Source organism: Nymphalis io, chromosome 14 (assembly GCF_905147045.1).
Source record: "Nymphalis io chromosome 14, ilAglIoxx1.1, whole genome shotgun sequence".
In the NCBI taxonomy this organism is placed as follows: Eukaryota; Metazoa; Arthropoda; class Insecta; order Lepidoptera; family Nymphalidae; genus Nymphalis; species Nymphalis io.
The window spans coordinates 2,865,018-2,990,562 of record NC_065901.1 but is presented as its reverse complement, the minus strand read 5'-3'; the positions used below and the strand labels follow the sequence as shown (position 1 = coordinate 2,990,562).

Genomic DNA, 125,545 nt, shown 5'->3' with positions numbered 1-125,545 from the left:
AATATAGCTGAACAGATACCTTAATATGAGTGTAGCTACAATGTAATTTAGATTTTGTATAATTTTTCTTGTCTACCTTTTACGTTTCTTTTTAATAAAATTCTTTTTGATTTCTCGGGTGTGCTGGAAGAAATCTCCCCAAGGCAAAAGTTATTATAAAAAACATTAACATGAGTGAAAATAATGATCAGTAATTATTAATGTTGTTTATTAAATTTAGACTAACTAACATTTACCCGGGGGAACGAAGACCAAACGGTACATTTAAAAATAATTAACCCGACTTTATAGACTGTCCTAGTTTTGTCTACACTAAAAGTGATAACATGTTACCTACCCGCGAACGACAGGTGTGAATTTCTTCAAAGTTTGGAATTGTTAACAAATTGTTTTCAACATAAAATAATTAGATAGGCTTTCAGAGAACCCTTTTAAGGAACAATCTTGAGAATGACGTAACTATTACGTTAAGGGTATTAAATTGCTATCTGTTTCTTGTGGCTTCGCCCACCGGGATTTAGCTTTGGGTAGTTGGTTGGTTATAGTCGGTTTTAAGACTTCATAGATTATTAAATATGGCAACTCAATTAAATAAGTTTTCTTTAGTGTATATATTTTTATAAACAAAATCTGATAAGCAGAATTGATAGCAAAGTTGGATTCAGACCTGTAAAAGTAATGTTATGGACTCTCGCTCAGGCTTTAAGCATTCCCGCAGTACGGTACGACCTCCTCGGTAGTTATTTTACGACCAAACAACAATACTTTATTCTGCAATGAACTCGTTAAATGTTGAATGCCAGTGAAGTTACAAGCGCAACGAACATTATATTTTTGATGCAGTGGTCGATGGCGCATTGATGATGGAAGACGTGCTTAACTCACGGTGCCAGTGGTTATGAGAGAACGTGACCACTTACCGTTAACGAGCTCATTTGCTCGTCGCTGTTGATAAAGTCAATTATTTACATATAATATAATAATAATTATTACTTTATGCTAGCCCCTCTTTGTGTGCAATTATAGGCACAAGGAACATACTATCTTATGAAAAAAAATATTAATCATCCTCTGCATCGCCGATGAACCACCAACCTCGGGAACTAAAGTGGCTTTCTTACACTTCAAAGCAGAACACAACAAGACTAAGTATTGTTGCTTGGTGGTAGAATATGTAATGAATGGGTGGTACCTACCCAGATGGACTTGTAAAAAGCCCATACCACCTAAACTATAGTAACCACCTAAACTATAGTAAACCTTAACCTAATTAAAACAATAAAAATATTATTTTAAATATTTGTCTTTAGTTAGGTAGTAAAAAAGTCAATTTAACAAAATCAACTTCACTGAACGAGGTTCAATTACCGCCTTTTTTAAGTAGCCGTATAATATTATGTTTCGCTAAGAATTGTTATTGCATTTACAATTCAATTTATTTTATATATCGCTAAAAAGCCGAGATGGCCTAGTGGCTAGAAATCGTGAATCTTAACCGATAATTGTGAGTTCAAATCCGGGCAAGCATCACTGAATTTTCAAGTACTTAATTTGCGTTTATAATTCATCTCGTGCTTGACGGTGAAGGAAGACATCGTGAGGAAACCTGCATGTGTCTAGTATCATTGAAATTATGCCACATGTGTATTCTACCAACCCGCATTGGAGCAGCGTGTTGGAATAAGCTCCAAACCTTCTCCTCAAAAGGGAGAGGAGGCCTTAGCCCAGCAGTGGGACATTAAAAGGCTGTTACTTTACTTTACTATATATCGCTGCAAAATGTCATTCAATAGCTTTGATTTCACATTGTATTCAAAATAAAGCGCTTCATGATATACATCGAATGAAACATTTGTTCGTTTGTTGTAGGTGTTGAAAAAGGTTGATTTAGAGAATGAGCGATTTTGGTTTAATCCAGTTATATAATCACATGTCAATTTTATCTTCGGTTAGATTGACTGTTAAAATTGCTATTGAGCAATAAGACTGCCATAATGGTGCCAGCTCAATAATGATAACGGACGTTGTAACACCGTTTTTATATTATTAGTTGTACAATAAAGTATATTTGTTATTATTATTTATCGTTTTGTTTTATCCCTTTTATATGAGATCGGCAGTGTTACAGTTTTTTTATATTATATATATATTGCCGGAACGGTAAATAGGCCATTTCCGCCTATAGACATTGGCGTTGTAAGAATTATTATTAATTCCTTACGCCATTAACACACCACCTTGAGAACTAAGATGTTTTGTGCCTGTTGTTGCTCTGGATTACTCCCCTGCAAACCGAAATAAACATTAAATAACGATATATTCAATAATTAGATAATATTCCACGAAACATTTTATTGATAAACCTTAACTAATACTCGTTTTCGGCCTACTTACCGATTAATTTTGAAAAATAACGACATACATAAGTTACTTTGTTATTTAATATATTAAATGTAATTAATCCACATAAAAAACTTCTTAAATACAAAAACTAACAAAGAAATCGTATTGATTGATAATAAAAGATGCATTACCTGTCTATTAAGGCGCTGAATCTTTATCGCTTCACAAAGCGTGTCTAATAATACTTCGAGGCAACTTCTCGGCTCCTTTGCTCACCAGGAAACTTTAATTAGTCATCGACTTGTTACTGAATATCGAAAGATGTTAATTATAATATTTTGCGAATATAAAAAGTAATTTTCCTACTTTTTAATCTTATGAAATTGTTAAAAAACAAAGTTAACATTTTATAATTATATGATAATGATTATTATTATAACTACGTAAAAAATGTATTGAAAAATACATATAACGTTATTAAATATATATTCTAATTATATTTATGTGAAATACCACAAACCGGCCAAATATTATTTCTCTGAAACGATATTATGTATAAACTAATACTTATATATACATCTGTAATAGATTCTAGGACACACCTAATATATGCAAATACATTGAAAAGCGGGTTTTATGGAAATCAATCAATCAATTGCCTACATAGCTCTTATGGTACTTGGACTTGGATGAGATGATACGCATTGGTAAAACAACACTTACCCAGATGATGAAAATGACATTTTTAATTCAGAATATCAGAATAGTTTTGATGAGTAAATAATAAATTACAACATAACATAAAAAAACGCCGACTTGTTTGACCATGCAAAGAGACGGCCGTAACTTGATACTATGACTCATATATAACAACCATATTTATATTTATTATTTTCCAATTTTTTATCAACGTTTAACAACTAAATTATTTCATTATGTAAGTTGTTAAACAATGAAATTGACTGTCCCACCGTTTATATAAAGATCGTTTACATGATACATGTACTTTATGATTCGTAAAAAACATATTGCGAAATAGTTGTTAAGCAACAAACGGTGCCCAAAAACGATTTCTTACAAACGACCTTCGATGAACGAAGTTTTGTAAAATAACCGGTAAGTGTATTTAAATATGAGAAAGGAGATAATAAATATCACATAAAGTACATCAATAAAATACGCATATCCTGATAATACATATATATTAATGTGAGATTATTTAAATTTTTTCAACATAAATGCAACATCAAATTAAAAACTATTAAGTAATCAATGAAATCTGTAACAACTACTTGTTTGATGTCAACTTGTTCGCGTAAATGTACATTGCAAACATTAACAATTGCATACGCGAATGCAGTATCGTTACTCGGAGAACGTCGCTGTTCAACATGCGCGTCATACCATATAACCCGCCATGCCATTAACTAGCGTCGACATACTCGTATATTATAGTATTCCTAGTGAAGGGTTAACAAGCGAGTGAACCATTAATATTGTTTTATTGCTTTCTACAGACATCCGGGGCGTTAAGCCGTCTACGATCTTGTTTATGACCCGTTATTACATACGCTGATGAATACATTTTATTTTGACAAAATATAAGGACAGAGATCACAAAGCGTTACAACGATTTTATTTTTTATAATATAGTTAGACAGATGGGGCATCTGATGTTAAGTGGCTAACACCGCTCATACACATTGACATCGTAGGAAATATTAACCATTCCTTACATCACTAGTGCACCACCAGCCTTCGGAAACTTGCCACCAGTCTTGGAAAGTACGAGTAAGGTGTTATGTCGATTGAGTCTTCCAACCGGAACTAAACAACACTGAGTATTGTAGTTCGGCGGCAAAACATCTCATGAGTGGTTTGTATCTACCAAGACGGGCCTTACCACCAAGTGAATTAAGCCCAATCTTATAGTCTCTAATAAACTCTAATAATAATTAAAGTAATATGTTATTCCAAGCCTTACGTCATAAATTATTTTTAAAATGGTCATTAAACGATAAATATTTCTAAAAAAATACTTATTTGTTAATAAAAATCGAAAACAAATGAAGATGTAAATTTTTCTTTTCGTTTGTTCTTACATTCCCACTTACAAAATTAAAGGTGAAACAATTATTAACTTACAAAATATATAAAGCTGTATGCTATAAGCCTCCTCTGTCTAAAAGCTGTACAATCACTCAGTTTTAAAGCTCCAACGTTTTAATTAATTCACAAACAAAAAATAAATAATCTCTTCTTATTTCTTATTTAGATTTGAATATTATACGAGTAACATACATTGTTTGATAATATAATTGTATAAATAATGTACTTCATTTAAACTATCAAATCTCCTGAGTATTATAGTTAGTTTAACTTCTTGCATGTTTTTTTTCTAGGCACCATCTCATTCGAAGTGACATGACTATAATTTTAATTGCAGTGTTCGTTTTATTTTCTTAGTGGGATTCTGGTTTAATTGTAAATAAACTTGGGAAATTTAAACGCCCATTATCTTCAATAAATAATAGAACATATCAGTTTATATGACTAACAATATGTATATCGTTCAATCAATCGACACACTTGTGTGTGTGCGATTATTTTAATTACGGCGACTACATAACAACCCTATGTCATATTATATACGATCATATATTTCTTATCCATATTTTTTTTGACTGCCTCGTTGGTCTAGTGGCTTGATGTAAGGCCACAGACCCGGAGGCCCTGGGTTCAATTCCTATGTCTGTCCAATGAAAAGCTATTGGGTTTTTCTATTAGAAAATTCTCAGTTGCAGCCCGGAGTCAAGAAGTTGGAAGCGTGTACACTCCCGTGCCTCGGAAAGCACGTAAAGCCGTTGGTCCTGCGCCTGAACTCTTTCCGGTCGTGTCGAATTGCCGTCCCATCGGATTATAAGAGTTAGGGAATAGAGAATGCACCTGTGTTTGCGCACACACTTGTGCATTATAAAATCTCCTGCGTAGTTGCTTAATCTCTCTTGAGATCGGCCGATTCTGTCTGGAGACATCAACATTCAATCGGTCTGGAGACCGATTTCGGCCATATAATTATAATAATGTCCTGGAGGACTATTATAATAATGTCCTCCAGGACATTATTATAATTATATTTAATAATAATAATGTCCTGGAGGACATAGCTGTTTACATAACAGTGACGTCCAAATCAACGTTATAAAACGCTCTCAATTAATGTTTTTAATTTTTGCATACAAATATGTGTTAATATATCACAATAATAATTAAGGTAACACTTTAACTTTGCTTTTTTAATAGGTAATTTGTATGTTTAGTTTAGAATTAGCAACAGAAATGAAAACTTTTAAATTGTAATGAAATTAATATATATTTAATCTGTTATTTTTAACAAAAGTTATGTAAACTCTCTTCAATAAGAAAGAAATAAATAAAAATAATTTATTCCATAGAAAAAATAATAATAACCAATTAACATTAAAAACTACAAAAGTTCAACCATGTGTATAGTATCAGAGAAGCAACAAATTAATGCCAAAAAGGCGGGTTTAAAAAATACTTAATCCTTTTACAATGTAAACAATTTGCCGACCTCAAATAAATGGGATAAGAACTAATGAATGATGACTCAGCATTTTTGTTGGGACCGAAGCCAAGAAGGTTGCTATTCTATCAAAGCGTGCGATGGATGAGCCACGGCGAGGAGATTTCATCTTGAGCAATCACCAATATAGTTTTTGTATGTAGAAGATACGTCAGACCTTTTTTATTAAATTGCTTAGAGTATGATTTCATCAAATTTAACCAACATTTACGGATGCAGTGTGTTTTTTATAAGAAACTTAACTTAAAGTTCTGCCAACAATGATTAGAAGAAATTAAATTAAAATTGCTTTGAAGAAACACACGACATAACTTGTGCCGATTTCCTCTCCTAATCCTCAATAATAATATATTTAACCAGCCAGGCTTAATAATATATTTAAAAATTTTAGATATGTTCAAAAGTAAATCGTTACTTTTTTTACACTAAGAATCTATCTCTAATAAAAATCTCATTCATATTGGTCTTACATAATATATCCGCACTCTATAAGCTTAATCTTAATATAATCAATAGAAACAAATATTAGTGTAAAGGCCAGGCCAGTTTTGCATTTTAAATTATGTTTTATAATTTAATTAATTTTATAATTAATAGATCTCTTCGACGAGCCGGTTGGCGTGGTTGGTAGATACTTGCCTTTCACGCCGAAGGTTGTGGGTTCGATTCCCACCCAGGACAGACATTTGTGTGCATGAACGTTTCCGTTTGTCCTGAGTCTGGGTGTAATTATTATGTATTTACAAAAGAAAAATAGTATATGTAGTATATCAGTTGTCTGGTTTCCATAGTACAAGCTCTGTACAAGCTTAATTTGGGATCAGATGGCCGTGTGTGAAAAATGTCCCAGGATATTATTATTATTATTATCTCTTCCGGTTAGTAATTTTATCTTTGTCGATATAAAATCTTTGGATATAGACTGACACTTTGTAATTGAAAAATATTTAACATTATCTTAGAATATATATAGAAGAATTAATAAACTGTTAGTGAGTTCACATTGTCAATGATAATTGACACTGAATAAAAAATAAATTAAAAAAGAGGTTTTATTGAATTAAATATTTTTTTTCATTTTGAATGTCTGATCAGAATTCAAATCACTTTCGCTTAAGCATCGACAAAATCATTTCGTAGACTCGATACATTGAAGAAATTTTTAAATATTGCAGGCGATTTAATAAATCCAAATTGATACATTAAGCAGATGTGTTTTCATCGTGGAAATCTTTAAAAAAATGTAAAATATTCATCAGCACACGGTTTGCTGTTGTGTATAAATACAATACAACAGTATGTACTTAATATTGGTAATTTTGTTTTTATTATAACGCTCATTTGTTTGATTTTGTAATATTTCATCGTATCATTTTATCGAATCAGTAGCGTTCTCTGATCTTCTACATGAAAATTAACGAATATTAACCTCAGGCTTTTTGTTATCTACGTAATATTATTTTGAATAATACGCTTTCTTTACTAATAGGTTTTTATTGAATAAGATTTAAATTTATAAATTGGGCAAGTTGAAAGCATATGCGGAATTTTACTTTAGACGTAAACACCAACCTCAAAGAAGAATTTACTGACTCATATTGAATGTGGTAAATAGTCGCTCATTAAATCACAATTCCAAGTCACTTTGTCAATAATACGTCCTTTAATAGCTAGTTTAGAGCGAACAAGTAAAGCAACTTTGCCCTCGATACCCGGCCGCCGGCTAGACATCGTGACCCTTCCACTAATGCTACTCTATTGTTCTGCTCTCCTGGTACATTCACACTATTGTCCCGAACCGATCCCTTTGTATTATTGAGACCTTTACAAACTAACTTATTTGTAAATAAAATAATTAATATGAAAGTCATAAATTCATACGAAATCAATTCATAAAAACCTTCTACGCCGCATCTCTCTGAAATTGTTCTTTATACTTAATTATTATATACGACTTTTAAAGTACGTGGGATCATCCAATTATATCGATACTAATTTGATATCTATTTCATCATGTTCGAGTTATATTTTAACAAAATCTTTTATGGAATCCACACAATCACATTCCTTTATATAATAAAAGATAATAATATGTACACGCGGCTTATTCATATAATCTATATGATGTAGATATTGTAACACAATTTTTATTTTTCTCCGGGGTCATAAATAATATTTCTAAGAATGATATTTAAGTATTATTATATACCTACATCCATACAGACTGTACATAGATATAATATATTGAATTCTTTCATTTTGGTCATAATTTGTCACGATGTAATATTTTTTTATTTAAAAATTCTTTCTTTTTATTCTTATATCCTTTTTTATTCAAAGTGTATGTGTAGTGATTTAATTAAAATCAAATATTTTATTATTACTAACTTTTAATTTATCAAAACTCATGTATGGTTATTTTTATTCATATATTCTATAACTAAAATTAAAATAAAAAACAAAATATGCATTCCAAATTTATAGAAAAAACCGCCATCTAAAAGATTGTCCTGTGGCATTGTACCCAAGACGCTAGCACTATTGCCTCTGCACCGCTAGACTCAGTGTTTGGGCTAAATAAGCGCCGTTCTTGGGTCAAAAGACGGAGAAAAATTTGATCGCTGGTACGCAAAAAAAATAATTAGACGTTAAACAAATGTTAAATGACATTACATTTTTTATCATGAACACGGTAATTTGCGATTAATTAACTCGCCAGCTTCGATAAGCATAAATTATAAATTAATACTGTAAAATAAACATTCCAAAAGAAAAAAAACTCTTTAGAGATATAAAATCATAGTAGCAAATATGTTTATAAAAGGCTAGCAATTATAGTAATGTGAATTTCAAGTGTTTATATTTGCATCTTACATCATTTTCCGGAACACAATACCAGATAAGTTATGATTATTTTACTTTACGTGCCAAACATATTATAGAGTCATATGTTTTTATCATCTCTTTCGTTTATTCTTTCAACAAAATTAAAGAAATAACAAATTTTAAGCTAAAAATAACATAATATTCTTCACCTACATTAATGACAAATATTCGCTATAAATCCATCCTACAAGAACTGATTGATGCGCTAAAGAAGGACTAAGCAACAAGCACATTCCCGCATATTTTAAACGCATTCCGCAAATTTTTAAAGGATATCGATTTGATAATTGGAAATTACCCTTATTTGGCATTCATTATGTAAAGAAAAAGAAAAATTGTTGTTATATTTAGTATTTTTACGATGTCATCATCATGACTGTAAAGGCGTTCAGAATATTACAGTCATTTTCAAATAAAGACTAGAATAAATAAAATATGAATATCATAAAACATTTTTAAATGAGTTGAAAGCTATACAATATAAAGTAAAATACAAAGGAAAGGCTTCTAAACTAGAAGCGGAGAATAGGTAAAATGTTTGTTGTATCATATTACAAATCTAAGTCTGTGAAAATTTTCTTCGGCATAGCGTTACTCTTTACTTAATACAGAGCACTCTATTCAATTCACGAATTTAGTCAATATAAGTACTTCTTAAGTTATTGGTTAGAAATGGTACATTTATCTGTTTATTTTTATTTCCTGTCGTTTTTATTTCATGAAATTTCTATCGACGAGAACTAAATAAATTATAGCAATAACATTAAACATGACAAAACTAAGACGTATACCTGTTTTTTTATTGTATTAGATTGGTAGACCAGCAAGTAAGCCACCAAATAGTAAGTGATCACCACCGCCCAAAATATATTGTCATTGTAAGAAATATTAAAAACCCATTATACCACCAATACTCCAACAACCTTCAGAACTAAAATGTGATGTGTGCCTTGTGCCTGTAGTTACATTGGATCACTCACCCTTCAAACCGGAACACAACAATGCTTGGTGTACTGTAAGTACTGCTTGGTGGTAGAATATATGACGTGTGGGTAGTATTTGTACGTTTGTGTAGTAAACTAAGTTTAAACTAGACATAAAAACCAGACAATTTTATACGTTTGTCATTTTTCGGAATAAATAAATTCCTTAAGAAGATCGTGGGTTCAAATCCGGGCAAGCACCACTGAATTTTCATGTGCTTAATTTGTGTTTATAATTCATCTCGTGCTTGATGGTGAAGGAAAAGATCGTGGGTTCAAATCCGGGCAAGCACCACTGAATTTTCATGTGCTTAATTTGTGTTTATAATTCATCTCGTGCTTGATGGTGAAGGAAAACATCGTGAGGAAACCTGCATGTGTCTAATTTCATTGAAATTCTACCACATGTGTATTCTAACAACCCGCATTGGAGCAGCGTTGTGGAATAAGCTCCAAACCTTCTCCTCAAAAGGGAGTAGAGGCCTTAGCCCAGCAGTGGGACATTAAGAGGCTGTTACTGTTACTGTTAAGAAGATTAAATAGTATAATAACAAAAGCCATGTATTTTGTATTCCGATTTTCGATTATTGAAATTGAAAACACTTTATTTGATAACTTGTATTACAAATTTTCTGACGCTAGATTTTACTGATAATATTTCTGCATTTCGGTTTGTTAAGTGAGTGTTAAATCTTTATTGTCAAAGGATTTACGGTGTAAAAAGAGTTTTATTCTTCTTAAGTAACGAAGAGACGTATAATAAGCAATTACCTTCAACAATATTTTTAAAATAAATTAAAAAAAAAAAACAATATGGAAAAAATACCGTAATCGTAATGATATAATTTTTGACTCAAACATAATTACTTTTTAAAAATACTAAATACTAATGTTATGTACAAAATAATGGACGATAAAAACTTAGTAGTTAGCAGAAAGCTTAAGCTGCTTGGTGTACAGTATTCATTTAATCATAAAAAATTTAAGGATTCTCATGTAATAACAAATAAGTCCCAATAGAAATTCTACGCGAACGAATTCGCAGTCAGAATTCGTAAAAAAGTAAACGCAACACAGATTACTTCTATTTCTCGCGAACTAGGGCGAAGTAAGCCTTTGTTAATATTAAATATGATCTAATATTCCGTCCTACGCATACGAAATCACGTTTATTCAAGACAAATTAGCCGCGACCTCTAAAACTTTAAGCGAAATATTAACTATTCACGTTTTATTTTATTTCAATATAATATTCTGTTTTGAGATATGTTTTATTTTTATTTATTTTACAAAATAGTTAGGCGAACAAGCATATGGGCCACCTGATGGTAAGTGGTCACTAACGGTCATGGACATTGACATTGTAAGAAAGGTTAATCATCGCTTACATCGCCAATGCACCACTAACCTTGGGAACTGAAATGTTATGTCCCTTGTGCCTGTACTTACACTGGTTCACTCAGCCTTCAAACCGGAACACAACAATACCAAGTACTGCTGTTTTGCATTAGAAAATTTAATGAGTGAGTAGTACTTACCCAGTAAGTAGTTGTAATTGTTTGCAAGCCGATTCAAACTTGCATTGAGGCCGTTGCCTCTTTTTTAGATATTCATTTATTTAATCATACAGGTATTATTTCAGACTGCGTATTATCTTTGTAAGTTAACCTACATTCAGAGAGCAAGTTAAGCTCTATATATAAAACTGGAAAAAATGAAAGGTATGCAATTATGTTTTACAATATTATGATATATATTTGATATATTTTGAAATGAAAAATATCATAACATTTATTGTATATAAATCTCAGTATGTCTTGGTATAATGTGGTGTGGTAACTTACACTCATTTATAGATAATTTTTAATGAACATACAATACATATGTAAAATTTGGCGAGTAGATTTAGCCGAATAACATATTGGGCGCTTAAAATGAAAATATTCAAAATAATGTAAAAACAGTTGTGTATATTTATAGGCCAGCCAAAGTAGGTTAGACTTAGGTACTTAATTCTCTGCTAAAACTGGTTTTGATCGTTTTATTTGCATGTCAAAAAGAGTTTATTTAAGTTTATACGACTTTTTATGTGCTTATGCGCGTGATGTTGTGTTGTGTTAGTGGGTTGCCAAAAAAGAGCTATTATTAACAATAGGAAAACATCGGACTTTTTTTCAAATTTACATTAACAACTTCTACACTATAATTTTCAAGAGAAATGCACTTTATAAATTGAAGTACATATATAAATTGATGTGACGAACGAGTATAAAAAAATATGAATTCCTTTTAATATAATAACTATAATAATTTTAATAGAAAGATAGATTTAATATAGAATATATATATATAAGTTATTTATGCAATGCAAACACACTTTACCAACTTACGTACGAGAATTTTGTATACTTTAATAAGCTTTTTTAACACGCAATGGTGAGTATCAGACCAATTACATCTTTTATAGAATTTTTAAGCAATAACCCCAAAAAAATACTAATGAGCCTATTTTGCCTATTTTTTATATGCAGTTTATATTTATGACAATTAAAAATCATCAACACCATCCGCAGTCCGACGTCACACACTGCTTGGTTCTTCTAGCATCCACCTAGCTTTAACCAGGTTAGGGTCACGGCTTAAAAGGAATTTATATATTATTTTTAGCACAGGCACAGTCTAATGCATGTATAAAAAGTATTTGATATTTAAGTTACCTTTAGAGATCTGGTAAGATATTGTAATAAAAGACAACACTAAATATTGCCCACTGCTGTGATTCACAAATGTGAAATAATAATTTTTTGAAATGTCTAGTGATTTATTTTGAAGCCTTCACTTTCTTGTAGTAGTACTACAGTCAGCTCAGCCGTCAAAGGGCAACTTAATATAAGCGGAATATTAACACGGAGCACTAAAGAGGTCATAAAAGAGAAATTTCATTTTAAATTGTAATTTGACGTTATAAAAAGGGTTAACTTTTTCATTACAAAACATTTATAAACTAATTTAAGAATGTTAACGAATCATTTAATGAATGAGTTAGTTGTTGAATGAAAATAATAAAAAAAATCGGATGTAGCTTTTAATAAGTGAATATTACTATTACTATACTTTTCGAAATTATTTATTTTTTATATATTTATATTTCAGGGATGAATACAACAAATACATATACTTATAAACAATACATTAAAAGAGCATAAAAAGCACCGATAATAAAAGGCCTTTATAAATATATAATGTTATATATCAAAAGTACAAAGAAAAATATGTCAAGTTATACATATTATAATGAAAATATGTTTGCGTTACTCATAATGAGGCGGTGGCTTAGAACACAGATGATGCAATCGATTTCATTTTATTTTTCTTAAATGAACCTTTAAAATCAGTGATTGAAACGCTTTTACGTCCATAATTGGGTCAGCTACATATGAGTACTAAAATTGACTTTCGTCTCTCTCGGAATAAATAGTCTATAACTGTTTCGGATAGACGGACATAGAAATGATATCTAGGGTTTCGTTTTGTCCATCGGACAACCGGAATATAAGCCGACAAATAAGTTATCATTTAATTATATAGTATTTATTCTTATAAAACTGTTTAAAATCATCACGTAGTCCTGCTTATTCAAGAAGCAAGCGATTACAATATTAATAAATGTTGTTTACTTGTTGATACGGAATACCGTCTCGCCCAGCCTAGGAATCCATAATCTTACGAAGACAAATAACACCAAGAAAGACAACCGGCATAGAACCATGTCGCAAGCAAAAACAAATCCACGGAGGATAAATAAAATTGAAATTCTGAAATTTTGATTGTGATGCTGATTTGTTCAAAATAAACTCAATCCAAATTATTGAGTAAGGCATACAACGCGTATGTGGAGATTTATCTATTAATATCGTCTGACAATATTTTCGTTGATGTCACCAGCTTGCTTAACAAGTTACGACATGGTTAATAAAGTAGTTAAATAGTAGTTACCAATAATGTATTAATTATACCAATAATTCCTGCCATACATCACTTTTGATTCACCAGATAACACAGTCGTGAGCTAAAGGTGTTGCAAATAAAATAAGCTAAAATAATATTCTATTTCGTTACGAAAAAACGTTCTCAAGGGCCCAAAATCCATAATATGAAAGTACTGAAAACACCTCGTATTTAATAAAAATAATATAGAACTAAGTACTTGTGACTTTAATAGCATTAGTAACTTTTATTGAAGTTGTAACATTCTGAAATAAAACATTAGCTACGGTTAGTCACTTATCATCTCATCTGATTTATGGTCTAGACTAAAACTAGATCCGATATAAGATAGATCACATAAAAATGTCATGATTCCTTATTTATACCTCTTTATAAAAATCTTATAAAATCCTTTGAAGCCGTTATCCCGTTAGGATACACTCGTACTCATGAACTTGAGATTTTTTGATTAATAGGTAATGATGTTTTTTTTTTTATGCATGGTAAGAAAATTTATGAAATTCAGAACATACTTATATTATAAACAGGCAAATTTGTTTATGTTCTACCGATTCACGTAAAACCTAATCCGATTGATATGGAATAACCTATAATTTTTTTTAATAGTTTAAGAACATATATAAACTTTAGATACAATAGTATTTGTATGCAAATTTTTTGAGACATAGTTCAATATCTACATCCTCAGAGAGAAAATTGTAGACGCCGCCGGCGCTTTCAATATATACGTAAAAATGTTACTTAAAAGATTTGTAGATCTCTTAAATTTCAACGGAAAAGTCAGCGGCAGATTATATATTCGTAACAGCCTGTGAATTTCCCACTGCTGGGCTAAGGCCTCCTCTTCCTTTTTGAGAAAAAGGTCTGGAGATTATTACGCTGCTTCAATGCGGGTTGGTGGAATACACATGTGACAGAATTTCGGTGAAATTTGACACATGCAGGTTGCCTCACGATGTTTTCCTTCACCGTAAAGCATGAGATAAATTATAATCACAAATTAGTGGCGCTTGCCCGGAACCCACGATCATCGGTTAAGATTCACGCGTTCTAACCACTGGGCCATCTCGGCTGCTAGATTATATATATTTTTATATATAACTTAGAATAATATATCTCAATATGTTGAAAAAAAATAGCGACAACTTTAATTTCATTATCACGGAGTAATAACCTTTAACAAAATTAAGAACATATTCATTATAAAATTATGCTTTTACATGAGATAATTTAAATGATATAACTGCGTAAAAAATACACGAAGCATATTTTACGATGCTTTAGCACAATAAGGCCGAACAGATCGTTTAGCGAAGGTTTATATTATCTCATTGTTTGAAAAATAGCACGAGATAAAATTCTTATTTTACCAACAACAATATAAATAGCAACAAAAACCATTTCAAGCACGACACGGTTTCTTGTTCGTGTTAAGTTTGTTTAACTATATTTTAACTAATATTGATTGTAAGGGAAATTAAAGGACCTATAAACGCTTGAAGTTTGTAAGCCAATAAAACGCTTAATAATTTTACTGTATTATTTTTATTTCAACATAATATCATATGTTATAAATAAATAAACGTTTTTTATAAAACTTGTATCCGTCCCGGCTTAGTAAGTTTAAAAGTGTCTAAATAAAACGCTTATATTGAAAGACATACATACAAAGAAAAATTTTCTTTTTTGTATTAAGAATCCTCGCGGACGTACGTAGAACATTACACGAAATTTTCATCACAATCGAATCAATAGTATAAGAACGCTTACATAACAAACATAAAAACATTATTTTTTTTTAATAATAATAAGATTATACGCCTTATAATAAAATACACTTTTATTTATTTTATTTTATTTAAATATTTTAATGTGTAAAGATTATAGTTTAATTCGAGTATACTGTAGAAGTTCTTCTCGGAAAAAAACTTTCAAAAGGCTTTATTATCTAGAAAACTGAAGATGTACTAAAGAGTGAACAAAATCTTGATAAAAACTGAGATGTATAGAACATACATTATACTATTTGTTTCATTTTACTATTTTATTTTTATAGAATATTATTTTATACAATATACCAACGCCAATGCGCTATCACTTACATCGCCAATGCGCCACCAACCTTGGGAACTAAGATGTTATGTCCCTTGTGCCTGTCGTCAAACCGGAACACAACGATACCAAGTATTGTTGTTTTGCGGTAGAATATCTGATGAGTTGGTAGTACCTACCCAGACGAGCTTACACAAAGCTTTACCACCAGTGACCACTATTATGTAAAATAAATATTTTCAAGTTTCATTACCTTTTTTACTGTCTTTAATATTTTTTTTTTCATTTAGGTAGATACTGTTATTATTATTAAAAATAGAAGAAGTAAGAGAAAAAGCATGACAAAAAAGTTTACAAAGAAAAGGGTCAGGCAAACAAAATAAGAATGTAATACTAGTATGTAACTTCATAAAAAAAACCGAATTCTTAATACAGCACGAATTTTTCACAATTTTTTAAAATATATGATGATCTCATATCTGTAGAAAATGGTGGGTTATATATAAACTGATATCAAATAAGAATAAAAAAAAGTTTTAGGTAAATTAGATTAAAAAGGTTTTACAAATATATTTTTGTTGGCCTGTGTAAATATAAAACGTGTTAAATGTACAATACTTCAAGTTACTTTGTGCTAAGAGATTCAGCAGTATTGTGTGTCGATTTGAGGTCAAATGGCATATCTTAGGGTTATATGGCTTTAAGCAAACCTGAATGTATATGTGAATACTAATAAACTTTAGATCGAGTATAGCTGTACCTTGCAGACACACTCACCTCTCACTCTTGACAGTCATGTCCAGAATCTAAATCTGCGTCTTTTGAGGTCGACTAGATAATTGCCTTAAGTTTGAGAGGAATTGTGTTTGGAAAATAATTTAGTAAGATAGGACAATGTTTGCAGCTTAACTAATTATCTTACAACTTGTTTATATAAAAGTTACTTCGTTTTAGAGTTATTTAAGAAAAAGAAGGAGTATTCAAAGCTGATTTCCAACCTTCGCTAGTCGACGTGGCACTCGAAGAAGAAGAAGAGTTATTTAGTTTAAATAGAAAACTACGCCATGAATATCGCAATTCGCAGTGCTCAAGTCTATTCCTTGACTCTCTCATAATCTGATCGAAGTTTGATCCCAGGTCTTTTGGACCTATTTGCAATGTCATAAGATAGCGAGTAGACCATTAATTGTAACAAACACGTAAAGTTTTATTAAACGAAACATATGTGCATGCAGTTACAGAGTTTTTTAAAATATTTAAATAAATACACTATAAGTTTAATTATTTTTTTTCATATAAAATGATTGGAATGAATTTTTTTTCAAGTAGTCGTATCATCCGTGACTTTGGTGTATTTCTCATATAATTTGGATTTACTATATTTTACTGTGTTGTTTTTATTAACAGAAGGAAGGAAATCTCTGACGCCTCAATTTGACCTTTGCATTATTAATATATGTAACAAGATAAAAGTTCAAGCAAAATTGAAAAGCTCACTTGTAAACAATATATTATTGTTAAGAACCTATTTCAGATACAGATGGATCAAGTCGTCGTTTTGTTACGATCTCCATGTATTGAGACGGGTTTCATCTTCTGAGTCAGCTTTTAAAATAATAACGTTCCTAATAAAATATCTTTATTTGATTCTGTTTTATTGTATTACTTAGAATTTGATTATTCAAAATTTCGACGTCATGTTTAGTTCAAAGCTGCTTATTCACCTTTACTCCTTTTGTAATTAGAAGAAGATATGAAGCCAGGTCTTGCCACGTCTGTTACCTAAAAAAAATACTACTGTCAAAAATATTTTACTCACCAATCTATCAAATGTATTCGTATTTGCATGAATCCGAAACGGAATCGCGTATTAAAATTACCGTATAGAGTACCGTATAAAGATCAATCATGCGTGGCCTCGCTTGCATCGACAGAACACTCGTCAAAACAAATATTGATATTCTCCCCTTTGTGAAAACAAAGTCTGTTTTGTATGAAAAATTGAATATGTTGATTTTTTCATGTCTACATAATGATATTTCATATTCTCTGCAAATTAGGATGAACACACCTTTTGTAATATTTTATGAATAATAGAAACTTACTAATGTAAACAATTATTTAAAAGTACCATTAAAAATATAATGACAGGAATACGTTGATACAAAAAAGTTAGTTTTAGTTAATAGTCTCCAAACAAACTTCAGAAGTAACAGATTATAACTTTTCATACAAAGGTAATCTAAAATCATAGCGAGTGTGTACACTTTCAATACTATTGACGATATTTTATATATCGACAAGAAATTGATTATTTCATATTGTACTGTATTGCAGGAATACTACGAGAATTACGATAATATTATTGATACTAGAGTTTGATTACTTATATAGTACAATTGAATGTACAAATTTATTCTTATCGATTTTTCCTGATTTTACAATACTTCTTTAATTAATTCAAGTATACTATTTCGCACATATGATACCCTAGGACTAGCTAATCAAAGCAAAATGGTTGACTGCGATCGATACTGGACGCCGGCTTTAACGGCTGGCCGGCTAAACCCATAAATCTTAAGTCTTCGACCACCTTATATTTCTCTGGTACTTGTTGTCTTAATGAACATAGAAGCCGATAGATTTATAAATTATTTATATGGCAGCCATTAACGTTAGAAAGCTACACCTTTTTCAGAAAACGTATAAAAAATAGTAACGTTAATGGGCGCAACATTTTGAACAAATATATATTTTAAAACTAAATGCTACAGAATCCTTACGGTAACAAAATTAACTTAGAACTAGTTGTTGATCTTGAAGACTTGTTAATGCGACGGCTTTCATTTACCCATAATAGTTTTCTATTCGTGGATCGTTAGACTAATCAACGACAAGCGCGTCTCTCTGTAACTGTGCATATTATGCACTTATATCACTTATTCATTATTATATATATATATATATATACATATTTATTTATATTATACCCACCAGGTAAATATACCACATAAATATTAACACATTTTTAATAACTTAGAACTAAATATATTACCGATTAAGGTGACTACCTCATGCAATTAATAATGTGTATGACAAATGTGTATGACACTTAATGCAACTTTAGACGCCAAAATATTTTTTTTGGAATATTCCACTATCTATATATTTTATCCCCGACAATATTTTATAAACAACTTATACTTATATCACTAATCCTACGTGAACAAAACTTCGAATTTACGAAACGACAAAGCAAAATATCAAAGGAATTTGTAAGTAGGGCGTCAAACTGGCACCGGAGTTAAAACTTGGTTAAAGATTAGTTTTACCGTGAGAGGCTTCTCACAGGTTTGTGTAAAACGTACTTAAGCTAATTTTAGAATCATTTTAGAAATGTGCAAACCAAGATTTTAATCAAATTCATGATTGATTTAGTATATAGGTGGTAGGGCTTCGAGCAAGCTTGTCCGGGTAGGTACCACCCACTCATCAGATATTCTACCGCAAAACAGCAGTACTTGGTATTGTTGTGTTCCAGTTTGAAGGGTGAGTGAGCCAGTGTAATTACAGGCACATGGGAGATAACATCTTAGTTTCCAAGGTTGATGGCGCTTTGACGATATAAGCGATGGTTAACATTTCTTAGAATGCCAATTTCTATGGGTGTTGGTGACCACTTACCATCAGGTGGTCCATATGCTCGTCCGCCTACCTATAAAATAAAAAAAATCCTACTGGGATAATTTTTCACTTGGAACTCCTTTTGAACCCTGTTATTGAAATATATTTTATTATTTTTATAATAATATATTGTTTTAAATTTATTATATGTTTTTAATATAAATTAGCCAAAGATAAAATATCCAAATGACAATATGTTTAGTGAAAATGGACAGGATTTTTTTTAACTTTTTTAAATTGTTACTGTTTGGTCTGTTTTTATTTATTATAGATGCTTAGAGACGAATGGATTAGCAGTGAATGTTTTTAAGGATTAAACAATGCAATGTATCTCTTCTTAGTTCAAACACAGGTCAGTTTTACTGGTGGTAGAGCTTTGTGCAAGCTCGTCTGGGTAGGTACCACCCACTCATCAGATATTCTACCGCAAAATAGCAGTACTTGGTATTATTGTGTTTCGGTTTGAAGGGTGAGTGAACCAGCGTAATTACAGGCACAAGGGACATAAAATCTTAGATTAGGCAATGTAAGCGATGGTCAACATTTCTTACAGTGCTAATGTCCAAGAGCGTTGGTGACCACTTACCATCATGTGGCCCATATGCTCGGCCGCCTTCCTATTCTATAAAAAAAGAATAAAATAAATATTTGCAAGTAACTGACGAACATCTTAATTTTAGCATAAAAAATACAAAAGAAAAACATCTTTTGTTTATGCAATTCTAATGAACCAAACTATAGCGTGATCTAATTTACTAATAAATCTCTCTATTATCAATTAACAAAACTTTTACTTATATATTTTTTTATTATATTTTGTTTTGCGGATGATTAGTAATTAAGCAATTCTGTCTTCTTTTTGGGAATGTTAAACCAATAATGACAAGAAGAGATCAATCAGTCTAAATAATATTTAAAAACAAGTACGTTCTTGTTTATTTTACAATAGTTGCAAATTTTGTATATAAAATTGTTGTCTACAAATCACTTTCTATTTCAGTTTAAACATTCTTCAATTCCAGGAGAAATAAGACCTCGAAACGTTGCTATGTGAAGTTCCCGACCACTTCTGCCGAACAGCAAACGTAGTTGCATAAATAAGTAGCAACTTAAGTACAAAATATACTATTTTATTCGAGTATGCTCTTACGAGATCTTTTGGATCGTCATTTTACAAGTTTGGTATAAGTAAAACTACCGTTTCTAAATGTAGGTTTTACCGAGTGGAACTTGTTGTGCGCTTTTTTCGTCATTGTCAAATGCAAGAACTATCGAGTATTTTACGTATGTTTGTTAAAATAATTCATTATATTCATATTTCTAAAAATATTGTCTATCATCTAATCGGTCAAAGGTTTGGAATATAATTATATCCCAAAAGAACCGACAAGAAACTCAGTGCATCGTATTCATGCACCATATACGTGTGATAATTATATACAACTAAAATTATTTATATATACTTATATACCTGAATTGCAAAGCACATAACATGTGCTATTTCTATATGACTAATCTGACACTGACTACTAATGATAGGAATGTTGTGCTTCAAATAGATTTAGGCTCCAAATTTAAGATTTATCTGACATATAGACTCCATTAAGCAAAAACGTAAATATATAACATAAGATCATTTAAATTTTTTGTATATATAATATGGCCGAGATGATCCCTGCTCAAAAAAAACTACAATTTTTCTTTGTATGTTTATCCTTTAATATACATGGTCACACTCTTATTTAACGCATGCGAAGCCGGAACAAGTAGCTAAATATATTGTAAAAACTTAATTCACACAGTGTGCGCCCGCTTAGCCCAGCGTAGTCAAACTATTAAAACAACAAACGAAACTCACTATTTTAAAATTCCATTATTTTTTCTTATCCAAGATTTCTGAATTTGAATTCAAAACTCTTGAACTCTTACACAATATGCAATTCACAAGTTTTTACTGCTGGTGAATAAACATCACGCTTGTTTTATTAAATAAAATCTATTATAAAACAACTTGGATTTATTCACGGCGTCTTTAACTTTTGCCATTTTAATTGCCGATGCCGAGATGGCCCAGTGATAGGAACGCGTAAATCTTAACCGATGATATGGAATAAGCTCCAAACCTTCTACTCAAAAAGAGAGAGGAGGCCTTTAACCCAGCAGTGGGATATTCACAGGCTGTTATGGATTACGGATTTTAATTGCAATCCATATTTTTTGGTTATAATCACATATAATTAAAACAATTATGTCATTCTGTTCTTTACTAATATTATAAATGTTTTATATTTGTATTTTACTGGTGGTAGGGCTTTGTGCAAGCTCGTCTGGGTAGGTACCACCCACTCATCAGATATTCTACCGCAAAACAGCAATACTTGATATTGTTGTGTTCCGGTTTGAAGGGTGAGTGAGCCAGTGTAATTACAGGCACAAGGGACATAAAATCTTAGTTCCCAAGGTTGGTGGCGCATTGGCTATAAGCGATGGTTGACATTTCTTACAATGCCAATGTCTAAGGGCGTTTGGTGACCACTTACCAATATAATATTAATATTCTATAAAAAAAAATGTGAAAGTGAGTTTGTTAGTTAGTTCATTTGTTACTCTTTTACGCCTGAACTAATCAACTAATAACCATTTAAATTTGCATACACTTGTCAGGGATATAAAAAAGGACATAGAGTACCTAAAAATACAATAACGTAAATACGGCGAGAACTAGTCAAAAATTATAACAAAAAAAAAACTATTAAAGTTACTTTCATTTTGTGTATAGAGGCATTATGGCTCTACATTATATTATTTACTTTATATAATAACTCGCCATTAAAAAATGTCTTGTCATATCACTTGTCTTACTTATTTATGAACAGTTGTATACCATGCTAGCGGAAACGGAACTGCGAAACTCGTCATATCGCATCCTGATCTAAGTCCGTTGTTAAACTTTGCCGAATATGATTTTTATATACATAAAACCGGTATGCAAATGGGCCATATGATGGTAATTGGTCAAACCACTAATTAAGATGTTATGTCCCTTTAGAAGGTTACACCGGCTCACGCACCCTTCGTAACGAAACACAACAAGTTAAGCGGTAAAATTTATAAAATAATAATAATAATACGTAAATACACAATTTATATTTTTTTGCCATTTTTGTTTCTACTATAGCGTCAACTATTAACTCTTCTATTACAGCATCAACAGAGATTGAAGTTTATTGTTTCACATTCAGCGCTGCAATTATATTTGTTTATTACAGATGATGTCTGAAGGCCGGTCCCGAGTCCAACAGAATGATCTTCTTTTACATGAGGCTGTAATCAAGAATGAACCAGAAGCAGTCAGGGAGGCTCTACAAAGACCGACAGATGTCAATTGCAGGAACAATGTAATACTATTATATGTACCCACATTATATATTTGACATCACAGGAAAACATCACAAAACCTCCTTTTACACAGCGAATTTCAAAATATTATTATAATATCTAATTCTTCTTTATTGTTATACAAAAGTATGAGGGTGATCATGATGATGAACAAAGTATGAAAGCTTCGCTTAAATAAAGATATTCTTATTCATCTTTCGACCGATTTCGGCCATGTCGGGCTTTCTAAAGGGATACTAGCCACTTGCGCAGCACATTATTATAGTGCAAAAGTGTGTGCGCAAATATTAGCAGTATAGTGTATTATTGGTTTCTATTCATATTTTTAATTATTTATTTAACTAAACACTATTAACCTGTTAACTGTCACTGTGACACGTAGCCTTGTGAACTAATCTAGGATATTTGGTTGAGACCATAGACAATTGACACTTGTTAAAGATTAACATATACTTAACGTAGTGTACAACATTTGTGCATTGTCTATTCTCTTACTCTTCTAATCCGATGGAGCGGCAAATCCGATACGATCCGATCTTACAGTGTCGTGAGTTCAGGAGCGCAGGATAAATGGTCTTATATGCTGGATAAAACAACGAGACATCTACTTATTACCACACATTCTATTTATTGTATTCATTGAAAAACCAAAACATTAAAATGGAAAAGTTAAAATATAGACTTAATGCATTTTCATTTTAGAAACATTATAATAAAACAATACTAGAACATGATGTTATTTTATCATTTGTTTTGTACATTATACAAATGTTAATGAAAGTTTGAAAAAAAAATAGTCGTTATTAAGAGTGCAAATCAAGTAATTTTATATAATATATACACCTAAAAATATAACCAATTCCAACAATGTTCAATTTTAGATCTGAAGGCTGTACGCAAATGTTAAATTATGTATAACGTTTCTTTCTACCTTCACTTAACAAACCATTTCGAAATACATATATACAAAATATATACGTGAATCAAATTGAAACATTATTTCCAACTGAGCGGTTTGAAATATCGAGCGTTGTTGATATGATAATGGGCTACATCTATGTATTCTCGACTTCATCGAAAAGATCTTTTTCTTTTGAAACGATAGACATGACTGCATATTTGTTGACCCGTAACATTTTAGAGACGTTGAAAATATAAAAGAATTCATTCAAAAGTTAAAGTTCTTGTAGCTGATGTGTATTTTCTTTAAATTGTTCTTGTTAGAATTTTTATTTTTCATAGCAATTGAATAATGGATATTCTTAAATAAACGAAGCTTGTCCAGAATATTTTAATAATAATATTGTCTACAAATTTTAAATATGGAATAATATTTTTTCATTTATTAGTATATTCTTGGATCCACTTCATTCTCAGAACGCTAATTTAACTAATTATTTATATGATATACATACATATGTCCTCATATAGTATCTTAAATATTTAGCATGCAATAAAATTAATTACACACATCCAACCAAAGCGGCGTGATAGTACTCTATTATTTATATCGGTATAAAATTAAAATCCCGATTCATTAAACTTATTTATGTTGAATACGCGAGGTGCTTTCTTGCAAATGTATAAATACAAACAAAACGAACAAGATAATAGAGAATATATTACAAATATTATGTGCTTATTGAAAACAAAGTAGCAAACACGATCTCATATAATATTTATATACTTGAAAAATATACAGCATTATAAATTGATATATTTCTCTCGTAGTCTTTTAATTAGAAATATGAGAAAATTTTTACTATGATTTATAAATTATAGTTTTAAAATTAAACACGGAATACATCGTTTTTATATATTACTCATTTTGAAGCACTTAATTTTATGAAGTTAAACATTTTCTTTTTTATTTTCACTATTATTATTTCAAAATAACGTTGTTATGTTAATTCACTATTATCTTTATTATCCCTTTATTATAGTATGGCCGAGCGCCAATCCACTGGGCAGCGAGCAGAGGCAACACAGAAATAATCAATTTACTTATAGAAGCAAAATGCGATATTGAAGCCGTAGACAAGGTAAAACTTACCATTAAGGCAATATTTATTGACTTTCAACGTATAGCTTCAAATATAAGACATAAGCACTTGAAATTTGGAAAAAAGATCTCCTTTTGTAATTTGAGAAGAATGAAGTAGGTATGCTCAGTCGACTTACAAAGGATTTTACAATTTTTTCATTTGGAAGCAGGCGTTGCAACCAAATTTCGAATTTATCTAATGAACTCGACCAAATTTTCATTGTTTTTAGCACGTGAACAACTGTTCAAGATCGAAATACATTATGCCAAATATCATTTTAATTTATCTTTTGATTAATAGATGGCCTTAGATGTATTTTACATCGCGCTATAACAATGTTTTTTTAAAGTACTAAATAAGTTTTTGTAAAGTTATAATGAGAGAGACTTGATTTGATTAGCAGTACATACTCAGATGGTTTTATTTTAAAGCCTCACAGTACCAATACTACCGGGTAACCCTAAACAAGGACACATACATATAAATTAATTAATAATTTAGTAGTTTACTTGTTTATTTATGATTATTAACAAAAATTACGCGGTGTAAGTTTAATATAATATATTAAGGGAGTATAAAATTATATTATTACAAAAACAGTTTGGAATGAGACCGCTGTTGATGGCAGCGTGGCACGGACACCTCAACGCTGTACAAACTCTCGTCAAAGCAGGTGCTTGTCTTGCAGTTACTAACAAGGTATGCTTACCTAGTACTTTGAATAAAATAAATTCTAAAGATTATTATTATTTTAATGGTAAAAATAAGCAACTAACAAACTTTGACCGTATTACACGGCGATTATCGTAATATCAATCATCATATTTTTGTGTTTCTTGAATTAATGTGATTAATAAAACCTATTATTAAAAATAAAATTAGTTTGCAATACATTTTGAAGACAACTTTTCGTTTTATTTTATGATGAGTATGATGAATCTTCCGCGCTACATTAATTATTACTGTTCCGTTTTATGTCACTTTTATGTTATTAAACTGACCTCTATGTTAATGTGTGTTTATAATATGAAAACTAATTTGGAGCCCGACATTTTAATAGCTTAGTTAATAGTGTGCTATTACTTATTATAAAAATACTTGCCATACCATATTTTTTAAATATATTATTGTATACATTATTTGGAGAATAATTATTTACTTATATTGATGGCGTGGTTAATGTCGTTTGATTTTATGTTCGGGGCCGGTTAGCATGGTTGGTAGATACTTGCCTTTCACGCTGAAGGTTGTGGGTTTGATTCCCACCTAGGACAGACATTTGTGTGCATGAACATGGCTGTTTGTGCTGAGTCTCGGTGTAATTATCTATATAAGTATGTATTTACAAAAGAAAAGTAGTATATGTAGTAGATAAGTGGTCTGGTTTACATAGTACAAGATCTGCTTAGTTTGGGATCAGATGGCCGTGTGTGAATATTGTTCCAGGATATAAATGTATATATATACAAACGGTACATAATTTTGACAAATAATAATTAACATATTATATAATTTCTATATTATCAACGAAAATATTAATATGTTGTTATATGTTTCTAAATAGAAAAACAATGACATCCTACAATGCGCGTGTGCTCGTGGGTCCAAGGAAGTAGCGGCTTACGGGATATCCCTCGGCGCTAAGATACAAGGGAGCGACACGGCGGGTGACGCACCTCTTGCGCTCGCAGCACGCGCTGGATATACTGCCGTTGTTGAACTATTGTTGGGGAATGGTGCCCACATAGACGCCGCTAATAAGGTAAATATATCCCATGTTATATATTTAAAGCAGTTTGTATAAGCCATTCGTAACTTAGTTTACTACGAATTTCTTAAGTCGGCTTTTACGATACTCATAGACTGCAAATTGCGGTGGCCCTATTTACTCAGCCGCAATCGTAAGCCGTAGTAGTAGGTACATGAAAATATATTCAAATTTTCTTTCTTGATTTAATAGTTATAAATACTTACTTAATATAATTCCTTTTTAACATTTTTTTCAATTGAATAAATCATTCCAAGAACCGTTCGTTTTTCAATTAAGAGTATAAACAATAGTTTTATAAAAGTAGGCGTGCCTCAGGCGAATAGAATTCTGAACGTCTTCATCGCCGCAAGTCAAAATCCAAATTACTTGACTATTACAAAAATGTTCTACTTTTTATCTAAATACTGTCAAGTTAAATGAAGAACAATCCATTATTTCCATATTTCCATTTCCATATAAGTTCCAGTTTTATATCTATTAAGTTATATATGTGTAATGTGATTACTACGATGAAGAAGCATATGTAACAAGGTACTAAGGCTATTGCCAGTATCACTTATCTATTAGTATCACTTGGGGGTATAGTAACAGCAGCAGAGTCGAGATCAAAGCTGCCTCTCCTATCACTAGTTACCACTATATTACGATTATAATAGGTAACTAGTTTTCGCCCGCCGCTTTCCCCCCTTTTTTTCGCTGGAAAAACGCGTTTACGCGTTTCCCCCACTTGAAGTGGGGGGGTATGTGGGACTCGCCGGCGCCGAGCATGCGCCGGAATACCCACTAAAAAACCAGCGGTACCCACACCGCCTTTTCGAGGGGCGTTACGGGATCGCTTGCACATACTACCGTGACGCCCCGACGGTTGGCCCGCCTCTGCAGACTTCCAAATCCTAGGGGGTTCAAAGGTAGGAGGGTACAAAGACCCCCTAACCCCGGCAACACTTACGGCGGGAGGAGAAGATGCGCATAGCGCCGACGCCTTCTCCCCGGTCTTATTCGGCGAAGCGAGTCAGCGGAGGCCCTCTCCTCACGCTCCCGCTCCGCTGCCTCCTTCTGCGACATGACTTTTTCGTAGAAGGAGACCGTCTTCAACCAGCACCTCTCGCTACCAAGCATGGCGTTTATCACACTCGGCAGCGAGAGGTCTTCACCGACTAAGGCCGCCAGAGACAGGCGCTGAGGCCCCCAAGCGGCACACTCCATCAGAGTGTGGCACGCTGTGTCCGAAGGCGCACCACACTCATGGCAGGAGGGTGTCACCTCCCGTCTCGCTATCCAGTGCAGTTACTTACCGAAACAACCGTGTCCGGTAAGTACCTGCATCAGCCTGAATGTGAGTGTGCCGTTCCACCCAGCGACTCAAGTGGCGGCGGACCGCCTCCACTGTCACTAGGCCTGCCGAGGAGGACCTCAGGTCCTCCTCCCACCTGCGAATCAAGGCTCGCTAGGCTAGGGCCCTGACTCGCTCAACCTCCGCCGTCCCTTTTTTTTTTAACGCCATGGAGCGTACCACGCCAGCGTATAAACGCCGATATGGTGTTTCCGGCCCTCCTATATTCGGCAGGAGGCGGCCCAGGGCGGCAGCAGCGCTTATAAGCTTCGGGCCGAGTTGTATAAAATGCTGCCTGAAGCTCCATCTTCCGTCCAGGATCAGGCCCAGATACTTCATCCGGGCTTGCACCTTAATCACCGTCCCTTGGACGGTGACAGACGCCCCTCGAGGGGGACCTCGACGTGGATCGTGGAATAGGAGGGCCTCTGTGTTTGTGACAGAGACCCACAAGCCCAGCCTCCCAATCCGGTCCATTGTGAGCGACACTCCGACCTCGGTCAGGCGGGCCGCATCCTGAAAGGTTCGCCTCGTCGCCGTGATGAGGGTTTCATCCGCGTAGCACAACACCCTCATCCCGGGAAAGATGGGGCCCTCAGGAGCCAATCGAATCCGACGTTCCACAGGATTGGGCCGAGTACCGACCCCTGTGGAACGCCGCAGCCTACCCAACGCCGGACAAGTCGCCCATCGCCCCCCCTCCAGAGGACCACTCGGTCCCGGAGGTATCCCCCAACAGCCTTCTGAGATAGAAAGACACCCCGTGGTATCGGAGTGACCCTTATAGTCTCGAAGGGTAGACTGTTGAAGGCGTTCGCTACGTCCAGCGATACCGCCAGGACTACATCCCCTCGTGCCACCGCCTCCGTGGCCCAGGTCTTTAGGGCGTCCAGGGCGTCAATGGTTGATCGACCCTCCCTGAACCCGTACTGAGCCTCTGAAAGACCCGGCCCCGCCTCGTTGAGGTGCTGAATAAGACGGGCAGCGAGGATCTTCTCGAAGAGCTTGCCCGTCCCATTCAGCAGCACAATTGGCCTATATACCGAAGGAGAATCGAGTGGACGCCCCTCCTTCAGCAACAGAACCAACTTTCCCTCCTTCCACAACTTCGGAAACTGCCCACTGGAAAGACATTCATCAAAACGTTCCCGAAGCCTCCCACCTAGATGTTCCAGGGCGTCACGCAGAACACGCCCTGGAACCCCGTCCGGACCCGGCGCTGTGGTTCTGGCCCTCAATCGATCGAGGGCCATCTCCATCTCTCGCTCCGTAACGTATGGTGGAGCCGCACTGTCATCTGTTACAGAGAGAGGAGATACTTGGTAGGACGTGTTCGCCTGGTTGGGGAAATAATTCACCAACCAGTCGCAGGAGGAGATCCGGCGGCAACGCTTCCGTCGCAGGGGTGCCGTGTGTGCGGAACTTTCCTCGTACACCACGATACGGGCGTCCCCACGGGTCCCTGTTCAGGCCCACCAGAAGCTCCTCCCTTGCTCTCTCCTTAGCTTGACTTATCACCTGCTGCAGTCGCCGCTTCCCCCCTATATTAGGTGGTGCTTGCACAGATATAAGATATAAAAAATTCAAGCTAGCTTTAGCCGAGAAAGCGTAGCAGACAGACTTGTTTCGGATATGTTATACTGCTTAAACTATCCGTTTACAAAGGTAAACTATAACTAACCATTACGTGGATGAGACTTTCTAAAAGAAATTTTGATTTAAATTATTGTTTCAATTATATTCAATTTAGTAAATAAAGATCTAAAGACGTTTAATGATAGCAAATTTATCTAGTTATCTTTGAGCATACTCAAAATGCTTTATTTTATTGAAATATAATAATTATATTTCACTATTTTTAAAACATTATCAAATGATATCAAAGGTATGAGGGGGTATCGGGCGCTACGTTCTAAAAAAGTAGATCGTTATTAGTTTCGCTACAATCTCAAAGGATCATCTAACCTCAACGGATTTTCAATACTTTTTTTAATATACAAATATTAAAAAAGGTATTGACAATACTAAAACTTTTCAGATTAATACCATAGAATTAAACTAGGCATTATAATAAGTTCTAAAGCAATAAAAACATTTTCAAAATCACATCACACTATAACGAATGTTTTTTTTTAGTTACCAGATACCGCTAGTTGTCATTTAAATTGTGCTATAGTTATTTCTGAGTACGATTAATTATTTTTAACATTTACAAACGTTTGTATCTTATAAAAGTTCAATAGTTTGATTATCGTCGAAGAGCTTTTTAAAGTTACTCTACGTAACTAAGCTTTTGTTTTTCAGAGTATATAATAATTTTGATACTTATTGATTTCATAATCAATAAGTAATATTTAAATACTTGACTTTCACATAAAATGACGCTTGTCGAATTAATTTTCTTAAATTCTCTTCATAATAAATAAAAATAACTTTTTTATATGTTTGTTTGTCTATGATAGCTAGCCTATTCATCCGATTGCAATGAAACTGTATTTCAGTTTTGTTACTTGTTGTTTTTTCGAAAATCAAAACGTAATGAGATGCGGAATATCAATCGAGCGCTATGGCTGAAGCAACGGTTAACGATTATCTAAATATTTATGTTTACGATGTTAAGAAGCGAAAGGTAAGAAATAAGTAAATACCTTTGGGCAAATTACTAACAAGATCTCGAATACATACAACAAAATAAACTCTCATTATATTTATATATGGTCCAAATAAAGCATTACCTATTCTTTTTTTACACGTGGAAAATTATTTTAAGACTTGTTTTACTGAAAATGATTGTAATAATAAAATAATATTACAAATATGTGATCTATTTATTTATTTAATTTTATAGAAAACAGGAGAAAGACTAAGTACAGTTACTTGTTTATTATTAATATATTAAAGTAATAATTTTTCGGCCTCTTCATATTCCACTTTTAAAAGCACGTCAGTTAATCTTCTCTACCCTACCCGTCTGGGTAGGGTCGCCCACTTATCAGATATTCTACCACTAATACTACACAGTAATACTTATTATTGTATTACGGTTTGAAGGATGAGTAAGGCACAAGGGTCATATTATCGTAGTTCCCTGGTGGCGCATTGGACTTGTAGGGAATGGTTATTATTTCTTACATCACCAATAACTATTTGTCGATACAAACCATACCATATTTTATCTAACATTCAAAAAATAGAGGTTAAATAAAAAACAGATAAATATTTATTGAATCGATTAAAATTGAACATTGATTAGAATAAATTCTAACTTCAAAACTAACAAACTCCACAACTTTCTGGCCCGTCCACCTAAATTGATAATAAAAAAAAAACATACAAAAATTGTTTAACTAATAACCATTTCCAGCTTTATTTTCTAAGCACATTATACTAAATGTAATTCTTGTGAACAAAATAAATTATTATCAAAATGGAATCAGTTTCAATTGTTAAATTAAAAACGACATCATCAATTTCATTTTAAAAACTGAAAGAGAGGGATAAATAAAATTTACAAAAACAATATGCTATTTATGCTATTTTACCTAGAAAACAAAAACTATTTCTACCAGGTAACCATAAGTCGGGCTACAGTCGGATTTAAACGAACGTAACTTGCTATAACAGTTTTCCAATAAACATGGCGGCTGGCCTTCTTCCATTGCATATTGTATCTGTCGTGTACAGAACAGTTAACGTTAAAATATAATGTGACCTACCTATTCATGGTTTTTTGAATTGACATTCACTCGAAAATTAATTTTAGTTAAAATAATAGTGACTATTAAATAAGCAAAGTTTTAATTAAACCATTTTCAAATATTATTTCTTTAAAGATTTCGTTTAACTTATTACTTAATATTTATATTTAAAAAGGGTTTAAAAAGTAAACATGATAATAACTTAAAAGGGTGTTTATGAACAAAAATATACAGGTGGGACGGACTGCCCTTCATGTCGCTTGCGAAGGTGGTCACTGCAGCACTGCTACTCTCCTAGTAACAAAAGGTGCATCGCGGGAAGCCCGTGACAATTCAGGACGTACTCCACTTCACCAAGCGGCCGTACATCGGCATACGGAACTAGTAAGAGTTCTTCTTGAGACGGGGTGCAACGTAAATGCCACAGATAATGTAAGTTTATAATAGCCTGGTATAAAATATTGCCATCTATCTTTTCTAATTAACTAGTTAAATAAACTGCGTGAGCGTAACGATCATTTGGTCTAACAAAGTCTCTTTAAACACAAACTCTCTTTAAACACAAGCTTAATCGAAGGATAAATAGGAATTAGTAATTCCTTAAAAAACTACCATTGCTACTAATCTTAAAAAAAAAGGATTTGTTTTATTAAAACTCTTTATTCTTAGTTAAGACCCAACATTTCAAATAGGTTAATATGATAGGCAGGTTATGTCATTAAAATATGTGTTCGACATTTATATATAACATCTTTTTTTTTCTTAGAATGGAGTAACCGCATTACAAATGGCATGTGCCCAAGGTTGTCGCGGTATCGTAGAGCATCTGCTCGCCTTTGGGGCCGACGTGCATCTTCAAAATAACGTAAGTTATTAAAAACATATATGATAATTTGCTTATTGCTGTTTGTGATTTCGTTTGTTAATATTTTCACCTTTTCAGGGTTTCATCAACAAAATCATAAACTAAATCTCAGATCCTATTTAATTTTTATAACTAAATATTAAATCGGCTTGCTCATGGTGTCATAACAAATATAACGATTATCCTCCATTATACCCCCTTTTTGAGTTGAGTCCGTCTGTTAGAGTTCGCTCCCATATTTAGATTATTTAAAGACATATTTTATATAAGGGTTGATTGTAAATAATCCTAACTCCCTTGGCAAGATCATGTTAACAGAGAAGTCGTCCTCTGTTAATATAATCTTAAATACATATAGATTGTCTGAAATGTATCTAAATAGAGAATAAATTGCATATATATCTTCATCACTCATTAAAAATATTTTAATGGTTCATTTTAAATCGTAAAATTGTTAATACTTATGCACGCGTCAATTCCGAGATTATCAGTGACTTTTCAACAGCATATACTTTTCATAAGTACAAGTATTATTACGCTGTTTATAGCTACACTAAAAAATAGGTCTTATTATAATTTAACAATAGCTAAAGTAACTCAATGTAACTAACTACAGGCACAATGGACATCATATTTAAAAGAGTATTGACGATGAAAGGAACTTTAAAATTATATATAAAGCCAATAACTATGGGCGATGGCGAACAATTACCAACAACAGTAGATCCATTCTTTTGCCTAGTACAAAAAAAAAATAGACATCAACGTTGCCTTCGAAAGATACCGTAACAAATGAGATAGGATACGAGCATCGAACAATTGCGAAGATATACTGACACTATATAAATTACCTTCATTATCAATTAAATAGATAAGACTCTCGCCTACACAGTACACAGTGTTGTTATTTTGGCTTAAATTAAATGTTCTTATGTATAAAAAAATCTCTTAATAAAAAAAATACATTCTTGAACACCTACTACCACTAGTTAAATTTAAGTAAGGAGGTATTTTAGTCTAAGTTTTTGCAACGTCGCAAAAAAAAGTAATTTAGGTCCGCTTGTTTTTATATATTTATTTCTTTTCTCATTGAAAATAGACAATTATGATGACATTAAAATTCGACCTTTCATGTTTGTGTGGTAGGTGGGCTCGTCAGCACTACACGCGGCGTGCGCGGCGGATGCCACAGATATAGTGGAGCTACTCTTAGCGCACGGAGCGGACCCAGCTCTGACCGATCAAGTGAGATGCATTTAAGATACTCTAACAACTGGTGGTAGGGGCTTTGTGCAAGCTCGTCTGGGTAGGTACCATCCACTCATCAGATATTCTACCGCAAAACAGCAATACTTGATATTGTTGTGTTCCGGTTTGAAGGGTGAGTGAGCCAGTGTAATTACAGGCACAAGGGACATAAAATCTTAGTTCCCAAGGTTGGTGGCGCATTGGCTGTAAGCGATGGTTGACATTTCTTACAATGCCAATGTCTAAGGGCGTTTGGTAACCACTTACCATCAGGTGGCCCATATGCTCGTCCACCTTCCTATTCTATAAAAAAAAAAAAAAATATAACATCTTAGTTTCCAAGGTTGGTGGCGCATTTGCGATGTAAGCGAAAGTTAACACTTCTTACAATGCCTATGTCTATGGGTGTCGGTGACCACTGACCATCAGGTGACCCATATGCTCGTCCGTCTACCTATTCTATATAAAAAAAAACGCTTTTAATGTAATTTATGTCTAAACCATGATGTTTTACTAACAATATTCAAAAATGGAACACAAACATAATACCTTTTTTTGTTTCTTGTTAACGTGTAACTAATTCCTTTTTATTTTATTTTTCGTTCTTAAGATTTGTTAATGATATTGTATGGAAATACATTAAATAGCAGGTAAATATTTATATAAAAAACTATTTCTAAAACAAAATAATGGGAAACAAGGAAAACAAAACAAGGGGACACCCGGGTTTGAACCGGGGACCATTCGATCTGCAGTCGAATGCTCTACCACTGAGCTATATCCCCTTTAACGAAAATGGCTAAATTGACTTTGTGTTACTCAGATGCCGCCGCGTGACTCATGCATGTCAAGATAAGCCTCCATAAAAGCTACCCACGAACACAAAATAAAACAAAAACTACATAATATGTACATTTAGCATACTACTTCGTTTCGACGCATGGAATAAAAGTAAAATTTGTTGGAATAATCATTTTGCCATTTATATATATATTTTTATCTCATTATTCATTAATTCATAAATGTTAGAAATGATTTTATAAATAACTGGCAATATCTAATCACCCGTTATACAATTGTAAAAATAATATAGTACCACAATTTATAATATAATATTACATTATTTTAGTGTACACATTGTTGAAGAACCAAAAAAATAAATAAATTTTAGTTGTAATTCTATAAAGATGGGGAAGTCTCCCTTGGTCTACCTTGGGTGGGATTCCGACCACTAACAACAAAATTTAGTTTTGCAAATGGCGGTCACTATTGTACGTTGTGTTTGAAATGTGATTAATTATAATAGATAAATTATAGGCTAAGCTTACACCTCTTAAATTATTATTAGTCTTTCACAATCACTCAACCCCTAACTTTAAAATTCTAAATGTTATGAAGCTCCCTTTGCTAATTTTCATCACAGAACACTTATTCTCACATATATTACGTTCTGCTACCGCCGCCGCACGTTCAAGTTTCTTCAAGATGGCGCGAAAAACATTGTCGTCGTTAATTGGTCAAACGACATCCCGATACATCCCCAGTAAAAAGGGACAAATATATATATATTTTGTTATAAGTTGGAAAGAGTTAATGTGTTTTCTTTGTAATTAGTGTTGCAAGTATTATAAATTAAACAGTATGTGACGAAAAAAAATTTAAAATTAATTCAAAAATTATCAGAATATTTTAAATGTTTCATTTGTTACATAACGAGGTAACTTCTTTCAAGTTTCTATACCTACTAGCTTAAGTTTAATTAGTAATCTTGCACTGACAATGTGCAGAAAATTTTTCATATCCAAAGCCAGCAAGCCATTGCTTTGTTGAAAAGGTATTAACTTAAAAAAGAATCACAAAATAAGATCCCATATTATTAATTATCTATTTTGAAGTCGTATTATAAATTTCGTAAGTTATTTTATAAAAAAATATTCAGAAAGCTCCGAAACGGCAATTCGAAATTCAATCTAAACTTTTTAATTTTATTGCCTTTTTGTTGGTCATATTCATATATGTATGTTATTAGTGTACGTCATCATCAAATAATAATTCATATTTTATAGTTTAAAACTGAAATTTACGATATGTTTGATTAATTATTGTGACAATTAACGATTTTTTTGTGAGTTTTAACACTAAATATATAAGATAATAACATTAAAAATTTCGATTAAATTATTATTTTGATCAGATATTGTTATTTTAAACATTGAATTGGAATATTATGAACAAACTATTGGATTGGAAATTATACGCCAGTAGATTGTGACATGTACCAAATGCCATTCATAATCCAAAAAAGTAAAGATCAGTAAAGAGACATATATAAGAGAGTACATCTCAGCAAAGAGAACATAAAGTACTTACTCGTACTTGATATATTGAAAAAATTGTTTTGTAATATTTTATTAGTATTTTCTTAATTACTGTTTTATTACCTTCGTTACTTGTTATAACATACTTAACGTATTTTAGCGTGTATGCTGTCTTGAGATACTGAGGCGTATATTATTCAGAGACGGATTCTGGTATGAGGCTTGCCAATACTCAAATTTCGAAAAAATAATATATTTTTATTATAACACGTCACAATTATTTGAGTACCCTGTACCGACTGATTAATCCATTATAATCTAATTAGATATTGTTATGTTTTCGTCATCATGCCAAATATGAAGTACAACTAAAAAGGCGATGTGCTGACGGCACAGTACAATAGATAACTCTATTGCGCCGAGTTTTATCATACTGGTACATATTTCGGTGGCGGAACTATATAAGGATTGGTTAATATTTCTTCCAGCGCCAATGTCTATAGGCGATGGTGACCATTTGCAATCATGTAGCCCATCTTTCCTTCCGTTCCTTATTTTATATTTAAAAAATGGATACAATTACACAATGTACAAATAACCATAAAACATACCTACATATATTTTTTTTAATATTTAAAAAAAAAACTATGTGTGTTATTGTCTTATATATATTTGTCTTTAGTCTTTGTATATACACCCATATACAATTAAGGTATTAATTGTCACTGATTTAACTGACATAGACCTTATTAACACGCAGCCTTGAGGCGGACTGTCAATACTTTTACCGCAACTGTTACTGTTTTTGCAACATTACATCGCGCCGGAACTCAAATTACCATCCTCACCACCTCGATGTCTGGAAAACCACAGCAGCGAGATTTTTTAGGCACTTCCTGCCTCGCACAATCACTCTGTGGTTGCTTTCGCTGGCGACTTTTCCAAACCGATATGACATAGAAACCTTCAAGAAAAGAGCGTACACATTCCTTGAAGGCTGGCAATACACCTGCAAGTTTCGTGTGTTGCAGGTGTTCATGGGCGGCGGTAGTCACTTTCCATCAAGTGAGCCAGCTCGTTTGCCCCATTTTAATTTAAAAAAAATCCTAACACTATGTACGCAAAATTTATTAAATGATTGTTGTTGTGTAACATTAAATTTCGTGTTTCACGCTTCAAATTCAACCTTAATTCCACATACCTCAATTCGACCTTAAAATATTACTATACTCTTAAAAAGGTTTTACTCCAATATATATTTTCAATTTTGCACGCTTAAAAGGTTTTTGTTTTACATTAACGATGATTGCTATAACAATGTCACGGTGGAGATATATAATCTCATTTTTGTTCCGTCTTGCCTTGCAAATTAATTTTTACATTTAAGAAATTCGCGTCCTTAATACAATCACGTTGATAAATTGATGAGTTCATTTTAAACAAAATTCAATTTTCATTGTAGGAAAAAGCCACCACTGTAAAAAAAATATACAACATATTAATTATGTTAATTTTTGCTTTTCAGATCGTCTTGTTGATCTTGTGACCAGTTTATAAGACTACAGATTTCAAAATCCTGGTCCTAAATAAATATAATTGGTTTTTCCGTTATCATTCGCAGTAGCCTGTTAGAAATTACACTCGGAAACTCCCTACCTACTGTCTCTGATGTTTCTCAAATCGCCGTAACCAGTTCAGTCAAGAGTTTATACGTTGCATTATAGTATATTTTAGAGCACTTCAATAAATAATAGATCAACCAAGTGACGACCTTTTTATTTAAGAGGTAACTTAAAGATCAACATCGTTGTTAAAACAATCACAATTTTTTTAGTTGGGCGATTTTATGACCAATAATTGTTAAATTACGATATCATTTTTAGGTATTTAGGTAGGATATTAAATAGTTTAATGTAACGCGACGTTTGGTTTAGTCGATGTGTATTCTAATTTAATCCTTCAACGTGACATTTTAATAAAAGTTATAAGTGAAACAAGTATAATTTGATGTGATTATTTTAACCGTTTACTGACCTCAGCGAGAGAATAAACCAGTATCGTCGGTTTTGCTAGAGGACAATGCCGTGGGATTAATTAGTCTTTTTTATCTTCTAAAACAAAAATGCATTAGCGAAATTAATTCAAAGAATAAACTTAATATTCTTATTTAAAGTACTTCGTCACTATAATATTAAAACTTAAATCCTACACATATTTACATGCTTTCTATCGACTGTATCACGGCGAGTGCTCTGAGGGATTATTCTCTCTAATTCCTGCTTCCCCCTTCCTTCTTAAGTCCACGCGAGCTGGTTCTCGATGTCACCGCCTAACTGTGACATCAATTCCATCGCGAACAAAGAAATTTGGCAACTCCTTTCTTTGTCGCACTTCCAAAAAATGTCCTTACCAGCTCACGTGTTCCCCTCCTCTTACAACCCGGGTTCCTTCAAACGAGGCGTGGAGAGGCATCTTGCGGGCCGGCAAGGCGAAGGCGGCTAGTGCAGAACGTTTTTCCCGTCTGTACTGGCCGTCGTCGCGTTTGGACTCTACTACCACTTACCATCAGGTGGAGTAGTCATTTGCCCTCCCGGCGAATATAAAAATATATATATATATATATATATATATATATATATATATATATATATATATATATATATATATATCTATATATTTATTGCATCTTAAATCTATAAATCTTTCTCATATAAAGTTGTTATGCATTTATGCTCTAAGGTAATCCATTTACCTTTTCAATATTATACAGAACACATAAATAATCCATACTTCAACAAAAGAAGCGAAAGGTTAAAAAAACAGAATATAACATGAAATAATAATCCCGAAATTCCGTGTCTCGTCGCTCACTCGGTGTTGAATTATTGAAGACTCCCGCGCTACTCGCCTGGTAACTCGACATCTGTTGCATAATACAAATGATTAATTAGTAATCTATCTTGTGCGCGTTTTTGACTGCGATAAAATGGTTTTAAATTACTAATTATACCAATAAAAAACGAGTTAGTACGATTATTCGAACTCGTTAGTACGAGTATGTAAACAAATTATTCGTGAGGGTTCGCACCGTAAGGTCTAATGGTGCGTGACATTACCGACGGACGCGGACCAGCCTGCACCAGCACACCGCGCGAATAAAATCGTCTGTGAATTGATATTTTGTAGAACAACTCAAAGAACTCATTTTTTAAGTTGCCTTAATGTAAAAAATAACATGTGTGTGGTTTGTTTTTAAAGTATTTTTATTATAGCAAACATTTTCTCATGTTTATTGAGGATGGAAGAATGTTTTCAAATATGTTATAAAGTCGTGTCAGATACTAAAACGTTAAACTACGAGTTTGTATAAAGTGAAGACGGTTATAAAATTTCGTGTGGACGGACAGTTTCTTTATAAATTTCCATTATTGGCGACGTAAAGGTCACAAACACCCTTGAACCTTTACAATTGCGTCGTGAGATAGCAGCACTGAGCGCTTTCTATCGACTGTATCACGGCGAGTGCTCTGAGGAATTATTCTCTCTAATTCCTGCTTCCCCCTTCCTTCTTAAGTCCACGCGAGCTGGTTCTCGATGTCACCGGATGGAATTCCTTAGCAGCTCACGTGTTCCCCTCCTCTTACAACCCGGGTTCCTTCAAACGAGGCGTGAAGAGGCATCTTGCGGGCCGGCAAGGCGAAGGCGGCTAGTGCAGAACGTTTTTCCCGTCTGTACTGGCCGTCGTCGCGCTTGGACTCTACTACCACTTACCATCAGGTGGAGTAGAGTCATTTGCCCTCCCGGCGAATATAAAAAAAAAATAGCCAAGCATCATTAACCAAACTTGCAATAAGTTTAACCTACTCTTATAGTCAAAAGAGTAGGTTCAACTTACAGTACAGTAAACACTTTATAAACTGACTTATGTGGATAAACAGTTCCCAATAAGATACCTATTTTTTAATATATATATAATAGGTTATAACCGCAAACTGATATAACCATACATTCCCCGTGGGGCTTAAACGTTCGTACTCCACAATTATATATATAACATGGTGTTACATTATAGCCTTTGTTAGTAACTGCACTATCTACTGCAAAAATATTTTTTTCAAATCCGGCTAGTACATCCAGAGATTAGTGCGTTCAAACAAGAGTTTATAGTAATATAATGTAAATTAGTTAGAAGTATGTATTACCTATATATACTTATAACTAATTATATTACTGTAACCTCCTAGGCATCAGTCGAACTTACGGTAATGTTACCTTTTACTTGGTTGTGTAAAGTCTATCTAACGTGCTATATGAATGTAACAACAATTTTTCTGAAACACTACGAATCTCCTGTGAAATAAAGGTGTAAAGTATTATTTTATATTATTCTTATTTGCCAGTGGTCTCAATCACCCTTGAGCGTGGCAGGCGGCGCAGGGGAGTCCCCTCCGGAGGGATTTAGACGAGCGGCCCGAGGCTCCTTCTCGGCCATACTGGATTTGTTGACGGCCACCACCAACCTCGATCATCATCAAGTAAGAATATTTAACATGGAAAAAAGTCAAATGTTTCTTTTAATTAGTCGTTTGTAGGTCTGTTAAAACATTATAAATAATACGTATTAGGATTTATACCTATCCTTAAGATAAAATTTATATTTTACAGTAGTAAGCACATAATATGATCTACAAAGGGTCATAGATATCCATGTTTTGCAACTTTCTCTTTAATATATAGAAAAGTGGACTTTTTCTAACACTTTTTTTTTCAATACAATATGGTATATTCACAGATTAACGCGTTCAGCAAATCAATAGACTCGTCTGCCTGATAATAGATACTAGTATAGATTTACATTAAAAATCAAAGTCGACCCTAATAAACTCCGATCTTACCTTACGTTTGGAATTAACGGTCATTTAACAATGTATTAAATACCGTATCCTAAAGAGCACATTTCATTCGGTGTGACATGCAATTAAATGCGAAAACCCCTTCTGCCATTATTTACATTTTCGGATTGTAAATAAGCTAATTAATTGGTTCAATTACGGGTGTTGAACAAAGTATGGGTATTGACGTAAAATACTATTGTTATTTCGAAATACTTATATCAATTTATTGTAATATTTAAAAATAAGACGTAGTTTACATTTTATAGTTAGAGATTTTATATTGCATATACCTTATCGTTAAAATTGTTGGACATTTGCTGTAGTGAAATAATTCTGTCCGTTTAGTAAGTATAACTACGATTTTAATAAAAACTTAGGTATGCCTTTCGTGTTATTAACATCTCCAACATTTATAATTTATTTATTTATTTTGGGAAACATCATATAATACATAAACATTTGATAACAAAATAAGACTCACGTAAGCCAATAAAGTTTCCACTTTTACATTGAAACATGGAGTGAACCTAACAAGAACAAGTTATTAAAGTATATAAAGTAAAGTATTAACAAGTGATTTAATAAATTCATTTTACTTGGAACTGACTCGCCTACCGTTTCCCAGAGCTTAGACAGAGATGATGTTCAAGGATTGCTTATTTAAAACTGTAAAGATTATTTTTTATTGAAAGTAGTCTTGCTTTGTTTAATTATTAAATAATTAGTGGCGATGGATTTTTCTCGAAAAATCTCTGTTTATTTAATAATACATAAGAAATATAATACTAAATATTAATAAATTTAATATTTATACAATACAGTATCACATATGAATATGTCTCCAGCTTTTTGAAACGTAAGTTAATATAGCACGAATTATAAAACACACGCCGTGGGGCGTATGGTTCCGGTAGAGTAAAGTGTTGGTTTGACTCATCTCGTACCGAGTTTGGAATGAATATATATATATATATATATATATATATATTTTAAATTAACGTAAAATGTTAATATAACTTTCCAAGGGACAAAATAAAACAGTTCAAAAATAGAATGATTGATAAGGGAAACAAATCTAACTTTTGTAGGAGTTGAACGGTTTTAAGATTGTGTTTGATATTAATATGTAAGAATGCGTGAATAGTTTAAAAAAGTGAAATTTGCTTTTAAATGTAGTTAAATGTAGCAATTGATTGTGACAGTATTATGATTATACAAGAAATTAGGGTTCTACCACATGACCTTATAACGAGATATACATAAAAAATATTAGGCTTATTACAATAAATATCGAGTTAAGTGGTTTATCCGTTCGGGTTTATTGAAGCATAGTATATGTTATGATCAGTATGATATATAATGTAACGATATAAATCAGTCCAATTTTCTATTATTTTGTTACATATTTAATAACTTTTTGGAATCTCACCTGAGAGGCGAAAAAATATTTTATACCCTCTAAATTTCACTTAAAAACAGAAACGTAACTTATTGAATCGTTACGCAACCACTTAACTTGAATAATAGGTATAATTAGTTGGTGGGCTGAATCTATGTCTATATCTGGTTCAATTATATTATCCAATTTCCTTCACAAGCTCGAATGAAGGACAAACAGCAAGTAACAAGTTAATTGTATTTGTAAACGAGATTGACCAAATCTGTCTCGTTTACCGAATCGATGCAAATTGGTTTGCGTTGTACATTGTATAGTACTGACAACACTGCTTCGAAAATCCGCACGGAATTCATATTTTAGGAAAAGTTTTCATACTAAATGAATGTTTGTACGCTTTTTTTTTAACTCTTAATAAGCCAGCACGATTGCCTAGAAGATACCTGTTTACTCTGGATTTAAAGACACCAACGTTGTACCTATCAGGAACATACTCAGGCAAAGCATTCCCCAGTTTCGCAGTGCGAATGATGAATGTAGATTCAAGGCGCTTCGTACGTAATGGATGTCTGGATGAATCAGTAATAAGCATCTCGTGTTTATGTATAAACTAAGGATATACTTATAACGCTAAGTTTCCGACTCCGCAAAATCAATATCAATAATAAAATTAAGCAGATATTTTTAACTTTGCTAATTAATTAAAATCTTCTATCAAATAATCATTATTAATAAAACATATTAAGCAATACTGGATTACATAGATGATATAAAGCGTGTACTGTCACTACTTGTTTTTTTTTTTTGTCAAATCAAATTATTTTTATTCATATATACTTTTACAAGAACCTACTTATGAATCGTCAAGCACTACCGCCATTTCGGAAACCGGATTCTACCGAGATGAACCAGCAAGAAACTTAGTAGTTACCATTTTCTTTAAATACGAATACACTTAATACCTACACGAGATCTAGCAATCATTCAATCCATGCATTTTTCTCAGATATAGGTACATTCAGAAACAGAGTAGGTACTTAATAGACTTTACTAATAAGATTATTTTTACCTATACGTTTAATTCACATACATAGATAGCTACATGTCATTTATTGGTAGAAAAAAAATTCTTAAATAAAGTATATATATATATATATTAATTTGATACCTATAAAACAGCAAACTAATTACTAAAATTATAATATAAAGTAAATTTCAGTCATTTACACAAAGTATATAAAGCTCACACAGACTATTCTAAAACGCAACAACAAATATGTTTAGTTGCGTTTTATGAATGAGTCAGGTACGTAGGTATTTAAAAGTCCTGATTATTTATGTATTTAGATATATAACATATATGTTAATGATTTATTGTAGTTATTGTTACTTTGTCTTAGCAAATACATTTTTATATTTATTAAGATTTATCCCTTAACTTTTCATTTTTATCCTTGCCATAGTCACTATGGTATGGCTCACATTTTGCACACCTATCGATGTTCTAGCTTCGTGTTCATGCCACGTCAATTTCCCTTAATCAGTATCAATTTCCCGTTCCTGTGAAAGCTTGGCGTTATTGCATTTGTTACTTCATTAATCGATCGGCGACTCAACCCTTCGGGGAATTAATTCAATGAATAATATCGTAAGCTAGTTAGTGATGCTACTGGATTGCTTTTGACCTGTTTTAACCTTGTAAAGTTACTGGTTAACAAATTCAATAAAATACACATCAATTTATTATCAAATAATAAACGTACCTATAAATAGTTCGTATGTTCGTGCAGAAATGAATATAAATATTTTGGTAAATATTGACTATTTCGAATTTGTAATAAAAAGATTAACACGTATTTTATCTAACACATAAACGAATAATTTAATAATCTCACTTCGCCTACTTTATAGCAATAAAGATTACGCTTAGACGTAGCTACGCTTAATACAACAACGTGGAGATTACAATTACTTAATTAAAATAAAAGCACTAACAGCTGTTATTACGGTTTATGCATATGTTATATCAATGCATAGCAAATGGCAAAAAGCGGATCGCTGCAAGCGCCGCACGTTGTCTTGCAACCGAACAGCGCGTGACAAACAACTTGGTCGAACTTTCTTTCTAAAATAGATTTTCATTCCATGCTAGTAAATACCGCAAGGAAACCTCAATGTGTCGGAATAAATTCTAACGTAATCTATAGACAGAACTTTTGAGTTAGATTTAATATCAGAAATGCAAAACAAATAGCTAATTTCATCTTTAAGAGTCACCGGAGGAATATCTTTTCAGGAGCACTCAGACGGTTCAACGTCCCCTCGTAACGAGGATAAGTCCGGCGGCCATTCTCCTGCTGCTAATGAAGGTAACTTAACTTTATGTAGGTACTTACTAATTACACAATTTTAATTTAGTGTGTAACTGTATGAATAATTTTTAATCAGGAATATTCACTAATATCACAAAGGATAGCTTGTTAAAGGAATTCAGAATCTATTCATTAAAATTATTTCGTCTTTTAAAATCATACGCAGGTAACCTATACAGTAACAGTGTTTACTACTAGGCTTACACATCTTCAAAGGAGCTTCAACCACGCTGCAATGAGAGTTTAGTAGGTTTGGTAACCTATATAGATAATTTTATTACTCATGCTGTTTTCCAATTACTATTTATGGCTATTGGGTATGTATTGTTTGTTTGTATAGCGGTCTCTTAAAATCAGCGTTGGGACTCGAGGGCTTTGTGTAGGTACAAGTTTTTATGTTGCCGATATGCCACAAGCCATAGCACCCTTTTTTACAAACAGCAAAAAAAAGTAGGTGTAGGCTTACTATGTGGTAGGGCTTTGTGCAAGCCCGTCTGGGTAGGTACCATCCATTAGATATTCTACCGCCAAACAGCAATACTTAGTACTGTTGCGTTCCGGTTTGAAGGATGAATGACCCAGTGTACGTAGACTGTACTGACTGTAATGACACAGGCACAAGGGACATAGCATTTTCGTTTCCAAGGTCGGTGGCGCATTGGCGATATAAGGAATGGTTAACACTTCATACATCGCCAATGTCTATTGGCGGTAGTGACTATTTAACATCAGGTGACCTTGCATATCACTGTGTACAAAACACAAATAAAGGAATTATATTCTGTTGTAAAATCTTAAAAATATATATATATTTACGGCATATAGGAGAGGGCAAAAGTGAGAGGTGATGGTCAGCGACCACTCTTCTTGATAGACTTGCGCAGCGAGGCTTCGCAGCAGACACACGCCTTGCTCTACCACCTACAGGTAATAATATCTATTTACACGATGAGTGCATACTCGTCATTATTGTCGTAATAAAATGTTTGCACAATGTCAAAACCGATGTTTTTTGCGTTTGTAGTAGTGCATCGACAGCAGATAAATAAACAAATACCTACTTAATTTTAACTAAAAGGAGAGGACAAATTTTTATATTGTTAATACGTTCTGATATTGTACCTAGGCCTCGTTTCTACGCTTTCCTCTTCAACAGCATATAGAGACAAACATTTCTACATTCCTCTAGTTATGGCATACTTTTTTTTCAGCTGATGTCATTATAGCATATTAATTGTGTCATTTTTCGTCTGTCGACGTCAGTCTTCATCTTTCTACTTTCTCCCATATATTATATTATAAGCTTATTATGAAATAACAATAAAAAGTAATGTAAGGTCTAATGATACCTACTTTATTAGATTTAAGTCACTGTTTTATTACATTACTACAAATGCAAAAACGTCTCCAAGCTTTGTCTATAACTCTAAATATATTAACATCAACCTTAATGACAAAGTTAAAAAAAACGCCGATTTAGAATGTAGCTTCGACTTAAGTTGTAATGACATTGGTTGTGCCCATTTTCCCGTTCTATTTTTCGCACGAAACGAATGCCAACGTACATTGCATCTATATGTAGCTCTCTCTTGGGCTACAGTGATTTGCATAAAATCGTAAAGAAACGTGAGTCATAGATAGATAGAGCTAGTATTTGTCACCATTGGCAAAAACACCCAATTTGTCGTAATAAGTATAACGTCTACTGTGCCGTCTAAAACAACCACTATTAAGTTGGCTTAAAAGTGGCTTTAAAATACTAGTCGTTTCATGAAAATATTGGAAAGATTTTTTGCGACCCAAGGTATTTTACGTATTTCTAAAAAATATATTTTTAGACAAATTGCGGGATGCTATTATGGGTGGGGAACCAAGGGACGCCGAAACACATTTCTTTCTACCTTGATAAAGGGCTGATAACGACCCAAAATTATAGAAAATTTTCACTTGCATGGAGCACCCATTATCTAAAGAGAATTTTGCATTACTTTAAAATGTTATCAACATACCATACCAAAAAACAGGCTGTGCAAGATACCGCGAGCTATGCTACCGCGCATCGCAAGCGCATGCGCCACCAGATCGCGCGCCGCAGCCGTGCGTCTGCATCAACTGCTCGCGACGGCGCTCTATAGATACCTGACCAGCAGACGATGCAAATGCTAAACGACCCATACCCACCGCTGCCATCGTGAGAAGAACTTACAAATTTTAATCACAAGCTTCAAATAATAATAGGTACATGTTCTTAATGTTGCTTTTTTGATTATTTAAAGCATAACGTGTTTAACTAAAATTGACTACACTTTTACAACTAACAATACTATCAATATCTTTTCTTAGGAAGACTATCTATCCAGAGTAAAAAAATTATTATTTTGATATTTATTAATAACACTGAGTCTTTATGTACCAATGTATATATGTCTTTAGTCTTATTTATGTACCAATTCATTATGTATACGTTTTTATTATGATCAGATGTATTGATGTATGTATTTATCAAAGATATTAAAATAAAACCATAGACAACATTGTAATTTCTACTGATTTGACATATTTTTAACACGATTAAATGAAAATTAAGTTATTTATTATTTTAAGAATAGTAGTACGCTTTAAGGAAATACAGAATAATATTAATGTTCAACATATTGTTTCATAAAATCTGTGTTTAGTAATTAACAAAATGAATGTGATCATTTGCTATTTATAATTATTTAAATAATTTCAGATTACTTAATATAACACATATTAAACACTTTTGTTGGTTTCCCATTTTCATCATTCGTTCAACATAACTGATTACGAAATGTAAATTACTAAAATTTCACATGAAACTAATACCGCATTTTCACATTCGCGCGATATAAGAGACCAGTAGCGAGACGAATCGCGAACATGCATGTGTAATGTGGGCGATCGTCATTCGCGGGAGCGGTCTTTTGGACACGAGTCAAAGAAAATTGAGTTGAGAGACGAACTAATGCGAATGAGTAAACGGACACTCGTGTCAGCATAAAGTCCTTGAATATTTCGCCGAACAATTAGTAATTAGTGGGGCGAATCACAAGAACGCGCGTGTAAATGGTGTATAATACTTTCATGCCATCACGTCCTCTACATTTGAACGTATTTTATATGCTGGTCACACTGGTAAAATTACATGAGATTTTGTTTGAATAACTGTTTTTTTTTTTTTGCAAAAGTATTATTAAATAAATTCAAATACTATTCCCTTGACTGTCATGTTTACGAATTATTTAAACAACGCAAGACATTTATTATTTACATCCAAATTTTTGTCGTTGGTCTAGCGTCTAGAAACTTCCCTGCTTTCCAATGTGAGAGGAACGTTGTCTACCTTCTATTGATATAAAACCGTTATTAAAATAAATAACATAATTGTATTGATTAAATTAAAAAATGTCCAGCTAGGAACCGTAAAAGAAAATCTGTTGTCAATTAAACTACTTTAAAAAGTACGGTAGTTGATATTATATTTATCCAAAATCAATCACCATGTCAATGTATTTTATTTTTCAATAAAGAATACTTTGCAATAACTATTTAATTAGCACAAATAATTAGTCTAGAAATCAGATGAACGTGCTAATAGTGTTCTTGTGCCTTACCTGGAATACTTACCTAATCTTCCCTTTTATAGAACTTCTAGATATAAAATTTTAGGATGTCCCAACTGTCATAATTATACTTTAGAGATTAATTAAAAGAATGTATGCAACGTGATGACCAGCATAAACATTTCAGAACTTTTAATTATTTTGTCTCTCACTGTTTATCTGTTCATTTGTATTGATAGTTATTTATTAAATCTAAATGTAACGAAGTCTTAAACATAAAGAAATAAGTTAAAATGTAACTTTACACAATTTATTATATTAAATGTCTACATAATGATTTCCCATAAATTCTAAGATTATCCCAAAAAACATTAAAAGTAAAAAACTTAGGCGTAGGAGGATTACCTATTAGTAATATAGATGGCTCAACGTAATTTCTATTGGTCCAGATATGTAACAATATTTTATCTGTGTTAAATATTAAAGACCTCTTAATTTTAAGACGTAAAGTAACTTTTAATCTAGAATAATTTCTAACTCTTTGTTTATGTCTAGGTGTTTAAAATTTTATCCAATGTTAATATAATATTAAATTGTACATACAACTATTCTATTACACAATACAATGCTATAACTAAAATATAATTTATTACATTGATTATTCTCTGATCTACTTTTTCAATGTACTTACCCCCGCTTGCAGTTTTTTGTACATTATTTTATTCAAAATATTCACAAGATGAATTGTAAAACTTTTAAAAAATTAAATATATTATTATAAAAAATCGTATTTACCGTGTCTATGTTAATAATATCATAGGTTAGAAATTATTCATATAATCAATGTCTTATTCAGGAATTTTTAAAGCCAGTCTTGTACGTGAATTTAAATAAAAACTTAAAATTATAAGTATTTTTATTAATGTGAACAAAAATACAGGGTGTCATACTGAAACAGTTAAAAAGTTTTGTTTCGATATGGAAAGAAGACGAAACAGGAAACAATTTATATAAATTAAATCAAACAAATATAATATATTATGTCGCGTGCATAACAGACAGTTGTTCGGTCGAACAATCGAAACTATTTAATATTTTATTATTGTAACAACCAATTAGTCTTTCAGACGCACTTATACGAATACATTAATGGTAATTGAATGATCGTGATATGTATAACTGTGTCATTAAATGCCTTTTTAATCTTATATTATCGAAAAATATTTTAACTATTCTAATATACATCAATATATTTCCAAAAAGATACTAAACGCATTTGCCCAAACCGTTTAAATATTTAGTAGAATATATGTATAGGCTTTTAGAATTTATTAATTTTACGTTTTCTAGATTAACATTAACTTGGACATGATTCTTAATGCATTCTTAAAATCTACACAAACTTTGAAAATACACGGCTTTATATTTATAAATCTATAACCATCGGAATGGTTTAGAAAAAAAAGCATTTCATACAAAAAAAAAAAACAAATATAGTCAATTTCAAACGAACGAAAATATTCCAATATATTAATTATTATTACTTGCATACACGAGTAACGTATGTCACACGAATCATAGAGACCTAATAAAATAATATCTTATTCAGTCATTTTGTTTAACAATTAATATTGCTTTTAAGATTCAAAAATATTTCATTCATGCAATTTATGCTAATCAAATGTGCAATTCAAAAATTCTTAAATTTTAGCAATATCTACTTCGAACTATTGTATACATAAACAAAACTAAGCTAAAAAAAATGACGACGAATTTGTAAGAAACCTCTTGGCAGTTTTACAATAACTACGGTCTACAATTTTAGTAAATCATTTAATTCAAAAACCTAGACATGAACACTTAATGTAGACAAATTCCGTTTATATCATTTACAAACTATTTGCTGATTGTATTTATAGTAGAGGTATATATATTATATTTTACAAGTATATATTAAAACAAAAACTCCCTTCCAACGGGTTTGACGAGCTCCGGTCCTATTTGTCTGCTTAGATAGCGATGTCAAATAACAGATAATATTTGCTTCATATAGATAAAATATTGCGTTGTTATGATTAGTAACCTCAACTTTACGCGATAAAAATATTTCTAAGACTATTTATATTCATATTTAATTATATGTATAGGATAGGAACGATGGAGTGAAAACTACATATATATAACTCTTTGCATTTCTAAACAGACATTCAGACACACTATTTATTGAGTGCAGATACCAGGCTAGTGTGACCGTTAAAGTCACTCGTTAACGCCGATATGGATGGTAAGAGGACGCCGATGCGCTCCCACTGCTCGAAGTTCCGTGATGGCTGCGTTTTGACGATCTCTGGTAACCGTCTCCTGAACCGCCAGTGTATTCGTAATCATCACCTATGCGTACATCTAAATTAACATTCTGTATATTTTAACCTGATAGTATCAGCAATATTTTAAAGCTCAAAATAATTAATAGGTGTTACTTGAATTTTATTGCAAAAAAAAAAAACAAATATAAAACACTTACCGCACCACGCACCGTTCTCCAAACACCAGAGAATGTAAGACTGATATTGGCATATTATACTTATTGTTAATACTAGTAAATGTAAGCTATTAATTAATATTATTATGATTATTATTTAAAGGGATTTTTATCATGACCAATATTTAATTTTATTAAACTAAATATGTTTTATATAAAGTATATATTATACTATTTAAAATGCCATGAAAAGTACAATTGACTATATTTAAGTTTTAAATATATATTCGTAATTACGTATATAAAGGTTGGTGGTATATAATAATGCTAAGTATAAGTTACCAATATCAAAGATGTGTTATATATACCCAATAATCTAAATGTTACATGTTATAGAAATTCTTATTGAAATTCCATAAGTTACGATATTAACAACTGACTAGCTCTACTGTATTCGATTTCTGTAATGATTCTAAGTATGTTATATGAACGTTATTTCGCGTGTTCGTATGGACCTGATGCTGTTGCGGACATATCCGATACGTTACAAAAGGAGGGCTGTGGCGACACCATACCGGGGCAGAACATCATCGGGACCTGATGAGTTTTTAGTTTTTATAATATCATAACTAATAGTTTTAACTAAGTTTTATTTATTTATTTTACCGTAATCGTAATTCATATTTATTAATGATTTGAATTTTATACAATTTAAAGTTCGATGTACACCCATGAGTGAAATCAGTAGTAGTTTTTTGTTTTTTTTTTTTTTTTTTTTATAGATTGATACTAAGGAAAACATTTCATTCTATTCTTGATTGTACAAATATTTTTAAACCTGTGGCGGTGTTCCGATCGCATCATTCAGCGCGGGCATGTTGACGAACTTGGAACTTCCGGCTGTTACTCCATCGCCCTCTGCCAATCGTTAGTTTAGACTACTTTTTTAAACTAAATTAGAGCCATATTTATAACCACAATGTGTTTACGATTTGGAATAATTTTGAACTTTATTAGAATGGTTTTATTTTAAGTCAATTTGAACACGTTCGCAAATTAAAAAAAAGAAAGAAGATAATTGTAATCTAATCAATGAATATCATATTAAATATAATCTGGTGAAATTCACATCGCAATTATAAAAAAAAAAAAAAATTTTTAAGAATAATTTACTTTTAAGATATAGATATATAGAGGGTAAGAAATGAAAAGAATCAAGAATGTTAGTAATATTGCAAATACTTTACCGCGTGAGTTATATGTTAGTCTTCGTGCATGTACAGTGTAGTTATAAGCGTATAGTGTGTAATATTCAATATAATTAATTGAAACGGACCGATATCATTTCACTGTTCATTGTCTTGTATTAGTAGCGTAAGACTATTATGGAACTCTAGGATCCGGGTGAAATTTAAATCGATATAAAAACAAAAATTATGATAACCTTTTTCTCCTAGCCTAGGGGTGTCTATTCTATAGGGTGGGGGCAAACATTAAAAATGCCAGATATATTTTGAAATTTTTGATTTCTTTTAATTATCTACGTTTTATAATGTCCTTAAAGTAGATATATATTTCATCATAAGATATCTCAAATATTTGCAGTGGTAATATTAATATTTTTTAAATTATTCAACCAGTAGTATTACTTAAACCATTAAGATAGAAGAAGCTTAATAATAGGAAACTACGACAAACTGTTTATTTTTTCATTACATTACAACTACATACTTATGTTACCAGTTAAAACTAACTAATATATACCCAAAATACCTAATATGAATAATGCATAATTTCTACTTCGAAAAACCTTAAGTGTTATTTTCTGTGATAGCACTTCGAATCGTTACATCGAATGTTTTATCGCGTACAAGCTTCTCGTCTTAATATTTTAGTGCTTCGGTTAAAATTAATTATTAAAACCGTAATTAACTAATTATCATTAGGTAATCGTTAAAAAAGAAACAACAAGGACGCACGTGTAAGTCTATCATAATTTTCCTTTTTATATAATAGTCGCGGGCGCGCGCGCGCGGCGGCGCCGGGGCGGCGCGACGGCGCGGCGCGCGCGCGCCCGCGCGGGCCTTAGGGCTAGTGGTACATACGAGTTACAACATTACGAGTTACAACAAATCTAGATAATAGTCTTACAATCGTAACATGCTTAATATGTGGCTCGGTCGCGGTCGCCGCTTCCAATTAATTACATTTTATACGAAATTAATACAGTATAAATACAGCGCCCCGTAGTGGAGCCGCGTAAATTAAAACTTATATATTGCCGTAAGTAACCATTACTTTAAATATTGTACATCAGTCGATAGTTCACCTAATAATTTTGTAATCTAATCGATCGAGAATTATGTACTTTATCCACTATAATGAAAAAAAAATATATTTTAAAAAATAATCAACATCAAAATTTTAATTAAAACAGAAATAAATAACAACTTGCCCTAAGTTTTATAATAATTAATGTTATAATTAACTGTAAAGCCCGTGCAATTTATTTTACGATAGTGTGTTCAATAATTACATTTATAGTATATAAATCTAATATAAATACGAGGATTTTTATATTAATAATACCTGCATTGTTTTAAAAATAACTTTAGAACCGACTATAGTAAGAATCGACTGTTAGCTGCCGATGCCTTTGACTAAATGCAATTCTTTTAGACGAGTAGAAAATAAACTTAAAAAGAGTCCTGCTAATCTAACGTTAACACTAGGGGTCTCATATAATATAATTAGTCAATTACGATCATAAGTTTATTTATGCAAGCGCCCGCGCGGCACTACACAGACAAAACCGCGCGCGCGAGATATCATAATTATTATACCAAAATACACTTTTACACAAACATGTTACTACTTGAATAAACATACACATATAAAAAACCGCGTACACTATATTATATAAAGTAATACAAACAAGAGTCGAAAGGTTAACTACACAACAGTACTACAGTTAAGCCATGATTAAAATATTATTCCATAAACATTATTATTAAGATACAGTGTATATCTTATGTCGATATTACTCATATCATCAGTGTAATATTAAAATGCAACTGATGCAAGTGCCCGAGATGAGCGCGCCGCGACACGCCCGCGGAACACATTTGACAGACGAGCCTCCTAACGAATCTTACCGTATTGTATTTTGCTAACTATTTTTAATTAATAAATTCATCCAATATTTTATGCTTTCTCCTATATAATAATAATTAAAAACCCATATAAATAGTCAATTGATTTCTCACAATAATTTGCACTAAGTTTAATGTTGAGTAAATCTAAAATTTCTAATACATATTATACTTTATTTAAATAAATTATACTCTTTATGTTACTTAGAAGATTGCCACGATGTTTAATTACAAACTAACTTCTTACAAATTGTTCCGAAGGTTCGTGAGTCCGGGAACCGAGCCCGTATCTAAAAAACACCTTAGTGCTAATTTAATATCACTGAAATTAACATAATATAAATCATCTCTATATTCACTTAACTTTTTGTAAGGCATCGTTTCCTAACATTAAACAGACGTGAACAATGTCATCACTTCATCGGTGGTTGTACATTAAATCTACAGTAAGTAAATTAGAACCAAAATGCGGACTCGACACGTCGCACTAGTCGCCGCCCGCGCCGGAGAGGCGAGTGCGTGCGGGACGCTCGCACGCGAGCGCAACAGTGCGACGGCGATGGGCAGCGGGTTACTGGTTAGTCGTTCGACGAATACAAATGCCAAGTAAAAGCGACTCGAACGTGCCGTCTAAGCGAACTTATAAAACAGGACTTACAGCGACAGTATATTAGGACGCGTATCGTTACCGAGGAATGAATCGAGACAAATTAAACCTAACTTACATAGGAACGATCAGGTAAGAGTAAAGGAGCGGTAAGAAACGGGCACAACTACACGTAACCTAGTAGTGGGCAAATAGGCACCGACATCATTTAGTAATTATTAATAATATTTCAATATATCGTTTTAAGGTACAAGTTTCAACTTCCTACATAATGATGTGTTTCAGTCGTGTGTAATATAATAGAGCTATAAGAAATGTACCAATATGCGCTTTAACTATGAACATCACAATGTAAGGCGTTTTCTCTATGATTTAGCATTAAATTTGGGACTCCGCACCTTTCGCCGGACCGCGTCACTTATAAACGCTTACGTCTCACATTACTCCTCATAGTCATAGATAAATTATACTTTACTTACGGTGCGATCTTAAATAACCCTATACTATCAAATTATGCATTCAATGTAATTATCAACAATTTTCCTATTAAAACATTTATAACAAATGTGACCGCGTGACCGGCCGCGTATCTAGCATTAACTTAAAGGACCGGTGGGCCCGCGTCGCACGCTCGCCGCCCCGCTCGCGATTACATTACTTAGCTTATCACTAAAATTTTAATCAGTCGATCGGTCAAATGATTGAGCGATATAGTACAGTAAAGGACTAACATTAAATTTAATCTAAAAATGTTACTTTAAATTATAACTCACTTTGTGAGGGAGCGGGCGAGCGCGTGGGGCCGCCACCGCCGTATAACCCCTATATAGCTTTTAAATATATTTGGCGATCACATAAATTAAAAACTTTAAAACTATGTGACGAGAGAATCGATTAAAATTATGTTTTACACACAAGTAAGTATATATATGTATGTACAAGAGTCCGCGCGAAGGGTGCGGAGGGCGCCGGCGAGGCCGACTGCTCTATATCCTAAATGCTTGAGCTTTATCACTTAACAAATACGTTATCGTTTGCTCGTTATAACAATTTGGCAGGTAAAAATTCATTAAAGTATAAGTTCCATATAAACTTAAAATTGCGATAAAAAACTAAAATCCATATAAGAAAATAATTATAATTACGAATAATATTTATACAGAATTGCTCCCCTTTTTTTAACAACGGGAAATTAAAAATATTAAAATCACGTTCAGTCATACTTTGCTTTGTTAAATATTAACACATAATTATTTCATTACATCCCTACCATTTTCCTAAGTCTAGTGGGTGGTAAATAACCAAAATTCTAATATTAAACATACATATCAATATATATACCAAATATTTATACAAGTCATTAGCTTAAGTTAAGTTGTTTAGGTAATTTTCCCTAAATTGGCCTTGTTTTAACATTTTGTCTGTCAATTGTGCGCGGAGCGTTCGTGGCGCTTACATCTACACTTCGTAACATCACCACTACACGAAATAGCGAGATCCCATCGATACATTACGTGGTGTTATTAAAAGAAATCATTTTATAAACGCGAAAAGATAATCCTTTGACGTTATCAAAGTACGAAGTAAAATAAAAACGTTAAAAGGAGCCCACATCCAAAATACATAGAATAATAAAAAGATAAAGAAACTTTTGTGTACAGAGATGTACACGCACACCTCGGCGCGCTTCGGACACGGAGCCGCGAGACTCGGGGAGGGTATTAAGCAAAAAACATCCCGCTACCTTACGCTTTCTTTGTAAACACATCTGAACGATCTTGTCATTATCTAAATTTAGTTTAATTACAATTAATTTGATTACGACTAAAATTAAAGTACGCGTGTGGGTTTGTGTTAATGCAGTCGTTGGTTTTTTTAAAAAATTACTTCTTAAAAATTGGATACGTTTTTAACACGTTACTAAAGTTACCGATCATCATTATTTTAATATTATATTGCATTGTTATAAAATTTTACTTCTTATATTTCATTTCATTCGAGTTTCGTAACTAACAGGCAACATGATTTTATTTTATTATTTCAAACTACAATAAAGTATATTTATCGTCAAAAAGTGCTAAGCAGTCATCGAAAGTATCTATAAAAATGAACATCCCGTGTCATATAAAATCTACGATCGTGGGTCGACCTCGTCGGTTCATTATATCTGGTACAGTGTCGCTAGTGTCGTCGTGTTTTACCGTCCGGTTCGGCACTCCCGCGTTACCATTCGCACCAGATAGATCGTCCGAACGTTACGTATGAACAACTGTCGTTGTCAGGAGAGGCGGTCGCGCGGAGGTGCGAGACGGGCGGGAGGGCGAGGGGCGTGCGTGTGGGGAGGCGGGCGCGGCGGGCGCGGCGGGCGCGGCGCGCACTAGGCGGCGGGCCACTCCTTGTTAAACTCGTTGGCGGTGAAGTGTTTGGGCGCGTGGTGCGGGTGCGGGTGCACACCTGGCGGCTGCGCGGCGCCCGAGTGGTACTCGCCGCCCGCGCCGTAGCGCGACCCGCCGCCGCCGTACGACGAGCCCTAGCCAGGCCCGCACACGTTAGCCGGACCCCGCCGTCTATACCCCGTCTAGTATCGCTAGGATTGTCGACTAGTCCCCGACGTATCGCATCCGAAGTGAAACATGATTCGACAGTGCACAAGTTCTAATTTAATTGTATGTAGAGTAAAAATAAAAATATTTAATAAAAAAACACTTTTTTATTGGAAGTAGCGATTCGATAAATTATCGAACTGTTGACAATCCTACATATCTCCCCACTCGCGCGACATTACCCCTTCGGATTTCCATAGTAACCCCTCTTGTATTTTACAATAAAATTTGTAATATTTTACTGCCAAGATACTAGACGAAGTATACAAGGCAGGACGTCCGGTAAAAGGTCGTCGGATTAAATATTGGACCGTTAGCGCAAAGGGGCCTATTCAAAATAACCGTAACGCAGTGGCCTCAAAATGATTATGAGTTGTAAAGCTTTATCTACAGATAATTGTATTAAACAGAAACAATAATATACCAGCTTAATATTGATTACATTCTATTGAATTAGGCCACTTGCGTTGACAATCTATTGTATGTATTAAATGATTATTCGTCTAATTATCGCTCGAAAAAGCAGAACAAATTTAAATAGATTGATATATAGATATATTGTATATGTAGAAACATAATATATGTAGAAAATACAAAACAAATCAAAATAGAGTTTTGATATACAGACATTTTGTATATGAAGAAACAATTACGAGCTAATAATAAGACGAAAAATCACGATTACGGTGCGCTTGACGTGTCGATCTATCGCCTTTAAAACTTCACGCCACCATTCTGATTGAGACCTTTGCCTTATTCGGTTAATGTAATGAGTATAAAAATAGAAATATATCAAACACAAACTAAACTATGGCTTTAGCGTCGACACGTCATGTGCCATCGTGGAGGCGCTAAATGTGGATTCGGATTATATTTTTACTACTTGGAAGTGACTAATGAGTTGAGAGCATGTCGAGGGCCACATTCAGCGCCGGCCACGATGATTCAGAACAGGTTTGCATATATGCTCTCTGATTACAATTAACAGAAGTTCGAATTTCATCTCTGAACACTTAAAGTACAGCTCTTAATATTATTTATCGTTAAAATTATCTATTAATGAACCTGTAACAATATGAAAAATCCAAATTTTACTAATTTGTACTTTAAATGCCAATTTTACAAGTATTGAGATGAAACAAAGCGATTTAATCATCTCGCACGTCTACAAAAAAATGCATTATGAACAATAAATGGATCTAAAGGTAAGCTTATAATCTAGTGCGGTGCGATGCCTTTAAGGTGAGCCCGCGTAATCGTCGCATGACCGAACCGTCCATAGTGAGAAATCCCCAGAGTTTCGCGACATACCCTCATCCGAACCCACCCATATCTCTAATTGTCTTTGTGGAGGAGCCACTCTTGTGGGCCCTGATCGACCAACTGGAAAAGAAGAATTACAGACATAAAGTCCCACTCGCCACAATGCTCCAACCTGGATCTTTAGCAGATTATGTAAGTAGCAGAGCGTGAAGATGGACCGGGCGAAAGCGTGTGAATTATCCCCGAGGGCGATGACGTTAGGAGCGGGAGCGGGAATGGGGGGGCGGGTCGTGGTGATGAGAGACCTTCAGCGAAACTGTATTACAACATTAATCTTCTTGATTTTTCACTATGGAAAGCGGTGCGACTCTGAACTGGCGCTTCGATAGCGGCTCGCATCAGAGGACCGCATCATATAGACAATACGAACCGCAGCATAGCCTCGGAAAATCAAAAAGACATCGCACATTTCGTCTGCCACTTAAAGCATGCAGTAGTGGGTGTCGATGTCTCCGATGTATGCGTTGTATGCGTTACGAAAAAAGCGCCGATATATTGGAACACAACACACGGATGCAGGAGAGGCAAACTATAGGGGCTCTATATTATATTCATGCTGCATTTTTGCCTCGGTCTGAGGTTTGTTTGTTTGCATTCAAAGACGAACAATGTTTTCGCTGAATTTCGCTCGTTCACCGTTGTGTGTGACACATCTCCATCGCGCATTCATTCATGAATCGCAAACAAACTGGCAAGTACAACCAAATTGAACTTTGCTAGTGATTCTGTCGTGTAGACGTTCATTCGTTAAACCTTTCGTTCATTCATTAATGTATGTTGTAATCGAACTTATGTCTGAGGTAAATCAAGTAATCCAGTCATGCAATCACCGGTTCATACCGAATAACCACTTCAAACAAGTTTGGAGATGGATGCAGGATAAAATAAAGAAAAAGCGGTGGGTAATTGGATTATGGGAAGGATGCAAGCCCCGAGGGTACGAGCAAATAACACTAAGTAATTATCTATGAAATCAACTTGGCTGTACTTTTTGTTTATAAACTGAAGAGAAACAGTTTAAACAAATCTTTTGCTATATCGAGAATACATTTAGAAATACTAAGCAACTAATCAATTATAAAAAAAATGCACTCGAGATATAGCTTTTTCAAAATAATTGTTTGCCAATAAAATACCGAAAAGAAACATTATTTAAGTCAATATAAAATATAATTTGACAAAAGGAAAACAATTGAAAACAAAAAACATGTTTCAATCCAGTATTTTTGTATTTGCAGAAAATAAACGGACATTAATATCACCTTACAATTTGCAAGCAGTTACGTCGCATATGCATTGAGAGCACCGTGACCCACTTACGAGTATCGTGTTGAAACAATTATTAATAATGTATTATCAATTGATCTTGTTTCAAACACGTTACTTTTTAATGAGAGGCAAAAGAATTTCCAAATGTACATGTAATTTCATATCAAATAGTTTATAAATATAATTCATGACGGTGTAAAAAAAAAAAGAAAATATGAGATGAAATTTTTGTAAGATTGGAAATTCACTAGATAATGAAAAGCATGATAGCAATTATAAAATAGTTAAATACATTTTGTTATTATACCAATTAACAGTTTCATAATAATTTTACAAAATATATTTAACGATTCCATAGTAAAAACACCATTACCCAAATAAATGCTTCGTCGAAGCAAAGACAACCTAGGCAAAAACCATTTTAGCAAGGGTTAAAAAAAATTTAATAAACTAACTAAGACAAAGGATATAATGGTTCATGCCAGGCTAGCTATAACTAAAATACATTGTAATATCATTTTATCTTTTTTAAAAATAGATATAATGATCTTACAATTGTATTATATGTTTCTATATTTCTTATTAATTTTTTAAGGATCAGTTAGTAGTCATTATAAAGAGGTAATTGTAAAAAAAAAAATGTCCAATAATGACAATTTCTCATTTATTATTTAAAAACCGATCCTTAAAGTTATTTCATTTGTAAACTAAAATATTTATAAACTTAAGTGCAATTCATTTGCACATGGCAATTTAATATGTTTTAAAGAAATATCGAAAATTGAATAAGGTTATATGAATAGTTTAGGTGATACCACTTTCATTCGATACAACACATAATTAAAATTCGAACTACAAAAGCATGTCAACAAAAGTGGTATAACCAAAAATGTAATTGCAATTGGTGTCGTAATCAGAAATCATAATTATTATATTTTGTAAATAATGACAGGCCAACAGTCTAAAATACACTAACAAAATTAAATTATATTAATGAGAATGAGAACAATGATCCTGCTTACGTCACCAAAAGAGCCTCTGTACACGTGCGACTACGTAACGACGTACGTGTGCAATAAGTACGTTAGTGGCGGCACGTTTTATCGAATCTGCGATTACGAAAAATACTACAAGACTGAAAAAAGTCACATCATATGCAGGATTGTAAAATTTTCCAATTTAGTTATATTCAGTCAATATTAGTGAAAGTGTTCGTAATGACAGATTCACTCTCGTACATCGGTCGGGGTGGTGTGGTGGTGGTGTGCGTGCGGTACCTGGTCCTGCTGGTAGGCGGGCGGGTACTGCTGGTAGGAGGAGTAGTCCGCGGACGAGGACTTGGACAGCGCGGCGGAGGACAGCGCGCCCGCCAGCGCCGGCGCCGCGCCGCCCGCCGCGCCGCCGCCGCCGCGCCCGTACATCTCGCCGCCCTCCGACAGCGGCACGTACGAGCCTGCGCACGGGAGGGGTGTATACATGCTCGCTGATCGTTTACTTAAAACTATTGCTAAGAACAAGTTTGATAATTTTTGCCCGTATATTCGCAATAAAGCGACAGTTCTGTCCTACGGTTGAAGAGTGTCACGTTTACTCACCAGAGCCAGTGGAGTTCGAGTTTTGGGGCATGCTCCAGTTGGTCCAGCTGCCTCCGGCGGAAGCGCCCGCGGGAGCAGAGCTGTAGTTTGCTGTTAAACAAACAATCATTTATTTTTTCTCTTTTGTACTGGCTTCGTCGGATATAAACGTGTAACATTACATCGATATGTTTTTACACGTACGATCATTTCGTTACCGCGCTGCTAATTCCTAAAACTTACTTGGAAACAAGTCGTATGAACGTCGACGATAAACCGCGTGGAACGCATTCACTTTAAACGTCAGATGTAAACCTCACCGGAGAATTATCAAACTTGTTCTTTTCGAATGGCGATATACATAATACATAAAAGGTCGCGTACCGTAGCTGCCGTATCCCTGCGCGGGCGGCTGCGCGTGCTGCGTATAGTTGTTGGTGGCGGGCCAGGCGGGCGCGTGCGGCGGCGCCTGCGGGGCGGGCGGCGCGCCCCAGCCCTGGTAGTTGCCGGGGCCTCCCGCGCCGCCCGCCGCGCCGTATCCGGCATACGACGTCTGCCCGGCCGACGTGCCCCAACCCTGGTACCTGTCCACGTGCACGAAACTTAGCTTACTGATTCTAACACTACTGTATCGATGAGGGACAGACACCCTTCGACTATATGAACAGATCTGGCAAGGATCGGTTCAAAAATTAGAAACATTATTTAATCGGAACTATATTTGAAAACACAAATGCAACAATAGCCATTCGGTTTAATCTTTAGCGTAGTAGTAGTAGCGAATAATTAATGAGTATCATCTCTGTCCTGCCCTGCTCTGGTGATCTCGAAATGCTAAATACTCTCAAAAGTAAACCTGAGTAAAGAACTTAGTGATTATGTACATCATCAAGGTATGTTACAATATTAAATAATCCATGAGTTAATCCATTCAATCCAATAATCCATTTATTTGAAATCTACGAGCAAATCTGTAACCTTTGGTAAAGTGAAGTAGTTACCCTTGCATAATGTTGGGACCAGCCATGGGCATATTGATAGGCGGCCCACCCATCTGTCCGTTGTGTCCCTGGATGATGTTCATGGGCGCGGCCTGCGGCGGCCCCCACTGGCCGGCGGCGGGCGCGTCCCCGGGCGCCCCGCCCATGCCCGCGCCGCCCATGCCGCCGCCGCCCGAGCCCAGCTTGCCGGACCCGTCGCGTGGCTCCGCGCGCTTGATCTCCACCTGATAACAGGAAATAAATTATCTGATGTAGTAAGGCATAAATCTTCAAAAAAAAACTGTTAGGATTCTCGAAGACAAATACAAAATGCAAGTGCATATGATTTAACTCTTAACTAACACGTGGAACATTTCAGTACACAATTGTTATCACAGATTCAATCTCTATCACACTCCAATGCAACGGTAACACGATCGACCGAAAATCAGAAGATTTAAAGTTTTAAGTGCAAAGGAGTGTAACATTACCGAGTTTCTATTGAAATATTTTTGAGGAAAAAAACCAGTTACTTTTATTAGCCAAACCATTAAAATGAAGATATTAGAATCTGTAGCCTTTTAAAATTACACAAAAGAACAAGACAGTTAATCAACTGAACGCTTAGGCTGACAACACTCAATTAAGAAAAAAAATTGTGGCAAATAATTATACACACATGCTCATAAAAGCAAGGAAGAATATGCTTATTTGCGTATTTCTTTCCCACAAACATTGGAATGTTCCAACTAAAAGAAAATTAGAAGAAACTGCCTGAATGTGGAGACGAAAATATTAATTATTTCATTATAATGTATAAAATATAAATAAGAGTGAATTACTTGTTTCCCGTTCAGATTGATAAAGTGTTCCTGTGTCACCCTTTCCACGGAGATCTCGTCTTCAAACGACAGGAATCCGAAGCCTGAAAAATCGATGCATCGTTACACATTCCTAATTAACAATTATATTAAAGCGCATGCTTGAAATATAAATGTTGCAAACTTTGTAGACTCACTCGCCCATTTGAGGCAATAAGTATATGCTGATTTGCATTTAATTTTCCACAAACATCTGAACGCACCTACGACAAGTAGATTTGAAGGCGCTGCCTGGATGTGGATGTGTCTATTTTGTTTACATTAATTCAATATTATTAAAAAAACAGCATTCCAGCAATGTCATTATTGTAGAGTCGGTTTTATTTTTGTGTAACAACAATATTTGTTTTTTATGTAAAAAAAAATATAAATGAATAATTTTTTGTCTAGGTGTGTTCTTGTAATAAGTTTAATAATTGTAGTGCATAGTGAAAAAATCATTATCATCATTATGACACAGAAAACTTAATACATTCTCTCTGATTTATTTTGATATAATTAAATAGCAATAAAAATCTTACCTCGAGACTTCTTTTTCTCCTGGTCATACATAATGACAACCTCCATGACTTTTCCGTAACGGCCGAAGAACACACGCAAGTCGGTCTCGGTGATGTTAGAGGGCAGACCGCCGAGGAAAACCTTAGGGTAGCCACCGCCGCGTTTTGGTTTTTGCAAAGTTCGAGGATTGCACGGCTTTGGATCGATTGTTCTAGAACAATGGAACATAGTTCAAAATTCTTGTGTAAGCTTTTTAGCGTCCATTCATCGATTATGAAAACATGACATAAAATAATAAAAATGTAGAAACATTAATAACACAAATCCACCATTAAATTGATAAATTGTTTCAACACAAGGTCCTGCGTTTTTCATGGCTATACGTCATCCTAAAGTAAATTTAGAATGTCATTTCTACATTATATTTGTACAATTGCTACCGGCTGCATAAGTTTTCTTTGTTTATAAAGGATGGAACAACATTTAAAAATTACGTTTTTTGCTTTCAAATATAAATGAAGACTAAAAATAGAATGTTAATTTTGTTTTTTCTCACCCCGACGCGCTTTATAAATATTGATGATTAGTTTTAAGGTTCAATACAAACTATTGACAGGTACATGTTTGTGCGAATAAAAATGAAAAAATTAACATATTTTTAATTGCTTTAAGGAAACGTTCACTAATTATGTTTATATTGAGACATTTCAAATTCCGTAAAATTTGCTTCAGATGTTCCAAAGTTAATTTATTACTTTTTTATTTAATCTATCAAATAACAACCCAAAAACCGAGATAAACAAGTATAGAATGTAATATTAACTAACCGTGCGGTTTATTATAAAACTCGTTCAGAAACAATAGATTAGTAAAACATTAGATTTATTTTTGTAACATTCTAGGTTCCATGAGGCAACTTTCCCATTCTGAAATTACTTTCACTAGCATTGATATGCTTTAGAGAAGTCATGGAAGATGGAATGCAACTAACATTTACAATATCCCTTTACAGATTGCAACACCAACGTAATATGTAAATGTTGTAGAGCAAGAAGTGTACTTGACAAAAATATATATATATTATAATGCGATCTTTATTTCAATTAAAACAGGATACTAACTAAAGGATTTTAAGCTCTAATAAAGTGAACTTATGAAATTTATTCATTGAAGAAACAACACGTGGTTTCATTAACAGGACGTGTGTGTCTGTGTGTGTGTGTGTCTGGAAAGATCTGCCAAAAATAGACTTTACACACAGTTTTGGATCAAAATGATCGAACACAATATGTAATATAATAAAATATCTTTCATACTTTAATCATAAATTACTGTTCTCCACTAATATTCATATTTTATTCAATTAAAATTACAAACGACTCAATGTGAATACAAAATGTCGTCACATCATAAAAATAGATTATAATAAATGATAATGTAGCAAACTTTGTAAACTATATTGCTTAATATAGCAACAAGCATATGCTTAGTTTGCATATAATTTTCCACAAACATCTGAACGTGCCTACAACATGCATAGTTGAAGGCACTGCCTGGATGTGGCAATATATATATATATATATATATATATATATATATATATATATATATATATATATATATATATATATATTATACATATATATATATATATATATATATATATATGTATAATATATATTTATTAAAATGTATATCTATTGTAATGTAGGTCATACGTGGTACATTCTTTAAAAAAGGCATTATGTCGTTTATTCTGGTCGAGTTTTCAAGTTGCGTGAAATGTGTTTAAAATTAATCATGGGCCAATTTCGATGAAAGCTATGAAGGTTAAAAACATGATTTTTGATTGAGAAATTACATTAATTATTTACAAGAGATTATAAGTTCTAATTCCATTATAGAAATATACATATCCGTTAATTTGAAATGAAAGATACGGTATTTTTTTTTTAACCATAATTTCAAATGTGTTATAAATGATGTTATCGAATGTCAAGTAGCCACGGAAAGTATTTGTAACTACTGATACATTTTTTAATCAAAATCTACATTTTGTTAGACTTGTATACGGAGGAGAAGCGAGTTAGTTATTTCAGCATTAGATACATACAATCACTTGTACGGTGCAGGATTCGTACCAGTGACTATCGGTAAATACTAGTTTAGGCGACTACTGCACCAATCGGCTGTTTATATAATTTAAACGAACCATTCACATACGACATGAAGAACAGGAAGTATGTATTTGGTATTGTAGATAATATACGTGTAAGGGACATAGATATCATGTTAACTGTATATGCATACAAAAATATTTTGAATTAAAGAAGAAAAAAAGTTAAGACCATGATTTATAACATACCCGTACCCGTAGCAGCCTGTGAATGTCCCACTGCTGGGCTAAAGGCCTCCTCTCCTCTTTTTGAGGAGAAGGTTTGGAGCTTATTCCAACACGATTTAATTTTAATACATACAAAAACATATCGAAACTATCAGGTTGCACGTATGTTTGCACATGTTGTCCATACAGGTATATTATTTTGCGTTTACGCGTTTTACGCTTGCATTTAAAGCGTTTTTTTGTAAACAACCGGGTCAACTATATACGCACGACAGTGTTACTCGCTCGTTACAAAGTAACAGCTATTGTTAGAGATTTGCATTAAGGTAACCTATATATATAGCACCGTTTAACTACATGAGATAAAATCGGTAAAACGATGATATCGGTATATACTAATAATAATTTTTTTTTCCCTATAATTAATAAGAGATTTTAAATCACCTTCGATAATAAAAATAATTTAGAATTTGAAATATCTTTAAAAGATATATTAAAGTTTTAATTGTACGATATTATAAATTACATAACATATTTTTGCAATATATAATAATAATAATGTCCTCCAGACCGATTTCGGCCACGGCGGCCAATCTCAAGAGAGATTAGCCAACTACGCAGGAGATATTATAGTGCACAAGTGTGTGCGCAAACACAGGTGCACTCTCTGTTCCCTAACTCTCATAATCCGATGGGACGGCAATCCGACACGAACGGAAAGAGTTCAGGCGCAGGACCAACGGCTTTACGTGCTTTCCGAGGCACGGGAGTGTACACACTTCCAACTTCCAGACTCCGGGCTGCTACTTAGAATTTTTCTGACAGAAAAACCCAATAACTTTTTATTGGCCCGACCTCGGAATTGAACCCAGGACCTCCGGGTCTGCGGCCTTATATCAAGCCACTAGACCAACGAGGCAGTCAATCATAATAGTAATTTGCAATAAGTTTAATAGTAATATATATTTTATACTATCATTATGTATATCATTTATACCAAGTATTCGTTTGTAAATCTATTCCTGCACGAACCGCCAATTCTATATTTTATTTTCTCTTATCGTCTGCATAAAAAAAACGCTAATTAGCCAAAAAAATCGTTAATACACAATTTATTTACCATTACTAGTAAGCACATAGCCGTGTTTACGACATTTATATGGAGTTCTATAAACTATAAATTAAAAAAAAAAAGTGAATAGTATTTTTCCGCAAATGAGGAAAACTTATATACAGCCATTCTAACCTCGAAAGCACATTTTTATTAATCTATGTAATTTAAATCGGTAATATATTACAAGGTTTAAGTTATCGTGTAGCTGAATGTCTCTTGGGTGCGCTGAGGTTTCCTTAAAATTAGGTCAATTTTATAACGTGCCTGAAAAATATTACCCACGCTGCCGTATGAATCAGTAAACGTTTCATACTATCTTCTATTATGTAATGGAAATTTTATAGGTAATACTAGCTATCCGAACTGACTTCGTACGAGTGAAATAGGAATTTCAGGTATTTTTGTGAAAAAAATCCTAGAATCGATCGCAGTGCACCCTACCGGGAAAATCTTAACAACCCACTCATACACACAAATTATATGAAGACATTTTTCAATTATAATAAGATTGAACTGTAGACATGTTTGAGCAATAACTTGTACAACATTAAACCTGAATGTTTTATAAATCAACAACCATATTCAAAGACAAGTTACACGAAAAGTAAACATTTGTTATTATAATAAGTTATTGTGATACGGGAATCTTATTATTTAAATATTAATGAACGCTGAAATGTTTGTGTACGCGTGTAAAAATCAAATATCGATTTTATATTTTAAAAGAAACATAATTAAACTGTATTTAGAATATCGATTGTGTCGGTTTGTTGTAGGTTTTTTTAAATACTCTGAAATTAAGACTTAAATAACACTTTTAGGCACGGCTGGACTCAGAAGGTCGACATAGTGACAGCTTTTACCGGTGGACATGAGGACATTTATAATACCCAATTGTGTGTTTGTTACCCCGAAAATAATGATGATAAAAAAATCCATCCATTAACATTTCGTTACAAAAAAAAAAACGGACGTTGTATACATTTTGTGTTCAAAACTTGACGAATATGTGTTAAACTCAAAACAAAAAGCGATCGTTTTCACCATAGTGTACTTTTTTTTCGTAAAGCATTATTTCATTATAAATATAACATAGGATCCATTACAGTTTATAAAGGACGATGTCTTTTATCTGGTAATTAGGGTAAATGATAGGGTGTCGGTGCTTTTTGGAAACAAATATTATTTATTAACAGGGCTCTTGTAAAATTAGACAGCCCTAATTTAACGTTTTATCTCGATTTATTTTTAAATTATGTAAACAAATATTATCTAATATCATACTACGCAACTCTACCGACTGCACGCCGTAAATTATTTTCTCACGCGGTCTTTAAAAAAAATCCATTCAGCGCTGCACACCGTTCGGCGTGTTTTTTTTTTCACGTCCAGGTGACGTACTTACATGTGATTTCGAATAAATTCGTGTTTAATAAACGCTGTAAGCGCCGATAGGAGTTATTTTGTGTACATAAGGTGTGGCGAACGCCGATCGACGATCGAGTTAAAAACGTACCGCATCTCTCTAATAACCAAGGAAACGTTTAATACTGGGTATATTGGCACCACTGTACCGATTCAAATATCGCTAATTTAATAATTATTATAGTTTTTATGAATGTACGAAAGACGACTTCAATGATTTACAAGTGTGCGCTTAGCCGTTCTGGCATATCAATTACAATTTGCCAGCGTTCGCCTTAAAAGCGCCCGGAAGGTTATTTTCTCAATCTGACTATGTTGGCATAATAAGCTCATCCAAAAATAATCAATTTAATTATAAACCATTATACTCAGTTCGCCCTGAAACTATAAGAATCATATCAATAGGGTTGATATGTTATTTAAGAAAAACAGTTACTTTATACAAAATTAGTGTGGTATTTAATAATAAAAAAAGATTACTTTCTAGTCTAAGACTCCTTAAAAAATAATAAGATTATCTTTATTACATTTTTCCCTTAGTTACATTCTTTAAAATTACTCTTGAGAGTAGCAATTTGAAGTACCTATTAACGAAATAATTAGTTAACAATTTACAAACCTGCCATCCAACTGATGAGGTCCATTCTGCAGAACGACGTTAACCAAGGCTGGTTCGGCGAAGGTAACGAAGCCGAAACCCCTCGAGCGACCCGACTCGCTGTTCTTCATCACAACGCAGTCGATGACGTCACCGTAACGGGAGAAATACCGCTGCAAGTTCTCTTGGGACGTTTCCCATGACAGACCACCGACAAACAGTTTTCTGTATACATATAATAATTAACCGTTAATATAAAATTAATATTAATTACGAAATACGATTTATTCAATCCATCTAGTTTTTATTAATCTAGATAACAAAATTGACAAATACAAAATTATAAGATATAAAAATGCTAGATATATTGTATGGAATTAATCATTGAAAACATTCTCAATACATATTATATTTAACTTTATTATTTTAGTAAAATCAGGAGAAGCTTACTAATAACTAAGACTTAATTGTGCAAATACTAATGATCTTAAAAAACCTTGAGTATTTTGAGTAATTTTAAAAGGTATTTTTTTCTTATAATTTTGACTATGTCCGATGTATACATTAGTGGTACATACATCTTGTCAGTAATCATTAACTGTTAACAGCATGAGATGTTTTTTAAGCAATACATACAAGTCTAAATAATATTTCATAGATTTATTGATATTTATGTTTGGTTAAAACAAAAATGAAGTTTCTAAGGCAGTAGATGCATTGACTGCATGGAATTACTTTTAAGATCACATTGTAACTATCTATTTTAACTATTTCATTTATTTTCAGCAGTTCATATTATGTTTACTAAATTTACAAGTATGGAAAAGCAGAAAGAAATAGACCAACTTAAGGTAAGTGTGCAGTTTAATCTTAGTCTGGTAATTAGGTAGACAGTAAATACACCATGGGAATGATCCATGAGATCTGACATTGACTCATTCTCAATTTAATTTATGGTTACACCATATATTTATGTTTGATGGTAAAGATGGGCTTCCACAAAGTCCTACCACCACTAATATATGAATATGCCGTCACAAAACATATTTAATATACAATAAATTTAACCGAAATGCACTATTATGATAATGATTTAACAAGTTTTTTTTTCATAATACTGACATAATCATGTTTAAATAATTTCTTAATGTTTTATGTAGAAACATAAATTGAAGCATTAAGGAAAACTTTACAATTTAACCTCAACATATTTAAAGTAGGTACCTAGTAGGTACCACATACATGTTATTAACCTCAAAAATGTAACTAATAAGTACCTTTATATTTAAAATTAAAATAAAAGAAATAACAACACATAAACTACTAAATATTAAATTCTTTAATTTGACCTAAATAATTGGTCATTTGGTATTATCTCTTCAATGTACAAACACTATACTGACTGTGATAATAGACAACTTTAAGGACAAAATAACAATATAAGTAATAATTTATTTAAACTAAAAGAATAATAATAATATAAGCAAAGCATTTAAATATCCAGATCAAGTAATTTATCATTGTATAAAAAAGATCATGGGCACAAATTCATCTTGATACAACATGTGCAGTGGTGAAAGTACCATTCACTTATAAAATGAACTAAGTAAAATTCTCATATTACTTTCTGCCTGATTCTCTATAAATATAAAAAAGGTTCAAACTGGAAAGTTTTGTTACAACTATATTTATAGGTTATACTTTATTAAAAGTTGATTTTACAACATTATATAAAAAAATATGTTGATAACAAAAAGTAATGTCGAAAAGTTGAATGCCACGATTGCGTCAATTGAGTTCATATATTGTAGGGCGCCGACGCGTCAATGACTACCGATAAAACATCTCACAAATACAAAAATGTGACTCGAAATAAACAGATGTAGAAGACTTTACCATACGCGAAATTGGGAAAAATCCTATCGTAAAAAGTAACAGTATGCAAATGAATCAGCATGTTTTAGTATATTCGCTCACAAGATTGGAGCTACGCGGCATTTTCAACGCCGTTCTATTAACCTCATTAAAAGTCCAAAAACCACCATATTCATGTAAATTATATGAATGTAAAGTAAAAATGTACGCAATTAATTTTACATTACAACGGAGTGCTGATAAGAGAAAGCCACAATTAGTCACATTAAGGTTAATATTACATATTGCGACGTTTCCCAATACTTAATTTTTTATTAAGAGAATATTATATGAACAAGTTTATGCAAAAAATTACTGATTAAGAGTACATATCGTTAAAATATGGCATTAGGTACAATGGGAAAGTAAAGCTGCCATGATCGGCACACGCAAGTCGCACGGCAAGGCTTGGGGTCGGTGGCCGCTCGCCGGTAAAAGGCTAATTAAGCGTACTGAACTGTTACCATGTCTACCATGCGAATTTTATAAGTGATCCTAGAATCACCAAAAAAACAATTTCCAAATAAAATGAAAATCAACTCATAAATAATACTACACAGTCTTGATGGCAAGTCGTGAAATGCGACACACCAAGCGAACATGCAGTTTGACCTATTATAGTTAAGACACTTAAAACAGACCTGGTGTTCACCAAAATTAATTAAAATGTACGTACCCCTTCTCATCATCGTCCATGTCTGGATTCATACGCATAACTTATTACTAATTAAAAATAATGGTTGGCACCGGTAAGACACCCAAACCACACAAGCACAGACCCACACGAATGATTATGGCGGACCAACCACATCCGCTTTCTCAAATAAGTCATGGAAGAAGGAAATAGTCAAATGACAATCCGTAATAAGAAATATTACTTGTATCCAACACCTTAAAAGTATATTGCTTAAAAATAAAATAAAATATTATTAAAAATTCAAAGGACCCTTTTTTTCATTATAACTTGAAATAAAATTATAAAAGTTCTGAAAATATATAAGTTTATATTTTTTAATACAAAATGGCAGCGGATCAATGTTACCATATAAAAAAGAATTGCAGAAATAAAATATAGGTATTTAGAAATTGAAAAATGAAATAGTATAGAAACAGTTATATAATAAAAAAAAAATACATTTATGTTAGTGAATATAATTTTTATATAAATTCACGTTTGTGAAATATATTTTGAATAATATTGTGAACTTTAATAAGCTACTTTACTAATCTTATCGGTTATCTTTGACGGATAACTAATTATCTATCAGTTTTGTAGATATAGATAACATAAAAGATGGTCTATATATAATTATTACGTATACTATTTAATAATAAAAGCTTAATAGTATAATTATTAGAACAACTTAAAATAAAAGTGCCAAAACCCACAAAGAAATTAATTTCTTTAATTAATAATGGTTTGGGATACTTGTAAAATTGTGCTCCACAGTCCTTCCGGCGGATTTTTTTATACTAATGATATTGTGACTGGATCCGTTATTTTAGATGTTAAAGAAGATCTTAAAGTAAAACGTGAGTGCTATCACCTTCAAAAACTAATAGATATCACCTAAAACAGTACATTTTTATTAAAATGTGTTTATTGTTACGCATTGCTCAAATTATTTAACCGTAACCGTATTTACTTAAAAACAAATCTTATTAAATAGTTTGCTTAAAATGACTTGATGATGATTAAGACTTCAAATTTGGAAACTTTTGTTTACTAAAGTAAAGATACACTACGACATAATTTCGTAAAATATACATAATAAGAGAACTTAAACTTTTTAGAAATCGATTTCAAAGTAAAAGGTATCAGTAAAGCAATGTGGACCAGATCTTCACCAACAATGCCATATATAAGAAAATATTCAGAAAAGAGAGAAGTTTTTAGTGTTATTGTTGATGTTTTCGGGGACTTAAAAGGTGAGTTGTTCGAGGTAATAGATATTTTTTTCCTCTGGGTAGGCTTTTTTGTCTTTCGAACGTACTAAATTAACTTTTTCTCTTATTCTCGTCATTTTGCACTAATTTGTTATTAATTATATGTATTGTTCTTCTTTAACTGGTTTTTATCTAGCGCAAATAATTCATCAAATTATTACCTACATCTAAGAGAACTTACATATCTTGTCAACTACGATTGACTGCAACAGCCAGACTTGGGCAAAATGTACTCAGATTGATGTGTGATGATTACAATGTGTAATCCTCAATCACATTTACAGATTTGATTGATTCTGAAGATGGCACGGAGGAACGCTGGTGAACTTACTTGACCTGCTCACTCACTTTACTTTTTGATTATAAACAACAACAACAAACAACACTTTTTGATTATATTCGTCAATCTGTAATCGGTATTGATGATTAAACATTGTAATCCTAATCATTAACCATTAATCTGATTACATTTTGCCCAAGTCTGGAACATCTACGACTTGCCTTTCACTCGCTTATACTTACTTCACTAAAATAAAATGAGAAAACTTGATTTTTCTTTTCAATACAATATAATATCAAAAATTTCAATTCATACTTGTACAATAACAGTCAACGGATCAATTTTTAATTAAAATGTCCACTGCTACGTCAATTTTTCACTATTATCTTTTGTGTCACCAAAGATTTAGAGTTCAAATTTGTAAGAGCCAATCCCGAATTATAAAATTTGAAATTTTATTATTTAAGACGAAAATAATGCCCACCCTTATAATATTGTGGTCTGAGTATGTTTATTAATTATATTTTGTTTTTAAATAATGTTCTTTAGGGTACATTATTTTTACCAGAAATTTTGATGCTGTTCCATTATGTAACTTTAAGTAATTTCTTTAATCAAAACAATATACAATGATCTACGAGTGATGGCAATTGAAATTAGTTATTTAAATGTGGCAGATCTCCTAAAATTCATTTAAAGGGGATTGAAACTGTTTTGCTTTTTTTAGGAACAACAGTAAAACCAGGATTACTTACACGTCAGTTTCATTTCTTCTTACCACATGACTTACCACCAAGTTACGAAGATTCAATTGCAAAAGTGTATTATCGTATCAAAATATACAGTAAATCTCCTTTTAGATCATCTAAGAAAACAGTTTGTTCGTTTAATGTTGTCAACCAAGTTGACCTAAATCAGTTTGATGAGTATAAGGTAAATAAAAAAAACCTAGCCCGGCTGGCTACTACTACTCTACTTCATAGATAATATTCATTAAAAGTTGAAATTTCCAAAAATCCTTTCTTAGCGGATTTTTACGTAATAAATAGGTCTAAATTCCAGCTTTCTGGACTCAGTACTTTTGACTATGCTGTTCGTTGATAGTTTTTAATCATATTTCGACGTTTACGTTGGAGCAGGAAGTCCACACACAAAATATCAAGATTCTTAAAAAAAAGTACCTACTACATTGATAATCTTTGTTTGTTTTAACATAGAAATAATAGTGTCAGACATAAATAAAATAAAATAGAAGAACGGTAATACAATGAAGAGTACGTGAGCTGGTGAACACACTCACACTTCTTTCATTAAAGTCTTCAAAAAAGAACCTAGATTGTAATGCTTAGTACCTATACGTGTGAGTACACCTCACTCCAACCTTCTCTTCTAAACGTAAGCGTCGAAACATTCATTAAACATGCGGCATTCGAAAATGCCCTAGTTTATCACAAACATTTAAAGTAAACTACAGACAGATATGCTTTATGGTTTTAATTTTAAATACATTGTACCCCTGATAACGTGTTTGCAAAATTTTATTACAATCGGGTGAAAAGTTATGACGTGATAGTGTTGCAAGCATACAAATAAAATAACTTTCGCATTTATAATATTAGTTTGAATCAATTAAATGAACGGAATTTTTAATTAAATATGAAATTAGTATGAATTAGATCTTTGTTTATTTGTACAAGATTTTAAGAGGTTAATCGAACAATATAGATACAAGCTTTATATTAAATTCATTTAAATCTATGCAGCGATACTAAAATTACATTCTTTTAGATACCCCTGATGTATGAAATGAGAAAAAATGTTGGTAAATCCGGAAATTTTTCTTTGATTTTCAAAACATATAAAGGATTTACTGCAAGACAGTTGATACCTTTTGAAGCCATAATAACAAATGAACGAAAAATTAAAGTAAGGAAAATTAAGGTGTATCTAATAAAAGTAAGTTTTCTAATTGCTTAAAATATTTAGGTTACTGATAAAAAATGTGTTTATTATTATAAATTTCTCTTTCAGAAAATAGAATACAACGTTTCTTCTGGTTTTAATATTGTTGAGAAAAAAATATGTAAAGCTGTTTACAGCGATGTGTTAAATACTGTTTCACAAATGTGCTATTTTCATATGAAAATACCTTATACTATGCCTTCCACTATTAATATGAACAACCTTATGGTTTCCGTTTCCTATTCGTTAAGAGTAAGTTGCTTCAATTTTAAAACTATACATTGAAATAATATTATGTCCATAACTTTTTTGTTTTAATTTTCAGGTAAAAGTTTCTTTTCTATTTCATTTACCCCTGGTTATAGACATACCTGTAACAATTGCATCAGTACCTGTTGCTTATCATAGTTATATGTAGGTAGTTAGTTTATTTTTTATGATACAGATATTTTAATATTTATATATATTATCGCATTTAACATTGTTATGATAAGCTAATCTATAAACAATTACTTTAAAAAATATAAAATAATAGTATCTTATTAAACTTATTTTATACGATGTTTTGTTTTTATTTATGTAAATTTCAAACATATTCGTAATAATTTTAATTAGTTACAATTTCATGCACGACAATTACCCTTTTGTATCTATTATGACACAGTTCACAGTACAGTTTGATTTATTAACAAACACGGCTACCCTTTAGTATGTCATATCTAAATACAAAATAATATATATATTATTATGAAATAAAATTTATGTTGAAAGCCTTTCATGATTTTCGATGTTAAAGTATTAATATGAATAAATTTGAACAAATTGATTTGTCATTTGAGTCAACGAGAAAAAATATCTATGATATTCCGCTGATTTTGCAGATGTGAGATGACAGCTTGTCACTGTCACACCTCTAATTTTTTTTCGAATATCTGGTGTTTTTTGCAGAACACAGATTAATGTTATTGCAAAATTAAATAGATTTGGCTTCTCTTTAGTAGTTATAAATCATTTTAAAATTTCTTTTAACTGTATACATATAGTTGTACTTTGTACATTATGAGACATTGCGATGACTGTTATATGTAAATAGCATAAGGTTATGTTTTATCAGATGTCTTTTGGCCGTCAAAAGTGAGTATATCTTAGTTTATTTTATACAGTCACTCCGAAAAAGGTTTTCAAATAAATACAAAGTCATAATACGTAAAAATATTTTCTTTTTATTTTTAAATTGGTAATACCTAAATGCCGGTGGCAGTACCATTTTTTTTTATTACAATCGTCCATATTAATTATACGGTAAGAGTTTCATACGGACAAAATTGGTTTACTATTTTTTTTTTAATAAATTTATGTTGTATAAATTGTACTTTGGTATTTGTAATAACAATTATGTACGATCAATATTTTATGAGTCGTTTTTCTAAAAGATTTGTTGTTAAAATATATTGATAATTAATACATGACTTTTAAAAATATCAGAAACACTGTGTTTATAACAAATAATGTATTTTAAATTTTTACATTATATAATTAAAAGGAGCAAAAATTTATATTTGAATTTATCATAGTGGCAGATTGAGACAACTATTCTAAATTGAAATGAAAACAAATTGATTTTGTTCTAATAATTAATGTTCAAGTCAACATATCTCATGATATCAAAAAATATTAACTCGACACATTTTTTTATGCATGTAAAATAGATATTAATGATTTTTATGTTACATCAAATATTATATTTTATTTTATAAAATATATTTCTCAAGGTAACATAGACCATGGATCCAAATATCTATGCATTAGTGCTAGATACTCTCAACCGAGCCACCAGCCAGGAAGCAGAGGTTCTGAAGCCCGCGGAGAAGAAGCTTCAAGAATGGGAAATAGAACCAGGATTTTATTCTGTATTATTGGTAAGTTTTATCTTGATTAAATGATTAAATTAAGTTGCATGAATGTTTTTAAAATTAACTAAAAAAAAATTTGTATTAGACTTGTTATACAACTCCAAAGACCGCAAAATTTGTTATTTTTATATTATATAAGATAATTCGATCATACTATATTAAAAAGGAAACATCAAATTCATTAGTTAGATATATATTTATCTTTTGACATAAGTTTTAGGTATATTGATTAAGTAATAAGTTTTGTCAGTTAGCCATTAGAAAATAAATGTCTCTTTATTTATTAAAACGACTAAAAAATGTTATTGTTTTGATAATATTGAAAAATCAACAAAATAAAAATTATTTATTTTATTTATTGTTTTTAAATTATGTAATTTTTAAAATTTATTACGTAAAATTTGGGCTGTGTTGCAATGCCTTTCTTAATATTTATTGAAAACTAATAGCTAATATGACTTCACCTATGTTTATATGGTATTATGCAAAGAACCTTCATGCAAGTATTAATTGTGTGATGAATCACTGTAATTTGTCTTTATTAAGTGTAATTAAGGTTCTCTCTTATTTAAATAATTAATATTCCAATTACTGCATGAAATATAAAGAACTAGTTAAAGTATAATTATGAATAAATTTGGAAATTTGTTTATTATGTACAAATTTTGTGAAATTTCGAATGTACATTGTTATTAAAAATAAATATTTCTAATATAGATTTAAAACATTAAGAAATAAAATGTATTTTTTTTTTTGTAGAATGTTCTATCAAACCATTCAATTGATATAAACGTCAGATGGCTGGCTGTGATGTGTTTCAAGAATGGAGTGGACCGTTATTGGCGACGGAATGCTCCTAATGCAATTACAGATGAAGAGAAACACAAACTACGGCAAGGACTTCTTACTACACCAATTTTGAATGAGCCTGTCGCCCAAATAGCAACGCAACAAGCTGTTTTGATTGCCAAAATTGCTAGGTTAGTAATACAATGAAAATACAAAAACATTGTAAATATAAAGTGCTTTTTATACATACTCATATAAATAAAACAAAATAATAGCAGCTTGTGAAATTTTTTAGATTTGATTGTCCCACAAACTGGCCTAATCTGCTACCAGACTTAATAGGAGCTATGAAAGCACCGCAGCCACTGATGCAACAAAGATCATTGCTTATCTTCCATCATGTTGTGAAAGCACTGGCTTCCAAGAGACTTATTGAAGACAAGAGAACATTTCAAGTGAGATTCTTATTATTAATATAGACAGACTATGCTGTCACACTTAAAGTAATATGATATTTTTCTGGACCATCTCGGGCATACTATGGAAATACTATGTAGATTTAATAAATAACTCATAGCATTAGTACACACATATCATATGAAGAACTATCGTTTCCATGGCAGCATTTCTATATATTTTACAGTACACATTTGTGTGTGCAAAGACACTATTCACTCTCACAATCCAATGGTATGGGTATTTGACCCTACGCAGTTAAGGTGTAGGATAGACAAGGACAATAAACTAAATTTGAAGTACTAAATAGACAGATATTTTTAGGAACTGACTGTATCAGTGTACTCGTTCATACTTAACCTATGGCACGAGAACACCGAACTGTTTCTCCGTCATATCCAAGAAGGAGCGGCGACGGAATTGATAACGGAGCATTTAGAAAAGGCACTTCTCTGTTTAAGAATATTAAGAAAGTTAACAGTCTTTGGGTTCAAGAAGCCTCATGAAAGCCAGGACGCAATTGCTTTTCTCAATGTTGTGTTTGACAGGGCCAAGACGAGCTTGGAATGCAGTGAGTTTTTTTATATAATATTATTTATATAATATATAATATATTTTATATAATATTATTTATATATTTTTTTATATAATATTATTTATCGTCTAGTTTGTAAATGAAGTTAAGTAACAGCTCATACATGTACGACTGCTGGGCAAAAGTGTCCTCTTCTATTATGGAGAAGGTTTGGAACTTATTCCACCATAGTTCTCAACTGCAATTGTGCAGTACAGACTTTCTCATTATGTTCTCTTTAATCCCAAAACCCCAGATTGATCACATAAAAGCTCATCTCGGCTTAGTTATTACATATTACGTCTATCGTCTATTATATGTATAATATTTATAAAGGATTTTTTATTGGAACTAATTTGAGCTCTAGTATTTAAAAATGAACTTTGATTGTCTTTATTGACAATTATATTCAATTGAAGTTCAGTTAAAATTTATTTGACTGTTTTAATTTTATATGTTCGAATTTATATATTGGAAACATTTGTTTAAATAACCAAAACAACTTCAGCCTTGAATTAAGGTGATATTAATGGTGGAGATATTCAGTTAGAACTTTTCAAGGTATTCATTATGGATTAATGAGAAGTTTAAAAGTGTCGAAATCATTATGGCACTTTCGAAATTCGAACTCAACTTAAAGTGGATAGTAAAAGTTAAGATAATTTTTATTATTGATAATGATATAAGATAAATTAAAAAGAACCATTTTATATTAGCAGTTAAGAATAACACTTTGATTTAAATATAAATAAAGAAATGTGTGTAGTGCATAATATAGCAGAGCATGGAAATTAAAATCATTGTTTTGTTCCTTGCATCCTACTATTGAAATAGACTACATACAAACATAGTCCAGTTACAGAGAGATTAGTGATCTTCATCTAGTAACTGACATGACTGATTGTTAATGTTTAAAAGCTCCTAAAAAAATTAATACCAACTTTTTTTTATTTTTATTTGCAGGAAAACTACTAAAAGGCCGTGGGATATATCCTCTAGAGTTATGTGAAAAGTTTATAATACACCTAACAAAGGTGGCACTTGGAGTTTTGTTCTATCAACCATTTTCCTACATACCTCTAATTCGACCGTCTTTGGAATTCGCTCTGTACTACTGTTTCACTGAACAAGGCATGTCCCTGACATATGAACGATTCACAATACAATGTCTCAACATATTCAAAGGGATATTGCAATGTGTGGAGTACAAGCTTCCTAAAGGAACGGAACCTGTAAAGGAGCCTTGTAAGTATATTTCCTGATGTTAATGTACAGTAAAAGCCTGTGAATGTCCCACTGCTGGGCTAAGGCCTCCTCTCTCTTTTTTGAGGAGAAGGTTTGGAGCTTATTCCACCACGCTGCTCCAATGCGGGTTGGTGAAATACACATGTGGCAGAATTTCAGTGAAATTCGACACATGCAGGTTTCCTCACGATGTTTTCCTTCACCATCAAGCACGAGATAAATTATAATAACAAATTAAGCACATGAAAATTCAGTGGTGCTTGCCCGGGTTTGAACCCACGATCATCGGTTAAGATTCACGCGTTCTTACCCCTGGGCCATCTCGGCTTTTTCCATCTCGGCTTTTTTGATGTTAATGTAAGTTTTGTATATACTTGGTGGTAGGGCTTTGTGCAAGCCCATCTGTGTAGGTACCACTCAGTTATCACAAATTCTATAGCCAACAGCAATACATATTATTGTTGTAAGCTAGTTTTAAGGGTGAGTGAGCCAGTGTAACTACAGGTTCGAGGGTCAGGGTTTAGTTGCCATGGTTAGCACCGCATTGACGATATAAAGAATGGTTTACATTTCTCATAGTGTCAATGTTTTGGACGGTGGTTACCACTTAGCTTAAGTGGCCCATTTACCCGAGCGCCTACATAGGGTCAGAACATGTAGTATAATTGAGTTTTTCACCATTTAACGAGCATTGAATGGGCCTTCGTAATTCGAGTCAAACTACATTAATGGCAATATATATTAAGACTAAGATTTTTTTTATAAATCACATTTATCAATTGAGCACTTAAGTGCTTCACCGCCTAACCCACCAGCGTAGTCAAGAAAGGCCTGGGGTAGGACAGATAATCCGACGAAAGCCCTTCATTCAAGTAGTTAACAACTTCAAAGAATTAGGTGAGTAATGAATAGCCTGTAATAAAAATATTTTATTTTCCCCAGTGACGCTCCAGGCTCACCAGATGAAGACGGACGTGTTGGACCAGAACACAGTGTGCCACATGTGTCGCCACCTCGTGACGCACTACTTCTTGCTGAGTGGGGACGACCTCGCGCTGTGGGACGCGGAGCCCGAGAGCTTCGCCACCGATGAGGCGGGGGAGTCTTGGAAATATAGCTTGAGGGTATAAACGTTCATTTATATTAACTTTGTAACTATATTATACTATGTTAAAGTAACTGCAAATCTCGAGGTACCGGGTTCAAATCTGGTTCCAAGCTGAGTCAATAAAAGATTTTCTGTCAGGGAATTCTCAGCGAGGGCACAAAGCCGTTGTACCTGAGTCTCTCCATCCCATTGCCTTTGTGTTTTTGAACATGATATCTCATGTGCAATTATCAAATTGATAATTGTATAATATAATATTCACTAAAGACTATTTCGATTCGCAGCCGTGTACGGAAGCAGTTTTTATGGAATTGTTCCACGAGTTCCGAACAGTTCTCGCACCAGAGCTGGTCCGTCTTCTCGCCTCGCTGCAGGAGAGTCAGGTGTTGCCTGACGATTTGCCGGCCATTTTGAAAAAGGATGCAATTTATAATGCCGTTGGACTCGCTGCCTTTGATCTCTATGATGATGTTAGTGCGATTCATGTTTTTTTTTCTGTCGTTTCAAAAACAATTATAATATAGTTTTCATAATAATGTAGATAACAAATATACCTTACTATAATATAACTAGATTGTCAGCACCTTCTTGGACTGCATACATACATATGGATAACATGTGGATTGTAGCATAAGGTATTATTTAGTACATGAGAAGTAATTATATAAAGATAAATATTGTAAAGAAATCTGCACATAGCGACAGAAATTCTAAAATTTGTGTATATGTATACCAAGCCATTGAAGTATTGTTCTTTATTTATTTATTGTATTTGTATCTCCACAGACGTGTTGTCTTTGACTTTGGTGTAACATATCTTTAATATGTATTCATGTTATTTTAAGTCTAGTTATTAGTTAGTTATCCTGGGTTCAATTCCCAGGTCGGGCCAATAAAAAGTTATTGGGTTTTTCTGTCAGAAAATTCTCAATAGCAGCCCGGAGTCTGTAAGTTGGAAGTGTATAAACTGCCGTGCCTCGGAAAGCACGTAAAGCCGTTGGTCCTGCGCCTGAACTCTTTCCGGTCGTGTTGGATTGCCGTCCCATCGGATTATGAGAGTTCGGGAACAGAGAGTGCACCTGTGTTTGCGTACACACTTGTACACTATAATATCTCTCTTGAGATTGGCTGCCGTGGCCGAAACCGTTCTGGAGGACATTATTATTATTCATGTTATTTTAGTGCATGCATGTTTATAATCAAGCAGCCCACAATCTACAGTTTCAGAATAAAAAATGATAGATATTATATTTATGCAATATAAATATTGGTTTGCATTTGACGTTGTAAAGTTCAGATGACTTAATTTAATTGGTGTTAGTTTGTCTTTGTGGGATTATGGATTCCTTATAATCGGGTCATGTCTGTTAATATCGCCATTTTTAGGTTATAAATTAGTATTTTGGTAATCGTCTTACATTTTTAGTCACCGAGAATCATTTAGTGAATTTTTACTTATAATTTATTTGAATTAATATTACTTTGTACATTTTTTTCACAGGTTGACTTTGACGAGTGGTTCACGAATGTTTTAAGCCAAGAGCTCAAAATAAAAGATAACAACTACAGAATAATTAGGAGAAGAGTATGCCAGCTGATTGGTAAGTGCTTTAATATTTTTCGCATAGTGATACCGAATTTGAAAACCTAATTGTGTTTATAATTTCGTGCTTGGAGGTAAAGGAAAACATAGTGAGGAAACATGCATTTGGCAGACGAAAGTCTGTATCCGCAATTGGAGCAGCGTGGTAGATTAAGCTCCAAACCTTCTCGCAAAAAAGAGAGGAGGCCTAGTCTGGCCTCCTCTCCATTGACTAACGAATCCAATGTAATAATGAAAATAAAAATAATTTTTTTCAAGTAGTACTTAAACGCATGAGCAATTTTTTGGTCGAGTAGAAAAACTCGGAGGAGTTTCAGAAAATTATTTTGGAGGTCAACACGGTAAATCTATTTCCAATCATAATATAAAATAAAAATAAATTTTAACAAAACACTGGGATGAAGTTTATTACAATATGAATGATTAAGTTTAAAAAAATGTTTTTTCAAATAAATAAATGCCAGAATAGACATTAAATTTCAATACCAATTAAATTGAGAGATAAATTAGTATACAAATATAAAAGTTTTTTTAAATATATTTTCATTGAATCTCAACAGACCTTGTTACTGAAATTGCTAAATATGTTTTTCTTTTCTTTTTCAAAATAAAAATCGTGTTGTAATTTTTTTTTTTAACATTGCATCCCTTAATTATTTCTTCCAGACATTTTAAACAGTGTTGTTACTTTTTCAATTAATTTATTTTCTGATATATTTGTAAGATTTGACATTGTATAGAAGGAATAAATATGTTTTAACGATTGTACAAAAAGGTTATACGGATATTTCATGACACATCACAGGTCAATGGTGTGGGGTGCGCGCTTCGCAGTCCATTCGTCCGGCGATGTATTCAGCGCTCCTCGAGCCGCTGACGCGCGCGGGCGAGGACCCGGCGGTAAAACTTGCAGCCGCTGAAGCGCTGCGTAGTACGATAGACGACTTTAACTTTAACGTGGAACAGTTCGCGCCCTTCGCGCCACACGCGCTCTCCGCATTGTATGATCTCCTGGTAAGAATCATATTATCTCGTGTTTGGTATGATTTTATTTTGTATTAATTATTTAATGGAAAGCTCAAGTCAAATTGGTTAAATTACGTAGTAAATAACCAAACATTTGATATTTGTGTGCATGAACATGTCTGTTTGTCCTGAGTTTGGGTGTAATTATCTATATAAGTATGTATTTACAAAAGAAAAATAGCATATGTAGTTTATCAATTGTCTGGTTTCCATAGCACAAGCTCTGTACAAGCTTAATTTGGGATCAGATGGCCGCGTGTGAAAAATGTCCCGGGATATTATTATTATATAACTATGATATATTGTATGGCTACTTAGCCATGTATATATTTAGTTAATAGTCAAGTTTTACCCATAGATACGTGCAATTGTGCATTACTATCAGAGGTCCTAATATTTTCGATATGACAGTCGGTGTTGGGATCTATGATATGATGTCCACTGTTCCCGGTCACAGAATTAATGGCGTTTGGCAATTGCATATTGCTATTAGATTGATTATATGGATAGTTTATATCGAGTCAGCACCTGTGAGCATAGTGTAATGGTCGCGAGACGGTCGCGAGACGGTCGGGAGACGGTCGGGGGCCGAGAGTACAGTATCGGCGCGCAGGTGGAGTGCGAGGAGTGCGAGACGAAGATGCACGTGCTGCACGTGGTGTCGTTCGTGACGGAGCGCTGCGGCTGGGCCGTGGCGCGCGGCGGCGGCGCGGGCGCGCTGTTCGCGGTGCTGCCGGCGCTGTGCACGCACGCGCAGCACCACCACATGCTGCGCGCCGCCGCGCTCGCCGCGCTCGTGCACCTCGTCAAGGTATCGACGCCTGTTCTATTTTTAAACGTGGCACATCCTTCTTCTAAGCATTCGTTAAATTAAATATTCGCATTTTCTCCTCGACTAAACTTGTAAATCTAAACGATCGAGTATCACTGTAGCCCGATGGGTGACGAATTGGCGACTTTATTATTTAAAATCTTTTTAAAATGCTAAATCTATTTTCTACTAAAATTTATCAATTAATAGTATGAATATGTTTTTTGCTTTAATATTAATATAAAATTCGCTTTCGTTCATCGCTAATGATGGCACGGCAATTAATCGAGTCTTGTCAATATATCTGCGGTGGCAGGCGCTCGGCGAGTGCGCGCCGAACGTGCGGCCGTGGGTGCTGAACGTGGTGAACGAGTCGACGAAGCTGAGCGAGCCGGCGCACGTGTACCTGCTGGAGGACGCGCTGGAGCTGTGGCTCGCCGTGCTGGAGACGTCCACCAGCGCCGACCCCGCGCTGCTGCAGCTGGCGCACAACCTCTACCCCATACTGGGTGAGTGACGCGACACGCATGACGTGCGATGTAGGATCGGTTGCCATGTTCCTTATGTTCTGTTCGCTAACGATATACATAAATATGATGATGATGATGAGGCCTTATGATAGATTGACACATATTTTTGTAAAAATATATTTAATAGAATTAAGTTTTAACTTTTCCACAGAAAAGTTAAATCGCATTATAAAATATGAGGTCACTTATGCTAATTTTCTATTTTAGAACCGATAGATACTAGATTTTGTCACTATTAAAATTAAAATTTGGTAATTTTTTTATTTTAATATTTTGCTGAATCGACTAAGAAAATCATTGATTCTGATATGTCTTATAGTTTTAATGAACTAAAGCCTACTTAGTTTCTTGTCTTCTCGATATGAGTCACTTTCTGAAACTGTAGCTTAACTTTCAACATATAAAATAGCTTTTATATTTATTTTATGTGGAATGTCCTTTCCGGTTTACAGAGCAGTCGACGGAGCACCTGCGGATAGTGGTGTACATAATGCAGGCGTACGCGCTGCTGTGCCCGGAGGAGTTCTTCACGGACGCGGGCGCCAAGTGCATGTGCCTGCTGGACGACATGCTGAGCGACATGCGCACGGAGGGCGTCATCACCGTGCTCAAGATGGCGGAGATATGCGTCAGCGTGGGCTTCCCCGAGCGGAACGCCTTCCTGGGGGTGAAGGTCGTCTGGCCCACGCTCCTCAGGGTCATACAGTGAGTGGTTTGTGTTATTGACTTTAGATGGCCCATCTATGGTGGGATCTCATATCCGTGTATGTATAAGGTACGCAAACATCATTATATATTAAGCATAAGTAAATCTGAAGAACGGAACTCAATGACACATTATCATCATCATAATCATCATCAACCCACCGTCGTCTACTGCTGGGACAGAGGCCTCCCCAAAGGCACGCCACTGAGCTCTTCAGCTCTCAATCTCCATCCGCTGCCAGCCACTTTATCGTCACTCCACCTTGCTGGAGAGCGTCCAACGCTACGTTTTCCAATGACATATAGCTCCATTAAAAACAATTAATTTTATAGAATTGCACGTAAACATGACCTTTTCAGTACTAGCTATCTTTTAGAGACCTCGGGTATATTGAGATTAAACTCACACAGCCTAATAAACTTTGTTTATCGTTGTTAAATAATGTTGTCTTGTTTAGTCGAAAGACAAATTAAAAATGAGAAAAAGAGCGTAACCAGTGTTTAACTTAACAGCCACTAAGCAGCGTTATTAAGAATGGCGTAAGAATATAGTAATCCAGATAAAATACTATAAAACAAAAACAAATTTTATAAATACATATGTGTACTGTCTATATTAGTGTATATAAAGTATAATTTTATGTGTTTCAGCTGCCTTCTGGATGGCGACGACTTACCAATGGTCCTGTCGGTGAAGCTGTGTCTCCTGTCGCGGGTGATACTGCTGTCAACCGAGCTGTTCTACAAGGCGATACAGGAGGCGTCCGCTTGTCTCGTCGAATACGACTCCGATCCCGCCAAAGTTTTGAATAGAGTCCTTCACGTGTGGACCGAGAAGATGAACCTCGTGACGCAAGTTGAGAGGTGGAAGGTTGTCGGTGAGCTATTATTGAACTAATTAATTCGACTACAAATATATTATTTCTTGAAGGCAAGGTGATATGACTTCTCATACTACATTCTTTAATTGTTCAGTAAGGATCGATCCTATCTACTTAACAATAAGATCAATGTTTCGTTAGTATGGTAGTAACAGGGATGTTGACTAGACTAGACCAACGAGGCAATCGTTTGTCTAGTGGTTAGATATAAGGCCGCAGACCCCGAGGTCCTGGGTTCAAATCCCAGGTCGGGCCAATAAAAGTTATTGTGTTTTTCTGTCGAAACTTTCCGCTCGTGTCAAATTGCCGTCCCATCAGATTTTGCGAGTTAGGGAATAGAGAGTGCACCTGTGTTTGCACACACTTGTGCACTATAATATGTCCTGCGCAGTTGGCTAACCTTTCTAGAGATTGGTCGCCACGGCCGAAATCGGCCTGGAGGACGTTATTATTAAAAAGGGCACAGTGATCAAGCTTAAACAGCAGAATGCATAGTTACTTGAACAACAACACATACATGTAACAAAGTACGCAGATGCATAGCGCAGAGTGTACACGCCCGTGGCGAAGACAAAAGACTCGCGTCTTGACGAACTTTAAAACGTGCCATACTTTTAATATTTTGGTTACGTAAGAAAATGTAGTGGTTCGTTAAAAGTACTCACTTGGTGGTAGGGTCTTCTGCAAACCCGTCTTGGTAAGTACCACCCACTCATCAGATATTCTACTGTGTAACAGTAATGCTTAGTATTGTTTTTGTTTTGTTGAGCGAGCCATTGTAACTACACGTGGCACATCTTAGTTTCCAAGGCTGGTGGTGTATTGGCAATGCAATTGTTTTTACAACGCCAATGTGTACAGCGGAGGTGACCACTCATTATCAGATGGGCCATTTGCTCGTCCGCATGTTTCATAAAAAAAGACCATAAAATCATTGAAGAATTGACACATTATTTAATTTATTTTTCGTGTTACTAGGGTTGGGCTTGGCGGCGCTCCTCACGACACAGAACGCGACAGTTCTCGAACGCTTTCCCGCCATTTTGTTAAATTTGACTGAAGTTCTCAATGACGTCATGAAAATGGAAGAATCAGGAAATTATATCGAGTAAGTGTTTTATGGTAATATTTTAATTTTATAAATGATACAATACAAATTTGATTTTTTTGTAGCGTGACCGACAGACATACGGACAGACAGGCAAAGCGACTTTCACATTTATAATATTAGTGTAGAAAATATAACATTTAAAGGGTACTAGCATCAAAATAGCAAATCCTCGTGTTTGTATTTAACTTTTCATGAGTGCGGTACAAAGTCATACGAGTTGCACTTTTTATATTTACAAGCTAATTTGCATCATATTATATGCACGTTTCAAACGATAAGTACACTTTGCAAGATTAATGCGGTCATACAAACAACGAAATATATTTTGTTATATAAGCTCCACTCAGGGAGCTCAGTAACGCATCAAGAGTTAAAAAGTGATACATAAAAATACACATGTACATTTTGAAGAGACAAGCGTGCGACTGTATCATTTTACTGTAACTCGCTGTGCTCCGCCCGCAGCGCGTTGGTGTCGCCGCCCGGCTCGCGGCCCGCGTCGCCGCTGGAGGGGCGCGGCGGCGCGGCGCGCTGGGAGGGCGCGGGCGCGGGCGCGGGAGCGGGAGCGGGAGCGGGCGAGGCCGAAGACGGCGCGCGCTCGGCGCACGAGCTGCGGCGCCGCCGGTTCGCCGCCGCGCACCCCGCGCGCGCGCTCGACCTGCGCGCCGTCACGCACCACCAGGTCCGCGCTACTCGCATTTGTTTACGTGCACGCCGCCTTCACGGGAGATCTCTCCTAGTTTATAATGCAGGAAGACGGGCAGGCGAGTGGGCCGCCTGATAGCGGCTGGTCCACCTTTACATCGCCAATGCGCCCCCGACCTGGGAATTAAGATGTTATGTCTCTTGTGCCCGTAGTTAAACTTGCTCACTCGCCCTTATCTGATGAGTGGGTAGCACGAGGCCGTCCTACCGAGCTACCTACCTACCTTGTGCCTGTAATCACTCTGGCTCACTCGCCCTTAATAAAATTACAAAATATTGATGTGAAAAGATAGAATAGTGGTGTGATGAGTTACTTACCCAGTGGTACATAACTATTATATTCAGTCAAAGTTTTTTTTTTATATAGAATAGGAAGGTTGACGAGCATATGGGCCACCTGATGGTAAGTGGTCACCAACGCCCATAGACATTGGCATTGTAAGAAATGTTAACCATCGCTTACATCACCAATGCGCCACCAACATTGGGAACTAGATGTTATGTCCCTTGTGCCTGTAATTACACTGGCTCACTCACCCTTTAAACCGGAACACGAAAATACCAAGTACTGCTGTTTTATATATGGTATAGACGTGAACTATGTCTATTACAAAGCCTATTGTCATTGTTTCATTTCCTTATTCATAAAGTTCCTAATTCCTTCCTCTTAAAGACAACGACAAATAATTCTTTTAAATATTAATTTTATTTTAAGAATTGAATAAGAGTTTTTTTTAATGTATATTAAAAAATATATTGGACTATATGTGACATTAAATTAAAATATTCCAGCTAGAAACACTAAAGAGTCAAGTGGGCCCTGAAACCTTCGAACGGTTGCTGCAATCGACGGACAAGGAGACGCTCAAGCAAATAAGAGAATACATACCACTTTAAATATATTATAACCAAAAAGATCCACCTTTTCCATTTGTCTTACCTTTAGTACAATTTCCGCACAAGGAAATGTATATTTTTTCAATTAATTCATGGGTTTCGATTATGAAAAAAAAACACCATTAAATTTTATCGGTGTGTGATATACATGAAGTTACGTTTTTCTTAGGAAAGAAATGTATTTTTTTTTAATATTATCAGTCCGTTATTTTTAACAATAACATCCATATGCTCCGTTATCGCAATAATGAAAATATAAACTATAATTATAGTTTTATTTTTATATATACAGCTTATGAATAAAATATATTCATAATTATGTGATATACATACGATTTTCCTACACAGCTTTAAATATAAGGCTTAAAGTTTGTACATGGCATTATATATATTTTCAAACATGTTATGTATAGGTATTCACAATAATTGTTCGAATTATAAGATGTCTTTTAAATCATACGAAAAAATAATAGTGCTTGTATTAAATTTATCAGAAACATAAAAGAAAAATTCGTTTTATTTCTTATTAATTTAAAATATCTTGTTACCTTGTAATTATCGTATTTTGTCTGGAATAGAAGTAATACCATACGCAAAATAATCTAGGCATAGGGTTAGTATGCACAACAAATTATAAAAAAAAAATATTAAAAAAAAAAACTAAAATGTATACGAATATTTTGCATTCTTTAATAATATCTTTAAATACAAGTTATTTTTATTGCGAGCGAAAATAAAAGAAAAAGCAAATATGAAAATTAACTAAAAAGCGTTTAAATCAATAATTAACAAAAAAAATAATATTTTAAGAAATGTTGCACTATAAACATTTTTAAGTTTTTTTTATGGACCATATATGTATAATTGACATTTTAATGTATTACAGTGAGATAAATTTAAAGAAAACTTTAGTGAAGCCATTCTTGTTAGTATTATTTGTTTATACAGGACCGTTAATTTAGTAAAATGGATTGCTGTGACCAATTGATCGAGATTAAACTAGTTTTCGTTAATTTTAAATTATGCATTGTGGATTGGTTATTAGACTGCTCGATATTATGAAAACATATTATGTACCTTAAAATCATTGTAATAATGTATATTTTAAAAATTTCGATGACCACAGAGACTGATTTACGAATGAATACCAACATTTCTTGCAATATATAAATGTATAAAAAATTTAATACAATATTATATACACAAATGTATTGTAAATTAATTTTTAAAAGCAATAATTTGTTAGCACTACTTTTGCTTGTAACTTTTAAACTATTGTCAACCATTAAAACGAATACCGATTTCAGGTAATAACAAAAAAGTATATAATAAAAAGTCAAATTATATATCTTAAGATTTTCTCAATATATAAGTTCCTTAAAAACTTATGCATAATTATAATAATGAAATGAATGTAAAATTGTATGATATTGCCATTATGTATCTATTTTTATCGCTTTATAATTATACGTAAGCTTCTTTTTTTATATAATTTACTGTACATAATAAATGTACTATAAAGTAATGTTTAATTGTTATTTTTTCAAGTATTTTTTTTTAGTTTTATAAATGTAAAATTTAGTAAATATTATGACTAAATCAAACTTCAATAATATGTGTACAATTTTGTTTAATTTTTCTAACAATTTACAGCTTTACCATATATGTTTATGGGATAGTTAAACAGTGATTTTGTCTCCTTCTTTTAAATGTCAAATCAATGGTGATAGAAAGAGAGAAATCAGTGTTTGACTAAACAAACTTTATAAGTATGGCTGTTAATAATAATTCTTTATTTTAATTTCAAAAAGTAAAATCAAATAAAGGAAGGCTCGGTAATTAAAACCACGTAAACTAATTGTCTTATGTCCGGTTACTATGTTCAAGAAACGATTCGTTTTACTTACGGATGGTATTAGAATTGACTACTAAATCTAAATAGTCCCTTTAAAAATGTTTCGTAAGGTTTAACTAGTCGTTAATCGTAACACAAGAACCATCGATTACGGATGTACAATTCGTTAAATATAAGAACCGGACATAAGCCATTAGTCTAGTACGATTTATGAAACATACTGGCGATAAAAATAAATCCAATATATAGTTAACATTTCTTCAAATCAAATAATAATTTATGTATAGCATTTAAATGAATAAATTTGTTTTATATAATTTAACTGGAAATGACATTTTCATAAGCAAAACTAGATAATCTAGGTTGCCATGCCTTGAAGCTACTTTCTTCGTTAGATCTTTCGGAAAAATTATAGAGAGAATAAAATGAAACGTTTTATAATGTGTATTATTGTTTTATTTAAAAAAAAATGCCTTGTATCTCATTTCGGTTTAATTAAAATTTTAATATAATTTCTAGAAATTAAAATATATATTTATATATATTTTGTTACCTATGTACATAACACAAAATATATAAAACAAATAATAGCGATTTTATAATTTAAAGTATTGTCTTTAAATAAGTAATATTTTGAAATTTGCAATTTAAATTCGGTCAATAAATAATGTTTTGTTTTCGGCTGAATAACATAGAGCCACCACCCTAAGCCAGTGGATGTAAAAAATGTTGTGAGTGCTAAGGTACTCACGAAAATTTATGTGTAAATAATAAATCTTTCGCTGACGTCATCTGACGCTCGAAATCTTACGCTTACTCGAACATACCGTGTATCGAGTGCTAACGATAAGATGTTGACACATAAAAAAAAATATATTACTATATCAACAATCTGATATTTTAATCGGTGATATGTGTGCACCAAGCGATAGATCGGTATTGGAATCGATTTGCTTTTTATTAGCGAAATTAAACGGTCACACCATTACAAAAACATAGTCACGTCAAAATCGCCCGGTAGGTAATTGGTAACTCCTATTCCCAGAATTGAACCTTAAGATCTGCAGCCTTATAGTGTAGGTCACGTAAGGCCGGAGAACTCGAGACTAATGATTATATTATAATATGAAAAAGGATTTCTTAAGCTATTTTAGTATTTTACTGGGGGCTTTGTACAAGTTTGTCTGGGTAGGCACCACCCACTCATCAGATATTCTACCGCAAAACAGCAATACTTGGGATTGTTGTGTTGCGGATTGAAGGGTGAGTGAGCCAGTGTAATTACAGGCACAAGGGACATAACATCTTAATTCCCAAGGTTGATGGCGCATTGGCGATGTAAGCGATGGTTAACACTTCTTACAATGCCAATGTCTATGGGTGTTGGTGACCATTTACCATCAGGTGACCCATATGCTCCGCCTACCTATTCTATAAAAAAGAATTCAATGTAATTAAATGTACTCTTAAGTATTTGGTAATATCATTACATACAGTTGAAATGTATTTTATGCAAAACATATTAAAAGGAATCGACAACAAGTTTAACAATGCCATTGTTTTTTAAATAAAAAACCTCAATTGATAGATATAATAATAGTTTATATATTTTGCCCGCGATATCTTAACTGATTTTAAACGAATGCAAACATAACTATTACTTATTTGCTATTTGAAATCCTTGACATTTTTAATATTTTAATTGGTGCCAAAAGTCTTTTTTCAGTCACATATTTGGCTAATTTAGCTCGTCAGTACACGGTTCGCCACACGCGACCTATTCGTCGAGCAGGTTGCGGTAGTGCAGTCAATTTTGGCTTCTAAAGATTTCTCGAGGGGCCGAGTGCCTAATGGGCCTGCATTTTAAAGTCCGCATATTCAAGATTTTGTTGGGGAAATGCCAAAATACAACAGAAATCAAGACGATTATCTCTTTGACATACTTGCATCGGTGCAGCTTTACTGTAATCGTTGCTAAACATTTGCATTTGCAGTAAAATATATATTTACTGTTGTCATAATATATGTTAGCTACTTAGCAGTGAAATTACCTAAAAAACATAATTTTTGGGCATTTATTTGAAAACAGTAGGTATAGTATTGTAAAGTATATTATAGGACACTTGTGTTAACAAGTACCACATAGGCGCTCAGCTGTTGCGGCGTATAATAACTACTCCTAATTATATTTATCTCGGCGTTTTATTTACATATACCTTATTGTACCTATAATTCATTATTAATAATTTCGTTAACCATAATTTAGTACCATATTTATTCGTTCATAAACTGACATCCGATTATTTTTGTATAAGCTGGGTAGGACGCGCCGGATTCTACTCTCCTATGATAGGAGCACATTCGTTTTAAGAATTCCTGGCACCACGTTACGCTCTCTATTATAAATTAAGTGTAATAATTGGACTGTTTTTCATTTCATAAAGCCCAATAAAGTCCAAAGCATTTTTCAAGCGTTGAATTTAAATGTAATAAAATTTAGTTTGTGGCTCTAAAAGAAAAAATCGCGAGGCGAAACAGAAACTAGGTTATAAAATTATGTATTTGTTTTATGCACTTCCGAATATTGTATTTCATATAGCGTATCCTATAAATCTGCTTCTGACTATGACTTCCTGCCATTTTAAATAATATCAACATATTTATCAAGGCTCCATATTAATCAGGGAATGATATTTATTTCAAGCGTTCGTTAAGATGGCTAATTGCCGCGTCTCCGTTCTAGCTTCAAACCATAAATTATATAACATAGTAAGAATTAAACTTATAGCGTTTTTTTATTTAATTTATTCACTTTTATATATGTTTTAATTTTCATAAAGAGAATGGATTTTTCATTCGTCCTTAATTTATTTATTTTTATTAAAGTTTTGTCCAATAAATATTCTTAATTAACACAAATACAATAAGTAAAACACATTATATATTATATTGTAGGCTTTTATATAATAAAATTAAAATCTGCGCTTAACAATTTATCTTATGTAATTGCGTTATTGTTTGTCAAAGCGAAATGTATGTATTTGTATAACCTAGGCAATGTATAAATTTCAATAAACGCTATGAATTTAATATCTATAGAATACCGGAATAATATATTAAAATCTTAAACAATTCATAATAATAATTATATTTTAATTATTATAATCAAATCTGGCATGTGAACAAAAGGCAGGATGAATAATGATTGTTTTAAGCAAAGAATTACCGAAACGGCTACAGTTCGACTGTCGATACTTACAACCAAGTGAATTTCATTTACATGCCACTATTTTCTTAAAAAAATAATATAGTAAAATGTTCAGTATCAAGCCCGCTGTCGCTTATAAGACATTGTTTTTCCTTCAAGTGCTCGGGTTGCCGACGTCATTAGTTTTGTTTCTTGTAGCCTGGTGTCGCGAGAATTAGTTAACGAACTGTGGGAACACTACTCCTTGTTGCAGTGACGTGCTTTTATAACATATTCTAATCAGGGCTGTTTAAAGTAAAGGTTCAGATGAACCTTGCATTGTAGCGTTTGAAGAAAATTTTTATTATCTATATATATATATGGCGTGAGAAAAGGGTCATGCTGTTTGCCGTCATGGCATACGAGTCGGTTCTCTCCCCACGACACGCCAATGTATGTTTCATGTATAAAAGAAACTATTTGTAAAAGATTACGACTATCTGAGAATAACATAATTATCGCAACATAGCATATTGGCAGTTCACTGTACAACTGATGTTTTTATCATCACATGACCTTTCATAATCCTTCAGGCATCTACTGGATAGAAATATAATAGTATATTAATGGTAATGATTCAATTTATTAAGTGCAGCTTTTTTTATAAATAATAAATAATAATACCTATGTTGGGATGAAATAAAAACAAGTCTATTGTTTGTCTAGGTTTTTGTTTATTTAATATAAATAAATGATAGTTTTGTTTGATAAGTAAATAAACGATTAGGTTCCAAAATAAATTCGATTGTCATTGGTTGAATTATGTTGCTTGAAACTGTCTGGCCAGACAGTGCGTTCTATCCAACCGACGAAACTCGCGACTCTGGTGTACACGCTGGGAGTGTCCCTCCGTGCGCATCCGAAACCAAAAGAGGTCACGCCAATGATGTGATGTAAATTCCATCTCAATACAGGATTAGGTTGTTTCAATGGTATCAAAAACTGCAGGGGGCCACCAGAATCGCCCTTCAGAAAAAAAGTTTAATGTAATTATTGCAATCGTTCAAATGATATTTAAAGGTTTTTAAATATATTTTATTAGATTTTAGAGCAGAAAAGTGTATTATGATTAAGATTAATTGTTTACAATGTTATTTATTTCCACTTAAATCTATTTGCACTGATGGGTGCAAATAGATTTATATAATTAGATAAATAAATATAGATTCGTAATTTTTTTTATATTTAGACGGCCTAATGGACCACCTGAAGCGCGCTGGCAAATGTAAGAAATATTAACCATTCCTTATAAAGCTAGTGCGCCACTAATTGTCCCTTGTGCCTGTAGTAACGCTAGCTAACTTAACCTTTAAGCCGTAATACAGCAATACTAAGAATTGCTGTTTGGCGGTAGAATATGTGATAAGTGCGTGGCTACCCAGACGGGCTTGCACGAAGTTCTAGCACAAAGTAAACCTACAACGTGATTAAATATATTTTTACTCATAGCATATTGGTATTTCACCGTCATTAGAAATTTAATAAGATAACTGGACTACACTTTGTTATATAGCCAGTGAAGTAAATCATATAGATAGAAGCACATAAGCGCTGATGAACACTAGTAATCCAATTTATATGCAGCCGCAATTGTAATGAATAGAGCTCATAGTCCTTAGCAACTGTTTATACACGAAGTTATTTAGTTTTCATTAGTACCTTGTAGATGCGTATATATTGAGTAACTGACTATGAGTGACTGCCTCGTCGGTAGGTTGATTGGTTGGTTGGTATTGATTAGATGAATAAGATCGCAAAATGCTAGGAACTGTGCTCGGAGAATGTGCTCAAGAATTACACGAACTGATTCCTCCCGCCCCTTTTTACTATCGAACGGCCAGGCAAACGCGACCAAAGCGCCATAGGTACACAGTGGAAATTCCCTGCCTACGTACGAAGCGCTTTGAATCCACATTCATCATTCGCGCTGCGAAACTATGGAATGCTTTGCCTGCGTCCGTATTTCCTGATAGCTACAATGTTGGTGTCTTCAAATCTAGAGTAAACAGGTTTCTTATAGGTAAGTGTGCTACATTCTAGACCGTGTCGATGCTTAACATCAGGCAAGTCAACGGTCAAACGCTGGCCTATTAATTATAAAAAAAGTGGGTGCAAACCCCACATCGGGCCGGTAAAAAGTTATTGAAGTCTTGAAGTTATTTATTTAAATATAAAAGATAAATATTTTTTATCTATAAATCACTAATTCACAGTTTTTTCGAATTCAAACTTTTAGCAGTGTTTGCTAATAAAATGCCCTTACCGACAATTTTCTTTCTGACTACGTTGACGTAAAACGATATGCCTAAAATATATGCATCATATTACTATTTATTCTTAAACGATAAATTGACATTATTTTGTTCCATATTAATTATAATTATAGTATTTTTAAGTGTATACAAAAAAAAACATATTAACTATACTATGTAGTCTATTTACCGGAATACCTCGAGTACGGTTAGTCTATACTTATTATCTTAAGATATTTCAATTTTAATTACAATAATTGGTGATCAGTCGATTAATGATTCTGACAAAGTATCGATTCGTATAAAGAATCAAGTACCTGACAAGTATCGACGCCACCGGTCTTATTCCCGGCGCATAACTGGTGACGCATGAATCCACCCCATTTCCTGTTTTTTCTATCCTCTAACTTTTTGTCACACTCTTCGTAATCTAATATTTGTATATCCGCTTTTTGCAGTACTGGACTAGAGTTACGAGTGGCTGGAAATTAAAACAAATGATTGAAAGAAAATCATTTGAAAATGATTATAATATTAATTTTATTGAAAATGTAATGTAAGTCTCGTTTAGATAGATTATAGGAAAAAAGGAATGAATCTTGTATTTAAAATCATCACGTAAAATACAATTGGATTTGTTGATGTAACAAAACTTACAGATATCTATTACACCCCAGCCTGTGAGCGCTGCTGTTCCAGGATTCTCAAATTTAGTCCAGAGGCAAGAGGGATGAATACGCCAGAGGAATGGAACCTTTCCGTCCAGTTCTACGAGGGCGATATCATAGTATTGTCGCGGGGGCTTGTAGCGGTTATGAATTATAAAATTTTTAATGGCAACATCGTATGCTGGCTCGTTGTGATCTCTTGGGTCCTATATATACAACAATTAAACAGTAAGTAATTATAGACATAAGTTTAATTTTGTCTTTAGGATGTTATTCTCTCCCATATTATGGCTCAACACGGAAATTGAAAATTTGCTAAGAATTTATCCCTCGTCATACTATTTAATAAAATGCGTGCCTTTGATATGTTATTACTTAATTGTACAAAAATATATTTTGAGAATGTTGAATGCTTCTTAACTTTCAATATGTCGAGTCTCACGCAAGGTTCAAGATTCACAATCAAACCGACAATCAACGCCAGAAATAGTTAAGAATTATTAATTATGACATTTATTTTAAAAGAAAACTTACAAAATCCAGTATATTTTTGCTGCCCAGTCTTACTATTTTGGGTTTATGATCAGCGACAGTATTATCAGACTTTGGAACCTGTGAGCAATGAGCTGCTGTCAAGACAAATCGATCACTGATCAGCGAGCCTCCGCACTTGAAAATCCAAGTGCCATGTATTCCTTTCCAGCCGATGGCACTCTGAAATTATTGAATAAACTGTAACAAAATGTTTACACAAAACTTTTAATAAAATGTACCGTATATTGCCAAAATAGAAAACTATATTAGTAATTATAAAAAAACTTAGGACCTGGGCTACAAGCTTCGCTCGGCTTTAATAATTAGTTAATTCGTTATTTAAGCAAAATTTTATTTAAATATAAAATTTGAGTCAAATCGTTAAAGCCGTTTCCGAGCTCAATATTGTAAGATATGTTTTACTTAAAAATAATCGTATTAATATATATTAATATTTTGTCATTTTACAAATACCAAAAATATTACCATGTGAGGATATTCCCCGTACTCAGCTTCACGACCCCCTAATATATGAAACCAACCTTTTAAATTGTCACCTAAAAATGTATTTTATTCATTTTAATGTTATTTATTGTAACGCTGTCTTCGTATATGACAATTGCGGAATCTTATCAGGAGAAACAACAACCAGGTTGTCTAAATCAAAGAACAGAAAAATACTTTCTGTTCTGTGGTCTAAATAAATAAACCTCGCGTTATTGGTATTCCCTAGAAAATATAGTAAACTAATTGAGATTCAGAGCATTTCTACATCCAATAATCATTTCTAGAATAGTTCCAGGCATAATTACGCTTATAATTTTATACGTAAAAAAATAATGCTTTTGCTTTTGTTGATTGTGTTGATACTTTTACTGATGGTAGAACTTTGTGCAAGCTCGTCTGGGTAGGTACCACCCACTCATCAGATATTCTACCGCAAAACAGAAATACTTGATGTATACTTATACACGGGACATAAGTATACATCAACGTAACATCTTAATTCCCAAGGTTGGTGGCGCATTGGTGATATACATTTCTTACAATGCCAATGTCTTTGGGCGTTGGTTGACCACTTACCATCAGGTCCGCCTCTCCGGTCTCGTGACCGCCTACCTATAATATTAAAAACAAATTTCCGATAGATAATTTCGATAATTTTTCGCTGATATACAAGACGCCATTTTGTCACGAATTCATAATGACTTTGTATTGTCAAAGTTGTTCTTGATCTGTACTTCTTCTGCTATTGCAATAAGTTTCTAGTAAAAATTGGAATTGCAATGTATTTCATTATCTAGTTTAACGTTTAAATACTTTTTGGTTAACTATTCTTTGCCCTTGTATATAAAGAAAACATATTATAATTGTTAAAAGCACTTACAAAGTATACTTCTGCTCATAATCCCTTGATAATACCTCAATTGCCAAATATGTTCGAAGCATTCTGAAAATGTTACATTTTATACATTGATTAGGAATTGAATATGTTTTTATCAAACTTCAATAAAAGAAGGATTTATCTGTTTTGTTGTTTTTTCATTTACGTTACCCATTACTTGAAAACGGCTAGACTTTTGGTTTCATATATATTTTTGGAATCATATCACACTGTTTCTTAAAATGAGAAATAACAATGCATTTATTAGACTGTCGTCAACGTATCTTTTTCGTATCATTTCACGAGAATTTACTAAAGCGTAGGGTTTTCAAATCCTATTACCGAAGGTTAATTCGTGTTTCGCTAAACGCTTTAGTCCTTACATAGATTTACTTACGTAGACTTATCTACAATAAAGTCAGGTATTGTGATCTAATCGCTCAAATTTACATTGCTCGTTTAAAGAAGCTAAAACTAAGACCATTTCTTTTCTAGATTTATTAACATATGATTCGACTGAAAAGCTCCTCAGTCGAATTACGTCAGGGCATGTAACCACATTAATTTTTTACCTTAATTATGAATATATTATTCATCATACGCAGGCAACTTCCTATCATTCTTAAATATTTTACTAAAACATAATATTGTTAACAGAGCGTACATCAATCAATATTCACTTTGTTAAATGTAAATGGGTGCCCACGATACAGCCCTCCTAGTGTGGGTACCAACGGATTTATTCAAAATTTGTTAATTGGTTGGTAAATATAGAAAAGATTACGTACACATATGTAATAATATATAATGTTACAAATTATTTGTTTGAGGATTGACTGGGTGTTGTAAAAAAAATATTATACAAAAGTCATATACTTACGTGTACTACAGTCTTTGAAATGATATCACGAGATATCTTAATAAACATAAAAAAGTAAAATGTGGGTACTTCAGATTTTTAAGCAGCAATACTAGGATATAGTACATACGATTAAGAATTAAAAATTCTTTAAGATAACACAAAGTTAGCTCTGCACTTGAACGCTCTCCGGTCATGTCTGATTGCGTCCCATTACTTACTGACTTCGCTTACTCGACGGTCCGGCGCATTATAATCTGGTAGAGGTATTTCACTTGTATCACAAGGGTCGAAAGGAAAATCTATCCTGATACTATTGTAGATATTCTGAAAAATATTTAAAAAAATGTTTTAGGGAGAAATCCTGCTAGCCTTCTTACCACCATTCCACGCGGTCACAGTTTGTACAGTAGCTATTAATTTTTAATTTGTATGTATTTAAGACGCGCATGTAAATAATTCTTATGTAAAATAAAAAAAAAATGTGTATTCATATTATTATTACTTTCAAGAGTTGTTTTATTATATAAATCTTAACATACCTGGTTCGTGTCTTCCAATAATGAATTTGTGCTTGAAATGTAAACTGGAATATTAATAAATACTAAATAGCTTATTTTTCCTAAATAAATAGGTATTGGTTTATTTTATAAACTATTAATATTTTTTACAATGCCAATGTCTATGTGTGGTTTTGATCACTTATGTTGGCCCACTTGCTGGTCTGCCTACTTAATACAACAATAAAAAAAATGAAGTTAATCTAGACTTACCAAAAAAATACGTTAACAAAACTATCAACTCCATTTATAAATATTTAATTGTTATAATCGAATTATATTTTTCAGAAAAAAAAACCAGACTTAAACATATAAATATTTTTTAAATGTATTTACAATAAATACACTCATTTCTAACAAACCACTCATGTAACTAAATAATAGTCATCGAAGCTGCGGATATATATAGTTATTATTATTATATAATAAACAGATTTATACAGAGTGTTTTCATTTAATCGGTGTTGTTACAGACACAAGAGACATAACATTTTAGTTTCCTAAGTTTGGTGCCGCGTTGACGATGCAAGGAATGCTTAATATTTCCTATCATTCCAATGTCTATGGAAATTGGTGAAGAATTATTATTATTATTATTTTTTATTTTTTTATATTCGCCGGGAGGGCAAATGACTCTACTCCACCTGATGGTAAGTAGTAGTAGAGTCCAAACGCGACGAAAAAGTATATTATAGTAAAATATATATATATTAGGTGGTATATATATTTGTTTAAAATTAACATTGCTTTATCGGTGAATAATGCTAAGAGTTGTCGTAATCAATGTGTGTCAAATGCATTGGAGCATGTGAAAAGTTATCAACAGTTGACATTTATTTTTTTGTCTATTTTAATATCACTTTTTATTATTGAAATTACTTTATTTATTTATATTTATGTACAGACATTTTTATAAAAAACAAAACTAAATTAAAAAGAACAATAAACAGACACATCACAAATTTATAGCAAAAAAATTATATTCCTTATATATTCCCTGGTGGTAGGGCTTTGTGCAAGCTCGTCTGGGTAGGTACCACCCACTCATCAGATATTCTACCGCAAAACAGCAATACTTGATATTGTTGTGTTCCGGTTTGAAGGGTGAGTGAGCCAGTGTAATTACAGGCACAAGGGACATAAAATCTTAGTTCCCAAGGTTGGTGGCGCATTGGATATGTAAGCGATGGTTGACATTTCTTACAATGCCAATGTCTAAGGGCGTTGGTGACCACTTACCATCAGGTGGCCCATATGCTCGTCCGCCTTCCTATTCTATAAAAAAAAAAAAATAATTATTATTATTCTTGCGTAGTCTAATTAAATTTATATATATTTTCTTTCTATAAAGTTTATAAAACTGTTTCAAGAACACGTTATTAACCGTAGGTGGAACGCTGTCTGTAAATCGTAGCAAGGTATCAACGACACAAGCCTGCTTAGTGTGGATGCCACCGGAAATACAATTATGATATCGTTTCAGCAAACAACCCAGCTATTGTATCAAGTGTATAATATTTTTCCTTATATTTTGCTTTAAAATAAACTATTTTTTATATTCTATCTATGACTGCCTGGTTAGCCTTATAGATAGATAAAAGACTGCGTATTTTGAGGCTCTGGGTTCAAATGCACGACGATAAAAAGTTATTGGGATTTTCTTTCAAAGATTCTCATTAGCAGCCCGGAGTCTAGAAGTAGGAAATGTGTATACTCCTGTACCTCCGAAAGCACGTAAAGCCGTTGGCCTTGCCACTGAACTCTTACCGGTCATGTCGGCTTGGCCATTCAATCGGAATATGAGAGAGTACCTGTGTTTGCACACACACACTTGTGCCCTGAAATATGTTTGGTTATTCTCTATTGAGACCGCCGAGGCCGAAACCGGTGATGAGGACATCACATAAAAGATCCTTGTTTTTAAATATAAAAATTTAATAAAAGAGTTCTTTTTGGAAACCATTTTTTTCAGCCTTTTACCGTCCACTGCTGGACGAAAGAAACGTATACCATATACCATAAATACATAAACAACATAGAACGCCAACCATCCCGATCTTGGGCAGTCCGCATCCATTCCGTACCTGCCACCTTTTTTAAATCGTCGGTCCACCTTACCACAAGGTGTCCTACACTACGTTTGCCTAAGCGTGGTCTCCACTCTAACACGTGTTGGCTCCAACGGCCTTCAATGCGCCTGGAGACATGACCAGCCCACTTTCACTTCAGCGAGCTAATTCAAGCCATTAAATTAAATTAATTGATACAATTGTAATTGTAACCGTGTTTGTATGTTTGTGACAGTATTACATAATATATAAGTGAAACATTTTATTACTAACAGTTTAATTACATAAATTGCAGAACAAAATTAATAATATATATCTATCAATTCGTCACAAATAAAAACAACAATGACGCACCGATTGAAAGCCGTATGTAACGTTGGTTATGTCGTTACATTTCGTAGTATATATCCGTATGTTACACAAAATAAGTTTTTAGTATATATTAATATACCGTATATTAATAGAGCCGTATCTTTTAAAAAAATAGATTGAACTAAAAAAGGGAAATAATGTAAAGTACGATTTAATTGTCTGGATAGGTATTACCACTCATCACTTAATATTGTTGCGCTCCGGTTAAAAGGTTGATGATGTACTGACTATATATTCTTGCAGTGCCAATGTCTATAGGCAGTGGTGATTTACTTACCATCAAGTGGCCCATTTGAATTCAGGAATTGTTAGCTGATACACTACCATACCCAACCCAAAGTTTCCCCGTCAATCCTTACTATTAATATATTAAATGGCAAAGTGAGTTTGCTTATTCTGCGTGCAGCTCAAATACACGGTCAGTTGTCAGGTGAATTGAAAAGAATAGGTATACTAGGGAAAAAAACATAGGTATTATATGTCTTGGATAAAAGCGTTGCTTCGCTTCCTATAATACTTTTGGATAGTAAATGAGGTTGTAATTTGTATTAATCAACGTTGCAATACAAATTTATCGCGGGTAAAACCGCGGTTACTTAGCAAGTAAAATTAATTGGATTCAAGTTTAGACAAATGAGGAAAATGGCAACGTAAGATTAATTAATATGAATCACAACATAAACTCGTCTCAAAAGTTATTTCTATGTGTAAATACAGATAGCATTTGTTAATTTCAATTTAAAAAAGGTTTACCGATGTTTCTATAAACCAACATGTTTCTTTATTGTATTGTATATGTTTATCACATATTCTACCGCCAAAAAGCAATATTTAGTATTGTTGTGTTCCGTTTTTAAGAGCGAAGGACTCAGTGTACCTACCGTACCGTACCGTAACAGCCTGTGAATGTCCCACTGCTGGGCTAAAGGCCTCCTCTCCTCTTTTTGAGGAGAAGGTTTGGAGCTTATTCCACCACGCTGCTCCAATGCGGGTTGGTAGAATTCACATGTGGCAGAACTTCAGTGAAATTAGACACATGCAGGTTTCCTCACGATGTTTTCCTTCACCGTAAAGCACGAGATGAATTATAATCACAAATTAATCAGTGTACCTAATTACAGGCAAAGGGACAATTCAGTTGACTAGGTTGGTGGCACATTAATATTTTTTATAGCGCCAATGTCTATGGGTGGTTTAATTACGAATATTTAAAAGAAAACGAATGAGGGGACATTTTTTTTAAAAGGTCAGTCTCATAATGTCGGACGAATGTACAATGAGCCACCACTTACACATAGAAGCCTTAGACAGAGCCTATGAAAACAATAAAAAATAAATGCATTAAAAAAATCGCATTGGGGTGCTTTATGCAAATATATTATTATATTCCCATAGCACTATAAGTTCGTAATTCGTGATGCTAAATCAAAATAAAATACAAAATAATTTTTTTGCCAAAAAAATTGCAAAAAAAATATTCTGTATAGACACCCTAATCACCTAGCGGTATGCAATATACTTTACGACCTATTCTCATGCCTACTAAATATACATAAAAAAATCATAAAAATCGTGCGAGCCGTTGGGAGAAGTTCGAGCACAAACACCGCGACACGAGATTTTTATATATTTGATTATATGTTTTAAATTTGACGAGCCGGTTGGCGTTGTTGGTAGATGCCTTGCCTTTCACGCCAAAGGTTGTGGGTTCGATTCCCACTCAGGATAGACATTTGTGAACATGTCTGTTTGTCTTGAGTCTGGGTGTAATTATCTATATAAGTATGTATTTACAAAAGAAAAGTAGTATATGTAGTATATCAGTTATCTGGTTTCCGTAGCTCAAGCTTTGTACAAGCTTAATTTGGGATCAGATGGCCGTGTGTGAAAAATGTCCCAGGATATTATTATTATTATTATAAAATAGTGGCGTAGAATACTCACCAATTAAAAATAATATGTAAAACATATTTTTAATATTACTTCTTGTTATACTTTTAAGAAGATATTTGTTAAGTTTTAAATACACTTAACTTATAACCTAAGAAGTGATAACCTGACATTATTATAAGACTCCGATAAGACACATAATATATTCTCCTGGAAGCACTCGAGTAACTAATAAGTAATAAGAAAAACGCCATCTGTTCTTCCATTATAAATATAAATATTCGATTGCGTGTACTAACTGTTCTTCTATTTTAATTAAAAATTATTGGATTGTATAAGCTACAGCCTGTTTCGAAAACTGAAAAGTATCATCAAATAAAGTTTACTAAAGTATTTAATTTTTAACGTATTTGACTGTTCCCGTTTTTCTTAGTTCCGGTTACATGTATAAAATGATCAACGACATAATAAAAAAAAGTTAGAAATAGTTGCGTTGTAGATGATAATAATATCATCCAGACCGATTTCGACCATGGTGCCAATCTCAAGAGAGATAAGCCAACTACGAAGGAAATATTATAGTCCACTAGTGTGTGTGCAAACATAGGTGCACTCTTTATTCCCTAACTCGCATAATCCGATGGGAAGGCAATCTGACACGAACGGAAATAGTTCAGGCGCAGGACCAACGGATTTACGTGCTTTCCGAGGCACGGGAGTGTACACAATTCCAACTTCCAGACTCCGTGTTGCTACTGAGAATTTTCTGACAGAAAAACCCAATAACTTTTAATTGGCCCGACTTGGGATTTGAACCCAGGACCTTCGGGTCTGCAGCCTTACATCAAGCCACTAGACCGACGAGGCAGTCAATAAATGATATTATTAACTTAAATGATAACACATATTCGGAATAAAGCGATCTCCTCTAGTTCTATTCAAATAGAAATATGAGTAATTGTACTGCAAATTATGGAACTATTATGGAAAATATCCAAATCAGCTACTAGTTTTGAAATCAATCAATCAACAGCCAATCGTTGTCCACTGCTGAACATAGGCCTCTCCCAAGGTGCGCCAAAGCTCCCTGTCCTCCGCCTTCCGCATCCAGTTTTGAAATATTATTGTATAAATCTGATAAACGAGGTATAAGTATTTTTTTTCCTAATTGCGTCCTATATGTTCGTATGTGTAAAAGATTACGTCATGTATTCCTACGAGGTTAAATGCCAATGTGGCCAATGACTCGTGAATATCAATATTATTATTTAAAATATTGTATAAAAAGTTAGTGATAAAAGTGACCTCTGGGATGCAAAACTTCTTCTGTCAAAATGTTTAAGCCTCTCACTATATATTAATGTTGGCTAATTTTAAATCTAAGCGACATATGCTTCACAAACAGCTTTTGAACTCGCTCAATTCTGTCAACGTGTATCCTGTAATAAGGTGCCCAGATTATACAACAGTATTCAAGTCTAAAACGGACATAGCTGTCAAAAAGTTTGATTATAGTCGAATTATAGTCTTTTAAAATCTTTGGAGCACCTTTGTACAAATTCGAGAGATTTATTTTCCTGTTCCATTGTTTTGTCAATATATGAGATAAAACTAAGCCTACGGTCTAGTCATGTAACACCCAAGTCATGTACTTCATTTACTTCAGTTAATTTTATGTTATTTATATAATATTTTGATAAAATTACTTTTTTTTTGCAAGAGAATTTTATGTGGTAGTATTGATCGATATTTAAAGTCGTTTTATTGGCTTAAACAATGTATTGTTTTACTTTATTTTTGTTTATGTATTTAATTACAGTAAAGTGTAGTTCTCTATAAGATTAGTTCAATTTTATACATTAGGTTTGAGAGAGTATCTTTTGCTTTTATTTTATTGTTTTTATTCGTGTGTGTATTGTGGTGTGTAAACAATTATATAATTATTATATAACTCTTACTATCACTCATAACACATTTACCGCCACTAAGCCGCAAGACTAAGTATTGTTGTGTTCTGGTTTTAGGTGTGAGTGAGCCAGTGTAACTACAGGCAAGATATAACATGTCAGTTCTCATGTTTGGTAGCGCATTGGCGAATTAATTGATGGTTAAAGTTTACGGCGCCAAAAATAAAATATTAAAACATACGTTTAAAAACAGAAATGTATATACATATTGTTTCGTGCAAAAGTTTCTGGCCAACCTTTTTATCGTATTGAATTAATAAAATAAACAAGATAGTTTAATTTTATTTGAAAAATATTATTTTGTCTTTGGAATTCAGTACAATTAAAATAAAATTACTTCAATAAATTATAAAGAAATATTTGTTGAAGGCCAAACAATTTCTTCGATCCAATCGATGAAACTAGAGACTCTCGTATACACCCCGGGTCGGTTTCTTTGTCCACATTTGATTCCAAATGATGTGATGGCCACTGTCCAGTATATTTTTCCTTTAGTTTTCAAAGGAATCTTCACCTGCACTGGACTACCAGAGTCGCCCTATAATAAAACCATTATTCGTATTATTTCCTATAAATAATGTTAAAAAAATAGATCACTTTTAACAATTGGAGTTGTATCGATTATAATTTTTGATAAGAAAGAATGTACCACGCGATGTGTTGTTCCTTATTATATCTTTTAAAATTATTTGTCTTTATTCCGTTTGTAATAATTTTTTAAGTGAGCTGGAATTTCAGTGTTTATTTTGTATTGTATTTTAACATTTTGTTACTGTCTTTTGTGGAGATAGGTTCGGCTACGATCACACGCGTGGATTCATCGACATATTTTATCCAATAAGCTATTTCGGTTATTAAAATATATTTTAATCTGCGGGATCTACACACGAAACTGTTCACTGAAATAAAATAGACATACAACGAAATAGTATTCTTGAATGTTAACCAAAGTTTATGAGTTCATATGCAGGTGACTACCACTATTTGCTTAATTTGTATTTATAAATCATCACGTGCTCGACGGGGAAAAAGAACGTATCCACCAAGTAGCGTGGGGAAAGGAATTCTAATCTTCTCCTCAAAATGAGAGGAGGCCTAAGCAGCAGTTCAATATTTACATATATTTTTTTTTTTTACAGTACTTAGTGATCAGATGTAAGTTTAATGACCTGGCAGGTATCAATGCCTCCTGTTAAGTTTCCTGCACACATCTGATGATCTTGGAACCCGCCCCAGTGCCTGTTTCGAAATTTTCGGAGAAGGGTTTCACATACAGGCGTCTCGATGAAGTCGACGACAGCAGCTTGTAGTTGGTTTGATGGTGTCCCTGTAAAAAAATATTAACTACTTCCACTAAAGATTGTTCACCGTATTATTTATCATTGTATTTAACGATAAGAATGATACTATGAATGATATGGTCAATGAATAATACTTTTGATAAATGATACAAGAACGTTAAATAAATAAACAAATTGTTTCCTGTAATGTTCTTTACTTTTTTTCTATATACATATATTAGGAAAGTAAAACGATCAAATAAACGACTTGATGTTAAGATCAAGAAGTACAAGCCAAGATCATATGTTTTGGGATATGTCCCATGTGCCTGCAATTAGACTGTCTCACATTACAAACCGGAAAACAACAATACTAAGTATTACTAGAATTTGGCAATGCAATAAGTGATGAAACACAAAAGTACCAAGTCGTTAATAATATCCTGATTATACTATGTTGATATGAATAATATTAAAATTATTTTACCGTGTTCAGTATATCCCCAACCACTCAGAGTTCCTTTAGTGTCAAGGTCACTAACGTCATTATCAGACCAAAGGCAAGCTGGTTGTACGTTGCTCATAAATTTAACTTCTGTCTGTAGTTCGATGAGGGCGATATCATAATACTTCTTTGGTGCTTTATATTTTGGATGGACGATGAATCGTTTGATCTTTACGTCCACAGGATTACCGTATATATTAAACTGAAAAATAACATATTAGCAAAGTGTATTAATAAAACTTATTCATTCATTCACATTAATTAACTAAACATTCATTTTAAGAGTATGAAATATATGTTTTATCTGAAATCATTTTTAATTTAAGTGGTATTGCTGATGTCGCTTATTCTACTTGGACACGTAGACCTTAAAGACCGTGGGTTCAAATTTGAACAAAAACTTCTTTGTGCTTTTATTCGCTTAATGTGTTATTCATCTAGCGTTCATCATTGACGTAAAAGACCGAGACAAAACCTGCAGTGTTGAATAAAATGTTGGTATGGTATAAATAAACATACATCAATCTTCAGTAGTGCGGCGTAAAAAAATGACTTTTTTAATCGTAGAACATGTACGGCATGAACGTTCGTTTAATACAAGTGTGTGTTAAAGATCTTAAGGTTTAGAAGACTAAATAAAATTTTAAATCAAATATGTCACTGAAATAAATGTACACCTACTCGAATGTATACAATTGAAAATTATGTTGCAAGCTTATTTACCTGATCATCACTAATATTCTCGACCCCCAGCCTGACGATCTCAGGCTGACTATTGACTATATCCATAGATCTTCTTACAGATAACTTAGAACAATGGGCAGCAGTTAATAAGAATTTTTTACTAATAAGTGTACTTCCACATTTGAAAACCCACTTTAGTGATGAGTTCTTAGCTTTCCATCCAATGGCTCCCTACAAAAGATATGATCAATAAATAAAATTTATTTGAATCCATGTCAATATTATGGTCATTGGTGACATATATGGATATTCAATCAAGATAATTATTTTCAACAGAGATAAGCTGACTAGATATAGTATGTAGATGATTGCATACCTCGTGAATGAAAAGATCGCCTTTTGGCCATTTAAAAAAAAATCTATTATTTTATATAACCTATAATTGTAAAATATGAGATATAAAAAAAACCGCGGAGTTTCTTTCGTTGGCTTGTCTTAGCTCTGAGGTGTTTATTTCTGAACCGGTTGTAGATGGTTGACATTTCTTACAATGCCAATGTCTAAGGGCGTTTGGTGACCACTTACCACCAGGTGGCCCATATGCTCGTCCACCTTCCTATTCTATAAAAAAAAAAGATTTATGACAATCAATAAATAAGTGTAACACTTCTATATTGAATAAAGATTTTTGACTTTGTCTTTAGATAATATAGATTCCATGTGTTCGCACAAAAATAGGTACATTCTCATTGTCGTAACAAGACAAGACTAGAGAGAGATAAAATGCAGAACTAACGACTTCATGTGATTTGAAATCGTGGCCTGGAAGTGTGCCTGCTTTCTTACTTGATGATGCGATGCAAACCTTTCTGACGTAAACTGGCTTGCTTATGTCGATATATATTATATATGAAACGTGTGTTCATGTCAATATGCAATGTGGAATTTACAAATGTAGGAGATCAATATAATCTCACCTCGAGATCCCTTAAAAGATTAGTATTTCCAAGAGTAAAACTAAAGTATGTGGCCGAAAAAAAAAAATTCTACCGTATGACATCGATATCTTAAAAAATTTAAATGGTTTTATTAAGCTTAAGAATAAGTTAATAAATTGCCTAATTGTTTTTATATTTAGGATAAGTTTGAAATTTATTAATGTGATTTTAGTTAGGATTAATATATTTGCATACCATCTTACGGTTATTGTGACTAAATTCAAAATGATTGCTTTAGTAAATAAATTAAATTGATTTAATTGAAAGTACCTTCGTGACGTGAGTTCCTGTTCGTAACCCGAAATCAGTCTCACAAAATAGACCAGACAAAACAGAAACGAGATAACTTTAATAAATGATGGGTGTAAAAAATCTAATAGGCTTACCATATGGGGAAATTCTTCATATACGGCAGGTCGACCGCCAAATATAACAGGGGTATTAATCACAAATAGAAATTCAGGAACAACCCCCTTTTTAATTTCGGAAATAAGGTATAGTCTGCCTGGAAATATAATACGATACTTACTAGTTAGACATTATTTACATAGACTTATAGAATAAGTATATACAGATCAAACATTATAAACAGCTTTTGTTCAAATCATGACCGCGCGGTATGGGGGTATTACCCATTGGATCGCAATACTGTACTAAAATTAATCCAGCCGTCCTGTCACCAGTGGAGGCAAGAATATGGTGACATGTGTTTTAGTGCGTGTTCAACTACTTACATGACAAATAATATGGAAAGCTTTTTTTTAAAAAAATAATTATTTATCTGTGTAGGACGTGCACATGTCTTACGTAAATGCATACATACTTCTTTATAATTTTATCTCTCATAAGTATTTAATTTAAGGTTGTTATAATATTCGATGTTAATATAGTTAATGTAAATAAAATAAAATTTGACGAGCCGGTTGGCGTGGTTGGTAGAACACTTGCCTTTCACGCCGAAGGTTGTGGGTTCGATTCCCACCCAGGACAGACATTTGTGTGCATGAACATGTCTGTTTGTCCTTAGTCTGGGAGTAATTATCTATATAAGTATGTATTTACAAAAGAAAAGTAGTATATGTAGTATATCAGTTGTCAGGTTTCCATAGCACAAGCTTTGTACAAGCTTAATTTGGGATCAGATGGCCGTGTGTGAAAATGTCCCAGGATATTATTATTATTATTATATTATATAATTATTATATTTACATATTTGCGTCCATTCGGTTTCATTTTCTCGATTTTCCATCTCCCATATATACTCGAAGCATTCTGAAAGAACATTAATAATAGGAAATATTTTAATACAAGCATTTCTAAATAAATATTAAAGATACTTATTGATAAACCTTATGCAGTATTACATCAGATATACAAACAAAAGGACCGATTTAGTTTTGAAAGAAAGAAATATTTTTACTGTTGATTTAATGAGAATTCAACTTAAAAAAGGAAGAATAGGCATCAATGATGGAGATGATTATGGTGATGATGGTGACGATGATGATAAATTTAGAGAACTGTTTAAACTCTTACTTTGTTCACTAATTCGACGTCCAGGCGCGGAGAAATTTGGTTTGATAGGTTCATACGGTTCACAGGGCTTACTTCCATATTTGTCAAAGTCAAAATCAATGGTTTCATTACTCTATAAATAAAATAGTACATGGAATTATAATAAAATATATACATAAGTATTTAAATAATATTTATTCATTCATTTTATCGGTAATGTTAATTCTAAGGTTATCAAGTTTTTAAATTAAAATGAGGAAGCTATTTTTAATGTTTTGATGCGTATGTCTTTTATTATCGTAACACATATATAATTAAAACAAACTAACCTACTTGTAATTTTTGTAAAATAATGTAACAAAGCGAAAATCATGTTGATTTAGAGTGTAAAACTTACCCTTATAGCGTCCATTAAAAACTTCTCTAGGGCGTCAGTAGAAGTTTGACCATTACATGCTGTAAGACGAATTATTATAATAATAAATGGAATTATTAAATAAATTATTAATGATTAGTAAGAACTTTTAGTTTACTCTAAAATATTATAATCTGTTCAATTTTGTGTTCATAAATGAATTCTTATTAACGCAAATCATTGTAAATGAAAGCAAATATTTAGGGTCAGTTTTTTTTATACCAAGTGTTTCGTTATTTTACACAACGAGCACAAAAATAATTGACACCACGAGTTTCTTATGACACCACGATTTTCAATATTAGGTATAAAGTTTAAATTGTTGTATTCTTTGTAATATTTTATTTATTTGTGTATTAAATTATGTAATAATATATATTTATATTATATAAATATATTATTTATATTATAGTAGTTATTGAATATATATATGTAAATATTAATAATATATACAAAAGAACCCACTGAAGGGTCATTTATTATAAATAATTGTTCTAGTATAAATTATTTAAGAAAAAGTACATACCGACAAAAAAAGTTACAAATATATGTATAAAAAACATTTTTGTTCATTTGATAATAAAGATGCACAAAACAACTAAAACTGAACGGTTATTAACCACAAATGAACACAAAGAGATTTGCTCGAGTGACGCTACACATCTACAGACAACGATTTAGCTTCGTTACACGAGAGGTTTAAGTTTTTAGGTTTGTTATTCGAGTCATTGAGGTATTTTAAACATGTTTGACGGCCTTTATGGATCTGTTCGTATAAATTATTCTACCGGCTTGTGCCTTTATCATATTACATTGAATGAGTAGAATTTTGAATTCTAGGCTTTAATTATCGGGCACACATTTTAAGTTTACAAATATATTTTTTAAACTTTTTTTAATTAAAAAAAAAAATACAATACAAAACCAAGCGAAGCTCGCTTGCTTAGGTATTCGCTGCGTCTAAGCTCTCTCCCTGGTTGCCGTCCCTTCGGATTATGAGAGTGTGTTAATAGTTATTCTTCCACACACACTTAGACACATTTATATTATCTCCCGTGTAGTTGTTTATTTGTGTAGGTGTTTTCATAATAATACATATAGAATACTATATCATCATACTAATATTATAAATTCGAAAGTAACTATGTCTGTTTGTTACGCTTCCACAGATAAGCCACTTAACGGATTTTGATAAAATTTGGTATGAAGCAAGCTTGCACCCTTTGAAAGAACAAACTACGCGTTCGGAAAATATCATGATTGGTTGAGTAGTTAAGTGACAGTAAAACAATCAAACTCACGTTTGCATTTATGATATTAGTTGCGTTGGTTATACTCGTAACATTATTATTTTTTATATCTATAGATAACAGTAACTATGATATACATATTTATATTTTATATTTATAAGTAAATTATTGCATTTCCATGTTTCATTCAATGTTTTTTGTTAGAATAAATAAATAACTTATTTACAAAATTTAGTTTTATGAACAAATATTTTGATAATAGAGCTTCGCGACGATAGCTTCTCGAGCAATTAAAATTTATCCTTCAAATATGTAATGAGATAAATGTAGTTTAACCATATATTTATATTGTATGGACGTAATTATAAACACTTGTTATGGTATTACCAGGCGTGTCTAATTTATTATATAATTATTAACTTCGGAATTTATACATTTTAATGTCAATTTTCCTTGTTCGAATAAATGCTTGCGATGTTTACGAAACGAAGCAACATTTTATTACGTCATAATACTCGTACAGTAACTGATGATAAAAGACTTCAAGTGAATATTAGTAACAGTAACAGCCTGTGAACGTCCCACTGCTGGGCTAAGGCCTCCTCTTCCTTTTTGAGAAGAAGGTATTTGGAGCTTATTCCACCACGCTGCTCCAATGTGGGTTGGTGGAAAACACATGTGTGATAATTTCAGTGAAATTAGACACATGCAGGTTTCCTCACGATGTTTTCCTTCACCGTCGAGCACGAGATGAATTATAATCAGAAATTCAACCCATGAAAATTCAGTGGTGCTTACCCGGGCTTGAACCCACGATCATCGGTTAAGATTCACGTGCTCTTACCACTGGGCTATGAGCTTACTATGTTAATATTAATAAATTAGTTTGGGTTAATGTAATGCTTAACAAATAAATCCAAATATGAGCCCAACACGACAGTTAGCTGGAAGTCATTGAATTTTTTTTTTTATAATATGTAAGTGCCAACGCATGTTGACATTAGCGCTGTCGTTAATATTAACCTATATCGTAATGCGCTACCAACCTTAGGAACGAAGTAGTGATGTCCCTTTTGCCAGTAATAGCTTTCTTGATAATTCCGTACAAATCGCGGTAAATGTCACGCCAAAGTAACGCCATCGAATAAGTTAAAAAACACGCACTATGCACTCAGTAGAACTATTCTGTAAGAACAAACTCAACACACACCGCAGGACACAATGGTTGACTGTCAGAAAGTGATATGCGACATTGACTTTAACATTTAAAGAATTCGTACATCGAAATAGCGTATCATATAAGTTGTAAGAAATTAGTTCTTACTGAATAGCATTATAGTTTATTGTCAGATATCAAATTACTTATGATATGTACATAAATATAATATATTTTTTATGTATTATTATTATTATTAAATGACTTTATTACACACTCACAACGAAAAAAGAAAAGACAAACAAAAGTAAAAAAAAGAAAGAAAAAAAAAAGTTCAAGAGAAGCGATGTTATATATAAAAAAAAATTGTGGACTCAACACGATGCGTGCAAGGGCGATCTTATCACTCAAGTAGTGATCTCTTCCAGACAACCCTGCATTAAGATGCTGGCAGGACCTAACGGGCGAGCGCATTGTACATACATATATATAAATGTAAACAATACATACACAAAGATACATATATACATTTATAAAACATACAACATATAACAATACATATATACATAAATACATACATACATATATCTATTTACAATACAAACATTTATAACATTAAGAGTGGACTTTGATGTGTGAAGGAAGTAGATAGGTTACAGAGATAGGTAATAGTTTTTAGTACGAAATTTGAAGATAGAAATTGAAGAGGATTGACGGATATCTGATGGAAGTGTATTCCACAGTCTTACTGCCTTTACCGTGAATGAGTTAGCATATAGTTTAGAGTGACATATAGGCAAACTTAATTTGTTGTCACTCTGGGAGCGAAGATTAAGTTGAAGAGTTGAGTCCGAAACAAGAAAATTAAAGCGTTCCTTCAGGTAGGGAGGAGTACAGGAGGTATTTTATGTATATTACGCATCAGCCTTTTGTTTTTTATATGGACTTTCTGAGTGTCTAAAAGTTACTTATATAATTATATAAAATTACTGTATTAAAAATGAATGTTAAAAAATTAAATAAGTAATAACTAGCTTTGCAATTCAGCAGGAAAGTGATGATGTATTTGTGTGTTATGTTATTTGTTTAATATTAAATAGGTCGATTACAATTGGTAATTCCAATATAATTCCTTTGTCCAATAAATGAGGAAACACGTTTCCATACTAAGGAGGTTTTATTTGTTTTTCCGGACGGATTTAAGATGAATGGTATGTTTATATCTGTTGTATATTTTATTTTAAATATAGCTTTCTATATTAATAAGAGGTATTACGAGAGGGTCAACTTACCTCTATCTTTACATAAGTTAAAACATTAAGATTTATAAACTAGGGACGCAAACTGTTTCTCCTTAATACGGTTTGCACAGCAATCTATCTACGAGATCATCAGCTCATCCAAATATTTGTTTTGTATTGTAAATAAATTTTATGTGCTCTTGTTTGATGTAATTTGTCTACAATACGACTTATTGATGACAATAAATATATAGGGAGTTATTTCTATTATAAAAATGTATGCTACAAACAAATTCGTTAATAAAAAAAGGTAACACTAGTGGCCTTTAGGTGACACGATAAATGGAATTAATTATTGCATAAAAAGTCTCGTTGAAGGATTTCTAGGAGATTATTCCCGAACAAAATGGATGACGTAAAACAAACAGTTTGTACAACCGAAAAACATTCGATGTCGGCCCGATGAAATTGGTCTCCTGAATGAATGTTGTCGTTTCGTAATCACTTTTTGATTCATACAACTTACTACATACATATACATCATGATATGATTTATATTGATTATTTAATTTTTATTTTTTTTAAATATGATTTAAAGAAAGTTTGCTACTAAATTTTTTTTACTTTTCTCTAATTTCTTCAATGCATTTAAATTCAATGCAAAATATCGTTACTGTCTTCTCAATTTAATGAGCAGTCTTTACGAAAATCTATGCAAAGTATATTTTTTTTGTTATCGTTAATATTTACTTCTTTATAATATGTGTAGTTTCAATATTCATGACTCCTTAATCTGTAAAAAATTTATTATGAATTAAAGATTACTAATAAGGTGAAACGAGTAGTTGTTACAAACTCGAGTCTATTAGTCCCACAAGATGTGAGCCACAGGAATCAAATTGATTCTTGAGTTTTCAGTGAGTTCGCAGTCAAATCACAGCGACTAAATTATTGAGCCTTTATTGTGACTGGAATAATTAAATAGTCTTTTGTTTGTTGATTGACAATAAGACGAGAAAGATGAAGAGAAGAGATGACGGTAAAGAATGGCTCTATATATGTCGGTAGTACAAAACCGTAATACAAATATCAATAATAATTGGAATATTGTGTGAAAGTCAAAATGATTTATTTAACATTGAAGCATTTAACTTGCTTATTGATAGTCAGACCAGAAACTACCACCGGTTCAGAAAAGAAACACCCAGCCCTGAGAATAACCGGTTTTTTTAATGTTGTATTTACAAAAAAAGAGAGAGATAACCATGCGGCGATCGTCTCATTCCCAAGGTGCTGTCATCCATAAATTCATTAATTGTATAATAACGTTTAGTACACAAGCGTTCCTTTACCTTTCCTGTGAATGTTTTCTTAAATAGTTTTTCTTTAAACTACATATTATCAGAAAGCAGGCGTTTTAGGGTTTTATTTTTTACTTTATTGATTAACAACTACAGCTCAAGACATTTTTGGCAAGTGATATATGTATTTGGATGAAAATGAAAATAGAAAGCTACTTGATGCCAGAAATTTATTTTCATTATTGGAATTGGAGTATATAGGTCTCTAGTATGGAGTAAAATAATTTTGTTATTTTTATTAAAATATTTTTTTAATAATATAGATATTTATATTTTTATTTTATTAGGAAGCCAACACTGTATACAATTTATTTAGAACACTCTTAAATATATTATACATAAAAATTGTAAGCCTTACTATAGGCTTACTTAATATGCATAGATAAAAAATTAGTACATTCTTCGTAAGTAACGTTGTTTAAAAAAACTACGTTAACCAAAAAGAGCTAATATTAACAAGTTAATAAAAAAATATAACAAAAAAAATATTATAAAAATAAACAATTAAATTAATTAATGTAAATAAAAAATTTGACTAACTTACTATAACATACTAGAAAGAAATAATGTCCTATAAATATACATAAAAAATGTTAATTTATCTAATAATAGCCATATATGGCCAAGTTTTCTGTTAAGCTTGCAGCGGACTTGAAGCAGCCTTCAGTTTGCAGCGCATCTAAATAGAACATTTGCGTTTAAGTTCGTTCACACGTGTTCTAACCACTGGGTCATCTCGACTCTCAAATTTGTATAAGATCTACGTAAGTTTTATTTGAGTAAGTAAAATTTACTTTCATTTATATTATATAGGCATGTTAAGACAATATATATCAACCGTTTAACATTTATAACCGTTTTTGATAGTAAAGGTAGGCGTACGAGCATATGGGCCACCTGACAGGAAGTGGTCACCAACGCCCAATAGACATTGGCATTGTAAGAAATGTTAACCATCGCTTGCATCGCCAATGCGCCACCAACCTTGGGAACTAAGATGTTATGCCTGTAATTATACTGGCTCACTCACCCTTCAAACCGGAACACAACAATAACAAGTACTGCTGTTATGCGATTTCCATTCTCATAATCCTAGCCAAGAATTCTGTTATTATAACATCTTAAACTTAAAACATGGATATACGAAACTTATTTAATATCTATAGTTATGGAAATAATCATTTGTTTTTACAATTATTAATTGTGACACCACCATATTATTATTGAAGTTATGTCATACATAAACTTTCCTGTTACTTTTCAATCATTGTTATTAATATAATCGAATCGAATTTCGTAAACTGGGCGAACACAAATATGTATAAAATGCTTATCGTTAAGTTTTTCTTGTAAAAATTATTTATAAGTTTTTGCTCGCGACTTAATTTGCTATATATAATAAGTATTACCGAAATTTAGTTCAAATTTCATTCACTATCACAATATAAAAAAAATATAAAAAAAAAGAATTTTTATTTTTAACGTAGCTGCGGTAACGTAGCTTATTATTTAGTATTAAAATTTAATGACATCATCAATTGAAGAACCACATCCTAGTTTTGAGTTCTAACATCATCGCTCAAGAAACTAACATTTCACCCAAAGCAATAGTTCCAAGTTATCGCGCGCACCGCTCTGACAGCAGTTTCCGTTTATTCAGCCCCATTAGGCAAGTAACACGATAGAATTTATAATGTATACTATGTAACTTGTAATGTAAAATGTTATGTATGTGTGTTGAATATACGAGATTTTCAAAGAATTATAACATTCTTATTCGGAAGGGCGAATTTTTAATAAAAAACTGCTCCAAGACTTCTTACTCTTATGTCGGCATCGACAGCTCTCTTTTAACTAAACTGAATCTGATTTTACCAGCTATCTTGGCTGTCTTCTATGAGCTAAGAAGGTTTGCCGTTGATGCCACTTCAAGGAGAACATCATAATCACGAATATAAGCTAAATATCATTGTTACACGAAATAGTGTTATTGAGTTGAATGTTATCAGTTGAATGAATGAGCACTCCTGACAATTATAAATAAAAATATAAATGGACTGGTTCCTCGTGGTTTCATCCGCGTTAAACGTTCTTGCTCCGACCCCTTGGTTCGTAGCGAATTTTACTAATTATTTTAAACAATGTCATTGAGATGTGATTTTTCGCGAAAACAAATGCAGTAAGTAGCAAAAACCTTTTTATCGTTATAAAAATAAAACTAACGGGATTTATAAGACATCCCTAATGAACTATATAATTAAATCGAATTAACTATCTAGTTTTTTTCTCAGTTACTTTTAGCACGATTAAGAATATAAAAAAATAAAGCATTAGGGGATACTGCGTTTATTTTTCTATCGAGATTTTTTTATTGTTTTATGTTTCAGATTAAAACTATTCTCTAAAATAAAATGTATACATACGATATTTTATTTTGAACAGGATTCGATATTGCAAAATTATGTAAAAAATGACTAATTTCATATAGACCGTTTGCGACACTGATTTTATTTTGTAATATTTATTTATGTAGTTTAATCAAATATTCCCGCGCGAAGCCGGGAATGGCAGTAAATATAGCTAACATAAATATCTGTCATAGCGGCAACCGAACCCGACGCTTAAGAATGTCCACTGCTACTGTCGCAGACGTTTTTATGACGGTAATTTGTAATTAAATAACAGTATCAGCTTAATTTTCCTTAACAATACCTATGAAAATAAAAAACTTCTAACCCATGCATTTGAAGTCTATATACAATTTTTTTTTTTAATTATACCTTTTTAACTATATTGTTAACCTAACCAATGCGTCACCAACCTTGGGATAAGATATTATATATTATGTGCCTGTAGTTACAATTGCTGTTTGGCGATAGAATATGTGATGACTAGGTACCTATCCAGACGGGCTTACAGAACCCACCCACCGACTTGTGGCCCGTTGGATTCTATGACAGTTTTCTGTGACCTATCACATTATTTCACGGAAATTATACTGAACAAAAAGATTGTAATTTAATAATATAAATAAAAGAGTTTTTTTACTACTACTACTTTTTGTTTTATACTAAGAGAAAAATGTTAAAAATATTGCAGTCTATAAGTCTCTCTTATGAAAATGAATAAAAAAAAATAACCAACCATTTTCCTATTCTACGATACATTTGCGGTTGCGTCGAAGTTGGGTCGGAATAGAATCGGTAACGTATCGTAGCCGTTATAAATTATTAGAATGGGCCTCCTGTGATTGATTGGTATTTTTTTATAAATTTTATATATAAACTTAAAAAGCAAATCTCGTTTTTAGTACAAAATTTCAGCCAAATCGTTTCAACTGCTTATAAGCAATTGTCGTATATGTATTATTAATTTAATATTATAAAATACCTAAATATTTTAGGTTACACATATTTAATAACTACCTGTTATAGATTTGACTTATAATTTTTATGTTAAATTCATAGCACTATAATTAATAATTATTTATTTAATTAATAAAAATAATTGCAATAGAAAAAGAAATTAATATTACACTTTGGTAGACCAGTAAAAGTAAATAATAAAGAAACGTTAAAAAGCTGATTTAAAAAAGATGATGCTGATGATGTTTAGCGAACATAGTATAAAAACATATGTTACATAAGCAATTAATGCTATAAACAAGCCAAGTCACTCGGATACCTAATTACCCACCGCGCAAACACAGCCGTTTGACGCCACTCCGCACCGTTGGAACTTCGAGCTCGCCCAAGTTAGAAAACGTAAATAAGGACCTGAAGTTAGATTTGATTAAATGTCAAGAGTAAATATTTTTGCGAATAGCCAATCGTAGACGCTATGGTGAAGTTTTAGCTTTTATTTGTTATTCAAACTACGAACATTGTTTTGTTTCTTAGTCGAGCAGCTGATCTCGTTTCTTAGTTTGCGCTTAACGAATTCTCTAGCGACAAGCTGACTTGAATTTATAATAATAATAATTTAAACAAAGTATATATAACATGCACAGCTTAAACTACTGGGGCACTATAAAAATTTGCATACGGGTTCCTTTTACACAGTAGGCTAGGAAAGAAAGGATTTTTGAATTTGTTACCCCTAACGTAAGTGATAAAAGGCATTAAATTTGTTCATTTTAAAGAAAGAAATGAATTCGAATGAATTGAATTTCTAATGAAATAACTCAGAATTATGACTCGAATAAAGTCGCGGGTAAAGCGCTACTAAAGTAATCTATGGTATCTATATGATACCTTCCATCATATAATATTATGTCGGAGTAGTATTCAGACTTATTTTAAGGGAGAAGTATTTAAAGTTTAATACAAGCTGTTTCACTTGACTTACATTGACTGCCTCGTTGATAGCTACTAGGGCTAGATAAAAGACCGCAGACCCGGAGATCCCGGGTTCAATTCCCAGGTGGGCCAGTAAAAAGTTATTGGGTTTTTTGTGTCGGATTGCCGCCCATTGGATTATGAGAGCTAGGGAATAGAGAGTGCACCTGTGTTTGCGCACACGCTTGTGCACTATAATATCTCCTATTCAGTTGGCTAATCTCTCTTGAGATTGGCCGCCGAGGCCGAAATCGAGGCCTGGAGGAACTTATATACATTTTTATTATATATATTTGTCTAAAATTCCATTCTTCACATAGTTTATCACTCCTAAAACATTGAATGTTCATGACTCACTGCTACGCTCCTATGCTTCTTGAGAAAATTTGGAGTTTAACGACGCTGTTCTTATGCGGCTTGGTGGATACACATGCATACATTTTTACATTATATTTTTATCTGTCACAGGTGAATGCAAAATCATTAGTATAAAATTAAAGTATCCTAATCAATGCACAGCCTCGGTTCTCTAAAGACGACATTGCCTAAAATAAATTTTGAATACATAGTTTTCGACAAGATCTGAACCCTCTGTTGTTTTCGGTAAGACACATGTTATGTTTTGCGCCATCATGCTTGAGACTGATATAGATTAAATATGATACAACTTTCAGTCTACGTAAGTAATTCTCAGAATGAGATGGAAACACGCTCTTAATTATGAAAAAGTCTGACTAGACTTAAACGCGGCGTGGCTTAATTGAGTGAAAATGTACTTGGTCATTAAGTGAAATCTTTGCACTCCTAATGAATTCCTCGGTAGTATGTGACTAAAATAATTTATCAAGCCTTATGTTGACGCAGAACGGGGTCGCCCTAACGATCCAAGTTAGGTGTGGACTCGAAACATTTATTATTTAGACGAAGTGACTTCCATAATAGCCTTAAGGGCATGTTGCGACACGGTCACCGACCTAAATTTAGGTGATCTGTACTTAGATTACACAGTATTAAGCGCTTCTCAGCGCTTTAGCAAGGCAAGGCTTATTGCATAGTTATTTTGAATGGAATTCCTTGCATATTTTACGAAACTGCTTTGTTCTTCATGCTACATGTCATACATTAGCATAATGGTTATTACTATTAAGACATTCGTCTGTCGTGATGGTCGAGTAGAAAGTCTACACAAAAAAATCGTTTTACGTTTTTTTTTAAATTTATGCTTATGTAACAACCTGTCTACACGACCTGCAATTAGTGATAGTATATTTAGTTTATTTTATTTTGTTTTCTCAAATTTAATTAATTTTGTGATAGTTTATTAATTATTATGTCGTATTATTTTTCTGTATTTGTATTTTTAATATTTTTGGGATGGCAACGCGGTTTTACTTAAAAAAGACGGGAATAATTTTAAGAGTTGTCACCGTGAAATATTGTAATAAAACGCTGCCGAGTTGGATAATTGGTTTTATTTAATATAATCAGTATCAACCACGCTCCACATCTGTCTACCATAATAAGTTCAAAAAATTATGTCAAACCCTAACACATATGTCAAATCTGCGTGATATTATAAGAATTACTGATCAGGATCATTTCATTCAACTACAAGTGTCGCTTAAAAAGTCAGACGAAATAGCCATGCAATCCTTAAGGCAAATAAAAAAGGTTTCATCTCACCATCATCAGGACAGCAAAGAAAATCGGAATCAACAATCCTTTTTTTATATAATGATTACGTTTTTAATGCAAATACATCATAATCTATTATTAGAAAAACACTGTTAATTCGCTTAAAACCTATATGGATCTTGCCAACATTTTATAAGTTTTATAATTTTTCACAACTTTTGCTTGCACATATCTTTCCTTTGTTGTTAATTTAGTACATAGCTTATTTATTTCCTTATTAGATTTGTGTTTGTTGTTATACATAGATTAATCTTTAATTACATAAATTTTTATAAGCTAAAAATATATGAACATAAATTTTTACTTACTATTAATTGATAAAACAAGTGTAATAATAGCAACTTTGAAAACTATTTATGGAAACAAAAACATAATTTTTGTAAACGACAAAATTTATAGTAGCATATAACTTTATATTTTTTTTATAATTAATTTCATATCATTTATGGACATTACACGAACGTTTTCTGCGGTGAGTTTTGATCCAATGGTTCTACTCGGCTTAAGCCAGTAAAAAGTAATTGAGATATTCTGTCATAAAATTGACTATATGTATAATATGGGTTCTATTATAGAAGTTGGCTAAATTTACACTCTGGGTCTCCGTTATAGCACATACTGCCTTTGGCCCTGCGCCTAAACTATCACGTGTCGAATTGCTATCAAGTGCCGATTGGATCGGAATGAGATATGAGTATGCACCTGTGTTTTAGCACACAGTTGAGCATTATAATATCTCCTATACATTAAGCTAGTCTCCAGAATGTCAAAACAAGATAAAAAACAACTAGAGAGAAAATGTAATAAAAGAAAAATATATCTATAATAAATATAAACGCAATAAAGTCATAAGGATATTCTACAAAAGACGGGGCAATAAGTGTCGATCCGATATTTCGGTATAAAGTGGTATAAAGTAAATACCGAGATAACCATTGTTGAGGATGGCAAGTTTCGTAGTCTTTCTGATCACGCACTGTATGCCGGCAGCGTTCAGGTCAAGCTGATACTCGAATGTACGCAGCGCTATAGCTAATAAAGCGAAGCAGTTTATTAGGATGACTCTCAGCTATGACCTCGTAAAACTTTTACGCAAATTAAATGATTTGTTGACGATTTTGGATGTGATTTTTAAAATTTTCAATTAAGCGTGAACATACATACTTGAACCCTTTCAAAATAACTAAAAATGTTGGTAAAGTTGAAACAAAAAAATGTTCGACGTCATTTTCAAGTAACTTTTTTCATTTTTAGGTAATATAATTATTTATTAAGATATCACGTAGTTATTATGGGACTTATAAAACTATATAAATGAAAATCATTAGAGTAAGATTCTTCTAAACAATGTAGAAAAAAGAACCTTGTGCGGTTGGGGACCCTCGTCAGGAACGAAGTTCTTTGCGAAATATTTCAACTCAAAATGTATCTTAAAATGTAGATTTTTATTGATTGCTGTATTTTTATCAAACCAAAAAGTGCAATCATCCATTTTTTATTTCATCATATATATTCATCCATTTCATCCATTTCATTTATATATATATATGTATATATGCATGCCTCGCATAATAAAAAGTTTCATTTTGCTGTACTTTTCATCTAAAAGATTCTGTTGGAATTGACGTTGACGTTGAGTGTTTGTTTTTGGCAT

At 32.9% G+C, this 125,545-nt stretch overlaps 6 protein-coding genes and 1 non-coding gene across 13 annotated transcripts; 3 read left to right on the top strand and 4 right to left on the bottom strand.

The window, feature by feature from the left end:
- Positions 1-22,832: 22,832 nt before the first annotated feature.
- On the top strand, positions 22,833-47,143 carry LOC126773393 (ankyrin repeat domain-containing protein 29-like). Its single transcript, XM_050494330.1, has 11 exons — positions 22,833-22,961; positions 24,906-25,004; positions 25,608-25,706; positions 26,572-26,769; positions 32,044-32,241; positions 32,576-32,674; positions 33,821-33,919; positions 40,641-40,775; positions 44,831-44,900; positions 45,729-45,830; positions 46,928-47,143. The coding sequence occupies exons 1-10, from the start codon at positions 22,833-22,835 to the stop codon at positions 45,749-45,751; spliced, it is 1,149 nt and encodes a 382-aa protein (XP_050350287.1). The 3' UTR covers positions 45,752-45,830; positions 46,928-47,143.
- Positions 34,636-34,707, bottom strand: Trnac-gca (transfer RNA cysteine (anticodon GCA)). The gene has a single exon. It is a non-coding gene; the product is annotated as a tRNA-Cys (tRNA).
- Positions 47,144-48,783: 1,640 nt separating the features above from the next.
- On the bottom strand, positions 48,784-72,066 carry LOC126773369 (heterogeneous nuclear ribonucleoprotein 27C). 6 transcript variants are annotated; one of them, XM_050494289.1, is made up of 10 exons: positions 71,931-72,066; positions 69,362-69,565; positions 63,880-64,070; positions 63,320-63,402; positions 62,499-62,722; positions 61,882-62,081; positions 61,519-61,608; positions 61,201-61,376; positions 57,183-57,258; positions 48,784-50,878 (listed from the first exon to the last, which is right to left on the bottom strand). In XM_050494289.1, exons 1-10 carry the CDS (start codon positions 71,966-71,968, stop codon positions 50,754-50,756), a joined length of 1,407 nt encoding a protein of 468 aa, XP_050350246.1. In that variant the 5' UTR covers positions 71,969-72,066; the 3' UTR covers positions 48,784-50,753. The 6 variants fall into 6 exon arrangements, with proteins under 6 accessions (XP_050350246.1, XP_050350249.1, XP_050350250.1 ...); XM_050494292.1 differs by lacking the exon at positions 57,183-57,258; XM_050494293.1 differs by lacking the exon at positions 61,519-61,608.
- Positions 72,067-72,650: 584 nt separating this feature from the next.
- LOC126773484 (uncharacterized) lies at positions 72,651-75,861 on the top strand. Its single transcript, XM_050494437.1, has 6 exons — positions 72,651-72,787; positions 73,049-73,183; positions 74,209-74,414; positions 75,270-75,437; positions 75,513-75,695; positions 75,769-75,861. Exons 1-6 carry the CDS (start codon positions 72,670-72,672, stop codon positions 75,859-75,861), a joined length of 903 nt encoding a protein of 300 aa, XP_050350394.1. The 5' UTR covers positions 72,651-72,669.
- Positions 75,862-76,341: 480 nt separating this feature from the next.
- On the top strand, positions 76,342-92,097 carry LOC126773333 (importin-11). Of its 2 annotated transcripts, none has more exons than XM_050494186.1 (17): positions 76,342-76,577; positions 77,216-77,362; positions 78,116-78,336; positions 78,441-78,600; positions 78,926-79,172; positions 80,139-80,420; positions 81,363-81,544; positions 81,813-81,998; positions 83,030-83,129; positions 83,937-84,145; positions 84,771-84,968; positions 85,285-85,477; positions 85,951-86,203; positions 86,855-87,081; positions 88,063-88,192; positions 88,661-88,877; positions 89,693-92,097. In XM_050494186.1, exons 2-17 carry the CDS (start codon positions 77,228-77,230, stop codon positions 89,795-89,797), a joined length of 3,045 nt encoding a protein of 1,014 aa, XP_050350143.1. In that variant the 5' UTR covers positions 76,342-76,577; positions 77,216-77,227; the 3' UTR covers positions 89,798-92,097. The 2 variants fall into 2 exon arrangements, with proteins under 2 accessions (XP_050350143.1, XP_050350144.1); XM_050494187.1 differs by lacking the exon at positions 76,342-76,577 and adding an exon at positions 76,633-76,745.
- A 3,479-nt stretch (positions 92,098-95,576) lies between these two features.
- On the bottom strand, positions 95,577-101,518 carry LOC126773390 (serine protease Hayan-like). Its single transcript, XM_050494326.1, has 9 exons — positions 101,370-101,518; positions 101,139-101,182; positions 100,818-100,923; positions 99,741-99,803; positions 98,840-98,910; positions 98,354-98,533; positions 97,809-98,025; positions 97,469-97,632; positions 95,577-95,865 (listed from the first exon to the last, which is right to left on the bottom strand). Exons 1-9 carry the CDS (start codon positions 101,401-101,403, stop codon positions 95,623-95,625), a joined length of 1,122 nt encoding a protein of 373 aa, XP_050350283.1. The 5' UTR covers positions 101,404-101,518; the 3' UTR covers positions 95,577-95,622.
- A 6,198-nt stretch (positions 101,519-107,716) lies between these two features.
- On the bottom strand, positions 107,717-113,697 carry LOC126773389 (serine protease snake-like). The gene is made up of 9 exons (XM_050494325.1): positions 113,378-113,697; positions 112,834-112,892; positions 112,458-112,569; positions 112,131-112,193; positions 111,308-111,426; positions 109,963-110,154; positions 109,222-109,441; positions 108,624-108,781; positions 107,717-107,992 (listed from the first exon to the last, which is right to left on the bottom strand). The coding sequence occupies exons 1-9, from the start codon at positions 113,412-113,414 to the stop codon at positions 107,801-107,803; spliced, it is 1,152 nt and encodes a 383-aa protein (XP_050350282.1). The 5' UTR covers positions 113,415-113,697; the 3' UTR covers positions 107,717-107,800.
- Positions 113,698-125,545: the final 11,848 nt, after the last annotated feature.

Excerpts from the sequence above, each read along its gene's own strand:
- LOC126773390 (XM_050494326.1), bottom strand. The coding sequence starts at position 101,403 with ATGGAGTTGATAGTTTTGTTAACGTATTTTTTTG. Across the intron at positions 101,183-101,369 it reads TTTGTTAACGTATTTTTTTG|TTTACATTTCAAGCACAAAT; the intron begins GTAAGTCTAGAT and ends TTAATATTCCAG. Across the intron at positions 97,633-97,808 it reads CTGGGGTGTAATAGATATCT|CCACTCGTAACTCTAGTCCA; the intron begins GTAAGTTTTGTT and ends TTTAATTTCCAG.
- LOC126773333 (XM_050494186.1), top strand. The coding sequence starts at position 77,228 with ATGGATCCAAATATCTATGCATTAGTGCTAGATACTCTCAACCGAGCC. Across the intron at positions 79,173-80,138 it reads CAAGACGAGCTTGGAATGCA|GAAAACTACTAAAAGGCCGT; the intron begins GTGAGTTTTTTT and ends TTTTATTTGCAG. Across the intron at positions 86,204-86,854 it reads ACGCTCCTCAGGGTCATACA|CTGCCTTCTGGATGGCGACG; the intron begins GTGAGTGGTTTG and ends TATGTGTTTCAG.
- LOC126773369 (XM_050494289.1), bottom strand. The coding sequence starts at position 71,968 with ATGCGTATGAATCCAGACATGGACGATGATGAGAAGGG. Across the intron at positions 69,566-71,930 it reads ATGGACGATGATGAGAAGGG|AAAACTGTTTGTCGGTGGTC; the intron begins GTACGTACATTT and ends ATATGTATACAG. Across the intron at positions 64,071-69,361 it reads CCTCATCAGTTGGATGGCAG|AACAATCGATCCAAAGCCGT; the intron begins GTTTGTAAATTG and ends CCATTGTTCTAG.
- LOC126773389 (XM_050494325.1), bottom strand. The coding sequence starts at position 113,414 with ATGTTTTTTATACATATATTTGTAACTTTTTTTGTCG. Across the intron at positions 110,155-111,307 it reads ATGAAGAATTTCCCCATATG|GGAGCCATTGGATGGAAAGC; the intron begins GTAAGCCTATTA and ends TATCTTTTGTAG. Across the intron at positions 108,782-109,221 it reads TTGGGGATATACTGAACACG|GGACACCATCAAACCAACTA; the intron begins GTAAAATAATTT and ends ATTTTTTTACAG.
- LOC126773484 (XM_050494437.1), top strand. The coding sequence starts at position 72,670 with ATGGTTTGGGATACTTGTAAAATTGTGCTCCACAGTCCTTCCGGCGGA. Across the intron at positions 74,415-75,269 it reads ATCAGTTTGATGAGTATAAG|ATACCCCTGATGTATGAAAT; the intron begins GTAAATAAAAAA and ends ACATTCTTTTAG. Across the intron at positions 75,438-75,512 it reads TTAAGGTGTATCTAATAAAA|AAAATAGAATACAACGTTTC; the intron begins GTAAGTTTTCTA and ends TTTCTCTTTCAG.
- LOC126773393 (XM_050494330.1), top strand. The coding sequence starts at position 22,833 with ATGATGTCTGAAGGCCGGTCCCGAGTCCAACAGAATGATCTTCTTTTA. Across the intron at positions 25,707-26,571 it reads GTCTTGCAGTTACTAACAAG|AAAAACAATGACATCCTACA; the intron begins GTATGCTTACCT and ends GTTTCTAAATAG. Across the intron at positions 40,776-44,830 it reads CCAACCTCGATCATCATCAA|CACTCAGACGGTTCAACGTC; the intron begins GTAAGAATATTT and ends TCTTTTCAGGAG.